Source organism: Mus musculus, chromosome 7, assembly GCF_000001635.26.
Source record: "Mus musculus strain C57BL/6J chromosome 7, GRCm38.p6 C57BL/6J".
NCBI lineage: Eukaryota > Metazoa > Chordata > Mammalia > Rodentia > Muridae > Mus > Mus musculus.
The window spans coordinates 68,803,107-68,947,285 of record NC_000073.6 but is presented as its reverse complement, the minus strand read 5'-3'; the positions used below and the strand labels follow the sequence as shown (position 1 = coordinate 68,947,285).

The window sequence follows — 144,179 nt, the reverse complement described above, 5'->3', positions numbered from 1 at the left end:
ACCCAGGAGCTGAAGGGGTCTTAAGCCCCATAGGAAGAACATGAATATGAACTAACCAGTTCCCCCAGAGTTCCTTAGAACTAAACCACCAATCAAAGAAAACACATGGTGGGACATGTGGCTCTGGATGTATATGTAGCTGAGGATGGCCTAGTAAGTAATCAATGGAAGGGGAAGCCCTAGGTCCTGTGAAGGTTCTATGCCCCAGTATAGGGGAATGGCAGGATTGGGAATAGGAGTGGGTGGGTTGGGAAGCAGGGGAAGGGGGGGAGGGGATAGGGGTTTTTTTGGAGGGGAAACTAGGAAAGGGGATAACATTCTACATATCAAATATTTACTTTATGGTACATAACAGTAGCAAAACTAAAGTTACGAAGTGGCAATGTAAATAGTTTTCTGGTTGAGGGTCACCACAACCCAAGGAACTCTATGAAAGGGTCATAATATTAGGAAGGTTGAGAACCACTGCTTTAGAAAGCCATCTCCTATCATTGTTTATCAATTCCCAAATGTGTTTTCCCCCCATCCCATTTGTGCATGTGTTAGAGTGGGGATGGGGAGAGAGAGTCTCCCTTGGAGTTTCATGTCTGCTGTTACTACTTTCTGAAGATCTATTTGCTGAGTACTGACTTTCCCAAAATTGTTTAATGGTCTCTGCCTCTAGCTAGCCCTCGAATGTGCTTGCCACCTAATCCTAATTTTTACTCTTGTTGAAATCATTATTGTCACATTGTGACATTCTTTCCTCTGCCTTCTGGCACATCACAGTCCTGAAAGCCACCACCATGCTTGCCCCATTAAGAAGCTGACATTTTCTAAGTGTCTGTTGAATAAAGGACTGCCTGTAGTCAGGAATCTGTGCCATGAACGATTGGCACCTCTTTGTTTCTCTTCCAATTTTATGGCTCAGGAAGCTTGTTTTCAGAATGGAGTCTCCTGTCTATGGCCAGTAAGCTGCCAGGCCTTTCAGGGCTGTTTCAGGGATGACATTTAGCCTCCGATGGGAAAAAGGTGAAGAAATAACAGCAGTTTCAATCCTGGAAAGCATCAGTGACAACTCGTGGTCAAAGTTTATAACTGTGCTGAGGTGCTGTTCGGTTGCCAAGACTTGGAAAAGAAATGAGAAAACAAAGGCACCAAATGAGGTGTGGTATGAAGAGACACATGTCATTCCCAAGAAGCAACCCCAGAGACTGCCAAGAAGGAGAATAAGAAACTCAGCTCCTCCCAGAGGGAGGCCCTTCTGACCTGGGAGCAACAGCTTGGCCCTAAATCAAAAAAGACATCCACAGGAGGTGGGGTGAGGTCAGCAGATGGGGCACGGCTATTAGGGGGTAAAAAAAAAAAGAAGCATCTAGACCAAGGGAGATGGAGAGTGTCTGAAAGATAGAACACAGCAGCATAGAGGTCTGGGAAAAGGGACTTGTGAGCACTTGGAAAGGCAGACAGGACAGAACAGTGACTCCAGGGAAGCCCTGTAGAACACACATGTCATAAGCATGTAAGTCTCATATGTAAGTAAAGCTTAACTTACCATAAGAAGCTCAGCCCAGAGATCTGAACCACTCATTTCTCCCTCGACAAACTGTGGGAGAAATAGCAACTAAGATCACTCAACATCTGCCTTTCTGATATCACTTGGCAGTCATGGCTGGCTGTTGCACCAGGCCCACCACGTACTAGCTATGAACCCTGGGTAAATTGTTCAATAATGCTGGTCTCAATTTTCTCATCTATGAAATGATACATCCTGTCCACTTCTCGGGATCCCAGAAACATGTAAATACTCTTTCTAGACTGGACCTAATGTGTATGGATGTTGTTGTTAAAGATGTGCTGAAAAGACAAATGTACGCTTATAATTTGGGTAAAAAATCTCCAAGTAATCTGAAACTAACATTTATTTAAATGCATAAGAGAGAAGGAATGAGAGAAATATTACAGTAGAGCACAGCTGAATGATGGGACAGGGAGCTCTGGGACCTAGGAAGGGGAAATAAAGAGTAAGTCTAAATGGTTTTGATGCAGGCTCACTACAGCTACCAGGTCCTGAGGCCATGACTGTTGGAAATCATGGCAGACCCCAGGTTCATGCCAACCCAACATGGTAGTATTATCTGCCAGTACTATTAAACAGAGATCTCCTATCTCAACAGCAACACTGAAGACCATCGTCAGAATGGTTGATATTTGGAGTAAATCAAAAAGGCCTTCCAGGCCCTGAGTGCTGGTGCATATCCTTCTAAGCAAACGTCAAGGTAATGCCTGATGGGAAGTTGGAAATCCTAAGCCTGCTCTCAGTCTCTTCTTCCTTGTGAAGCTGGGTTCTAACCCAGAGGGTCACTAACAGCCAGCCCCTTGGCAAGTCTTATAAGAGTAAAGACATTAACCCAAGCTCTTGGCTTTGTTTCAGCTCAGATAATTGTACTCTGCTTCCCAAAGTTGGTAGGAAGAGGTAATCATTACAACTCGGATACTTCCTCCCACCAATTCCTCTCTCCTGATAGTGTGAAGAAAAAAAAATTCCCTCTAGGATCTGAGCTAGATGCAAGTTGTGGTCAATCTGATTCTACCTGTCAAGACAAAATCTTTTCCATAAACTTGGGCAGGAATGCCACTTCATGTTGCCCATGTCAACGGTCCAAATCTCATTGCACTGGTGTTTTTAGCCAGGCCTCTGTTAACATTCAGAGTGTGAGTGATGACTGGGAAGCTCCATTCTGTTTCTTTGCTACAACTGGCCCACTTGGCATGGCTATGGGTAAAGTTCACTCTTATTTCCTGTTATAACATGAGCTTTGCACTTCCCATTCTAATATGAACTTTGTGTCCAAAGCCAAGCTGACCCTAGGTATCCTGTAAGGTACCACATATTACTCCTGAGATGCTGTGGAATCACTCTCTTGGCTGCCAGGAAAGAATAGACCTCCATTTCCTATTCAGAGTTATGATTTATGAAACAGTATAAATTACTGCTGATTCAACCAAGTACAGTTGTGTGACAAGTGCCTTAAATTCAGGTGCTCAATATAGAAAATATGAAAAACATATGATCAACCTTTTTTTTTTTTTGACGTGTTAGGCCAATGCTTGAAAGCCATTGTCACACCTAGGCCGTTGTGTGCCTGCTCAGAGAAGCAAGAATGTCTAAACCACAGGGAAAAAATAAAACATGTGCCAGCAGCTGCTCAAATCAAAGTGCTAGACCCCAGGATGGGTTCTCCAAGTCGATCTCTAAGGCTGGCAATGATGACCCAGGAGATAAGTGAGTACACAAAAAAGCCCAACCTAAAGTGACCCTCCAAACATACAGGGTCACATCCTATGCCCAGTGCACTGCATAATATTTCTGCTAAAATACATACGTTAATGACTACACACAAGTGGACAGGTTTTATTTTCTTTTTTACACTACTTAGACTTATCCACATCCTCTATAATGAATCCATATTACCATGGATAATTGGGAAAACTTGATACAATTTTTAGTTCTCCCCTTTTCATGTCTTCTTAGACATTTGGGGAAAAATTGAAAAAATTAGGAGAATTCTCATTATCAAGAAGCCCTTTAAATAATGTTTCTTTAGAAGTTTCCAGGTCCAGAGAAAATTGATAGAGTAAGGGAGTCTGGCGAGCTTCCCCGTAAAGATGCTCTGTCTTTCAGTTTTATTTAAGCACCATGTCTCCTTTCCCTGCCCCAGATAATAAAAGAGTCTTTGCCCTGAGAAAGGAACAAGAAATTAAGGGGTGAAAATCAGATTTAAATACCAAATCCTGCCATGCTGCACAGGGATGAACTTGGCCTCTGGAACAGTGGATGTAAGAGCTTCGGAAACTTCGTGGCATTTTAATAGCATGAGATAATTTCCGATCTAAACAGTAAGAAATATGGACTTGAGATCAATACAGACTGAATTAATAGTCTACAGCAATCAAGTCTGACAGAGGAAATATGATTCATTTCTTAGAAGGGCTAAGATATCAAGCCATTTACTGAGATACTTTTGAGGGTAGGGAGCCCTAGCAAGAGGAATGCTTAATTTAATCCACAAGTGGATTGGTGGCAGAAGCACAGACCCTCCAACACTACTGAGACATTTTGTTTCCTCTTTGCCAGTGGCTGCAGTCATCTTAGGGTTAAGGGTCTTCCTACAGCTGCTTCCAAGGCCCCAAGATCAGCCTCTAGCAAGCAGAGGAACTGACCTCACCCCGAAGTGTGCAAAAATAAAGTTTTCAGTTCAGCTTGCCAGACAGTAATTAATCTAATTAACAATTACTGAGTGGAGAAGAAGTTAAGAATGTCACATCTCATGGTGTTCTTTTAATTTCAGTGGAGCTTTTGAACGTGTAATTTTCTGACATTTCACTGGCTTGCCAAATGTCTCTCCTCTTACAGGAAAATAGAACTTACTCGTCAAGGATGCAGCTTCATTTTCACTGGTTGCAGTGGATATGCACAGATATGGATTGCCTTAATATAAGAAATGCTGGCCCTTGACACCAGCCTGAGTATGATTATCCAAAGAAATGGAGAGGTTGCCTTCCTTAGTGTAATTTATTATTAAGTTTAAAAGGCCCGAGAATTAAAGCCTCAATGATCTACACGGCGTTTACAAAACGCAACACTCCCTTTAAAATAGCTGAAACTATCTTTCACAAAGAAACCTCCCACTCAATTTGCATCCCCGTGTACACACAGAAGTCACGTTTTCAATCAGAATTGCGAAATCTCAATTTTCGATTTGCCGCCATTTTGGCAATGACAAATGGGTGATGTCACTGCATGAGGCTTCCATGGAGGCTTTTACAAAGTCCATAAAGGAACAAGATAATCTATGTGACACTCTGACCCTAGTGGAATATTTAATCTAGCGTCTTTTACATCAGTGCCTGGTAGGGGTGACTAAGTCTAAGACTGAATATCAGCTCCTTTACACACAGCATCTTCTGGCCTCCACCAAACCATACGCTTCTTTGAGACAGTGTGTTGCCTTCGAAAGGAAGAAGCAGGACTTGGAGTCTGGGTAAAGAGTTCTGAGCTCACTTGGGGAACACAAGGAGAAGAATAACTGATCCCCCATTAGTTAGACAAGAGGTTCTAAAATCTCTGCTACATAATCCAGAGAGGCTCCAACCTGTCATTTTAAGAGAGCCCATCTTTTTATCCAGTCCAAAGCTTAGTTCTTTCTGAGTCTACAAAAAGACTACGTAGTCACAGGTAATCCCTGTGTTAGCATTTGACTCTGTATGAAAGTATCAGAAAGTCAGGAGATTCATCCATTCTCCACGATTCCCTTGAACTAACAATGTTCTTTGTATACACGTGCAGACTGTGTCATGCACAAAGCTTGGGGCATGTACACATGCTAAGTGTATGAAAGAATCATTTCCCTCTTATAGAGATAGCCACTTGGTATTAACATGTTTCATGGCACAATTGAAAGCAAAGAAAGAATTGGCATTCAATAGAGCCTGACAGACACATAGGCTCTTTCTACTTGACCAAGATGTGTGTAGTCAGCACTATCTGCCATCAGCAATACCCAGGACGATCTTGGTTTGAGTTGTTACTCAGTTATCCAAAATACATAGGAAATTAAGAATTCCAGTAAGTTGAATTCTGCCTTAGCTAATGGAGTCTAATGGAAAAACTAGGTTTCCTACATTGATTCAGTCTGCAGCAAGAGAAGGCTTGACTCTTGCTGCGAAGCATATCCCTCCCAGATTAAAACATCCCATCCTGCAGGGAAGCTCCTGAAACCAGAAAGTCAACAACTCAAAACAGAAGGAAGTTGCTGAAACTAACCAGACTCTTTAGTACCTTCCCCCTGTAAGAGTGGACAGTAAAGAGGGCTCAGAATCACTCTCAGACAAGTCCAGTATCTGAAGGAAGCAGAGAGGAACCAAGCTGCAAAGAAGACGTTTATATAAACCCTGCCTCCTAAGCAGACCACTCAAGTAGCCTAGAAGGAGCAGAAATCAGCCCAGCTTCTTGGAAAAGGTTCAAACTAACTGAGCCAGCTAGAAAAGACACTTGCTACCTGTTGAGTTGCCTGAATGTTGTGCAGTTTGTTCCATGGTCCCATCTTTTGTGAGCTGTCAATCATGCTAGGGTGAAGCAACTGTCTTTGAGTCATCTCTGTTCCTGTAAGTAACTCCTTCACACATATCCCTGTAAGAAACCCTAATCAAACTCATTGTTCACAAAGCTGGACTTTGATAGTGTCTTTACTTTGGCCTGTCATTGGTTCCATATCTGGGGTAAGTAGATATGGCTGCTAAATCTCCCCAGGGGGAAAAAATGTTGCACAATGACTCTTGTACCTATGTTTGGCTTAGGTCCAACATGTATCCCTGTTGACCAGAGAAAGTCAACACAGTTTACTGTTATTATTGACATGTCTTTCCTCACTTCTCTAAGTGGAGTCAGATGACAGGCTCTTTCTTGTTACATGCAATCCCCAATGCATGGCCTAAAGTAAGTCTATGTCTATGTTAGCATACAGTCACATTCATAGTATATATGAATCAATCATATGTAACATAGTATAATTAGAAAATTATATGGTCACTATATTGTATAGAGTTCTTCCTTGAGTTACAATGGTACTTGTCACAAGAAATCCAACATAATAAGTTGAATATACAATAATCTAAAATGTATTTAACACATCTAGCCTACCAAACATCCTAACTTAGCGTACTCTCTTTTAAACATGATCAAAGTACATTTACACTAACAAAAAAAAAATTGGGCAAAACCATCTAATACTAATCTTGTTTTGTAATAAAATTGTTGAATAGCTCATGTAATTTAATGACTACCCAATCATAAAGACCTTGGCAACACTCTCTACTGCAGGGTGTCAGCGGTTTCACTTTGGAATAGCTTGGCTGAGTGAGTGGTGGTAAATGCCGCTGTTGCAGCATCCCGAGAGAGGATCAAACCAAATACTGCTACCCCAGGCAAAGGTTAAATCCCCAAATCCTAAGTACAGTTTCTGCTTTTGTACCATCATAAGGTTGAAAATCATATATTGAACTATCATCTGTTAGGACTTGTCTATAATATGTATTCTATATTGTATACAATATAATTCAAAATAAAAAACTTTTAGTTGGTCATCCAATGTACTAGATTACATGTTTTATACTCTAGAGATGTAACACACACAGCATGACAGAATGGACGAATGATAGCACAGTCTGAGATGGAAGTAATAAGGTGCATGACTGTAAATGAGCACAGATGTGGGCATTTGCAAACATACCTGGCATGTAGAGTTTGACTTAATCAACAACCAACTACATACTTGTAAGCATTCTCAGTCTCTGGGCCCTAGTATGAACAGAGTGATTCTGTTCTGAGTTAGCATCTCTTGTCAGTTTCTGTAGACCCAACACACTGCCAAGCACTCTTAACATCCAAAATCAATTAACCTTCCAATAGTCTATCAGCCAGGTATTAATATTGGTCTCAATTATAATTTCGGAAACTGAGGCATGGAAAGGTATATTTGCTCAATGTCACACAGCTAGTCTGCAGCAAGGACTCTTTGTCCAGAGCCTGTGAGTGTAATTTCTTGACACGGCAAAATAAGGTAAGGGGTTTCCATGAAGCTCTACACAGAGTCCAGTACATCATGAGTGATCTTTGAATACTGTCCCCATGGCCCTGCCTCCCTTCTAAATGAGAACATTCTCCAGCTAACCATGTGGGCTATTAAAACTTGACAATACAATTTCCTTATAAAGAATGGAAGAAGAAATCAGTTTGCATAGATTTTATTTCCAAACGATCTATAAATAATAAGTTAAGGGGACTCGCCTTTCTTATTTAAAGATCTAATTTAGATTCTTTATCAAAATGATTTAACATGCCTTTCACTAGGAAACCATATTTCAAAGGGTTTATTTATTAGACTTCTTGAAAGTGTGTTTTTAATGCACATTCTGACTTTTTGCCAAACCTCTTCTCTGAAACAGTAAAATTAGAGCAGTCCCCTCTTTAAAGACGGATATTTATTAGATTTTTACATATTGATACAGTACACTGTATCAAAATAAATCTTGCTGAGAATTGTCACATAAATCTTCTCATATTCTCACATCCATTGTCTCTACTGTAACTCCCTCCAAAAAGCATGCAGGGAAGTCTCATGATGAAGAACTTTTTTTTTTTTTTTAAAGAATCAAAGTTGTATCTCTGAGTCTAACTTTTCATGGCCAACTTCTCTTTCCCCATCACTATGGCTCTACTTGGTTGGGCCAACATGGCTGTGTGTGTTTTATCTGACACTGATAATGAAATGTAATTACATCTTAAGTCCAAACAGCTGTGAACTCTGCAAAAAATGTGAGGGCCTCTCATGCCAAGTTCAAAAAAAAAAAAAAAAAAAAAACATGCTTAAACCTCCAGGGAACATGCCAGGAGAGTGTCACTATTTTGTGTCTCTTTCCATGTGGTAACCATTTTAAAAAGTTCTTCTTTTTATGTAGACTGAATGTGAGCCTGTCATTGACTTTTGCTTTTCTCAAATACCCTTGTAGATATGGGGTATACCCATGTAGATGTGGGGTGTCAAACCAATGCCGATATTTAGAGGTGTTCAAGGTTTTGGGTTACTTGTTTGACATTGTAGAGGTAAGAACTTCTAGGATAAATTAAGAATGCATGCATGTTCCCAGGGTTATACTTTTAATCATTATAATATTCAAAACCTTGGAGATTCTGTGTATATACATCTCATTTCTTCTTTTCACACATTCATTAAATACTCTATGTAGTGCTGTGCACCAGACACAGAATATGCAGAGAATACAAGTGAAGACTCAAAGACTCACCTGATCATTTTGGTGTCCCCTTTAGAGCCGCCATATCAGAAGATGAAGACAGAGAATAGATCAATAACTGTGGGACCTTCGGGAACAAAGCTCCTTGACAGATGAAAAGTGATGAGGAGTGGATGTCTGTGTTTCTCTCTCTCTCTCTCTCTCTCTCTCTCTCTCTCTCTCTCTCTCTCTCTCTCTGTATGTGTGTGTGTGTGTGTGTGTGTGTGTGTGTAGGGATGAGGCTACTGAGGAGCTGGCTCAAAGGTTAAGACCTGAGTCCTATTTTCAGCATCTACCTGGCAGCTCATAACCATCTGGTAACTCTAGTTCCAGGGGATCAGATGTCCTCTTTGTGGCCCTGTGGGCACCAGGCACACCCGTGACACACAGCCATACCCAAACAAATAAAAATAAAACACAATTGCAAAGAATACAAGTGAAGACTCGAAGACTCACTTGATCGTTTTGGTATCTGTCCCCTTTAGAGCCGCCATATCAAACAATGAATATAGAGCATAAGTCAATGATTGTAGGACCTTTGGGAACAAAGCTTCTTGACAGATGAAAAGTGAAAACAGAGAAGCCACAGCACCCTTGCTTTGCTGAGTGCTCAGTGCCTCTGGGTTTTTTCCTTTTTTTTTTTTTTATTAGATATTTTCTTTATTTACATTTCAAATGTTATCCCCTTTCCTGGTTTCCTCTTTGGAGTCCCCCATCCACATCCCCCCTCTCCCTGCTTCTATGAGGGTGTTTCCCCCACCCACCCACCTACCCATTCCCACTTCCCTATCCTGGCATTTCCCTACATTGGGGCATCAAGCCTTCACAGGACTAAGGACCTCCCCTTTCATTGATGCCAGACAAGGTCATCCTCTGCTACATATGTGACTGGGGCCATGGGTCATTCCATGTGTACTCTTTGGTTGGTGGTTTAGTCCCTGGGAGCTCTGGGGGGGGGGCGGTATTTGGTTGGTTGATATTGTTGTTCCTTCTTTGGGGTTGCAAACCACTTCAACTCTTTCAGTTCTTTCTCTAACCTGTCAGTTGGGGACCCCCTGCCCAGTCCAATGGTTCTACTCTCACAACAGAATCAGCCTACCCACTAATCTTTGCACCCTACTGTACAGTAAAATTAAAATTCCCCTAAACAGCCTCCCAAACTTATTCTCTTTCTGTCAGTCTCTCTTTCATCTCTTGAAGATTATGCAGTTGGACCATCATATGAACATCTATGCCTTCAACTGACTTCTGAGTAGCAGTATTAGTGCCAAAATAACTGCACCTATACTTAAGAAACCTGGGCTGTTTTTCTCATTATTGTTATTCCTGAAACAGCACATTAACAATATAACAATGCTTTATGTTCATCTACATCCTATAAGGCACTTAGGGCACAAACATATGAAGAAATATATAGGAAGATGTGCATAGTTCCTATGAAAATGCTATGCCACTTTATAGATGAAGTCTTGGATGTTCATAGGGACAGGCTGGAAGCAAATTTCCCATAGGTACTAAGAAAAGACCGTATCTCCAATGAAGAAGTATCTTGGGTAAAACCCGTTCATTTCTCCTTCTTAAATAGAAACTATCTTGTTTTTCTACTACTACTACTAAAGGCACACATACAAACGTGCATGCGTGCACACAGAGACACACGCTAATGTTTTCTCAATCAGTGTTTATGAATGCAGGCTTTGTTAAGCCTAGACCAAATATGCCATGCTCCTCAGGCTACAGAACTAGTGAATGCCATCAGATCCCCTGAGCACAGGTTCAGTTTAGGGGAAACTTTGGAAACATCTAAGGACCAATAAAAAGACACTTTGATAATTTGATCACTCCTACTCAACGAAAGGAACTTTCTTTTGGAGGCTGAGGAACATACTGTGTTTACCCTGATTTGATGAAGTCACAGAGAAAGCCCTTGATGCTTTGAATAAAGCAAAGAAAATTTGAAGGACAAAAGCTAATCCTGAACAAACTGCCCCTAATTTTCCTAGGCTAGAGTCTCCCTGAACTTTCTGAATCTGTTACCTAGGAAATTACCTATGAGCCCAAGCAGAATTGAATTGAATTGAATTAGCTGTGATTATCAACAAGAGCCTTGATGAACATTGCGTTCGATGCACCAAATGACTTGGAACTAACTATCTCCCACACATCTAGCTTTGTGTGTCTGTTAATATCAGCAAAGGCATACAGATGTGTAGCCTTCTCGTTGTGGAGAAAACAGGAAAAAAGCCATACAGGTGAGTGAGAATTTCACAAATGGAGATAGTGGAGCAGAGCCAGTGGCAGGGGACACTATATGTGTGGTCATTAGTCTTGAGCAATGTACAAAGTATAAACTTTGTGATGGCTATTCTTGGTTATCAACTTGACTACATCTGGAATTAACTAAAATCTAAGAGGCTGTGTAAGCCCTGTGATGGAGTTTTCTTAATTCAATAATATGAAATGCAAGACTTTAATCTGGTTGTTTGAGGTGGGAAGGTCCACCTTTAATCTGGGCCACACCTTCTGGTTTTGCCTTGTGTAAAGGACATTGAAACAAAAGAAAGCTTTTGCTCTTTGTCTGCTTGCTATCACTAGCAAGTCCATTCCTTCACTGGCATTAGCACCTACTTATTTGAGATTCCAGCATATAGTGAAGACCAGATGATACATCCAGCTTCATTGACTGAACAACTACTGGATTCTTGAATGTTTCATTGGCAGTTCATTGTTGGACTAGGTGAACAATAGCCTGCAAGTCATTTTAATAAATTCCCTCTCTAGATAGATGATAGATAGATAGATAGATAGATAGATAGATAGATAGATAGATAGATAGATAGATAATTTGTTTTATCAGTTCTATTTCTCTAGAGAATGCTGACTAACATAAAACCCAAGTGGGCATGAGTGTAGCTTTCCTACTACAAATACTAAGCTGTTGTTAATTCCTTATTCAGTTATAGTTCAATCTTATTTTTTTTCTCCATCAGTAATTTCTTAAGGCTCCATAGACTCAAACACCATCAGTGTGACTGATGCCACTGAGGCCTATGTCCAGACATATGCCCCCAAGACTTTGTTTCCCTGGGCCCTGGGTCCTTTTCCAGTCCAGCAAGCTCTGGATCACTTCCCTCTTGTCCAATAAATGAGCTCACCTACTGAAACTATAGCCACATGACCTTTCTCCAAGAAATTTTTCTCAACTTCATCAGGGTTCTATGCCAAACATGGCTCTAGGGTCATATCCAAAATCAAAGCCATATCCAAAGCAATTGACCTCCTTAATATAAGAAGAAATATTTCCTATTGGTCAACTCTTATGACTTTCTATCATAGACATAATATTATTGATGAGGTAATTAGGAATTACTTCAGGAAAAAAAGCATCTCTTCTATTTATTTTATTTTAAATTTTTGAGACGGAGAACTCCTATGTAGCCTACACTATCCTGAAGCTCACTATGTAGCCCAGGCTTTCCTTGAGTTTGTGATCCCCCTGCCTCTGCTTTATGAGAACTACAGCGTGTGTACTACTCCTAGCTAGTGTGTTTTACTTTCATATAATCAAAGTCAGAAAGCTCCATTTATTTCTTTTACTCATGCCACAGAGGGTCTGGGAACAATCAGATTTCTGGTAGAGTAATGGAGAAATAGAGACTGAAGTAAACGATTGTAGGCTTATACTTGGATGGTATCTTATTACACAAAGGACTTCTCAACTGAGCACTTGTTTCTCAGAGGTTTTCTATAACGCTCTTTGGTCCTGTCAGTAAACACCAGATATAGGGGGAAGCCTGGCTGCCATTAGGGAAAAAAGGATAAGTCAAATACATGGGCAGTAGACCCTAGAGTCAAGCCAGAGTTCTCAGCCACAGTGTGAGCAACAATGCTGCCGTCCAAGCCACAGCCAGTTCCATAACCTCAGTGTTCTATATGCTAGATAAGACAATCCATGATGACCAGTCTATAAAGTATTATATCAAAAGGACTCAAAAAAATAGTACATCGAACAGAAAATGTGGTACATTTACACAATGGAGTACTATTCAGCTATTAAAAACAATGGATTTATGAAATTCTTGGACAAATGGATGTATCTGGAGGATATCATCCTTAGCGAGGTAACCCAGTCACAAAAGAAGTCATTAGATATGCACTCACTGATAAGTGGATATTAGCCCAGAAACATAGAACACCCAAGATACAATTTGCAAAACACAAGAAATCAAGAAGAGGGAAGACCAATGGGTGGATACTTCATTCCTCCTTAGAATAGGGAACAAAATACCCATGGAAGGAGTTACAGAGACAAAGTTTGGAGCTAAGATGAAAGGATGGACTATCCAGAGACTACCCTACTGGGGGATCCATCCCATAAATAGCCACCAAACCCAGACACTATTGTATATGCCAGAAAGATTTTGCTGAAGGGACCCTGTTATAGCTGTTTCGTATGAGGCTATGCCAGGGCCTGGAAAATACAGAAGTGGATGCTCACAGTCGTCTCTAAGATGGAACACAGGGCCTCCAATGGAGAAGCTAGAGAAAGCACCCAAGGAGCTGAAGGGATCTGCAACTCTATATGTGGAACAACAATATGAACTAACCAGTACCCCCAGAGCTCACATCTCTAGCTGCACTGGTAGCAGGAGATGGCCTAGTCGGCCATCACTGGGAAGAGAAGCCCCTTGGTATTGCAAGCTTTATATGCCCCAATACAGGGGAATGCCAGAGCCAAGAAGTGAGAGTAGGTGGGTAGAGGAGCAGGTCGGAGGGAGGGTATAAGGAACTTTCGGGATAACATTTGAAATGTATATAAAGAAAATATCTAATAAAAAAATAAATATAAAAAAAGAAAAAATAGTACAACAACATAGTGTCTGGTTTCCAATAACTTCAAAGCCAAGAAGCTGTCAATATAAATATAGATTAACAGGATCACCAGAAACTCTACTTCCATATTTTTTCTGAGACAAGCTTTTGTGAGGTAGCTAGGCTGGCCTCAAACTCAAGATCCTCCTGCCTCAGCATTCCCAGTGCAGGCTGATAGCCCTGCCCTAGCTGGACCCAGCTCCACTTCCATGTTCTTTTCTACTCTAGCTACTGAGACACTAACTTTTTTAAATGTTCATCATTAGGTTTTTTTGACCAATCCATCCATGTGCTCATTCTGCAAAATTGACAGAGTAATAAAAAATTTCGAAGAGAAGATAAACACATGCAAGTCATGTTCTCTTGTATCTAAGGACAAATAAAGAGGAGCAGAAGCCTGAAAGCAACACTTCCCTACAGTTAGGTACTTACACTTACCTTCGGAAACACAGCTCCCAAATCTGACCGTACTATAGCTTCAACGAAGCCCCTATAGATCAAGCACAAAGGCATATGAGATTTATGGTAGGCAGAAAACAGTGAGGGTCTACAGGCATTTCTTCATTAGGAGAGCTATATGCCAAGATTTTCCAGGAAATCTCTGGTTTTCTGAGCAGAAAATAATGCCCACACAAATGTCAACAGCTTATCACTGTTAACAGTGATGTTCTTGGCACATAGGGCAAAAGGAGACCCTCACGGGAAAGAAGAGGAACTTGGACTCAGAGGACAGAACCATCTGTCAAGGTAGCAGGGCATCAATCAAGTTTGTGAGAATCTGGAAAGCTGGTGAGCTGGGACTTGTATGCAATGTACTTAGTCCAGGTGCTGCTTTGAAATCCTGAACTGTATCTGTATGTATGTCTGCATACACAGGCAATTATCCTTTAAGGCAACATATTTCTCCTGTCTTTTAAGAAAAGGGGGGAGACAAGATTATTTAAGGAATAAGGTACTGACCACCGAGCTTGATGACCTAAGTTATTGATCTCAATGAGGACATATCTGGGAAAATAAGACACTTGACTCTTGCAAGTTGTCCTCTGACCTTATCACAGGCCATGGTATACATGTGTTTTTGCATATTCTCATTCTCTCTCTCTCTCTCTCTCTCTCTCTCTCTCTCTCTCTCACACACACACACACACACACACACACACTAATTATTTTATTGTGTACAGAACATACACAATGTTAGATGTCTGTGTTTCCATTATTGTCACTTAGTCATGCACATGTAATTTTGTGTGCGCACATTTGTGCAAGTGTATGTGGAAGCAAGAGGACTTGGATGTGGCTCCTTAGGAGGTAACTGTAGCCCTTTCACCTACTAATTTAATTATAATGTAGCAATTCCAATTGGCTTGCACGACAATCATAAATTTTATATCAACACGACATGCCTCAAGGAGCTTTGTGACTGTGGAGTGGTGCAACTTTCTATGTAGGTTATCCTGACTGGACCAGTGAGCCCAGAGAACAGCAATATCCTTCTCCCATATAAGTGCATACTACCATACTTGATTTTTGTTGTAGTGCTTGTTTTGTTTTGTTCTGATCTGTTTTTTTTTTAATGTGGGCTATGCACATTGAACACCAGTCATTATGCCAGCAAGGCAAACACTTTACAAATTAAGCTATTCCCAGCCTTCTACTAGGTCTTTTCTTATAGACTTTGCTACAGTGGCTAATGTGCTTCCTGATATGGCTAGCTAGGTAGATGTCTTAGAGACTAGAAATGAAGAAACTATAAGAAGGAAGTGGGAATGTCAAGAGAGATGGATTCCTATGATGTTGACTTCTCTACATGCCCACCCCTCCCATAAACTCTTCTAGTCCATTATTCCTTGGGACTTAGGACTGTGAATGAAAGATGTCATGAGAGTCATGTGGGATAAGAACACTACTAAGAGATTGCCATCCTAAGTATAATGAGAAAGAAAAGTAAATTTATTAGGAATGTATTATGTGTCTGGAAGCATACTGAGCTTTTCAATGTAGTCATTGCCATTAGCCATGAAGAATGTCTAAAAGTATCTCTGTACAAGTGAGAAAGAAAGGAGACCCATAAACATTAAACATCTGTCCACAGAGGAATGCAGACCAGAATCTGGGTCATCTTTCATTTAACCACACAGATAGTTAGTTGTGGTTTGAGTAGTTACTCGTATAAATACACTTCCAACCACTGTTTTCCAGTAGTCTGAGAGCAGGGAACATACCTCCAAAAGAAAAAAAATATTGTAAATCACATTCTCTAAAGAAGTCTACACTACCCGAGAGGCAAACATTTGTTGAGCATTTAAAAAAAAAAAAAAGTGCCAAGGGCTGCCTGGCGACTTTCCTATGTTTGTACTATTATACCCTACAGATCCTGGGGGATCCCGATTGCCAGGATCACTTGCATTGTGTAGAAGGGAATTTAATTAGCATGCGCCTGTTTATTCAGCTGGTATGAAGGGGAAGGCTTCTACACAGGCCATCCAAGGCTAAATAACATGCTCTCCACCACACGTCAGCACCTTATTAAAGCACTGACACGATGTTAAAGTGCTTGTGTCACAGATATGTCTCCTTGTAATTTCTATTCTTTCACTGAAATGGTAAATCGTTCAGCACTCATGTTTTGAGAGCTCATGGGTCAGTGAACTAACATAAATTTTATATCAACAAGACATGCCACCTGTCCTCAAGGAGCTTCGTGACTGTGGAGTCGTGCAATGGTGCAAATCTGGAAGGAGTGCCATCACGTGACCTTGCCATGGCAACTGGGCTAAACGCAAACCCCGATGAAAGGCCTGGGGGAGCAGTGGCTCCACAGAGCATCACACACCTGCTGCACACACTCATTCGTTGATCAGCAACATACTGAGAGGTTCCTATTAAACGCAGTGGCAGGCTTGCTCACAACACCAGGTAGCAGAAGATAAAGAGATAGAAAATTAGACAGACATGAACTCTAGCAGTCCAAATAGCACTCTCAAAGTAAGGTCTAGAAAGCAGAGACCCTCGAGAAATCCTTCTCAGTAGTAGAGAAGAGAGCAAAGGGGGCACAGTCCAACAGAGAGTGCTCAATTACTTGGCAAGGTGCTGCCAGGAGATGCGTAGCACAATATGAATGGCAGGCCTCACGGGAAGAAAACCAACCCTGGCTCCATACCCACCTCCATATGGTAGCTATAAAATCCTTTTGTTGTTTTTAAGGGCTGGTTACAGCAGAACTCTAGTGTCTCAATCAGATACACATTTATTGTTTTTTCTCTCTCTCCTTCCTTCCTTCCCTCTCTGCCTCCTCTCCCTCTTTCTTTCCCCCTCTCTCTACTTTCTCTTCCCCCTCCCCACCTCTCACTCTTACATGTGTACACACACACACACACACACACACACACACACACACACACACTGTACTGCAAATAAGAAATCTCTAAGTGTTCAACATTTATCATTTGGGAAGTCTACGTCTATGACTGCCATTAAAGCAGCTTTTCTCTCTGTGGTCAGCTTCGACACAATAATCTGATTCTTCTGTAAGGATTGAGAATCCTACCCTGACGGAAAATGTGGCAGGCAAGCATGGAGAATAGTTTAGCAATCTGGCATCCCAGTTGCTGTGAGCTACGTTCACTTACCTCTTCTAATAATGTACTTAGCAGCGCAGGGCCCTTACACTCAATTCCTATGTACACACCCTCTCTGACCAGTTAACCTAGGATCTCCACCTGCATGAAACTATATGCACACCCCAAATGTAAACAATACAGTATGTTTCTCCTCTCTTTGATTTAGCTTCTAGTCGGTCACACCCTGCTTATGTCTGAGAATAACAAGGCTGACCTCATCTAACTAGTTGTAGGTACATACACATTAAGGCAAAACTGTGCCCTCACAGTACATTTTTTAAGGAAAAGTCTTCTGTCTTATGTTCATGCAAAATTGGATGTGCATATGATAAACATTTGGCATATTGTGGTAAGGTGATTTGGGTGCTTTTCTATACCTATGGAGAGATATCATGGCCAAGACAACTTATAAAGCAGAGAATTGGAGTCCATGATCATGAACATAGCAGCAGGGGGTTGGGCATGGCAATAGAGCAGTAGCTGTGATCTTTCATCATGATCCAAAAGCAGGAGGCAAAGTTGGGGAGCTAAGTAAAAATGGTGTGGGCTTTTAAAGCTTCCCTTCTCAGCCCCAATAAGACACCTTCTCCAACAAAAGCACACTTCCCAAACAGTACCACCAACTAGGGACTAGGTCTACTAGAAGACTCTCATGTGACCTGCTGTCAATCTTGACAGTATATTCCTGGCTCATTTGTATTATTGTTTTGCTTTGAACAGAGTTTCCCTGGAGTTTTACACTTAATTAATTAATTAGCTCTTAAATAATACCTGAGAACCTGGAAACAGCCAGCCCCAACCATTGGTAACCAACCATAGGTAACATAAGGTACATTGCAGAACACACACTCTATGATGATTGTGGAATAAACATGAAGAGTCTTAATTCTAGATCTGCTGCAGGGTTAAGAGACTCTAGCTTGATTTGGAAAGGAACAGAGGAGTTTGCTTCCCAGAGTGCCAGGTATACCACCAATGAATTCACTTTAGCAAGAGACTTCTTATTATAAAAGGTCAAATCTATAGAGCAATCACAAACCCTTATCCTAAAACTGAGTCTGAACACTAAAATGATCACTCTCCTGGAAGCTTAATGTGATCCTTGATGGTCTCCTGTGATACACACCTCTGTAAACATGTTCTATGAGTGGGAGGCAGACCTGGTGACTGACATCCAATGAACACAAGACAAAGATATCAGGGTCTCACAAAGTTACAGCTCTTGTGGAGCTATGAAGGAAAACCATTAGTATCTTGATGCCTGGAAACTTCTATTTGTATTCCCATTGACTGATCCCACTTCCCAGATTGACTGGTCCCAAATCACTTTTGACTAAAGACCAAAGAGGAAGGGCTCTATGTTTTTAAAAAGGGTTTAAAGTATTTATTTCTTTTTCTTTTCTATGTATGAGAGTTTCAAGTGTACTTAAGTGCTGAGCAGCCCCATTTTAGCCCTTGTATAAGCTAACATTGCAAGAAACAGGCCAGAAAGAATAAACTGTTTCCACAAGGGCAGAAATGAAAAGAGTTCCTCTTTATGGAACACATTTCAAAGAATTTTTAGACTGCTTTTGAAAATGACATTCCTTTCCCATCATCTGACTGCCTTATCAGAGAGCTCCAGCATTATTTGGCTTATAATTTTTCTTACAGATCCATGCACCCAAATGTCCACTGAACTCAGTCTATTTCATGGAAAACAAAGAAAAAGGTGTTTATTCTCTGAAACTATCTGTCTACAAGGTTCCTTGCAACCAAGTTTCGCCTTTCTTGTTGGGCCATGAAATGGGTACCAAGATAAGATTCCATTCTGCCCAGTTAAACTGCTTCTTTCATCTCTGAACTCTGTCTTCCTTCGTGAGTTATTCTTGAAATGTTAAAGACTGCCGACAACTTTAGATGGATCTCCCCAAGTTACCACCTGCCTAGTGAGCTACCCTTTTACTTTACAGGGAATTGATGGCCATAGATTTGTCAATACACTCTGTCTCTACAAAACGGGAGCACATACTGCCTAACTACCTGGGTGAAAGGAAGGTGAGTAAAAGAAACATTAGTGTATATCTCAAACCTTCTTCTGTGTTACTATGTCACTAAAATTTTTCAAGTACCATGAAGACCAATAATATGGATGAAAATGTTTTGAAAGTTTTTACTTTCCTTTCACACTGTGGGGGCTATAGAAACATGCTTAGCATTACAGCTTTTTAGCATTCATGAAGCCAAAGTGAGGTTCATTGAAGCAGAAGTTATATTCAAATTTTACCAAGTCTCCCATTAATAATTAGGTTCTCAATGAAGATTTTATACCCTGGGTATGTGTTCTTTATTTCTTGATCTCCCCTGTTTAAAGATGCTATGCCTCAATTCTACTGCACGTTGGTCCATAAAGTAGCCATTTGTATTGTTTTGCTTTGAAGTAAAAAGCCTATAAAACATACAGAGAGACAAGAGACATCAAAAGTTATCCAAGCACAACAATCACACATTATTGTCCCCTTGACTCAGAGAAGTGAAGAGACCAAGCCATCTCCCTCTTGGAATGTGTTCTATTGGGACCTTTCTCTGTTGTAAACGCAATCCACAGATTTATATATTAAGGATTTTTAGAGATGAGTGTTTGGGAGGTAATTGGGATTGGAAGAGGTTATGAGGGTGACATCGTCTTGATGGCATTTGTAATGAAAAGGAAGAGAGGCCTAGCCGAGTGCTTTTGCTCTGCTTCGTTATGTGAAGTTCTCTACAAGCAGCAAAAGGCCCTTGGCAATGAAACCAAATGCCAGGACCACATGCTTGGATGTACCAGACCCACCCACGAACAAAATGAATTTCTGGTTTTCATAAGTTACACAGTTTGGGGGTATCTTGATACAGCAACAGAAAACATTAACATATTCCTTTCCCCTCAAGATTCTTTAACAAAACCAAAACTCACAAGACTATACTATTCCTGTTTCTATTCCTGTTTGTACTTCTTTAAGCTTCCCTGCAATAAAGATAAAATGTGTACACTCTTTCGTCTGAAGTCTAAAGGCAACTTACCCAGTTATTGAAAGGCAGATTCTCTTCTGTACAAATACTAGTTTGTGTAAAATTTCTTCTGACAAAAGAAATAGAAAGATTTCCTCCCATCAACCTCAACCTTTTGAAATCATTGTTAAAATTAAAGTTAGATGTGTGGTTTCTGACTCAAATGTCACTAGCACTGGATTCCGTTGGTCCACGTGAATGGAATGAACTTGTGGATGCTTGGGAGCATTTCCTTTACTCAGACACAAACAAATCCAAGCCTCAGATACAGACGTTATAGTTAACTCCTCTTACACTGCTTATAAATTTTTTATTAGGTATTTTCCTCATTTACATTTCCAATGCTATCCCAAAAGTCCCCCATACCCTCCCTCCCACTCCCCTACCCACCCACTCCCACTTTTTGGCCCTGGCGTTCCCCTGTACTGGGGCATATAAAGTTTGCAAGTCCAATGGGCCTCTCTTTCCAGTGATGGCCGACTAGGCCATCTTTTGATACATATCACTGCTTATAAATTAACCAAGAAAGCAAACTGAATTCAGAAACACAGGGTACACACTCTAAGCAGGACCTGGGGGCATGGGGGCTTGACTGTAAATTACATTGTTGCATAAAAGGACCACAAGTGGACTTGGAATTTAACAGGCACAAAATTGTGCCAATTTCAATTATAAAAAAACAGAGGCACTTTGGGTCAACATAATATCAATATAGTGCCCTAGCATCACCTGTCTCAAGCAACTGTGCACCCTGACAGAGTGCATGCTTTCATCCTTGTTTTATTTTATTTTAGTAACTTGCAACTTACTTTGAGCTGGCTAAAAGGAGTTCAAAAATTCTATTATAAACAACCAGAGAAAATGTATTCGGGCTACCTAAAGCATACGAGGATAATACATTCCTAAGTACTTTGAAGAAAAACTGAAGCAAATGTACTAGACTTCCTACTTTTTCATAATGGAATGAACTAAATTACCCATTGTATGGGAACCACACATAAAAGCCTTTCTCTCCATAAGTGATAGATCAAAGGGAGGGAAGATGAGTGGTCCACGGGCACAGACCACGCCTCTGGAATTCAGAGACCACGGATCAGCAGTCTGCATTTTAACTACATCTCCTTGACATGAAACACTATTCATGTGTCTCCCACTGAGGAAAGTCAGGTAGGCTCAGCTACAAAGATTTTCTTCAGCTCGTCCCCCCCCCCTTCTCCTTTCCATTCCATCAGAAGGATGGCAGGTCCCTGACTGGGCTCAGGTGACTCTAATTTAAAATCTGGATTCCATGAGTCCTCCCATCTGAGCTTGCCAGGAGGGCATCTGTCAGCATCACAGTGTGGGTCCCTGGCATATTTACGGTTTCAGTGATGGCTCGCTCGTTCCCACAACAGCTGTACTGGCTCCCTCACCCCACTTTCCATCTGCATGGAAACCCAACAAGAGATTCAGAGTGCCTCTGACAGAAGAAAACATGGCACATCCTTGTGTTATCCCATGGCCCTTGCCCCTCTTCCAAAACAATGAGGGAGCATCAGCATGTCTTTCAAATAGTCATGTTGCTGCTGTGCTACGCATTTGTCAATATTCTAAAGAGGCCACACATTCACTCACCTCTCATTTAACAGATATTTTTCAAGGATCTCCTATGGGTCAGTCACTGACACACAACCATAAACACACCAGCGCAGTGTTGGACCCTCTGGAGCTCTCTTCTCTCTCACCTTCCTGGTTACTGGTTCCTTGACTTATTACCAATCTTGTGTTTCTCTAATTTCCTAAAAGTAGAAGAGGAAATGACAGCCAAGTCTCAGCTGGGAATTTCTATCCTGAGATATCTTGAAATAAAAACAATTAAAATCTTAAAACAAGCCAGGCATGGTGGCACACACCTTTAATCCCAGCACTCGAGAGGCAGAGGCAAGAAGATTTCTGAGTTCAAAGCCAGCCTGGTCTACAAAGTGAGTTCCAGGACAGCAAAAACTATACAGAGAAACCCTGTCTTGAAAAAAAACAATTAAAACAATTAAAGAAAGAACAACTATCCAAGATACATCGTCCCTGAATTGGAAAGAGGTAGCAGAGGCAGCCAGGCCACTGGATTGCACATTACTGAAGCGTTCCAGAGCATTGGTCATCACCAATAATGCCCACAGTTCTGGGCATATTGACCACCCCGACTCCTTCAGTTCTCTGGAGGTTGAAAGAATGAGGCTAACAGACCAGAGAGTGGGTGACACCAAATCTATAAAAGAGGTCTCTGAAGTTGACAGTGTTAGGATTAGGAGGGGAGGGGAGAGACTACAGGAATGGGGAACAGGCTTTAAATCTGTTCAGCCCCTTGTTTCCCTTGTTTGACCTCAGCATCCTCATCCATGAATGAGGCTCTAGATCAGTTTTATGGCCTTTTCACTTGCCCAGAAATCTTCCATCTTCTCTCGAAATGGACTTGCCCACCTTTACTCTGTACCTGTGTTGTTGTTGTTGTTGTTGTTGTTGTTGTTGTTGTTGTTTAGGATATTCTAGAAACACCCAAGTGTCTGAGCAATCAAGCCACTTGGTGTGTGTGTGTATGTGTGTGTGTGTGTGTGTGTGTGTGTGTGTATGTGTGTGTGTGTGTGATCATTCATCTTTAGAGCGTGCCTTAATGACCACAAAGGGTTTCACAAGTCCTGTTTCCTTTAAAAAAAATTTATCATCTTTACGTGTGCATCGATCAAAGCAGGTTATACTCCTTCCATCTGACTTAAGAAAACACTGGAAGCTAAAGGAAGAGAAGTGACTGAGGATCTAAGAGGAGATGGATATATTAGCTGAGTTTAAACCCAACCCTCTTATCTCTACTATAACACCCACACAAATGTGTCCAGAAAAGTAATTAAGGGAAACAAGGGGAAAAGAGGGAAACCTGTGTGTTTGACCAATGGGAAGGCAATGAGCACAGTCAGCCCAACTCAAATCACAGCCAGAACAGCAACGTCTAAGGCCCCAGGGGCCGCTTTCTGGCCTAGCATCCTATAGGAAGGCTAAGGCCACTCTGCCCCTGTCATCAGCATGTGGTCCCTTAGGCTTTATCAATTCCACAATCTGTGCGAGCCTACAGCTTATGTCTGTGGACCCACCAAGGGCCCAGCAGAAGGGCTTGTTTAGAGACTCCATTCCCTAACAAGTTTAGGGAATTTCTTGACAGAACCTCATGAGACAGAAGTGAAATTAGATATGAAAACTGAACCATTCTGGCCAGCTGCTTCCACTGTCACCAGAGACCCACCCCCAGGGACTATGTCCCCCTGCATCAAGCTATGTACAAGCCCATATGTGTGTAGTGCCAAGAGCAGAATGTCTGTAGCTTGTCTGGATTCAACCTCCTCACAGTCTTCCCTCCCTCACAGAATAACCCTAAAGTCCACATGAGAATGTGAACCCAGGCCTTTTCTTACTCTTCAGCCAAGTTCAGCCAAGTTTCCCCCAAATTCTGCTAGAGTTTTCCCATATCAACCAATGCTACATACTGAATATCTATTAGCTAATTAGAGAAAAGGAATAACTATTAACCAAAGAGCTAATGTAGCTGACATTTGACATGGCACCAAAGGCCTAATTTTTTTTTTATCCTACTGGAGTTGAATTTACTTCTGTATCTCTTACCTGCCCACCAGCTGAGGCGTCTTGATGCACCCTAGCATATATTTAATATGGTCATAGTTGCCAGCAATGCAGTCCTCACATGAATCTTAGGACCAGCTCATTGTTTTCCTAGGGAATTGTTCTTGTGGTTACTGTTGAGCTGAAGAATAGATTTCTCTGCTCACAAAGCATCCGCCCCTCAAAGGTGTTCCCAGGAAGAGATTCTGTCCATATATGGCCCACCCATAGCAAGCAAACACAACCCGTTGTACTTGAGAAGACCTATAACCATCTTGGTCCTCAACCTATTGAAAACTACACTTGCTGGGTTGTGGAAGAGAATAAAGTTGAAGATGACTAAAATAGTTAACATGTGTGGAGGTTTAGCACATTACACCGTAGTTACCTCTCATTTATCTTTTAAAAACTGTGTATGTGTATTCATATGCATTGGTATATGTGCATATGCATCTGAAGGCCAAAGGCCAGCCTAGTGACATATTTCAGACACTGCCTACCTGTTTTTGAGATAGGATCTTTCCCTGGCCTGGAACTTAACAAGTAAGTTAGTCTGTTTGCCTAGGAAGCTACAGGGATTCTCCATTATGGGGGTTGTATAGATTTAACAAGTTCTCATGGTGTAAGGTAAGGGATGTACCAACTGAGCCACTTACTCAACCTTCTGCTTGCCTTTTATTCCAAGGGCCAAAGCGTTCTCTCTCTCTCTCTCTCTCTCTCTCTCTCTCTCTCTCTCTCTCTCTCTCTCTCTCTCCTCACAACTTTAACCACTGAGACAGGATATAGGGTTTCAGGCACCCCTACCCCATTGAGAAGTTCCAAGTTGAAGTTAGGTCAGTAAACACTGCAGCTCATGGCCAACTATTATCCAAGAGCTGTACTTCTTCACTTCGGTGCTAGTGTTACATTCTCTTGAAAAAAAAATGAATCTATGCTGAAGATTTTATGGTTAATAACTAAGAGCATGGGTCAAACGTTGCCTCAAATCAGTCCTAGACCTAGAAGGCTTGAACTGGCTGCTTTGAAGAGCTTTAGTGAACTGAATGTGTCTTCCCAAAGGATGCAAACATGTCCAAAATACATAGTGACATTGTTTGAGAAAGGGTTTTTACACAACTAATTTAGTTCAGAATCCTAAGATGAGGTCATTTGGGATTATCTGGGACCTTTAACCTGATGACATTGTCTTATACAAGAAAGGCGGGGAGATGCTTGAGGCACCTGGAAGGAGATAACAGACCACAGGGAAACTCAGTAGAGCTGTGATGTAACGATCTGAAACCAGAAGAGATTAAGAGAAACTTCTACTAGATTCCAACAAGGAGTCTTTGGTGAAAGCATGGATTTGCCAAAATCTCAGTTCCAACTTTGGGTCCACAATGATGAATATACATTTAAGTCACCAGATTTGTGGTCATTTGTTGTGGCCACCACAGGAAACAAATCCAGGAGTTCTGATATTGGATGTGAAGAGTGTACCTGTCCACCCAGAAAGAAAGAGTTCGGGGATGTACAATGAGCAAGACACAAGCCATTGTCCCCTAGAAACAGAAAAGAGAAAACACTCTCTGGATGAGTGTCAATACTGACATCTCTGAATTTGAACTAAATGACAAATGACTATGAAGTATAAACTACACATGGTCAGACATGGTCAGACACTAGGCATGAGAGCTTGCACAGATCCTGCTGTGGTGCCCCACTATGTGCTAGAGAGGAGTGGCACAGAGTGAAACATTTTCTTGAACTGGCATAGAATACAATCCTGTAAAATCAGAGTTCATTCATTATTAAACAATCTAGTTGTTTTTCTCCAAGTACCCAACTGTGGGAAAGACATCAGACTGAATTCAAATATCATATTTGATCAGCCTCTGTTCTGAAGGAAATGCACTTGTTGGTTGAAGCCTTGCTGGTACTCTAGGGTTTTAGCTGCCCAGAACTGGCTCTTAAGGAGAAAAGGAGATTATCATTGACTATAAGTGGTCAAATAAAGGGGAATCGAGGCGAATAAGAGGCAATCCAAGGAAAAGTGGGGAAAGGGAATTGTTTCTAAGTAGAAACACTGCCTGCAGTCAATTCAAATGGTCTAATGTGTCTTGGGAAGGGGATAGAAGTTATGCAGCTGCTTTGAGGATTGGTGTCATGGGGGAGCAGGTGTCTCCTCCTTAGATGGGTCGTCACATGACATCAAATGAGGAACAGTGATGGGATAAAAGTATCCATCTATAGAGAACAACCTCAGAAGGGTATCTAGTAGAAAGGAGTTAAGTATCTATGTCTTTTCTCTGAAGGAACACGGGAGAGGAGAAACGTGGGTGGTAAGCTTCGCGGTAGCATTGTTCTGGGTCAGCTAGGCTACTCAGATCCAAGCCTTTCCTATTTTCACCTCTCGTTTTCCTTGCTTGAATGTATAAGAAGCTGTCTTTCCGTGGTTATGGAGCATCCTACGTGAACCAAGCATTTTGTTTACTTAGCTCATACATTGCTGCCCCCCTGCTGACTATCAGCTGTGACCACTGAATCGGTGTCACTTCCTCTACCTTCCCCTACGTTCCCTCAGTGTCTCCAGCTTCTGGGCCATAGCTGGTCAATCTTGCCCCACAATAAGGTGGTTCATTTTCCTCAGGCATTCTTACCATCACATTCACAAGCCAAAAGAGCTTATAAGCTATCACCTCATCCAGTTTTCTCTTGCTAACATGTCCCTGACATCCACCTCTCAATCCGAACCACACGCCACCTGCTTAAAAGGCTGAAGCCCAGCATTAGATCTGCAAACAAAGCGAGCGACCTTACAGCTCACTGTTGTAGCAGCTCTTACTGTTACATAGCACTCAACCCATGTGGATTCTAGGAGGCACAGCACTGCCCAAGCTCAAATGTTTCCACTAAGTTCAACTCAGAACAGCATTATGCTCTAGTCAGCACTTTAAACACAGCAGTAGGCGATTTTGCTCAACTGTAGGCTAATTAATGTCAATTGGGTAAGCGATGATGCTCAGCAGGTCGCCTGTCCTCAGTGCACTTTTTCACTTCAGATACTTTCAATTATGATAAGTTTATTTGGACACAACCCCACTCTAAGTCAAGGAATCTCTGTCCAGGTATTTATATGCACATGTTTACAGGTGCATGCAGATTTGTGTATACTGTATTTATATACACACATCTGCCCTTTTTTAACCTTGCTCGGACTCACACAGAAGGTCAACCCAATGTAGCATTGGAGATTATTCAATGTAAATGCTTAATGATCATGAAAATATAGCTGGTATTTACTGGACACATTTTCAAGGGACATGCAGGGCACTTTACATATTCTTACTTATCCCATCCAGAGCTATAGGAATGCAACAGTTATGTCTGGTTTGTAACAGATGACCTTAGTACCTCACAAATTCAGACAAGTAGAAGCATTTGACTCAAAGCCATGTCCCAGTAATGCTGGGTGAATGGCCTATAGCACATTTGTCACTACCACAGAGATGGAAGGAAGACACCACATAGTTTAAAACCGGGTGACTGAAGAATCTTGATGTCATGAGCAGAAATATGGTATAGCAAAAAGGGGACATACATGTACTTAATTGCTGGAAGGAAAAGGACACTTGTCTATGTGTGGGGGTTGGAGAAGGGTATTTGGGACAAACAGAAGTTGTCATAATGAGAAAAAAATTAAGAGTTGGATATTCATATTCAGGTAAGAAATTGCATATTCATTTCACTTCATAATTGATATTTGATTTGTCCTAAAATTATATGAAGGTGTTCTTGCCTTGTGAATGATCTGATTACAGATAGTAAATCATAAACAAGAGTACCAAATGAGGTATTATTTTAAGTCCAATACTTTGGGGAAGGAAAAATAGTTCAGCTCTCCAGTAGGAAGGAAAACTGTCTTCTTGAAGCAATGAAGGCCTTTAGACCACTGCTTTTAGGCCTGCTTGGAACAGTATGCCTGAGGCAGGCAGTCCTCTCTGTAAACTCTGGGTAACCTGGAAGAAACCAGACACCAGACAGGATGCAGGAGCTGGGAGCCGCCTGATGGCCAGGTGATACGGCTTATAAAGACAGAGGCCAAGAGGCCAGAGCATGGGAAATGAAATGGGCTAGCAGCAGGTCAAAGAGCGGCAGGGACAGTAAAAGTTGAGTGATTTCTTGTGTGATTACCGGTTTATTTGGTGTTATCTGGAGTTAGAGGGAAATATAATAGGGGGGACCCAGTGTCTAGGCCTCTTCACATGCCTACCCAAGTTTTATAGACTAAAGCAGCCCCAAACAGGTTGTAGAGAAAGATTATTATTTTAACCTGTTGACCCAACTCCACTAAAATAAATAAATGACTAAATGCCCCCTATCTGTGATTGCTAACATATGGCAATGGGGAGAAGAGTGTTGTCTAAATCTTCTCACAGACGGGTGTCAATAACTGATGGATGCCCACTGTCCTGACGGTGCAGTTCACCAGTGTGCTCTCACACAGGGCTGTGTATTTCTACAAAGTTATCTTAGAATTACGAGCCCTTTCCTTAAGTAGTCATTCCTTTTGGGTGACCACACATATGCAACACACATATGCACACACACATCAACACATTTTCCTGCGGAGTATGTTTTGATTGGGAATTTCGCTAATGTGAGAAAGGTTCCTTGGTATTAAAAAATAGATGAACGTTAGAGAGAGGTTTCATGCAGGAAGCAGATTAATGTTAGCCACTTACTCAAATCTTAGCAAGCGTGACAAGAATATTCCCCTTGCTCCATTGAAAATGGGTAGATTTTGCACTTTTTCAGTAGATAACATGTTTAAATGTTACTCGTTTCTAATGGAAAAAAAAAAAAAAAGCCTGAACTCTTGTGCCTCAGACTTCACACATTGGTAAAGACACTAGGAAAAGTTTTGAAAAGCTCCTGTTGGAGTTTAGTCAGTGTGCTTCTCAGCGCTGCCAAGCAGACATGTTCATTGTTTTTCTGACATCATAGAAAATATTCAGAAGTTGTATATTTTTAAAGAACCTTTTACACAGAGAGATCATTTAAAAGATTTAGACATTGTTTCCCACGCTGTCTTTAAAAATCAATATTTGTAATTATGAATCTCAATTTTTTTTTTTAAATTTAGGAACCAATATAGCTTTGTGGCCAAGATGACAAAAAAAAAAAAAAAAAAACACCTTGAGTAAAGAAACCTAACCCTCTCTAAATTCACAACGGAATAGCAGTGAGCATCCTCACTTCCTCCCATTCAAAGGATGGCCTCGAGGCTGAGCAAAGAAAACAAAACTGATACTTGGGGGGGGGGGGGGACCTTGAGTGGTTTTAATGCATTTGGGAGCAGGTGGTAGGGCAGCCAAATGGAACTTTAGGGTCACTGGGAAGGAATGTCAGAGCTGAGTTATTAAGTTTAAGCAGAAATTATGGCCTGAAAGTTTAGCTTCGAATGAATTAAGGATGTGGTGAGGAGTGGGTGAAATATTTTCTCTCGGAGTCACGGGGTTAGCCAGCAGGTTGGGGTCCTGCATCTGGGGCTGATTATGGGTGCTTTAGGTGGCAGGTGGCTTTAGGAAATGGAGCCTCACAGAGCTTTTAAAATATTTTCCTGGGAAGGGTAAATAATTCGATGCCTTGCTGGCTTCCCTTCTGCAGGCTGTTTGAAATACTCGAGCACGTCCTAAGCCACATCAAAGCAGTCCCGTGCTCCGCAAAGATAAACACCCTCTGCTCTGACACTTGGCCGCAGCCCTTTCACTTCCGGCATTTTGAAATCTGTTCGGGGCACAACCGGGAGAGATCAGTTACCGGACTCTGTTGTGATATTTACGCAACTAATATTTATCAGTTGTCTTTTTAATACCGATTTCCATAAGCCTGAAACATTTTATTGCCCAATTAGTTCCTTTGACTAGCCACAGATGTTGAGCCTGGAAAAATAACCTTAGCTTTGACGCCAAAAGTAACCTGGTGATGAGTCGTTTCAACTTCTGCAAATAAAAAGGAATGCCTTGTTCACTATTTCATAATGACCCGGTCAGGGTTCATTACGATGAGATCAAAGATGATGGGTAATTGATTTATTCATAGGTATTTCCCCTCGACTCGATCTTTAATTTTGGCTTTTTGTTGATGTTTGGTATTGTTTTTGGAGTTTTGAGGGGGAGGTTGCTTTTCAGGGTTTTGTTGTTGTTGTTGTTGTTGTTGTTGTTGTTGTTGTTGTTGGTTTGTTTTCCTTTGAATTTTACTTAAATGATGCTTACTTTGATGTAGCAAACCTGCAGCCGTCCATCCTGCCCAGTTGGATGCATCTCAACTAGAAAAAGTCGCATCGAAAAGTTTTCCTGATGATCAGAGCCAGTTTAAGACTCTCTAGTGAACCCCCTGGCCTCTGCTTCGGAGTGAGTTTCTAGTCAGCACCCCGGACTTACAGCAAGTGGGCCAGTACCCTTGCCAGGTTTCCTGTGCCTCTTTGTAATGCGTTTGGAGTATACAAACATTTCTGATGTGAATTTCACTTTTATTTCTAGTCTACTGGAGTTCTTTTCCTGTTTTGTAACTAATCTCTGTTGGGTTTTTTTGTTGTTGTTGTTGTTGGTTTTTTTTTTTTTTTTTTTTAATTATGTCTACAAAGGGCTCCTCAATGAGTGATTTCTTAGTAGATCTGGTACAGCAGATATCTGCTCTCCCCCTGCCCCGCCCTTCTCCCCCCAACCCCCACCTCAAATGGTGTTTTGGGAGCAAATGCCATCTTCATTTTTGCACAGGATCGTTTGCACGCATCTCTGAACACAGAGGTAGTTCATAAAGTTCTGCCGAGCGTTTGGGATGATGAAACATCTCAGGGGCCTTGCAGGTCAACAAAAGCACAAAATTTCAAGCTCAGGACCTGTCACATCAAAGTCACCTGGGACTACTTTAAAATAAAGATTTCTGGGTCTTTTCGAGAGAGTAATTTAGCAGGTGTGTCAGTCAGTTTGACGTCACGACGAGAAATATCCGGGATAATCAATTCACAAAGAGAAAAAGATGTACTTTGGCTGAAGGTTTTGGAGGTTTCCATCTGTGGTTGGCACATTGCTTTGTAGCCTGTGGTGAGGCCACATGTCATGATGGGAGTAAAGAAGAAAAACCTGCTCACCGGGAAGCCAGGAAGCCAAAGAGGGGTGAAGGGAAGAGTCTGGAGCCCAAGGTCCTCTCCCAATGCCTCTCTGTAGGTTCCACCTTCCAATGGTTCCAATGGTTCCCACCTGCGTCACAAACGGGAACCATTTTTAACAGTGGGGCATTTATGTAAGTCACAGGAGTAGCGCTTATTCAAGAGCTGCCAGGTGAGGTTGCTTTGCAGAGCGGCTTTCGCGCCCTTGATAAGGGCTCTGGTAGATTCGAGAACTGATCTGATTTGGTTTTCATCATGTAAACCCCTCAAAGTATCCCCAGAGAAGATTCTTTAAGTCTGTGTAAATGTAAACTCAGAAAGTATGGCATGAATTCCTCTTGCTTTATACCTAGTGTGGAAATTTTATGTAAACTCTCAGAAGGTTAGAAGGACTGATTAGAGACCCCAGTATTCCTCCAACTGTCAGCATCCTCTAGGGACTCATGGGCACTATGTGCATCTTTCTCAAATGTCCCTGGCTTCTCAGTTTCCCACACTGTGATTTTAGTTTGCTTTTCTAGCCTCAGAACAGGCATCATCCTTGTAATGACTAGGTAAACAGAAAACGCCAGATAATGCCGTTGTCATGAAGCATTCTCAAACTCAAAAGATCACTTAGCAAAACATGTCACAGGCAAGTACAGCTTTAAGTAATTGTTAAATAATGCACTTCCAGTTATTGATCAACAGAGAAATATGTGTATTCATATACATTCATAAATTATTAAGAATACTGATGGGCTGCTTATCAAATTAGAAACTTCAGAGATTTCCACTGTACTGCAACATTACCCCAGGGAGAGGTTTGCCTTTTTTTGAGGAGCCTGCAGAGATTATAATTAACGTGTTTCCCACTCTTGCCTCCTGCCCCACTTTTGTGCAGCCTTCATTAAACAGAACCCACCGGCACTGAGTTTGCCTGTTTCCCTTACTCGTTAATGGCGCACACGTCTCACATCAATCCAGGTGAGACCTCAGAGTCGATTTTTCAATATTTTAGAAAAATTTTAACTTCCTGAGGAAAATGCAAGAAGGAAACCCAGCTTCCCTGTTCACCGACTCAGCTGCCAGCTGCTGTGAGCCTCTGCAACACAATCACACTTGGGTGACTGGACAGAGGATTCTACATCGAGACATCAGTATCCAAAAACTTTGCATCAAAGATTACTGTCATTCTCTGTCCTGCAAATTCTAGTTTTAACAAATAGGTAATGACTTGCACCTACCATTTATAATAGCACACAAAATAGATCTGCTGCCATAAAAATCCTCTGTGTTCTGCCTGAATATGAGTCTCTCTTCTCTAAATTCCGCCAACTACTCACTTTCATTGCCTTCACAGTTTTGTGTTTCCCAGGATGCTCTATGGTGGCCTCCTCAGACTGGCCTCCTATACATAGCAATGAGCACTAGAGTTTCCTTCATATCTCCGTTGCTTAATAGGTCACTTTTTTCTAGCACTAAATATTATCACTTGTCTAGATGCACTACAGTGTATTAATCCATTCATCGACTAATGGACATCTGGATTGCTTCCAGGATGTTGGACTGTCTGCCAACAATGAATGGAGCTACTGTAAACACCCACATGCAGACTTTTGAGCGAATATAGCTTCCAACTCCTTTGGGTAAGTACCAAGAATTGTCATCACTGAACCATATGGTAAGACTATGTTTAGTTTTTATCAGAAACTGTCCAACTGTCTTCCAACGTGGCTCACCATTCTTGCACTCTCATCAGCAGTGAATAAGACTTACTGCTGCTCAATGTCCTCCTGGCATGTAATATTGTCAGCATTCTGCACTTTAGACATGTAGCACTGCCTCTATCATGTTTCCATTAGTATTTCATTGATGGAATAAGAGATGGAATGATGTCTTCTTGAGCTTACGTGCCTTCTGTTCCTGTCTTGCTGAGGATGATTGGACCATTTTTCTTGTTGAATGTTAGGTCTTTATATATCTTGGATACCAACTCTGTCTTAGACATCTCTTTTGCAAATATCTTTTTATTCTCTCTAGACACTATCTTCAACAGAGGGAAAAAAATTAAATTTCACTGAAGACTAGTGTATCAAAGAAGTTCAGCCTTCAACAATATCTCTAAAATCATTGCCAAATCCCAGATTATTGGATATTTCTTTTCTGTGTGATAATTTAGAAATTTGTAGCTTTAAATTTTTAAATGTAGGTCCCTACAACCATCTTAAATTAATTTTAAGAGTATAAGGTCTGTGTCTAGACTCATATTAAGTGATGGATGCTCAACTATTTCATATTCCAAAGTGAAAAATAAATGATTTGTTCCTTATGTTGCCTTTACTCTTCTCTGCCAAAGACCATTTGATCAGTTGATTGTATTTTTATGATTTATTTTAGAGATTTCTAGCTTACTGCTCTGTCTATATATTCTGTTCGCCAACACCCCACTGCATTGATTACTGTAACTTTACAATATGCTGTGAAGTCAATTAATATTAGCCCTCCAAAATATTGTATTGGGGTTTTGTTTAATCTTTTGTTGTGTCATCCAAGTTTAAGGGCGGTTTCTTGATGCCCCTAAGTAACCTTCAGGGTCTTTGGCTGGAATAACACTGAACCTCTAGACTAAGATGAGGGAAAATGAATATACCATGCCCATCAAAGGCAGTCTTCATTTCTGCTACAATGTGTTTTAACTCCAGCATTCTTTCTTTTCCTTCTTTTCCTTTCCTAGGACTTCCACCTCTTTCCTTACACCTTCCTCTGTTGTTTCATGCTGTCTGTCTACTGGATCTGTTGGAGCCCTTAGCATACAAACTGTAGAACCATGATTTTTTTAAACTTCAAGTAGATATCCTAGTATACTTGAGTCTGTTCCTGCTCTAGGCTTCGTATATGTTTGTAGGGAATTGAATTAATTTGTCACTAGGCCTCCAAAAAAGTGCTGATAAAGCAAAGGAGAAGTGTTCTGAACTGCAGCCCTGGGGCTAGTGACCCTGTGTGGCAGGCATATGCCTCCCTGTCTCAGGCACTACCTCCTACTTACACAGGACAAGACGAGACATCCATGATTTCTTTCAAGAGGCTAAGACAGAGAGAACTGGATGGATGCCTTCATCCCATTCAGCATGACTGTAACCCCAACAGCTTAGGAATTGATTAAACCCTTTACCCTGAAGACAGACCTTTCTAGAAACAAAGAACTCAGGCATAGTTCAAAATTATCACATTTTTTTTTTCTATCCCTGCTAGAAGCATGTGAGGATCCTTCTTACTGAAAGAACCAGCCTGAACTTTGGAAAGTAAGACTTAGAAAACTATAGAAAAAAATCTCAACCAGTTCTTGTGGGAGTTTTGGTCCCAACACTTTTCTACACTAGCCCTTCAGCAAGTTATTCATTTTGTTCTGAGTCTGTTTACCCCTGCACAAGTTCCCTCAAATGCTTTTTTTTTTTAAGCTATCTCCTCCAATTAATTATTGTGTTTTTTTTTCTCTCTAACTTTAAATTCAACAGCTTATTTTCAAGAGTGAAAAGGAGATGCTAATCTTCAGTTTGGTTTTAGTTTTTCTAGTTGGGATAGAGAGAATATACAAGCTTCTTGTGTGCAAGACTGGAAAGTGGTCGTTAAGATGTCACAGCCTTCAGTTTGCAACTGATGACTCGGTAATCTGAGTGTAGAGGATGAGTGGCCATGGTGTTTTTTCAGCCCTAAGTGAGACACCTAAACCACACTCCTGTCTCACGTCGCTCTGAGGAATTGCAGAGGAGTAGATGGAAAGATCGAAAATGCCAGAAGTTAAGAAATACTGTTGCAAACTATTGTCTTCTGTTCATGGCAGGGCCTGTGTACATATCAATTCACAGTGGCTGCAGAAGACAGGCACAACATCTAGTCAGTCACAATTCAAACATGGACAGGAGAGGGCCTTGCCAAGCATAGCACCTAGCTGAGGAGATTTGACAGGGGAAGGTGGCTACGGTAGGGAGAGTCAGTTCTCCTCAAGGGAGAAGCCTCTGTAAATTGTCCATGCTCTGGTAGATGGCCCCAGCTCCATGCATATATGGACCACTCTGATTGGACTAAGTCAACTATGAAAAAAAGGACATGAAGATAGGAGGAGAGTATGGTGGCTATGGGAGGAGTCTAAGGGGAATATAGGGTTGATAGTGTCAAAATACATCATATATATATGTGTGTGTGTGTGAGTGTGTGTATACACATATATACATATATATGCATATATATACACATATATACATATATACACACACATATATATACATGAAATTCTGAATGAATGAAAAAAGACAGAGGGGAGGAACTGCTAGTCTTGGGCTTGTGCAACGGTTCAGTGGGTAAAGCACTTACTATGCAAATGTGAAGCCCTGAGAGCAGATCCCCAGAACACATGCAAAGTCACACTTCTTAGCTTGTGTCGATAATCCTAATGCTCCTGTAGACAGATGGGGGTGGGGTAAAGATAGAAAAGTACCTAGAAGCTCATGGGCCAGCTAGACTCGCATTTTCCTCAGGGAACAAGAGACACTGAAACAAAGTGGAAGGTGAAGATGTCTTTTCTCCTTTCCACATGCTTTCTGATGTGTACAGCACACGCACAGGCACATGCACATACACTCACACACAAAAACATGGGCACATATACTGATATTTAAAAAAAAATCAGTCTCCTTCTTGGGCTACATGGAGGTAAACCATGTGTGTTCAAAGAGCTTGCCTTTGTTTTCTTTTCTGGGATGGATGCAGGTATAGATGTTCAACTGAATTCTGAATTTAATGAACAGCTTTCCATGCACACCCACTGGGGAATATTTTTTATTTTTCTGCAACTGGATACAATAAACTATTTCTAAATATATATCTAATTTGTTTTAAAGGTGGTGGAAGGGCAGAATTTTAACTCAATGCAGAGTTCTTGCCAGCATAGTCAAGATCTTAGTCCCATAGTCAAAAATAAAATAGGCACAATTTTATGACAATAAAGCCATAGACTAATAGAGACATGCAAATAATTAATTAAAATAATAAGCACTAATTTTTATCTGGAGAAATAATATTGGGCTGAAATTATGGGGTTCTGGTTCCTGGTAAAGGGAAGTAGATACATAGTTCACTGTTGCTCTGATAAAAAGGAGCGATGGACTCTGAAAGAATGAGGCATAGTGACCACTGGGGACCATGGAAACTACTAACAGGTGTGTTGGAGAAAAAAACAAAGTTTGTTTGTCCTTTCTTTGCCTTCACAACCCAGCCCCGGGAAACCCCACCTGCATACGAGTAATAGCCATAAAAACAATATTAGTCCAAAACCATGATATGAGCAGGCTTCTTCCCTCTCCAGAATGGTTTTGGTTCAACAAGATGAGTTGTTCCCTTTGGCCCCTGGCTTCGTGGTAGCTCCTTCTCTGCAACAGTCTCTGACTGTTTTGGAGACTGTTGCAGACTTATTTGCCTTCCTGTATATTCAGGGTCTAATTGGTCCACCTTAGCTTCTCTTTCCGGTGCTGTAATAAAACAATAAGGCAAAGGCAACACAAAGGAGGGAAACCTTACTCTACAAACCCTGGTCAAGTTTCAGTCCACCATGGTGGAAAGACATGGGGACCGGAACTTGAAGGAGCAGGTCAGTTTGTATACATTGTCAAGGAGCAGAGGGACAAAGGTGGGTCTGATATTGCTCAGCTCTTTTTCCCCATCTATGCAACTCAATATTCCACCCACAATTAAGAAGGATGAAATCAATCATATCACTTAATGGAATCAAGATAATCCCCCACAGGGACACCCAGAGGTTCAATTCCCAGATGAGAGCCTAGATTCTGTCAAGTTGATGAGATTAACCATCTAGGGACCCATCTCATCCATCAAGTAGGATCTGCCTTAAGCATCATTCATGGATCCTCAGAAGGGAGCCATGAGAACATGGGAGACGTTGGCTTACTCTCTACTATTGGTTTATAATGTTAACTTTATCATATGAAAGTAAAAACTAAGTTAATCACCACAGTGAGCCTGAATTTGAAAAGCATTTGGTTTCCAGGCAAAGCCAAATGCCTTGATTGTCCTTGAAGCACAGAGTGAGAAGGCAAAGAGAGGCGGGACCTTGACACAGCAGTAGAAAAGACAGAGCTCCTCTAAAAAGTCTTTCTTTGAGCCACTCACCTGAGACTTGCCTTCTCCCTAGCCCCTTAGTCTGGGACAGCTAGGGGGTAACTCAGCAGTTGTGAGGTGGAGTCAGCTGCAAGCATCTTTACAAATGAATGCCAAAGTTAATGATGGCTGTTGACTAAGAATAAGCCAAGACATCCTTGAAGCATCTGCAGGATTTCCATGTAGCCTGTGTTTCCTCCCAGCAAGGTGGGGTGGGGGACTCAGCAATTGGGATTGTAAATTAGAGGTGCAAATTTCCAAACATGAATGTCCCTACAGGCAGAACAGAAACTACATGGCCTTTTATGACATGCCAAACATCACACTGTGTCATTCTTATTGTACCCTGATGGTTAAAGCTGTCATAATTCCTCCCAGATCCAAGAGAAAAAAGAAGAGACTTGACTTCCCCAAAAGGAGAATGCTTGAGACTTTTTAAAAGGTCAATACACCACCATCTTATCAGTCTCATGTATGAAGAAACTGAGGCCACTGAGCTAATATTTGTAACTTCAGAACAACTCGACCTCTGCTGTGTCCAAATCTTAGTAAATGTCTCTCTTGTGTCTAAGATTTATTGAACTTGTCAATCTACCCATTCTCTGTAAGAAGCATATAACCTCACTTAACTGTCAAAAAAAAAAAAAAAAGAAACAAACAGACCAGAGGTCAAATTTTACTACTAAAATTTACTAAACTAAATTATCTCTCTCTTCTACTACTACTAAATTAAAATTAGTTCCTAATTTATAAGCCTATAATAAAGGTTGAATAAGATGATATGTACACATACCCCAAGGTATGACCGGTAGGAGTTAACTACCAGGTAATTTCGGTGAATAAACATGCACATAGTTACTAAAAAAAAAAAAAAAAAAAAAAAATCCTAGAGTGGTCATCCGTGAGCTCCATTTTCTTCCAGTTCTGTAAAGACCTCTGCGATGACTGTGTACACTATACAGCCTTCTCCTTGCTGCTGGTGCTATACTGCCTCTAAACTCTTGGAAGCTCCCAGCAGACGTGAAAATGTGTGGTATCCCTCTATGTTTTGTTTATCCTCTGATGTCTGCCTAGAATTCTCTGTTCCTCTCAATTGCCCATTGGAAACTTTGGAATAAATAGAATCACTGTGTGCATCAAAAAGCCCCAAGCCCCACCTTTCACAACCCTCTGCCAGTTTTAGGTGCCTATGCTCTGTGAGCAAAACCAAGCTGTGACTCATCACCACTGTTTTATAACTCCAGGGGTCCTCCTCCGTACTAAGGGCCTATATACACTAACAGCTTGAGTTTAATCTATCTTTGTATCTGTGGTCCCTGGCAGATGTACACACTCTGAACATATGTGCTGCATACAGGCACAAATGATGGGTAAATACAAGTGAGAAAGCACTCTGCAGCTGAACAAGGGAATGCCTCTTTTTTTTTTTTTTTTTTCTCACACTTCAGCTTGTCCTGGGCTAGACACTGCTGGGCCTCTCAAATGGCTGCTTTGTCTCAGGTCCCTAGAGAACCCTTTACTCCACCCATACAAAATGCCATGTGATCCTGTGTGATGCCAAAGGCACCTGAATGGCTTCAGTGTCACAACAATGAGCATCCGTTATCCCAATAGTAGCAGAGAACAGATGCAAAAGTTAATAGAGTTTTCTGGATGACAGAATGCTAGGTAAATGAATCTATGCTTCATTATATATATAGAGAGAGATTCCAAAATGTGGAGAGATGAAGAGAGGTCTGAGCTAAGCTGTGACAGTCAGAATCTGGGGAGCCACACATCAGAGCCAATCTCCCTGATCACTACCCTGATCACAGGAATAAGAATTCACTGCTCAGCAGTGACACTCATTCCAAATTGAGATACCAAGAGATGGCCATACAAACACGCAATTAGCATTCCAGAACACACTAGGGGAGTTTCAAAGAGCCTGGCACTGTCGTACCATTACAAGGAGAGAAATCTTGTGCCAGCCAGCTTCTTTCATTATCTAGTGGTGGGTAATACCCTCCACGAGGTACTGGGAAGCGCTCGACCTTCCTATGCACCGGAGTCTGTTTTCTGCTAGAGTCTCCCAGGACTCCTCTGCTTTCTGTTTTAAAACTCTCGTTCTAAGAATCTTCCCCATTTTCATGTACAAGGGGTAATTTTTATTATACAACTTATTAATTTATATTTTTATGAAAAATGAGTTTGATTGCTAAGTCTGCACATAGCGGTATTAGACTTAAAAGAGTTAGGATCTGTCTGCAGGTTCTATGCCAATCTATGAATGACATGCTAGCCCAGCAATACAGCCTTACCATAAGCCCACAGAGCATCTGCTGTTACAGACAAAGAGAACCCACCTGCATGTTTCTCACTCTCCATGGCTGTTTGGATATGGATAACGGGGACAGGCAGACAATTTGCAGACAAAAATCACATAGCAATACTACTGAACAGTACATCTTGTTCCTTTAAATACATTTGAGCCTTTTGGAATTAAGTTTAAAATGGGAAGAAAAACTCTGTGTGTGTGTGTGTGTGTGTGTGTGTGTTTTCATAAGTTTTCAAATACCAACAAAGAACCATGTTCATACACATTGATAGTAGCCAGTATGAACAATGTCCTTCAGGTGGCTTTAATTTGCTTTGTAAATACAAATGTAATTGGTATTTAAGGGACTATTCTAAATCACCAACACCCTCCTCTGCCTGAGCGTGAGTAATCTAATTTCTACTGAGCACTTTGGGTTTTGACAGACAGATCTCCGAGGACTGTCTTTTGTGTCAGCATCGGTGAAAATGAGTTCTGAAGTAGAGTCACACCCCCACGCATGCGTGGAATCCCAATAAACCTCATCTCATACATCCATTTGCCTGTGTCTTGCTGCTGATGGCTAATATATTCTTTTGCTTCTGGCTAAAAAAGAAAAAAAAAGAAAAAAGAAAAAGAAAAAAAATGGTGAGAAACCGCTGGTGCGTACTGATAGCATGAGTCCTCAAGGAACCATAATTGGGAGAAGAGACACACAGTTCATGAACATGCCAGGGGACCTCAAACTGCTGTCGTCCTTCAATCTGCAGCCAACTGGAAACAATGGATCCCCAAACTGTCAAGGGATTGAAACATTCTCTCATTTTTAGGGGTGGAAAATTAAAATTTAACTCCTTGACAAAAAGAGAATTTGCCTGCTAGTGCCACTAACTGTTTTAGCTGAGCACTAAATAGTATCTGATTAAAACTACTCCCTGAGGGAATGTGTGAACTTCTCTGGCTGTTCCTATTGTGTTGTGAATAATTTGTGATTCATGGATGTCTTTCTATATTTAAATATCTAACTGAGTGTGAAAAAGTAAAGTCATATGGTGAGACTAAAATGTTTACTGGGTGGGATGAGTCTATTTGGGGAGGAGCAAGTCACCAGTAAGCCTACACCCTTGCAGAAGCATAGTGAATTCCCAGACTCATCTCATTCCCAGCTGGTGAACGATTTGAAACAAGGAAGATATTCCTGGGAACTTCAGTAGCTAATTGCCTTTCATCATTGATCTGCCCTTTCTTACTAAGACATGGTTGTACATTTAATAGTGTGCTATGCACACTATAGTAAAAGACCAATTGCTTTAGTCATATAATACAAATTATGATGATAAAATGTTTTAGTTGAGCTCATTGATTTAGTTTTCTGCTATTTAGAAGAGCTTGTGTTGGTGACAGTTTTATTTATATGTACAAGGGTGATTTTTGTGGACATTTCTAGTATCTGGACAATCTGGGAATGAATGTTCCTCTATATGAAATGCAGCCTGGTACCCATTTTCTCTGATCTCTCCACACCTTCTAGTGTAAGATGCCCAATCACCTTTGGAAATGCTGAATGAATTGAGTTAGGCAAAGAACATGACTCAGTGCATCGGCTGCCTTAGAATAGCCTGAATCCACATGATGGCATTACAGTATGCTAGGCGCTGACATTCAATTCTGTAAAGAGATCTCACACTCTGTTCCACACCCTTAAATGCCAAACAGTGTGCCTGCCAACTGTCAAGTGCTTGCCAAAGGAGGAGAAGCATCTCGGGCCTTTGCTAGTTTTGATAGGGGTCAAACATGTCTGTTAGTCACATCACATGTCTGTTTCGGAGGACCATGGCCAACACCTATGCATTTCATAGCCCTGTAAGAACAGGCTGGGGAGAAAAGAGCTTGCTGGAGAAACAGTGCGCATACACACACACACACACACACACACACACACACACACACACACGCCTCAGTAAGATGGGAGCAAATGCAAGTCCCATCCAGGACACAGAAGGACCAGGGTCTCAGAGTGGCTATGGTGCCATCTGTGACAATCTGCCTAGTTCACTCAATGCTTGGTGGTCCTCTCCTCTCTGTGTTCTTCAGATTCAACCCTGGAACGTGGAGCTATCATGCCATCAAAAACAGTGAATTATGGCTGTGACTCTATCAGGATGAGTGTAGCACTTTCCCTGCAGGATCTACTCTCAGGATATTTCTACATTTCCATCCCAGTTTCCATCCTCGTAATCTTTCACAATCCCCTGTCATCAACTCCACCATCATGTATGCAAAGCGTCTGTGGATGCCTACAGTGAGCATGTATTTGCTTTAATTAGTCAGCTGTACTAGGGGCAACTACATAACTAATAACTTGTAACTACTTGCCACTTAGATAAAATGAATACAATTTTTTTTTGTACAAAACTTCCCTTTACTTATCATTTCCCATTTGGAAAGTTCTTCCTGTTCTAATTCAAGGGTGAAGAGCTGCTACCCTGGTTTGCTTTTCTGTTGCTGTGGTAAAACACGGACCAAAACCAACTTAAGGAGGAAAGAATCTCTTTCCTCTTACAGCTCCCAGATCACAGCTCATGGCTGAAGGAAGTTGGGGCAGAAACACAAAGCAGGAGCCTGTACTCAGGACCTGAAGCAGAGACAATGGTGAAATTTTGCTTGCTGGCTTACTTCCCATAGCTAGCTCAACTTGCTTTCTTACGCATACTACATCACTAGCTGAGGAGCAGCACCACTCATAGTCATCTTGGCCCTCCCATATTAGTCACTAGACATGAAAATGCCCACAGATATACCCTCAAACCAACTTCCCATGTGGAAGAGAAAATCACATGGATCTGAAGGAAGTAATTACTAAAGTGAAGTCCATTCTTCCTAGGGACTCTATTTGAGTCAATTTGATATAAGCTAATGAGCACAGATACATAAGCTTATTGATGTCCAAGAGTTCCCATTGGCACTACACGCCAGTGCTATATTCTTGGTTACCTTACAAAACTTGATAGCAAGACCATATTGTGAAAGACCTCAGGAACTTGAGCTGTAGAATATGGAAAAACCAAACTTCCATACTGGATAGCTTTCATATAATTCAAAGATACTTTGTAAGCTACTGGAGGAGAAAGAAAAAAAAACCTCAATTTTACCCAGCTGTAAACCATGCCAGTCACAATAATAACCAACCTGTCAAGCCATGCTTACTGATGCAGTGGGGGCATGGAAATCACAGGCATAACCAATCACTTTATGCTCATATTCATGGCTTGCTCCACAAGATACAGCCCATATCTAGTACCTTCTCAGGGCAAACAACCTGTCATGGGCCACAGTGAAGAATATACCATTATGCTGCTGAATAGTCATAATATTAAACCATGGCCTAATGCCTTGTAGTTATATTAATAAATTACAACATCTATCAGTCCTCTTCAATGAAGCTTTCTCTTGAAATAGGCATTGACTACACAGAAGCTGACAACTGGTCAAGGTGCACAGAGTAAGAGATTGTAGGGTTCTCAGCTCTAAGTGGGACATCCTTCTCCCAAGGCTTAGGGGTCATTGTTGAAGAGAGTGGAGAAAAATTTGAAGACCCAGGGGCTGCAGGTGATATCAAGGAAACTGTCTGGACAGTTACACAAAACTCCTAGAGGTTGTGACAGCATGCACAACACCTATATTGGATGAAGCCAGACAATATCCAAGCATGGAGAAGGGAAGTCCTTAGGTTTCTAAGGAGCTGTTGGCAATTGGTAGCTCCTAGGAGTTGGAAAGACAGCTTTTTAATAAGGATGTGGTCCCTGTCTAGTGGATTGCCATAACACCCAAGATTACATGGGGAGCACAAAATGAATTTTGTGGACTAAAAGTACCCAAAATTGAGTGGTTAAGGAAGAGGCTATAGATCTGGGGCTGGAGAAAAGATGAATATGTTATTCGTAAGAAAAAAAATCTCTGTTTAAGTTAGAGTAACTAGAACATGAGAGCAAGTCATTAACTGGCATTCCTCTGTGGTCCCTGCTTTAGTTCCTGCCTCCAGGTTCCTTTATTGAATTCCTAACTCTGGCTTCCCTAGATGATTGACTAAACTGTAAGCAGAAATAAACATGTTTATCCCCTAAGATGCTTGTGGTAATGCTGCATATTACAACAAGAGGAAGAATTGGACATCTACCATTATAGACCATATCCATGAAATCCTAAACCACAATAAAATAAACCCCTTACCCTTCTCACTCAGTTGCTTCTTGTCATGTAGTTGAACATGAACATAGTAATGAATATATATATATTCCTCTTTTTATTTACCTGGGTGTTTTGTGTTTTGCCTGCTCTTGAAGGCCAAAAGAGGGCATCAGATCACCTGGCACTAGAGTTACAGATCTTCATAAGCTGCCATGTGAATGCTGGAACTCAGACCCAGACCCTCCCGAAGAACAACCAGTGTTTTTAACTGATGCTGAGCCATCTTTCAAATCCAGAAATAGGGACTTATCATCTATTATCAAAACAGATCAGAGAATTTGAGAATAGTTAAATTTGTTCAGGAATCTCTAAGTAAAGAACCATGGGCAACTATAATAAATATGTCATCACCAGGCCAACTTGGGCACGAACTCGGTGAATGGTCCCACGGTCCCCAGAGGACTATCTACACCCAGGCACACTAGCACGCCAGGATCTTAGGATCACGGGTGAGTAGAATGCAACATCTGTCCCAAAACAATCATGAAGAGTCTGTGCCAGCAGGACCAGGGACATAGGAACCCCACCTGATCAGCGGCTTGGGTCCCTTCTGGTCTGCGCTGGTCTACCTTGGTTTGAACACAGCAGACAGCCCCATGGTCCCCAGAGGAGGTACCACTTCCAGGCACTCTAACACGCCCAGGATCTTAGGATTCCAGGATCCCAGGATCCCAGGAGCTTGGTCACACCAGGATCTCAGGGTCTCAGAGGAAGCTTGACTGCCAAGAACTCTGACACACCCAGAATCTCAGGTTCACAGGAGCCTACAAATCAAGGAATCACAGAGAAAGCTGGACTCTGAGGAGTTCTGACTGAACCAGGATTACAGGAAGGACAAGCTCCAATCGGATATATTGAGGGAAGCAAGCACTTGAGATAATCAGATGGCAGGAGGCAAGCATAAGAACAGAAGCAACAGAAACTAAGGTTACTTGGCATCATCAGAACCAAACTCTCCCACCATAGCAAGTCCTGGATACACCATCACACCAGAAAAGCAAGATATGGATCTAAAGTCACTTCTCATGATGATGATAGAGGACTATAAGAAGGAAATAAATAACTCCTTAAAGAAATGCAGGAAAACACATCCAAACAGGTGAAAGAACTGAACAAAACCATCCAGGATCTAAAAATGGAAGTAGAAACAATAAAGAAATCACGAAGGGAGACCACTCTGGAAATAGAAAACCTAGGAAAGCAGTCAGGAGCCATTGATGCAAGCATAACCAACAGAATACAAGAGATAGAAGAGAGAATCTTAGGTGCAGAGGAGACCATAGGAAAAAAAATTGAAATAACAATCAAAAAAATGTAAAATTCAAAAAGATCCTAACCCAAAACATCCAGGAAATCCAGAACACTATGAGAAGATCAAACCTACGGATACAGGTACAGATGAGAAGGAAGATTCCAACTTAAAGGGCCAGGAAATATCTTCAACAAAATTATAGAAGAAAACTTCCCCAACCTAAAGAAAGAGATGCCCATGAACATACAAGAAGCATAGAGAACTCCAAAGAGACTTGACCAGAAAAGAAATTCCTCCCATCACGTAATAATCAAAACACCAAATGCACAAAACAAAGAAAGATTAAAAGCAATAATGGAAAAAGGTCAAGTAACATATAAAGTCTGACCTATCAGAATTATACCTGACTTCTCCCCAGAGACTATGAAATCCAGAAGATCCTGGGCAGATGTCATACAGACCCTAAGACAACACAGATGCCAGCCCAGGCTACTATACCCAGCAAAACTCTCAATTACCATAGATGGAAAAACCAAAGTATTCCATGACAAAATGAAATTGACATAATATCTTTCCACACAACCAGCCCTTCAAAGGATAATAAAGGGAAAACTCCAACACAAAGAGAGAAACTAAACTCGAGAAAAAGCAAGAAAGTAATCTTTCAACAAATCTAAAGAAGATAGCCACATGAACAGAATTCCAACTCTAACAACAAAAATAACAGGGAGCAACAATGACTTTTCATTAATACCTCTTAATATCAATAGACTCAATTTCCCAATAAAAAGACATAGACTTGAGTTCGAGGCCAGCCTGGTCTACAAAGTGAGTTCCAGGACAGCCAGGGCTATGTAGAGAAACCCTGTCTCAAATAACAAAAAAAAAAAAAGACATAGACTAAACAGACTTGTTATGTAAACAGGACCCAACTTTTTCCTGCATACAGTAAACCCACCTCAGGGACAAAGACAGACACTACCTTAGAGTAAAAGGCTGGAAAACAATTTTCCAAGCAAATGGTCCCAAGAAACAAGCTGAAGTAGCCATTCTAATATCGAATAAAATCAACTTTCAGCCTAAAGTTATCAAAAAAGATAAAAAGGGACACTTCTTACTCATCAAAGGTAAAATTTACCAAGATGAACTCTCACTTCTGAACGTCTATGATCCAAATGCAAGGGCATCCACATTCATTAAAGAAACTTTGCTAAAACTCAAAGCACACATTACACCTCACACAATAATAGTGGGAGAATTCAATACCCCACTCTCATCAATGGACAGATCCTGGAAACAGAAACTAAACAGAGACACACTGAAACTAACAGAAGTTATGAAACAAATGGATTTAACAGATATCTATAGAACATTTCATCCTAAAACAAAAGAATATACCTTCTTCTCAGCACCTCATGGTAGTATCTCCAAAATTGACCATATAATCGGTCACCAAACAGGCCTCAACATATACAAAAATATTGAAATAATCCCAAACACCCTATCAAGTCACCACAGATTAAGGCTGATCTTCAATAACAACATAAAAACCCAACATAACAACATAGAAATAACAACATAGAAAGCCCACATACAGGTGGGAGCTGAACAACACTCTACTCAATTATAACTTGATGGAGGAAAAAATAAAAAAGAAATTAAAGACTTTTTAGAGTTTAATGAAAATGAAGCCACAACATACCCAAACTTATGGGACAAAAATCAAAGCAGTACTAAGAGGAAAACTCACAGCTCTGAGTGCCTCCAAAAAGAAACTGGAGTGAGCATACACTAGCAGCTTGAAAGCACACCTAAAACATCTAGAACAAAAGGAAGCAAATTCACCAAAGAGGAGTAGAAGGTAGGAAATAAACAAACTCGGGGCTAAAATCAACCAAGTGGAAACAAAAAGAACTATACATAGAATTAACCAAACCAGGGACTTGTTCTTTGAGAAAATCAACAAGATAGATAAACCCTTAGCCAGACTAACTAGAGGGCACAGGGACAGTATCCTAATTAACAAAATCAAAAGTGAAAAGGGAAATATAACAACAGAACCTGAGGAAATACAAAAAAATCATCAGATCCTACTACAAAAGGCTATACTCAACAAAACTGAAAAACCTGGATGAAATGGACAATTGTCTAGACAGATACCAGGTACCAAAGTTAAATCAGGATCAAATTAGTGATCTAAACAGTCCCATATCCTCTAAAGAAATAGAAAGAGTCATTAATAGTCTCCCAACCAAAAAAAGCCCAGGACCAGATGGGTTTAGTGCAGAGTTCTATCAGACCTTCAAAGAAGACCTAATTCCAATACTCCTCAAACTATTCCACAAAATAGAAACAGAAGGTACTCTACCCAATTTGTTCTATGAAGCCACAATTACTCTGACACCTAAACCACAGAAAGATCCAACAAAGATAGAGAACTTCAGACAAATTTCCCTTATGAATATCGATGCAAAAACACTCAATAAAACTCTCGCAAAACACAAGAAAATCAAGAAGGAAGACCAACTCATGGATACTTCATTCTTCCCTAGAATAAGGAATAAAATACCCATGGAAGGCATTACAGAGACAAAGTTTGGAGCTAAAGCAAAAGGATGAACCATCGAGAGACTGCCCCTCCCAGGGGTCCATCCCATAATTAGCCACCAAACGCAGACACTATTGCATATGTCAGAAAGATTTTGCTGAAAGGACCCTGATATAGCTAACTCTTGCGAGGCTATGCCAGTGCCTGGCAATTACAGAAGTGCCTGGCAATTACAGATGCTCACAGTCATCTATAGGATGGAACACAGGTCCCCCAATGGATGAGCTAGAGAAAGTACCCAAGGAGCTGAAGGGGTTTACAACCCTATAGGTGGAACAACAATATGAACTAACTAGTACCCCCAGAGCTCTTGTCTCTAGCTGCATATGTAGCAGAAGATGGCCTAGTCGTCCATCATTGGGAAGAGAGTCCCCTTGGTCTGGCAAACTTTATATGCCCCAGCACAGGGAACGCCAGGGCCAAGAAGTGGGAGTGGGTGAGTAGGGAAGTGGGGGGAGGGTATAGGGGATAGCATTTGAAATGTAAATGAAGAAAATATCTAATAAATTTTTTTTTAAAAATTCTCGAAAACCAAATCCAAGAACACATCAAAAGGATCATCCATTATGATCAAGTAGGCTTCATCCCAGGGATGCAAGGATGGTTCAATATATGGAAATTCATCAATGTAATCCACTTTATAAACAAACTCAATGACAAAAACCACATGATCATCTCATTAGCATTCGACAAATTCCAACACCCCTTCATGATAAAAGTCTTGGAAAGTTCAGGAATTCAATGCCCATACCTAAACATAATAAAAGAAATATACAGCAAACCAGTAGCCAACATTAAACTAAATGGTGAGAAAATGGAAGCAATCCCACCAAAAACGGGGAATAGACAAGGCTGCCCACTCTCTCCTTACCTATTCAATACAGTACTTGAAGTCCTAGCCAGAGCAATTAGACAACAAAGGAAATCAAATTAATACAAATTGAAAAGGAAGAAGGCAAAATATCACTATTTGCAGATGATATGACTATATATAAGTGAACCCACACACCTATGGTCACTTGATCTTTGACAAAGGAGCTAAAACCATCCAGTGGAAAGAAGAAACCATCTTCAACAAATGGTGCTGGCTCAACTGGAGGTTAGCATGTAGAAGAAAGAGAATTGATCCATTCTTATCTCCTTGTACAAAGCTCAAGTCTAAGTGGATCAAAGAACTCCACATAAAACCAGAGACACAAAACTTATAGAGGAGAAAGTGGGGAAGAGCCTCGAAGATATGGGCACAGGGGAAAGATTCCTGAACAGAACAGCAATGGCTTGTGCTGTAAGATCAAGAATCGACAAATGGGACCTCATAAAATTGAAAAGCTTCTGTAAGGCGAAGGATATTGTCAATAAGACCAAAAGGCAATCAACAGATTGGGAAAAGATCTTTATTGATCCTAAATCCAACAGGGGGCTAATATCCAATGTATATAAAGAACACAAGAATTTAGACTCCAGAAAATCAAATAATCCTATTTTTAAAAAATGGTACAGAGCTAAACAAAGAATTCTCAACTGAGGAATACCAAATGGCTGAGAAGCACCTAAAAAAAATGTTCAACATCCTTAATCATCAGGGAAATGCAAATCAAAACAACCCTGAGATGCCACCTCACACCAGTCTGAATGGATAAGATTAAAAACTCAGGTGACAGCAGATACTGGAAAGGATGTGGAAAAAGAGGAACACTCCTCCATTGCTGGTAGGATTGCAAGCTTGTACAACCACTCTGGAAATCAGTCTGGCAGTTCCTCAGAAAATTGGACATAGTACTACCGGAATATTCCAGCAATTCTTCTCCTGGGCATATATCCAGAAGATTTGTAATAAGAACAAATGCTACATGCTCCACTATGTTCATAGCAGACTTATTTGTAATAGCCAGAAGCTTGAAATAACCCAGCTGTCCCTCAAAAGAGGAATGGGTTCAGAAAATGTGGTATATTTACACAATGGAGTACCATGCACCTATTAAAACCAATGAATTTATGAAATTCTTAGACAAATGGATGAATCTGGAGGATATCATCCTAAGTGAGGTAACCCAATCACAAAAGAGCACACATGATATGCACTCACTGTTAAGTGGATATTAGCCCAGAAACTCAGAATCCTTCTTAGAAGGGGGAACAAAATACACAGGGAAGGAGTTACAGAGACAAAGTTTGGAGCAGAGGCTGACGAAACAACCATCCAGAGACTGCCCCACTTGGGGATCCATCCCATAAACAACCACCAAATCCAGACAGTATGGCAGATGCCAGCAAGAGCTTGCAGACAGGAGCCTAATATAGCTGTCTCCTGAGGTGCTCTGCCAGTGCCTGACAAATACAGAAGTGGATGCTCACAATCATACATTGGATGGAGCGCAAGGTCCCCAGTGAAGGAGCTAGAGAAAGCACCCAAGGAGCTGAAGGGGTTTGAAGCCCCACAGGAGAAACATCAATATGAACTAACCAGTACCACCAGAGCTCCTTGAAACTAAACCATCAATTAAACAAAACACATGGTGGAACTGGTGGCTCTAGCTGTATATGTAGCAGAAGATGTCCTAGTTGGTCACCAATGGGAAGAGAGGCTCTAGGTCCTGTGAAGAATCTATGCCCCAGTATAGGGGAATGTCAGGACCAGGATTGGGAGTGGGAGGGTTGGGGAGCAGTGGGAGCAGGGAGGGGATAGGAGATTTTCAGAGGGAAACTAGGAACGGGGATAACATTTGAAATGTAAATAAAGAAAACATCTAAAAAAATTTAGTCAATAAAGAGTTAAAAATAAATAAATATGTCATCATATCATGACTGTTAATAGAAGTTTCAATAAATTTTGATGCTTGAACTATTGTAGTTATTTGAATTATAAATACAAATGAGAATTGTTATCATTTTTAATATGATTATATTTTAATTTTTAATAATTTAGGTCATTATTGTAGCACAACAAAATTCAATGACAGCTTCTATAAAAAACAGATCTTGCTGAAACTATGGCAAGGAAATACAAAATGATAAATGTTAATTTATTATTATGTTACCTCCAATCTATGCATAAAGACCATATTTAATATAGTATATGAAATAATAGATAGGACATACATAATGCATATATAAGACATTTTATTAAAACTAAGCATAAGTTAGAATTATAAACATTTAGTAATTCAGCATTATTTTGCAGGTTTAAAATGTTGGTTTAAAGGTATTATTACAACAGGTTTTTACAAATAGATTTTTTTCTACTCAAGTCATATTTTTTTCCGATTTTTTGCTAATTTATTTATTTAATCACTTTATATCCTGATCATAGTCCCCCCTCCCTTCTCTCCTCCCTGACCCACCTTTACGAATCCCTGTCTTACCCTTACAAATCCATTCTCCATTACCCCCATTACTTCCTCTGCTTCTTCTAAAATAAAAGGAAAGTTCCCCCTTGGGTATCAGTCTGCCTTGGGGCATCCAGTATAAGAAGGACTAAGCCCATGCTCTCCCACTAAAGCCTAATGAGGCAGTCCAGCTAGGAGAAGGGCAATGGCAGGCAGTAGAGTCAGAAACAGCACCCACTCCAATTGTTAGGGGACCTACATGAAGACCAAGCTGCTACAAATATGGAGGAAACCCAAGTCCATCATCCTCTGAATGGTCTTTGGCTGGTGGTTCAGTCTTTCTGAGCCACCATGGGCTCAGTTAGTTGACTCTGTAATCTTCTTGTGGTATCCCTCAACCATCCGGCTTGCTCAATCCTATTCCTACTCATCTATAAGACTCTTGAGTTCTTCCTAATGTTCGGCTGTGGGTCTCTGCATCTGTTTCCATCTTCTACTGGATGAAGCTACTCAGAACACAAGTATGCTAGGTTCCCATCTGCAAGCATAGCAGAGTATCATTAATAGTATCAGAAGCTGGCTCTCTCACATGGAATGGGTCTCCATTTGGGCCAGTCATTGGTTGGCTGTTCCCTCCATCTCTGTTCCCTTTTAACCCCTGCTCATCTGTAACAGGTACAAATTTGGGGTCAAAGGTTTTGTAGGTGGAATGATGTCCCCCTCCCTCTCCTGGAAGTCTCACCTGGCTACAGGAGGTGGCCACTTCAATCTCCACATCCCTTGCTGATAGGAGTCTCAGCTAGGTTCACCTCATAGACTCCCAGGAGCCTCCTAAATCATATCTTTGATTTTTCACCAGTGTTCATGCACATCATACTCACTAATTTTAGCAGGTGTATTGTACTTATTTTATTTATGGATCACGTATCTACCAACTCCCCTGTTGTAGTTGGCCTTCTAGTAATGAAAGCTGCTGTGGTTTTCATTGCATCTCTACTTTTACAAATGAGAGACTGTCTCTGCACTATGTGTATCTAGAAGTAGGAATATGGGGACCTGTGGAATATGGCCTTTCACTTGACTCATTATATTACACAACGTGATGTCACATGTTTGAAGTTTGAATGTACACAGATCAATATTGTATTTTAATTTCAGATATATATTTTATGCAGTACAAATTAAAAGGAATGGGAAAATAACAGCAATTTTGATTACCTTTTCCAAGAATAGTTTTGAGAAAAGCTGTACATGAAATTTCAGTTTATAGGAGTTATAGGTATTTTCATATTTTAATCTATAGCATTTGGTATAGCTGAACTATTTCCTAGAATTAGATAAAATAAATATTGAAAAACTCAGAAGATTCAAAGAATTCAGAATCAAAATAGGGTCAGCATTTAGGTAGTTAAGCAGCAACGTCAACAGGGTTGGAAAATGTGAAAATATAATAATTTGGAGAGCTTTAAATTGATACAATGGAGATTATATACCTCTCACTAGATAGCATCCGAAGAGGAAGAAGTCACTTTCAAGCAAAGAGCCCTCATGCTTTTTGCAGCCATCTGTGTCACCAATGCCTTCTTTGAACTTCAAAGCAATAGCCATTAGGATCTAGTACAATAGGAAGAAAAAAAAACTACATTCTGCATTTATCTCAAGGCAAAGGATCAATCAGGAGAAGGCTAGGGCACAGTGAGTGCCTTAGTTCACAGAATACTGTTGGCAAAAGGGGCTGAATGTAGACACCAGCATCTGATCCTCTACACTTGGCAACCACTAGAGACTAAATCAATCCTTAAGGCAAAGCCTAAACGTAGGCTGAACACTGACAACAATGTTCAATGCTAACATGGACAGGAGTACTCCATGAGGCCTTAACTGTGCACATAGAACAACAGGCAACTAAGGAAGGCCAAGAGGGGGAGAACTGGATCTCCTCTGGAAGGAGCACACCAATTGGTTATCCAATACCACGTGATCCCTGAAAACATATATACAAATAACATTATACAGATAGAGCATGCTATACTTATGTATTTGGGAATACATATGTATATACATATACATCTACGTAGGTAACAGCAGCTAATGAACAGGAGTCCATCCATGAATATGAATGAGAGCAATGAAGAGTCTATGAGAGGTTCTGGAAAAAGGGAAGAGTGTGGGGGGGGAATGATGTAATTGTTATAATCTCAAAAATAAAGGAAATCATCTTTTTAAACTAAGTAACTTGAGCTGGTGACATAGCTTACTGATAGAAAGCTTACTTAGCACTAGTAGGTCCCCAAAGTCAATTCTCAGCATGATGAATAAAGGTAACCTATTATATGTTAAGCAGTTAGAGTGGGTTATAACATCCATATGTAGAAGAACAAACTAAGAACTACTCTTGACTTCCACACTCCCCAATTATGTAGCCACAGTGTCATTGGCGACAGTCTGCTCACTCCAGAAACAGGTGGAATACTTCTTGTTACATCTCCACGGTAAACTCAGGAAGGAGTCAAGCAGTCACTGTCTTCCAAAGAGTTGATGTATATGAAATCTGTTTAAAACAGTGATTGTCAACCTTCCTGATACTGAAATACTTTAATACAGATCCTCATGTTGTGGTGACCCCTAACCACAAAATTATTTCACTGCTACTTTATAGCTCTAACTTCACTACTGTTATAAATTATAATGTAAATATCTGACATGTAGGATATCTGATATGTGACACCCAAAGAGGTTGCACCTCACAGATTGAGAAACACTGGTTTAAAATGATATTAATCAAGTCTCATGGGTTCTTCTTAGAGGACTAGACTGATTCTGAAGAAGAAGACAAAAAGAATTCAGTGGCAATCCATAAGATGGATCAGCTACACATCTTTCTAATAAACATGCAGGACTGGATCCAGAACGGGAACATGTTCTAAACCCACTCCTGCCCTATCAGGAGCAAGAAAATGATCAATAAAGCCTGAGCCTGAATTCTGAGCTGCTGACATTTTTAACCTCTGAGGGAGGCTGGGTACTTAAAACTGTCCTCTGAGGAGAAGTGCAAGAGAATCGCCAGCTCATGCACTATGCAGACCCTCCTTCAACAGAGTTTGGACCTAGCAAACACAGAAGTGGATGCTCACAGTCAGCTATTGGATGGATCACAGGGCTCCCAATGGAGGAGCTAGAGAAAGTACCCAAGGAGCTAAAGGGATCTGCAACCCTATAGGTGGAACAACATTATGAACTAACCAGTACCCCGGAGCTCTTGACTCTAGCTGCATATGTATCAAAAGATGGCCTAGTCGGCCATCACTGGAAAGAGAGGCCCATTGGACACGCAAACTGTATATGCCCCAGTACAGGGGAACGCCAGGGCCAAAAAAAATGGGAATGGGTGGGTAGGGAAGTGGAGGGGAGGGTATGGGGGACTTTTGGGGTAGCATTGGAAATGTAATTGAGGAAAATATGTAATAAAACAAAAACAAAACAAACAAAAAAACAAAAACAAAACAAAACAAAAAAAAATCAAATGATTCAGTCTAACCAGATATAGAAACCAACTTTTCCAGACCCTATATTTAACTCAGGGTAAAGTAAATGGTATATTTACTACAATTCTGGTTCTAAACACATAATTCTTAGTCACACTGTGTCTTACATGGCCATTGTTGGTGCAAGTCAATAATGAGAAGAGATGTTGAGTTTCTTTAAGAGAAACTAGAGATTGTCAAACGCTAAAGCACTAAAGGAACTCAGAGCATTATAAACGCTGTTTGGTTTTTTTTCTCAATTCATCCTGATTTGATTTTCATGAGAATCCTGTTTCAAGGAAATCCTACTGCACTAATTGTAGATCAATGCTACAAAAATCAAACAGTCATGATCAAAGAGGGTCATGAAGGGAGGGGGTGTTAGGTAGGAGCAACTTGAGCTGAAGGGGATCTGTGAGATGATGCTCTCCTGTGTCTCTGGTTTAATATCAGTCCTCATGAAAAAAGACAAACTATATATTGTTCCAGGGCAACAGGAACACAAAAGTGTGGATCACAACATACTTAGTTGTTTCTGCATACATTAACGGTATGATTGCACTTTGACAATGGCATTGTTCTCATTCTCTGAAAGCAGGGTGAAGAGACAGCAGGGGAGGATTTACATGGAGGTATTGCTAAGTGCAGTCCAGGGCCTATTTAAAGTGTAACAGATAAGGAGCAAAGTAAAGATTAGCAAAGGCTATAGGAGGCAAGGGCTTTCCCTGAAGAGCTACAGCATCTCTATGGGGTATCTCAGTGGATTTTAGAGTCACCCATATCACCCCATAGAAAATTTGCACTGAGAAGAGAAATGATAAAAAAAGCAAATAGAAAAATAGATACACAGTAGTGGGGATGTAGTTCACCAGACTTTGTGTGTGGTATAGAAATTTAAAGAGGTGTCCATTTAGCATGCTTCTTACATGTAGGGAACTTCAAGACTAGTTTATCAAAGCTAGGCTTTAGTGCCAGACTGCAATGTGTAAGCCGAAATAAACCATTTTGTTCCCTAAAGTGTTTTGGTCAGTGCTTTATCACATGTCCCTTTAAGACTACTTTATTAAAAATTGAGACTAAGGAGTTAGCTGCTGGAGGACTTCACAGGTTCATTCTGGAGAGAAGGCCAGGACCACACAAACATAGGAAAATCCCGTCAACTCTGATATGTGCTCCCATCCCAAAAGCCAGTAGAAATTATTGAGATTTCACACTTTGGTCTCTATTCTAGTTTTCCATGCATTTGAAAATTAATGTTTCCATAAATTGATGTGTATTAAACCCCAGTAAAGTTATAACCTATTTATCATAAAGATTTTTAGGGCAGTCTCTGAAGAAATACATCGCACGTTGTCCTGTGTATCTACCCTCTACATGCCTGAAAACAAAATATTTCTCAAAATTCAACAAAAGATCTATGACCTACAAATACCTCACTTATATTCAAAATCATTTCACTGTTGCTTATTAGTTTTGTTGGCTTGACACTAATGAGAGTCACCTGGGTAGAGGGAACTTCAGCTGAGGAATTTCCTCAATTAAGCTGTGTCTGCAATGTGGGTGTTTCTGTGGGCCAGCAGGGGCTGGGGGCAGCTAGTGCACTGTGGGCTGTACCATCCCCGAGGTGTGTGGTCCTGGGATGTCTGAGAGAAGCAGCAGAGCAAGCTAAAGGATGCACATGAGTGAACAGCATCCTCTGCTGATCCTGCCTTTGTTCCTACCTCCAGATTCCTGCCTTGAGTTCCTGTCTTGGCTTCCCTCAGTGCTAGAATTCAACGTATAAGCTGAAATAAACCATTCTGTCCCCGAAAGTGGCTCTGGTCAGTGCTTTATTACAGCAACAGAAACGAAAATAAGACACCAGGCATCCCTTACAAACTTTATTTGGACATGAGAAACTTTGTTTTCAGCTTCAACGTCTTTTCAGTGTAGGGAGTGTTTTGTGGCCATTTGACAAAGCAATACATATCTTCCTTCCCCAGGTTCAGCCTAACCCCGCACGATTTGGGCAGGATTTCCTGCTGCTCAAGAGATGTTTGATGTGTCCCCTTGTCAAGATGACCAGCTTGACTTTCCACATAACTAGCAGTTACCAGAGAAAATCCCATCTGTGAGTAAGAGTGACAGTACTTTCACATGATGTACCCTGCTCCTCAATGCCACCGGTCACATCAGCCTACCTTCAGCAGTCTCCTCCAACATCCTCTCAAACAAATCTATAAAAATTTTCAGAGCATGTGCCCAGTGAAGTACTGACACCCAGAACTTACATGAAAAAAAAAAAAAAAACACAGCTCAACAAAAGGCAGAGATGAGCAATCCATCCCAAGTATTCCCATAAAGTGACATTTTCCTTATATGGGCAATAGCATAATCATGATCCCATTATAATCCCTTTGTGAGCCTCTAACCCCCATAATGCTACCTAAACCAGGCTATCTTCAAAGTCTCCACCTCCAAGGAGTAGCAACATACTCATTTTATAAGGGAAAATATTCAGTTAATAGCACTCTGCTTTTGCCACTGCCCAAGCCATGACCTTCTATTATGTCCCCTGCAAGTCTTCTGCCACTGTAGCATCAAGTCTAAAGCTTATGGTCCAAAGTCTCCTTGAGTCTCACCTAATCAAACATCTCACCACTTGGTAGTTTTGCAAACAGAACCTATGCATTCTGGGTCTGTATTTGTGACAGCCCTGATGACCTCTGAGATGCTCCACATTTTTGTAGGGTACCAGATGTCAGAAACAAAATGTCTCAGTGTTCCTATTTACTCCATTTCTGTCTTTCTGTTTCTCTGTGCTAGCAAGCAATAGTTTTATGGCACAACACCACCTCTGCTCTTTGCTGATTAAGTTCACATGAGCCCTCAGGACAGCCTTATGGACACAAATGCTCAGGGATGCCCTTAGAGTGATCCTCAAAATAAACTTTGTCACTGTTTACAACATGTTAAGGCTGAGAGTCTTTCAAATCTCCAAGTTTGCTCAGCACTCCATTTTCAATTATGTTTTAGTATAAATATTCAGGGGAACCAAGCAAACCTCCCCTCAAAGTTTGGTTCAGACATCTTCTTGGCTGATGAGTCAACGGCTGAAGAACCTGCTGTCCAAGTGTGATTCCTTGAGGTGGGACCCACAGAACCCATGTAAAAAAGCAGACATAGGTTTTCCATGGCTGGAGCAGCCAGCGCTCCTGCAGAGAGATGGAAGGGGGAAATAAGAGCATCTTCAAAATTCACGTGATGCCTTGAGTTGGGACCCACAGAACCCATGTAAAAAAGCAGGCATAGATTTTCCATAGCTGGAGCAGCCAGCGCTCCTGCAGAGAGATGGAAGGGGGAAACAAGAGCATCTTCAAAATTCATGGGGCAGCTGGCCTGGTATACGTGGCTGTGTACAGCAAAAGAGAGAACCTGTCTCAAACATGGTAAAAGGTGATGAACAACATACCAGCTTATCCTTTGACTGTCACATAGAACCCATGCCACATGCACACTCCCACACATGCATAGCAATGTACATATATTATCCACATACGCAAAAATAATCTCCTCAAGTCTTATAATTCAATTGCTTGTTAGTGTTACCCTCCATCAAAAATTTGTTCAAGTTCTTCTATCTTAGACTTGCCCAGTGATCTTACTATCCATAAGTCTATACACATTTTATTTATAACTAACTCTATAGTTTTCAAGGAGGTAATGCTTTCTTGAAACTATCCCTAATTTTCTCTGAGACTTTGCCAAAATCACCTTTTAACACCTCCATGGCATTTTGATGTTTTTTTTTTTTTGAATGCACCTCAAAATGCTTATAGTCTCTACCCAATTCCCAGTTCCTTCTCTGACTTCACAAATTGAGCAGTGGTTGCAGCTGCATCCTACTCGGTACCATTTGCTTCCATCATGGGATAGAAATATTTTATTCTTAAAATACACAGTTACTCTGGGCTGATATTTTCTTGCTTTGCATATAATACATCTATTCCAACTACCATCTGTGAACTTGCTACCTGATCTGTCATCATCATATTCCAATGTAGGATTATTCTAATCAAGAAGATCACTTCCTAGCAAAAGAAATGCTAGGAAGCATTTCACACCACCTCCGAGTCACTTACTTGATGCAGTGTTAGAGCGGCCACTGAAGACTCAGTTACAGTACCATCTGTGTAGCAGTAACAAGCACACCTAGGGCCATGTTCTCATAAGTTTCTTCTGCAGCACCACCTAAAAGACAGCAGATTGTGGGTCTTCTTGGCCCCCATTGATTACATAAAGCAATTCTATCTGTCTTGCTGTCTCTTTCATCTCTGTTCTCTCTCCTCTCCTCTCCTCTCCTCTCCTCTCCTCTCCTCTCCTCTCCTCTCCTCTCCTCTCCTCTCCTCTCCTCTCCTCTCCTCTCCTCTCCTCTCTCTCTCTCTCTCTCTCTCTCTCTCTCTCTCTCTCTCTCTTTCTCTCTCTCCACATGCATGCATGTGCACAAGCATCCTCCCTATCTCTCTCTTTGTAAAATCCTGTTTGAGCTTTTCCTTTGATGTGATGGTTACTTTTAATTATGAATTTGATACATTGTAGAATCACCTGGGAAGATAGTCTCAGCAATGAATAATCTATATCAGGTTGCTTCATGTCTGTGGGGCATTTCTTGATTATGTTAAATGAGGTGAAGAAAATAATCCACTGTGGGTGGCACCATTCCCTAGGCAGTGACTCCTGAACTGCAGAAGAGTAGAGAAACTGAGTTTAACACAATTGTGCATGCATTCATTCTCTCTGCTTCTGACTATGAATGCAATTAGCTGTTTTAATGTCTTTCCACTTTCAGTTTCCCCATAATGATGAACAGCAACTTGGAATTGAGAGCTGAATTGACCTTTTCCCCCCTTAACTTTCTTCTGCCAGTATATTTTATCAAAGAAATGAGAAGCAGATCTAAGACATGGGGGAAACTTTGCTTACTACAGACAATACAATTATTATTCTCCACTAAGAAGATATTTCCGTAATTAAGTTGTTAATAGAGCCTTTTAAAAATGTACTCATTCAGCACAGTTAACGAAATTGCAAATCCTTAACAGAAACAGAATGTTTCTTCTTTGTCATCTGTTTTTCCTAAAGGCAGATGGCCAGTGTCCTCATCTGTATGTACTGCACCAACAGCACTGTGTGAAGAGAAGGGGTCCTACCAAATAACTTACTGACCAATGAGGAATGTAAGCTCCACCATCAGGTTCAGTATAAATGCTCAAGCCTATCAAATTCTGGAGCAGAAAGTGAATGGTGCCTATGAGTGTTTGTGTTGATCAGTGTGGTGGGCCACCGAGCCAGACTCAAGTCACCTAGTGATATATTGATTTATTTATAACTGTGATATGCGTTTATCTCATGTATGAGTATGATCTGTATGCATGTGTTATGTAAGTGTTAGTATATTCGTTCCCTATTGTCCAGGTGGAGGTCATACTACAGCTTCAGGTGTTGATCCTTGTCTTCCACCTTGGTTGAAGCAGGGCCACCTACTTGTATACTCCAGGCCCAAGGGCTTCTGAGATTCTTCTGTCTCCATCTCCTATATCATTGTAGAAGCTCTGTAATTACAGATGTGTGCTACTGCATCCAGTTTTATATGAGTTCTGGGAACTTGAACCCAAGTCTTCATACTTGCACACAAAGTGCTTTATCCACTGAGCCATCTTAGTGATATTTTAAAATGGGAGCAGCCATTGAGTGTGTACCAATTTGAGACTGGATTTTGTAAGAGGCATTACTGGTTTTCTACAATGATTGGTTTACTCTATGACACTGTCACGTGACTAAATTACAACAGAGTTAATTATAGTAAGACAACATGAAATGAATTATGATCTATAATGTAATTGCTAGGTAAAAGGGATAAATCCAAAAAAGTGAGCCCGGGGTGTTAAAAAAAAAAAAGATACAAAAAACCTAACAAACAAAAAACATAAGATGGTCCAGTCAAGAACCTAAGGCCAATACAAACATTTCAGATACAAGTCAACTCCCAAGAAGGTAATAATAGGTCATATTGTAGAGATTGTACTGTACTGTGGAAATTGTATTGTAGAGGTTGTACAGGCAAGCTATAGCAAGCAAAGAGTCAGTCTATCAAGACGTATCTGAGTATTACACTAAGAAGAGTTCCCAGGAATGTATGTGCTCACATATAAATGGATAGGGTTAATAGTATAAGAAGCAGGAGTATAAGAAGAAAGTCCCACTCAAAAGAACAAACCCAACTTTGTTCTTGCAAATACTTTGCAGGCAAAAAACACAATCAGAAAGAACAAGGCCAGAGTTCAAAAAGTTAATGAATAATCATGAGTCTAAAAGCAAATTCTACCCCCATAATCCAGAAAAACATAGTTCCAAGTACACAGGTAGAACAGAACAACAGCATCCATCCATCCATCCAGTCATTATCCTCAGGTAGTTGCTAGCAGAAGTCAGATTTGGCAGGGAGGTGCAAACTATCATGCTGTCTGACAAGTCTTAGTCCAACTGGCCCAGTGCCTCTGAGTTAAGATAGTGAGAGAGAATCCCTTTATCAGCTGAAAGTGGTCAGTCCCAAGTTTCCCTGCTGCATTTAGTCCTTGACTGGGCTTTGGCCTAGAGAACATGATCTTGTTCAAGACCCCAGATCCTGATAAGTTGTAGATGGCAACTAGCTCACTCCTTGCAGCTGAAGAGCAAATTCTTTCTTGGAGAAAGAGGTAAGCAACCCTGGTTCCTAACATGATAAAGAAATGTGAGGTTCAGAAAAGCTATCTAGTCTGCAAGCAATGTTTTACCTCTCTATACACACAGATCATATCTAATGGCATAACATAGCCTGAAGTCACAGAATAAAGTTAGTTTGGATCAAGAAAGGGGCCAAGAACTGAGCTTCATAGAGCAAAAGCAGGATGTTCGAGTAAAGAAGAGCCACTCAAATGGGTTAGTCAGTTTTCCTTTACTGTGACAAAGAATAGCAACGGGACTGGGGAGATGGTTCAGGAGGGAGTGGCCTCAAGTCTTGCTACACAGGCATTAGGATCTGAATTCAGAAATCCGGCACCCACACTAAAGCTCTATCTGTAATCTCAGTGTTTGATGGAAAGGGTTGAACCAGGCAGATCTCAGGGGCTCCCTGGCCAGCCAGTCGAGTTCAAATGCTAAGCTAGCTCCAGGTTTAGGGAGAGGCTCTGTCTTAATAAACAATGTGGAGCAATTTTAGGGTTGACATAACAGTGTCAACTAGATAGCAAATATGGGCAAGGTCACCTAAACCTACATGTATACACATGCAAATACCACACACACACACACATACACACAAACATATAGACAGTCACATACACAGTGGGGGAAGATAAAAAAGGAGAAAGAGGAGAACAGGAGGAGGAGAAGGAAGAAGAGGAGAAGGAAGAGGAAGAAGAGAGGAGGAGAAGTAGGAGGAAGAAGAGGAGGGGGAGGATAAGGAAGTACATGAAGGGAGATAAAAAAAGAGAATGAAGGAAGGGGAGGAAAGGAAAAGCAACTTTTTGGCTTATAGCTGTTTGGGTTCCTTGGTTTAGGCCTGTGGTGATACATCACTCCCTGGCAGGGAGTTCATAACGTGGCAATATTACCTCATGGCTTCCAGTAACCTAGAGAGAAGAGTAGGAGACTCCAGGCTCCCAATATCTTCTATTCCCTTCTATTTCTCCCTATCTCCTAAAGTTTCTATCACATGTCAGTAGCACCTCAAGCTGGGGATCGCACCTTCAACTCATGGTCCTTTAGAGAACATCCAGGATGCTCTATAGCATCTATAGCAGATATGGAAGAAGCGTGATTTGTGACCTAGACAGTGGGGGAAAGCAAGAGATGTTTTAAACAGATGTGAGCACAGTGTAACAACTGATGCTTATGGTCAACTGAGATAAGAACTGAGCCCAACTACGGGAGGCAGCAACAGGAAGTTACCTCAATAAAAGACATTTAAGTGGAGCGCGTAGCAAGCACAGCTGTAGAGAAGATGAGAGACCGGAAGTTGGAGACAGACCACAGACAGCTGTCTGGAGGAATTCTCCCTCAACTTTCATCAGGGAAGAGTGAGTCAGTTACATGAGGAAATGAGCTGAGAGAAGCAGATCAGGTTTTGTTGCCTTCAAGGTGTGTTTTGCTGTGAAACTTTTGGTATTTCCTGTTCAGTGAATAGATACTGATTTTAGTTAACAAAAGCGGCTTGTGCGTATGAACGCTGGGCTTAAACCTCTGGAGAAAACCTCAGGACTTGTGTCATGTATATTTAATAAGAACTATTAGAACCAGTTTTTATAACCATATCCAGGCTAGTCATGCAATCGGACACACTCTAGGGGGAACTGCACCTTTAGCACACTATGTTTGGCCTCTTGACTTCTTCATTCTGAGAATGGCACCAGGAACCAGAGAACACTGTAACACTCCATACTGTACAATTCCAATCAGATCTGAGTGATACCACATACTAGTTTAAGCACCACTTGGCACTGTGAATGTCTGATAAATGAAAGATAGAGGAGGATTACACCTGGTGGTATGGAAAATGAAAGAAAAAAAAAACTCCCTTGATTAAAATTCAGCACCTTTAACCTTCCACTGAGCTGTTAAATACCAGCAGGTTTCAGCCCATTATGGAAATGAAGCCCCCTTCAAACAGAGTCATTTTAACTGGGTGTTAGAAAGAATATTATCCATTCAAGAAGCTGAGCGTGGGTTGCCAGGAATAAAATATGAACAGTGGGACGACTTCAGAGGGCTCTGGGACACACGGAGATGACTGCAGATGTTGGTCAGTGAGGCAGTATAGAAGCTAGCAGGGGTGATAGCATAACCCCAGAGGCTTTGCACATCTTTAATGAACAAAATGTATTATACCCAGGAGTCCCAAATCAATTACTTATCTATCCACTTCTCAAGTTGACTCTTCTAAATATTTTCCTGTTGCAGAAATACCTGAATCTGTTAAAGCCTGCTTAGCACCTGTGAACAGCTTGGGGAGTGGGGACAGGGGGCACTGATTCAAGCCAATCAGAGAAGGAAAAACACTATCTATTTCTTTTCTCCTCTAAGCGTGGTCCTTTATATAGCTCCATGTTCTAACCTTGAGAAAGAAGGGTCATGTGCATTTCTCCCCCTCTTCCTCTCTGCACTCCATAAATCTAAGTATTAATATAGACTATCCTTCCCGAGTCAGAAATGACAAAATCTGACACCTATGCCATCTCTCTATTCCTGATTCCTGCACCATCAGCACTTGCAAACACAGACCTCACACACCAATAATTAGTACTCATATTCTTGGAAATTTTCTTGCCTAGGAAAGTACAATGTCTGTAATATCGTCCTTCCTTCCTATCCCTGCATAGGTCAAAAACCCCTACACAGACACACACATGCACATACACACAGACACACACTCACACACACACAGACAGACAGACAAACAGACACATGCACTCTCACAAACACTTACGCAAGCACTCATAAACAGATACACACACATATATATGCACACATACACTCTCTCTTACACACATACTCACCCCCACACATATACTCACACGTAGAGACACAAACCTATACACATACATTACACACGTATACACCACAATCCCATACACACTCACACACACTCTCACACTCACACATTACACACACATATGGGCACACACTCTCACATATACTTACACAAACTCATACACACATACATGCACACACACAGATACACACTCATGCACACACTTATGCACACATACACACATGCAGACACCCATGCACATAGATACATAAATACATACATACATACATACATACATACATATATACATACATACACGTATACACACACACACTCCCACAGAGACAGACACAAACCCGCACTCCCACATTATACACACACTCACACACATACATGCACACATACAGATACACACTAACACACATACTTGCGCATACACACAGATACACACAAAGTCAATTTCACACAAATACACACACATTAAACACACACACACACACACACACACACACACACACACACATTGAGATGCTTCACTTTGACTTCAGCTTCTACCTTATGACCTTGACAGCATTTAATTTAAAACTAAATGCCACTCGATCACTTTCCTATGTAGTATCTTCCTTCCTACTGTTCCATAGTATCAGATTGAAGGTCCTCAGATGTGGCCTACAGAGTCCTGCATGTCAGACACCAGTAACTACAGCTGCACTTCCCACAAGAAGTTGCCCCTTGTCTCTGTCCTCACGTACTGTTCTCACCCCCACGCTGTTGCCAGTGACTCACTTCCCCTTCCTCCTGCTTTCATCCCCTCTCTATGTAGGTCATCCTGATTGAAGCTTCCTCACCTCAGAGATACAATGACACTGAAACCCTGAGCTTCTCCTAACATCACGTCCACCAGAGTGTATCCCCATTGCACTCATGTCTGCCTCTCCCTTAGTGTGTGGTGCCCATGCTTACTCCTTATACTTATCATCTAAGTTTCTATGCCAGCACTTGATACATTGTAGAAAATTAATAATAATAATAATAAATAATAGCAGGAGTTTAAGGCTTACAACAGTCCTACAAAATATATACTCTTCTGCTTACTATTCTTACAAAAGGAGTTCCTAAGAACCTAATGATTAATTTGGCATGGTGATATATACATATAATCCTGGTAGGTAAGAAGATTTTGAGTTTGAGGCCAGTGAGGCTACATAGCAAGAACTATATCAAAGCAAATAGTAAAGAAGTTAGGATTTTACACATAGTCAAAACAACTATTAGAACTATCAAAGTTTGACTCCAGAAAGCAAATATTAAAATGTTTCAAAGTAATTAAAATAGGGTCGGTGTGGCTGGGAGAAATATACATGCATATAATCCTAGAAATTGATTGGGGGAGGGAGGATTTTCAGTTTGAGGCCAGTCTGGGCTACATACTGAATTTTAGGTCAATATGGTCTACATGAGACCCTGTAAAAAAATCATCTATAAAAATAGGTCATAGAAATGACAGAGCAAGAACTAAAATAAACTTCAGAGGCCCTCAAAAGATACTTCGTGCCATACTTTCTGCCTTCAACAAGTCCTTATGTAATGTCTCACCAAACCTGGGAAAGCCAGAGCACCACGGGCCTTCCTTACCCCTCTCTTGTGCTTGAGATCATACCCTGCTGTTGTAATTAAGTCAAGGTTTCTGCCCATCAACTTCCTTGCTTTCCTGTTTGGGAAAGGTGGATTTAGATTATTAATTCTTATATAACTTGCTAATAGATGTTTACTGTAGTAAGGGTCTAGAATGTCCCCAAAAGTCCATATTAATGCATAATGACCCCATTGGGAGGTGGTAGAGCTTCTAGGGGGTGAAACCCTAGTGAGTCCTTGGTCATTGGAGATATTCTTGGAAAGGGATCATGGGAATCTATCCTTTGGCTTTACAGGTCTTGTTTACCCACCCTGAAGTTAACAGTTTTGATCTTCCAAATGCATCAGCCATGATGAGATGCTTCTCCAAAGGCTCCATATCAATAACCCATGAGTTAGAACCTCTAAAACTATGCCCCCAGATACATCTTTTCTCATTATAAGTTGGTTATATAAAGCATTTAGCTGTAGTTTGAACATGAAATGTTGTTTCTAGGGTCACGTATTTCTTGCCTTCAGTTGATGATGCTGTTTGGGCAGGGAATGGGACCTTTAGAATATGACTTGGTGGAATAAGGATGACTCTGAAAGTGAGTTATGAGGCTTCATAACCTGGTCTTTACTTCCTGTTCTTTGTTGGCTTCCTGGATGCTGATGCAATGTGATCAGCCAGCTTCCTGATCGGCTGCTCTGTCTTCCTCATCTGTCTTCATGACTTCCCTACCATAATGACCTATAGCCCACTGGACACATCAGCCAAAATAAACCTTTGCCCTCACATTGTTTGTGTGAGGGCCTTTCTCAGAGACACAGATATGAACGCTAACACAATGTTGGACAGTGCATCCCCAAGTTTCCTTAGCATCTTAGATCTCAGATGACCACCAGCCTCAGAGGAGCAGGTAAATTTGAGCATATTTCACAGAAGTCACTTTAATTCCCAAGGACCTTGGAGCTCACATAATAAGGACATAGCTTCACTGTCTCTTTTGCTCTAAGTTCTATTTGTTAAACAATGAGACTTTGTGCTGGGGGTTGCAACTAACCTGAAAGGGAGCTGATGGTAAAAGATGATATAGAAAAATCTCATGAGAACTTCTGAAATATCCTTAGCTGGCATCTTAAGATCCTTACACAGTGCTCCAAAAATACCAGCTGACATAATGGATCAAATGGCCAAGTGTCCTACTTTCATTTCTGTTGCTGTGACAAATACCCTGATAAAAATTAATGTAAATGGAGGTAATGTTATTTATTCAGCATACAATTTCAGATTACAGTCCATTATTTCAAGAAAATCAAGACAAGAATGTAAAGTGTCACAGAGAAAATATGAATACCTGAATCCTTGCCTGCTTGCTGCTTAGTTAATTTTCTTCCCTCTTATACAGCTCAGGGTCCAGCCTAGGGAACAGTGCCACCCTTAGTGGTCTAGATCAATTAAGAAAATGATACCCTACAGACATACCCTCAGGCCAACCTGATCTAGCTAATTCTTCATTAAGACTCTCTTTTCAGGTGATTATAGACTGTGTCAAGTTGAGAATTTAATCTAACCAACTACACATGGTTATCCTGTTTATTATTAACATTTATAAGTATAGATGACTATCATCTTTTGTACTAAAATTAAACTGGCAATAGGGTACTCCTCAATGAGGAATTATTGGAAGTTGATAAATGCTGGAGGCAGGTATTCATGTTCAAACAGTGTTGTAGCCATGCGTAAGTTTCCCAAGATTTGGAAAACACCATAAACATGTTCACACAAGCAATTCTAATTAATCTCAGTGGATCATTAAAAAAAAACATGAAAGTAGGAAGAGGACTTATTGAAAGAATTTAGAGGGACTGGGAAGAAAATATGAAAAGGTAATATGAGTAACTGATGAAAACACATTATGTACAAAGATGAAATTATTAAAGAATAAATACCTTTTAAATAATAAAGCAGAAAAAAAAGTATATGAAGAATCTACCTATAGGGTTGCAGATCCCTTTAGCTCCTTGGGTACTTTCTCTAATACAGGGGAACACCAGGGCCAAAAAGGGGGAGTGGGTGGGTAGGGGAGTGGGGGTGGGTGGGTATGGGGGACTTTTGGTATAGCATTGGAAATGGAAATGAGCTAAATACCTAATAAAAAATGGGAAAAAAGCACTATCCATTAGCTTCTACTTTGAGTTGAAACTGAGAAAAAAAAAAAAGAATCTACCACTAATGGGGGACTCTGGACTCCTGTATCAGAACTCCATGACCACTAGATGAATTGTTGAAAGGTTGCTAGCCTCTACAATCATCTGCAGATTACCAGTGTTCATAATCAAATTCATTGCTGGTTCAGGTTTTGTCATACTAATCTCATTTCAATTCAATGAGCACTCACAGTTCTAGTCTCCTAAGTTCTTATAAAGTTTTGAGATTCTTTGTGCACTCTATCATCTTAACAACTGAAGCCAAATTAGGAGTTTCCACCCATTTTCCTCCTGAATTACTTCATATTTTAAAGTCAAACACTTCAGAATTCTAATACATAGGATCAGATAAAATGCAGAAACATCACAGGTAACAATAATGTATTTCAGAAGGTAAAATGTTTAAAAATAGCTCAATTTAAAAAAAATACACCAAGGAGCTGTAAAGATAGCATATTGTGTTAAATGCTTACTCTGCAATTGTAAGGACATAAATTCATATCCCCAGATCCACACCAAAGCCTGTATCCATGGAGAAACTACCGCCAGCAGCCTCTATATCCTAACCTCCCAAACAGTGACACCAATGGGAGACCAAGTATTCAAATACATGAGCTTGCGGGGGCCCTTAAACCACCCAAAATGCATTAGAATTAATAAATATCCTCTTAGCAATTTAAACTTGGAATGTCTGCATAAGTGTGAAACATCATCAACTCTTCCACTGCTGACCCAGTGTCCACCTGGCCTGTCACTATAACAATAAAGAGGGACCTTGTGCTAATTCCAGATCATCAACAGTCACTCACATTTATACCAATGCCAATGTGATTTTCTTGCACAGGATGTATCTTATCCAGTGGAATTTTCTGTTGTAAATATTTTAGCAACCAATTGGCCAATTTTAATTTTAATACAGGATATGCACAGTGATACATCACAGAGTGAATATATGTCAATCACCAGACATCATGCAATATAAGGACTTCTGTATTAAAACATAAATCAGAAGGGTTTTTTTGTTTGTTTGTTTTGGAAGAAGTAGTTTTCAATACCTGGAAACCTTAAACTCAAGAACAAAAATTACAAAATTCAAGTCTCAGGAAACCATGATGGATTCATCAACCAGCAAAACTGGATAGCTGCCCATATTAAAGACAATATATTATATAAAGGAAATGGGAAAAACAATAGAAATACATCTTTTTCTCTATATATCTTTGAAAACATGAAACTCTTACCATCTATGTAAAGATTTCTTCAAATGCTTGATTAATAATAATATGCTATTCCCAGGAGCTTCATAAAGATGAAGAAAAGTCATGGACTCAAAAGAATGTAAGTGAATACTTTAAAAGAAGGTTTATAATGTTATAAAAATTTCAAGTAAAAACCTCAGGAATGTAGAGAAGGCCCTGTGGGTAAAGTGATGGCACACAAACATGTTGATCTGAGTATGGACCCCAGTACTCACACAGAAGCAGGTGGAAGCAGTGCATGCCTGGTCCTCAGCACTAGGGTGGGAGACAAACAAATGCATGCTGGAGAACCGCTGACTTGAAAGGACAAGTTCCAAGTTCTATGAGAAACAGTCTCAAACAGTGATGTGGAGGACTACAAAGTCTGTGATGGTGTTTCTGAGACTTCCATTGTCAATGCAATTAATCTGAGTCTCTTCACCTTAGCCTCAGGCAGATTCTTCAGACGAGGGCAAAAAGTAGCCACATTCTTCACCAAAATACCACAAAAGCAGTCTTTATGCGACAAAGTGTAATTCTTCTCCCATGAAGCCCCTTGGACAAGGTCAGCACAGTTCAAATCACTCTCTACAACAATGTCTTGCATATTCCTAAGGATGGCCCACTAAACCCCCATTTAAACCATTCCACTGCTTTATAAATCCAAAGACCTAAAGTCCACATTATTCCAAACAAAAGCAGGGTCAGGCCTATCACAGAAATACCCCACTCCAGGTACCAATTTCTTTCTTAGTGTTTTACTGCTATGAACAGATACTATGACCAAGGCAACTTTTATAAAGACAACATTTAATTGGGGGTGGCTTACAGGTTCAGAGGTTCAGTCCATAATCATCAAGGCAGGCATGGTTCACAAGGAGCTGAGAGTTCTACATTTTCACCTGAAGGCTGCTAGCAGAATATTTGCTTCCAGGCAGCTAGGATGAGGGTCTTATAACCCACACCCACAGTGACACACCTACTCCAATAGGGTCACACCTTCTAATCATGCCACTCCCTGGGCTGAACATATACAAACTATCACATTGTTCCAACCTACCATGAGGACATTAGCTCAGCAATGCTTATTGTGAATTTGCTCATAATCCAGAATCTCAAAACAACTGAGTTATCCCTCAGCAATAAAATGGATAAAGAAAATGTGGCAATTTACACAATGGAATATTAATCAGCTGTTAAAAACGATGACACCATTAAATTTGTAAGAAAATGAATATAACTAGAAAAAAAAATCATGCTGAGTAATGTCACCCAGAACCAGAAAGAAAAATATGTTAAGTATTCACTTAAATTTTGATATTAACCATTAACTAAATAGTAACCAATCTACAATCTATAGACAGAGAGACATCAAGTAAAGAGAAGGGGTAGGGATGGAACAAGATGCAGGGATCTCTCTGTAAAGGAAAATTAGAATAAAATAGATGAGCTGGGGATCAAGTAGGAATGGGAGCAGCAGGCACCAGGTTGTGTGGGGTGGAGGGACAGAGTGCACAAAAAGGCTGCTAAAATAAAGAGGGTACTATGGGATGGTATAGAAACCTCATAGACAGGAAACTTCCTGGAATCTATGAAGCTGATCCTAATGAGGACTTCTAGTAATGAGGAATTCAGTTGACTTCCGTGGAAATCCCCAAACAATTCAGTGTGATGCTAAGACAAACGGTTGTTCTCCGCAAACTGACAGCTTGCCCCTATTGCTGAGGACAACATCCACACAATTCATTGAACATGGGGAAGTCAAGCTGGTGCCTACATAGAACCTTCACCCCTACATACTCTACAAGCTACCAAAACAAAAATATGGACACCAACCCAGCCACAAAACCTTTGACCTACAATCTGTCATGCCTGCAACATATGCTAAGGGAATATGTTATACATGCTACAGAATGTGTGGGAGTAGCCAACCAATGTCTAATTTGACTTAAGGCTCACTCCATGAGCGTGGACTAAACCAAACGTAACACTGTGTAGGTAACCGTGAACCAGAGACTACATAGGCCCCCCACCCCCCAACCTCAGTTAAAACCTAACATGACTGGCCTAAAAGCAAAATCAGTAAAATGATTCCTAATGACATTCTGCTATATTGATACTTATCGGCGCCTTATCCTGTCGGTATCATTGAGGCTTTCTTCACCAGCCGATGGAAACAGATGCAGAAGTCCCACAGCCAGACTTTATGTGGAGAGAGAATCTAAATTGTAGGTCTCCATCAAATCCCTCTTCTCAAAACTCAGGAAATCCTATGAGAGAAGAGACAGACAGATTGTAAGCATCAGAAGGATTGGAGGACACCAGGAGAACATGGCCTTCTGTAGCAAGGAAAGGTGTATATGATCTCAGAGACTGAAGCTGCACGCACAGACCCTTCGTGACTCTGTACCAGGTCCACTGTGTGTGTGTGTGTGTGTGTGTGTGTGTGTGTGGCGTGTGCACACACGTGCACATCTGTTTGTGTTAGGTTAGCATTTTTGTGGGGCTCTTGATTACGAGATCAAGCATGTCTCTGATGATTTTGCCTGATCTTGGACTCTTCCCCCTGTTGGGTTGCCTTGTCCAACTTCAATATAAAAGTTTTTGTTTCATCCTATTACATTTCATTTTGTCATTTGATGTTATCTCTTAAGACCCTGTTCTTTTCTAATGAGAGACAGAAAGTGGATTTGGAGGGGAGTGGAGGGGAGGTGGGGAGAAACTGGAGGATTGGAGGGAGGGAAAATTACAGTTGGGATATATTATATGAGAAAAGAATCTATTTTCAATAAAAGAAAATGATAATAAAATACAAAGTGTAACTTGAAAAAAGATAGCCAAGATAGCCATGGATGTATGTTCATTTTTGATAACTTTATACATTATAATGTGCAAAGTTTCTTCTTAACTATCTCATGCATCTATACAATCTGGGGTTTTTTTTCTATTTTATAGATGTACAAAGTATACTTTGGTAATTTCATCTTCCACATCACTCTGCCTTATCCTCATCTCACTCTTCATGAATTGTTCTCTCCAAAAAGTTCCTCACCTTTTTTTTTTCATGCCTTGTACTGTGTGTGTGGAACCCATTGAACGTAGTTAGGGTTGCTAAGCTAATCACAGTCAGATGTATAGAAGTTTGGGCAAGTGACGAATGGCTACCTTACCAAGGAATATGACTCTATTCTAACCCACAACCTATTAACTGAGAATGGCTCCTTAGAGACAAGTGGACCCTCGTGAGCATCTCCTCTATCTGTGATAGACTGCTAAAAGACCAATCTTGTGAGGGACTAGTGCAGGTAACCACAGCGTGTTTCAGTTCATGACTGCAACAACCATGAGGGCACTTCACGGCACTCCCATCCACCTCAAGTTACTACGGTCTTTCGGACCCTGGTTCTGCAAGGTTCACCGGGCCTTAGAGGGGTTGATATAGGTTTCCTGTTTAGGGTACTAAATGATCACTTAGCTTGTTTATCAGTTATAAATAAATGTTTGTGTTAACAAACACCCACTATCAAAAGAAGATGTTTTGACAAAGACTGAGGATAGAAGTAATCTGTGAATAGGAAATAAATATTCACAAAGCATTTTGGGGGAAAATGTACTTTACCAAAAGCAAGCAATAGCAATGATTTATGAGCTCTTAATCATGGGCTTTTGAATAGGTTTACACTAAAAAGCCATGAATTTCCTCCTATGAAATGGCCTCAGTGGGAAGGAGGAAATAGTTGGTTGTCCCTAAATAGTGGGAAAGCAGCAAGTAGTTAGTGTCCCTAATAACTTGATTGTCCCAGTGGGCCTGTCCTGTCTGGCAGGTCAGTATTTTAGAATGCAGGAAGCATATCAGGGTTGGACCTCTAACTTTTTATCCCCCAGTTACCTGAGTATCACCTTGTACTGTGAACACTCGCCAAGAGAAGAGACATTTTCATTCAGTTCCAGCCTGAGTCCCCTGTGTTCCATAGATAAGACATATTGTGTCTTCCGTAAGAAGTCTTCCTATCTAGTTCTGTATGATACCCAAAAGCAACAGAGGTGCTTCTTATACAGTGCTTTGTTTTCCGTTTGAAACCGATGGCTTCTAGGCGCAGTGTTACACACGCACACAGAGTTCCTTCATTCCAGCTTTCTGAGGGGTTTTTTTTTTAAGTATAAATCATCTTCGACAGTTTTAAAGGAAGTGCGTTTTCATTTTTTTCATGTACAGTTTTGGCTAGCCCTCTGTCCCTCTCTCCTTCATCCTTTCCCCAGTTGCTTTTTAACCACCAGTATTTCTGACCCCACTTTCAGAGCCCATATACTTTACTCTCTATCCCCCTTAAGGCTTCCACTACCTCTCCAGCTCCCAAACAACTACTATTAAATGTGTCCAATATCCTAAATTCCTCTAAATTAAAAACACTTTTGAAATTCTATCTCATCTCATTCAGAATGGCTGTGATCAAGAAAACAAATGGCAACGAATGCTGGCGAGGCTGTGGAGAAAGATAAACTGGTACAAGCACTATGGAAATCAGTGCGGGGCTTTCTCAGAACACTAAAGCTAGAATAGCCACATCACCTAGGTAAAACACTTCTGACAGACTGCATCCTAAGACAAAGGTCCCCTTACATCCCTGCCCATTGCTGATTTAGTCAAAATAGCTAGGAAATGGAATCAGCCTAGCGATCCATCAGTGGCTGAATGGACTTTGAAAACGTGGTACATGTGTACAACAGGATTCTACCCCACTAGAAAGAAAAGAGAAATTATGAAATTTGCATTAAAATGAATGGAATTGGAAAATATTATACTGAGCAAGGGAGGCCAGGCCCAGAAAGACAAACACCATATGTTTGTTCTCATGTGTAGATGCTAGCTTTGAATTTTTAGATTTATGTGTTTGAGTAAGAGTGTGAGTCTGTAAAGGCCAGGAAGCAAGAAAGGAACAGATGTACTTTCAAAGACCATATTCCCTTGGCTACCCTCTTCTCCCTGACCTCCCCCTCCCCTTCGCTTCGTGTTTCCTCTCAACCTTGCTCTCGTCTGTGAGAATCCACACAACTGTTCTCTACAGTGCTATTTTAAATTGCAACGTGTGCTGTGTGTCTTCTAATTGCACCACATCCTCACCAACACTTGGCATACCCAGTTGTGACAGTACTCACTCTATTCTATGTTTGATATTATCTTGCATTTTAACTTGTATTTTCTAAGAATTGATGGTGTTGAGAAACTTTAGAGCTGTTTACTTTCCTTCCTATATCTGCTTTGGTGAAGAATCTGCCTGAATGTTTCATTCTTTTAATGTTTTTGGTCTTCATATTGGATTTTGAAGATTCTTTAGCTATTCTGGATACTAGTCTTTTATGATATTTGCTCTTTTTAAGTATCTTCCCCAGTCTGTGACTCATCTTCTCACCATCTTAGCAGTGACACTTAAAGATAGGAACCTTATCGTTGTTGTTGTTGTTGTTGTTTTAATGATGTCCAGTATATCTTTTTTTCTGGATCATGTATTTGTGATCTTTTAAAAGAACATGATGTCTAATTCAAAGCCTGCAAATATTCACCCTTTTATTTTAGAAATGTTATTGTTGTTTGCACTTTATATGTGATGGTGATATTCGGTTTGAGGTCATGATGGTTAAACTCCATTGTTAGTTCGACTAGATTGGGAATCATCTAGAAGACACACCTTAGTGTTTCACAAATGTTTAATTCAGCAGGGAAGACCTACTCTGAAGATGGTGGGTAATAGAGCAAGAAGAGGAAGCTATCTAAGCTCCAACATTCATCTCTCTCTGCTTCCTAATTTTGGATACACTATGAACACACTTCCTCATCCTTCCCCACCATGATAGACTGTATCACCCCAAATCCTGACCCAAATGAACCCATCTTTCTGTGTTGATTGTTATTTACTTTGCACAGCAATGGGAAAACAAACAATACATCAGTATTCTGTATTTTTCTGCTACTGTGAAAGAAGTGCCTTTGATGTCTCCATGTTCATTAGTTTGGTGCTTGTTTTTAGAAATGCAATTGTATTTCATATCCATTAACTGTATATCCTCACTAAGTTCATTTATTACTGTGAATAGGTGTTTTTTGTTTGTTTGTTTGTTTTTGAGATTCCATGGTTTCACATAGACAGTTGTTTGGCTTACATATTAAACATCCCCAGCTAGTAACACTCTTTGGGAATGTTCTTGAAGCTTTAGAAGGCAGGGCCTAATTGAAGGAAGTAGGTCACTAGGCACCAAGAAGTCTCAACAGAGGAAAATCAAATGGCTGAGAAATGCTTAATGAAATGTTCAACATTCTTAGCCATCAGGGAAATGCAAATCAAAACTACTTTGAGGTTTCTCTTTAAACCAGCCAGGATGGCAAGATCAACAATGCAAGTGGCAGACAGCACATGGTGAGAAAGATGTGGGACAAGGAGAATGCGCCTTTGTCGCTGGAGGAGTCTCAAAGGTGTACTGCCACTATTGAAATCAGTGCGGTGGTTCCTCAGGAATCTGGGAATAGATCTACCTCAAGATGTAGCTGTACCACTCTTGATCTTGTACCCAAAGGACTCTACATCCTACTGCAAAGACATTGGCTCAAACATGTTCATTGCTGCTTTGTTTATAATAGCTGGAAATTAGAAACAACCTACATATCCACCAATGGACAAGTAATAAAGAAAATATTTAGCTGTTGAGTCTTCAATAATCAGGATACGATCCATATAACCACAGAGGTTGGGTATAGAGTAAGAGACTGGGGAGGGGGCATGGGGGTTTTGGGTCTCCCTCAGAAGGGAAATAAAAATAGATATTTACAGATGGATGGGGGTAAGTGGACTGGAATAGGAGGATCTAATGTAAGCTTTTGCCTGACGGTTAGACAAGAGCTTCCGATGCAATAAGGAATGAAAATTTCTTGACAGCAATATTTCCATCCTGCTTTCACCTTAGTGTGGGGGCACTTAGCCTTTCACCTTTAATATTATGTTCATTGGAAGTTTTCATAAGAAGCCTTTGACAAATTAAGGAGCTTTTTGTCTTTTTCTCTTACGATCAAAAATAGAGCTGGATTTTCTTCAAACATGTTCTTACATGTATTTACTGAGGTAAGATTCTTTTGTTGTTGTTGCTTATGTAAAGAAACCCAAGAGCTCCCGAGATCAACACCACTTTATCCTGTGTACTGTACTCTTTGTGAATTACTGGATTTAAATAAAAAAGTTTGCTTATTATTTCCCCATGCATTTCAATGATATATATTAGGTTTTCTTTTGTGGTGATATATATGTTTGATTTGGGTAGAAGTCTTAGTCTCAGAAATTCACTGCCCCTTTAATTTTCTTGTATAGTGTTACTATATCTTTTTCTTAAGTACTTAATTGCATTTGCTGAGCCACCTGAGAGTGGATTTTTCTGTTTAAAATTGCAAGTTATGCATATTTACCAAGCAGATATAGAACTATTCTGGAGTGACAAGTATTAGTTTAGAATTTTCAAAAACATTCATCTGAAGGCAAAGCATTCAGCATGGTGATGAAAGTTCATAGTTTTACAATTGAAATATGCTCAGAGGACTGATCTAAATCTTCTCACCACACACAGGAGACAACATGGAAGGTGATGGACATCTCTATTAGTTTATTGTAGTAACTATCCCAACATCTAGCTATATAAAATGACAGAAGAAGATAGATATATAATAGATAGATGATATATATATAGATAGATAGATAGATAGATAGATAGATAGATAGATAGATAGATAGACAGACGAGAGAGATGATTGATAGATGATAGATGGAAAATATATAGTAGATAGATAATATAGATAGATGATAGATAATAGAGACTGATGATGATGATATATAAGATAGAGAGTAGATAAGTAGTAAATAGATGATTGACAGATATATAGACGATAGATGAAGGATAGATGGTAGATAGATAATAAACATAGATGATAGATTAATAGATGATTGATATATAGATGATAGGAAGGTAGTAGATTAGTAGATAGACAAACAGATAATATACATAGATGATTGATAGATATATAGATGATAGATGATAAAGGATAGATGATAGATAGATAGATAGATAGATAGATAGATAGATAGATAGATAGATAGATAGATAGATAGATACATACATACATACATACATTCACTCACTGGACATGTTTGTCAATGAGTAATTTTTTTTTTTAATTTCCTATATCTGAAAACATGCCTTCAGTTTGAAGAATAGTTTTACCAAATAGAATTCTAACTTAACAGTTTTTTCTATCAGGAGCTGCAAAAGTATTCTCTAACTTGCATGGTTTGAGTCTAATATCTGCCCCATCCATGTTCCTTGTACACAACATGAATCTGGCTTCTCTTGACAGCATTCAGATGTTCTTCTTCTCACTGGTTGTGAATTAGCTGGTAAGTGTACATCTTGTTTGTTCATTTCTTATGGTTAGAATTACTTGCTATTTAATAGTTTTACTATCAAATTTAGAGTATATTTGCTATCCTCATCTTCTATCCCCTCACCACACACCACCACATCATATCCCATTACATATCTTTAGGCACGTTAAAGTGGTTCTGCTCTTACTTTTACCTTCTTTTCCTTGCAGCCTCTCAATGATTCCTCATAGGTGGCTTCCACTGCTCTGTTCTCAAGTTCACTGTACCTTCTTTCTTCTGTACGTTTTTGGATCATTGAGTCATTACTCGTCTCTGTATACATTTCAGAATTTATCTATGTTCTTGATTTGGGGTATATATACATATAAATATTTGTATATTTATGTATATACATATACAGAATATGTACAAATGTATACATATGTATACATATATGTATATGTAACATATATTTCTGTATCTGCTTATTTTAAACACATGAAAAGGTGTTTTAGTCTGAGATGATTTTAAGGTGCATCAGGTCTAAGTATCATTTGATTGGTTAATTGTTTACCATGCAGTTCTCTTTCATATTAATTTGAATATCTAATGATATTTTTATGAAATTTTTCTTTTGCTGAGAAATAGATGTTTATTTTCATAAATATTCTTAGGTTTTGTTTTGTGTATTATTACTTAGAAATTATTTTATCCTTCCAGTTTTATGTTTATGATATAGTACATGGTCCTGCACATTGCTCAGTCTAGGGTGAATTAAAGTTCACTGTTGACTCCAGAGTCTCCTAGGTTTTCTTTTGATTTGTGAGTTTTTGCAGTGTGAATAATGGAGACAGCCAACATCTTAAGCCCTTACTACACACAAGCACTACTACTTCATCCTTTCAAATGTCCTTCCTTGCCCAGAAAATCCCCTCACAAACTGATGCTGATTTCTAGTTTCTAAATACGAGGACAGCCTAGTTGATCTTATGCATCTCTGCTACTCAATCTGACCGTCAAGGAGACAGTCGGCTTTTCTCAAGAATCCTCTTCCTGCTGCCACAGCTGAGTTACTCTTACGTGCTAATATGGGAATGCCATGCAGGTTTTCTGCATGTTCTGTTCCCTGTACCTCAGTGGCAACTGCCCTTCATTGTATGATACACATTGTCTTCAGAAGAGTTTTCCAAATATGTCACAGGTTTTGCTTTTCATCTTTGAAGAAGGTAAGATCCTCTTGTTACTCCATCTTGGGTCGAAGCTGAGATTCCCTCCCCCCACCCTTTTTTAATCTATTTAATTCATGTCCAAACAGGATTACCTGAGTTCAGATCCCTAGAATCAACATATAAAAACTGGGTAGTGGCACACAAGTGACTGTAATCCTAGTTCTAGAGATGCGGGACAGGGGTATCTTTGAAGTTTGCAAGTCAGACAGTCTAGTGGATCAGTGGCCTCTCGAGCTTGAGTGCACAGAAAAATGTTCTGTTCTATAAAGTCTGAGATTTGAAATCCTATTGAGGACTGCCTTAGTTAGGCTTTTACTGCTGTGAACAGACATCATGACCAAGGCAGATCTTATAAAGGACAACATTTAATTGGGGCTGGCTTACAGGTTCAGAGGTTCAGTTCAGTATCATCAAGGTGAGAACATGGCAGCATCCAGGCAGGCATGGAACAAGAGAAGCTGAGAGTTCTACATCTTCCTATGAAGGCAGCTAGGACAAAGTTATTAAAACCCACACCTATAAGACCACACCTACTCTAACAAGGCCACACCTCCCAACAATGCCACTCCCTGAGCCAAGCATATATAAACTATCACAAGGACCCTTTTGAAATCATTGTACCCCAGCTTAATAGCTCATGTACACACACACACACTCCCCCCTTCACACTGAAGGCCCCTCACACTGGATGGTTTTATACCCTAGAAGTCATTTTCTGTCTTCTTTGGTGTCTGTGGCTTATGACTAGTTGATCTGTTCAAACTGTATCACTGCATCCCATCTTGTGTATATGGGAAAAACAAGACCCTGAAAATTTAATGCTCAGCACTCAGAGGTTGGGAGCTCCATATACCACCCAGGCTACTGCTGCCTCCACCTGTGGGTTTTCTTCTGAGCTACTGTCTATCCACTACTTCTATTGCCTCCTAAATGAAAGCTGCTACAAAATGGCAAGTGCACCCAACCATTAGGTTGTAAACAGGAGACTGCTTTCCTCTTTAACAAGCAGTAACTGGAGATGAGAGCCCTTTTGTCTGTTTGTATAAAGACCTAAGATTGCACGTTAATGAGCAATAAAATGCCACTGTTTTACCTTACTGTAAACTAGCTGTGCAATAAATATGGAATTCAATTTATATCAGCAAAACTGTATTAGCAGCTAAGAGCCTGGAGAACCTAGGAGACAGCCGGAGGGGTAAGTGTTGAGTGTGAGCATGCGCGTCCAGTATTACCCAGGAGCGCCACTCCTACCAGATTTGTCATTGTCTGAAAAACTAGAAAACTTACAAGTCATTAGGGAAATTTATCTGGTTGTTTTTAAAGTAGACAGTGTCTATGACTACAGGGCAGATTTTTAGTGATGCAGGGGACTTCATGATATCTGGGGACAAATTAGCTTCCTTTGGACCTCACAACATCAACACCTCTAAAACCTCACAATGTGAACAGCAAGGTCTCTTCGATCAGTCAGAGCTATAGTGTTTGGATGTGTTGTTAACTGTTCATACATTCTGCTTAATAGATCTTCATGAGGTCCGGTAAAGGATGGGGGGAGCAGAATTCTACTTACAGTGAAGTTAGACTAAATTTCTGTCAATAAATCCTCACACACAGACAATGCAAATTTTACTGTATAAAGGTGAGTGAGGTGTTTTAGCACAGTCACCTGCTTTTGTATCACTTGATGACAAATGCGATTATGCACATTGTCATGTTCAGTACATACCCTGCAGGGAAGTCACATGATGCCACACAGGTCAACAAATATCTCAGATTCATTGTGCATTTAATTCTGAGCCAGTCTCTGGTCATTGCAGGTCCAAGAGCCTCTACTGTTGCCATATTTAGTTTACCACACAACTAGTTACACAACCCCATGTGGAGTCAGGACCATGGTTTTAAAAGCTGTTGCAGATATAGTCTTACTATCAGGCAAGTTGTGTGATTTGACACAATATTGAGGCTATGATGGCAAGACCATGCTTGGTATGTGTGTCTCTGTGTATTCATGGGACAATGAACTTACCTGTGTGGAAACATACAGAGGCCAGATCTTGTCATCTGAATGCCTTCTATAGTCACTTCTCTACCTTCTTACCTGAGACAAGGTCCCTCAGAGACCCTGAGTTCACCCATTTGCTTAGATTGCCTGTCTACCCCCACACTGGCATCAATTATAGTCATGCCTTGATTTGCACATGGGTTCTAGTGATCCAAATTTATGTTCTCCTGCCTGGACAGTAAGCACTTTCCCAACTAAGCTAATGACCAAATTAAAATAGAATGATTAGCCATAGAATCTAAGGTGTTAATCTCCAGTGAATGTCCACAAATGCCTTCCAGTCAAGGAGCTAAACCTGAATCACTGGGGTTATATTGGGGTTGCTCTTAAACACTTTATATCCAGATGCTGAGTTCTGTACCTCAAGACCAGGTTGCAGTCTGGACGTGGGTATTGTATTGACCAATGCATGACAATGAATGTTCCCCCAAAATCTCTGACTGAGTAATAAATCGCTAGAGCTTGTGACTGGGCAGGGGAGATAGAAAGGTAGAACTTTGGAGGGAGTGGGGGGGGATATCAGGAGTAACTACAAGGAGAAAGAAAGGGGAGAAAAAAGGAGGAGGTTGCCATGAAGCATGATAGACCATGGGGTCAGACTACTATGAGCATGTAGCCAAGAGAAGCTAGCCCTGAGAACATACATGGAACAGAGCAAGACTCAGATGACAAATAAGGGGACATTTGTCTGGTTATTAATAGCCTACTCAAGCTAGAATAGCTCAGAAAGTATTTAATATAAAATGTGATATGATAGCATCTTAAGCAGGTAAAGACATATTGTATTAAAGTGTTTGAACATCACACTCCCTCATTTGAAAGTGAAAATGGAATATTTTTTTAAAAATCCCAATTCTGCTACATTTTCTTTGCCCCCTTTGTTCATGTCCCACCTGCTGCTGCTGCAGCCGCTGCCGCCACCACCAATGACAATGACAATGGTGACAGTGATGATGATTGATGGTGGTGGTGATGATGATGATGTCAGCTTTGACCTTCATGCCATAGTAACCAGAGAGGAACACCACCCAGAGACCAAGACCATCTACAGATCAGTAAGGAATTCATGTTTGCTAATTTACCTATTTCCTCTCTGGGAATATTTTATATGTTGTTCATTGTCTGAAAACAAGGTGACTTTCAAATAATAGAACATAATAACTAACAACAGAAGAGACTCTTGTTGCATAAAGATCCAAAAAGAAGAGTTAAAGGGGCAAAAAAAAAAAAGCCAGTGTATAGCAGGACTCTTACTCAGGGAATGATGTCTTCCTCTGGCCACTCCAAACCTGCAGCAGAGCATATCCAGGCATCTAAACCACTCCTTGCCTTGTCCTAAGCATTAGGAATTCTGAAATGGTTCTTCCTACTTCACAGGGGGTTTATCACAGAAAACTAATTGTTGATCGTCAGATGCCTGCAGGCCAGCAATCTGTGCTACAAGTTTATCCCTCCTAGAGAAAAGAAAAAAATCAGAAAAGGAGGGAGCGGCAGAAAGAGACAAGGAGATGGACGCCACATGAGCATCTGTAACAAGCTAATTGGACCCTTGTGGGCCTCCTAGCAGACACAAAATTAAAACAAACAGAGCTTCGTCTTGCTCACTTTCAGGACAGTTGCCATGCTGGGCCTATCAGCAGTTCCCCTGCCTCCCCCCCTTGACCTTCATTTTTAAAGGACCTAATTTATGGGTCTTTCTGAAAGATCACAAGCCAGTGTCCCTCTCAAAAGAATAAGGTATTTTGCCTCAGAACCAGAGACACTGTTAGAAGTTGGTAATTAGTATGACTTGTTAATGGAGTTTGGCTGTGATTAAGCAGTGATTGAGTGTGAGTTTGGTACCTGTCAGTGGGGAAGCCTGGGAGGGTGAGAGACGTTTAATGAGACACCTGTTGTTGGGGCCCACTGGGGTTTGTTGCAGCTGATTGGCACTTGGATGTGGTGTGTAATAAGATGGGGGTGGGGTGGGCCTTGCAGGTGGCTGGCAACACAGCGAAACCCATCCGTTCCCTTGTGTTCATATCTGGCTACATTTCTAAAGCTATACCTCTTTGGCTACAGTCCTCTGTGTAATTAATGTCAAGCCTTTTCTCCCAGTGGGTACTTCAGCTATCCTGTAGGAAAAAGGCCCCGAGGCTTCCCTGACCCATGCTCCTTACTTAAGCCCTAGGCTAGGCAGTGGGCTTATCCAGCCTACCTTTTCCACAGGGTACAGTTAGGGAAACTAAGACAAGGTGGGTGAGGTTATGTAGCAACTATGTTCCCATAGCTACTCCCAGGGCCAGATGTACTGGACTCACAGGAAGCACTTCTGAAACTTCAGAAGGGATCCAGAAGTGTGATACAGTGCTGATTCTGAAAAAGCCCTGGAGCAGGACACACCGAAGGCTTCCCAACCAGCTCTAAGCAGTAGTCAGCTGCAGGCCAGAAACTGGGCATAAGTTAAGTCAAATGTGTAGGGCATATTCTTGTATTCAAGTCACACTGAATTTCTAAAAGAAACATCATAATTGTGGCTTGCTTTGTGATCAATACCATCTTGTACATTTTAAGGAAAAGAAAGGAGCGAAATGCATAGAACACATTACCTAAAAGCAGAGCCTGAAGCTAGAGACATTCTGGAACACACACACTCACATACACAGACACACATGCATAGACACACACACACACAAATGCATGGAAACTGCAAGTTTGCCAGAAGCCCACTCTCCGTACTTACATACCACCAGAACATGTTCAGAGTTTGGCTACAAGACCATGCTCTATCATAGTTCTGGGAACCCAGCAGCAAGTGTGCATTTCCTCTCCTCTCACCATATTTCAGCTTGCCGGTGTCTGATTCACACTCAAGTGTCCAACAGTACCCTTCTCATGTCAGGGGTCAGGATGCTAAGGGAAGCTGTTGTTTGTTCTTTCAGGCTGGATGTTGAGTCAACACACACACACACACACACACACACACACACACACACACGAACATCACAAGAGCACTGCCGCCACCTGAGACAGGACTACAGCCACCAAGAGGCCTCTACTCTGCCTTCAGTGCACTCCCTCAGGGTTCCGACCACATTGTTTCTTGGAGAACAAGCATTTCCAGCATTGAAAAGAACAATACTGTCTCTAGGCTAAACCTCCCAGGGAACAAAATACCTGAAGAGCAGGACAGTTTCAGATGTCATCAGTACTTGATACTGATAGTAAAACTATTTGAATATAAAACCATTTGAATATAAATCTATTTGAATAATTCGTAGTAGCATAAAAACAACTTATTTTAAAAAATAGCAGCTCTGTCTGAACTGTCTACAGCTCACTGAGGTTCTGCTCAGAGTTTCCACAGGGCTTCCTTGTTTCTTGACTTCCTTAGATGGAGAAGTCTGTATTGAAGAAAATATGATTCTAAGATAATCATTTATCAAGTATGGTCTCCTCGGGTGAATTATCATCATGTCCAATTTACTTTTCTTTTTAACTGCTATTTCTTTTACATTTCTTGATTGATTGATTGACTGACTGATTGATTGATTGGTTGATTGATTGTTTGATTGATAGGTGTGCACATGCCATGGCAGACCTGTAGAAGACAGAGAATGATTTGGGGAAATTGGATCTCCCCTTTCATTTTGTGGATCTCAGAGGGTGGACCTCCCCAAGCTATCAGGTGTTGTAGACTGTACCTGCGGGGCCAACTCATTACCGATCAGTTTATTTTTACAGAAAATAAAATAGTTGGATGATGTGGTCAATGCTCTTTTGAATGTTACTGAAAGTAATTGTCATACTTAAACGACAACAAAAGACAAGTTTCAAAGAGTGAGTTCTTTAAACCGTTTCAGTGTAGCTGCTTTGTGGCCCTAACATCCACCACAGTATGAGCTCTCCAGGTGGTCATTCACATCACCTGGCATTTCCAATGGATACTATGTTTTCAGCTACTGGAAGGATATCAGAATTTTAGATTGGTCTCTCCCTGGGGATTTGGTATATTTTTTTAGGGAACAGGAGAACAAGGGATGGCCATATGACAGAAGCTTTTTGGAGAGGCAGATAAGACTTACCAGGACTTTGGTTTTGAACTGTTAAAAATTTCACGTCCCAAAGGTGCCACATCTGAAGGATCTGCACAAGAAAGGGCTATGCAGGTGCTTTCCAGTGGAGCAAACAGCCGAAGTAACAGCAGGCACTCTGGGGAGGAATTCCCTTCCTGCCAAGTATTAGGCGTGCAGCTAGAGAACAGTGGCTTCCCTTTGGGGTTCTCAGTCCCCTGGTGCATGTTCCACTCTGCTTTCAGTTGCTCTGATAAAGACCATGATCAAAGGCAACTTAGGGAGGAAAGGGTTCATTTGGCTTACATGGTCATGGTCACAGGCCGTCACTGAGGGAACTCAGGGAAGCAATTCAAACAGGAATCTGAAAGCAGTGACCATGGGGGAAAGCTATTTAACTGGCTTATTCTCCAAGGCTTGCTCAGCCTTCTTGCTTATACACCCAGGGGTCACCTGCTCAGTAGTGAAACTATCCACAGTAGACAAGGCCGTCCCTCATCAGGAAAATGCATTTGGTATTGGTGTTCTCTTCCTTGAGGAAGACTTTCTTCCACTCTCAGCATCCCTTACTTGTTTGTTCTTCTGTGTGTAGGGTTGAGTCCTCCTAGGCTCCCCACACCCACCCCAGCCATCCACCTTAACCTACCTATTGCTGTTTTCCTCATTCAACACATTTTTAAGCAGTTATGTTAGTAGATTTTATGGATGTAGCTTCTGACATTTTTAGGAGACACAATGTCACAGCAAACTCCCTGTTCTCTGGCACTTAAAATCATTCTGCCTCCCTCTTCCAAAATTATCCCTAAGCCTTAGCCTGTATCCTAGATATTTCCACTGGGAGTGGGCTCCATGACTGCATTTTGATTGGTTGTGGTCTTCTGTAAGGTCTCCATCTGTTGAAAAGAGAAGTTTCCTTGATTAGGGATCTGACTGATATGACTGCATAAACAGGAGAAGAACAAGCACAGTAGACATACTGAAGTAGATCGAAAAGCCCACAAGGCCTCAATCCTATAAAGAACTTTAGATAAACTAAGGAATGCTGGGAGTGAAAGAAATACACTTGCCCATGTATGCTAAGAATAAAGAAATAAAAATAAAATGTCTCTCTAAAGAAATAAATCAGTGTCCTAAAGTGCCTTTGACTACATTACGTTCTTATCGGAAACCATCAAAAAGAAAGTAATTGGGAGATAAGAGGAACTTGAACCTAGGGCCCATGGTTTGTCCCTTTTGCCCCTAATGGTGGGCATGATACTTCCAATGACTCCTGGACAAAGTATGACTTAAAAAGTATTCGCCGTGGAACTGCCCAAAGAAAGGCAATTTCTGTGGTTGACACAGGTTTCCTTATACATCCCATAAGGAAGAGGCAGTGACCTATTTCTTACACTGAAAGACTAACAGCTCAAGGCCCTGGAACAACTCTCGGGAAAGCATCCTGTAAGTGAGGGCCAGCATGCACTGGGTGCCTGCTGTTCTCTGAGCTTTACACAGGGCAGCTATGCAAATTTCCCTTTCCTAGGTCCCCAGTGAGAGCGACTTTCAGGTACATGGGCTGCCTTTTCCAGTGTTTATTCCATTTCAGTTCCATGCAGACTGGAACCACAGTCCTAAAGTCACAAATCCCTGAGCACCAAGGTTAGAGAGGGCTGATGCATAGGATCTAAATGAATGGAAAGATCACTCCTCCCAACTTGATAAAGTATGTCCATCACTGATTATAACACCCACAGAGGCAGAGTTCATGAGAGGAAGAGCTGTTAGAGACACACTGGAGAGAGTCCTACAGAATGCAGGCAAACCAAGGGAAGTGACACAGATGGGCCCCAAACCAAAGACAATGCCATCCACACAGCCTAGTGAGCTGTTGACCTGGCAAGCCCATTTGTCTGCGTGTGTCCAAGGCTCACCCTTATAGTTAGCCATATCAAATTACGTTCTATCACATGCTTCCTGTTCCAGAGTTTGGCTATAGCTGTTCTTAGCTAGTCATTTTTCTTCCTAAAGTTCCATAGCTAAAATGTCCTTAAAGGCATCATTCTCAGTATGCATGGGACTGACAGTGACTTACAGTTTGTATTATTAAGTTCTCAGTGTTTTGGAATTGGACTACTAGGAACTCTCAAGATGTAGCCTGAACTAGGCTCATCAAGGTGTCTATTGAGGTATCTAACATACAGTTATGTCTCAGGACAGCATAAGTAGTAAACATCCCATATAAATCAGTCAAGAAGAGTGGGCATGGCTCTCTTAATTTTCACAGATAAGGAATGCTCAGGAGACTAGATGGCTGTATCAGTCTACTAGGAATGCAATAGCAAAGTATCACAGACTGGGTCTGCTAAACAGCAGAAATTGATCTCTCACAGTTCCAGTACGGGAGGTTTGACGTCCAAGATGAAGTGCTGGTGTTGAGTATCTGGAGCCTCTGTCCTTTACTTGAAGATGGACACCTTCTCATCCTCATATGCTCTATTCTCCATGCATGAAACCTTGGTGTCTCTCTCTATCTGTCCAAACTTACTCCTTCTCCGGGGACACTATTCAAATTGGATTAGAGGCCACCTTAGTGGCCTCATTAGAATTCAAGTATCTTTTTAAAGATCTTGCCTCCAAATATAGTCTTATTCTTAAATACCAGGGCTTGCAGCTGCAATATGTAAACTTGGAGGGTGAAGGACACAATTTAGTCCTTTACTAGGGGGCATCTACCCTGATTTGTCCGGGACAAATAAGCTCACTGTCTCTATGTCATTCTATTCCAAGTTTCTCTCAAAACCTGACGTGGTTTGATGGCTCATTTCTGTGCTCACTGTGAGAGCTGCAGTATTATTAAACTATCTCAAGGTCAGGGGCAGTTTAAACCTTTGCCTATTCACCAAATCCTTCTGCCTGGGGAGAGCTACACTTCAGAGTTATGTTGCAGGTATGGTAACTTTGTGGCAGAATGCAAGACTAGGCAGAGATGCATATGGCTTCTCTTTGGTTTCAGAATGAGAGGTGGACCGGTTTGGATAAATGAGGGCAAAATGAACTTCATCTTCTCATCACCCCTCATTCTAGGGCTCGCCGATCATATTTTGTTGTCAATATTTGGCTCCCAAATCACAAACAGATGTAAGCGCCTTGGTGGAGGAAGGTACCTAGGATGCCAATCATGGAGGGCACTTCAGTGTGAGTGAGCAGGGGCTCCCTGTCATTATTTGTTCTCACTCCCTCTGGAAGGCACATCAGGATACAGCTTCCTTCACCTGTCAGGGTTTCCCATGTCACACACAGTGAGGTTCCTGTCCTCCTGGAGACCACATGTCAGGGCCTCACTGGGACTACTGCTGTATCATCTGACAGATCACAGCCCATAGATTGCTGGGCTCTGCCTCTGCCAGAAGCTATCTCAGACACTTTGCAGTTCATTAGGTGGAGAGGTGGAGAGGGTACGCAGCATATCAACTGATGGATTTTTGTCTGGGATAGGAAGGAGGACAAGCTTAAGAAAATCTAAAAATCCCATGGGTGGGCCAAACTTTGATGGCTTGACTTAGTCTGCCCCCATTTATCATAATGAAATGAAAATATTATAATGGCTTCCATAAGCAAATGCTTACCATGTGCTGGGCTCTGTGCCAGAACTATAAAGCCATTTTAATCAAACCATGCAAACTCATGGCTTGCCTCACATGCAGTGAGCAGCAAAGTTGAGTCAGTCCTGCTTATCCCTCTGCAGCAATGGCTGTCACTGTGCCTACTTCAATCTGTTCCACAACCGTTGTTGGAGGAAGCTTCCTAGCATACATATTAATGTGAGGAACATGAATATTAATGTGATGCCTGTGGTAAATTAAATCTGCAAGTATGACTCACTCTTGTCTATAGTAAAGTATTACAGTGTGCTTCCCAGTGATTCCTCCTCCTAGTTTGCTAGTTAGTTAGGTGTTAGTTAGCTAGTTAGTTAGTTAGTTAGCTAGTTAGTTAGTTAGTTAAACTTCTTAAGGCAAGGTCTCACCAAGGCACAGTCTAGTCATCAAGTCTCCGTCTTCCTGCCTCAGTCTTCTGTGTTCTGGGATTACATGTTGATGTGACCACACCCCAAGCTGGAAAATTCTTCATACAAAATGTTAATATGTATTTTTCCCTGACCACTCTCCAAATGGCAGCTGTGCCACTTGTATTGGGAGGGCCAGGTTGTCAGGCTTGTCATGTAGAACTTGTTCAAGACTATAAGAAATCTATGTTATGTCTGAATTTCACAAGAATACTTAAGAGTGTTGTATCCCTCTACAAAAACTCTCAAATTCTCTTTTTGAAGAGTTTGTGGGGGCTGGTCACCTTTTAAAAGCTTCTAAAACATACTGAGTTCTGGCCACTTCAAGCTTCCTTTGGAATTACCATGAACTTCTTAACCATTTGTCCCTTCTTACTTAGTTAAAACCTTGTTTTTTCAAATAAGACATGAGAACTCATCTCCGCATACCCTGTCTCTGGATCAAACTCAAAATCTCCATCAATGTAACCTTCCTGCTCTATCTAATTCTGGTCCTGCATGAAACCCTGTCCCTGGTCCTCAGTTGTACAGTAGCCTGCTGGGGGTACAGGCTACTGAAGCTGCACAGTTGGCACCTGACTCACACTCTACTTCTGTGTAGAGCATAAGTTAACAGCAAAAACCCTGCTTCATGGCATTTCTTTTAAAGATCGAGTAGTTCTGTGTCCTCTACTTACTTCATAGGCAGGATTTCAAGCTAAACACTGGTTTTTATTTCCATTTTAATGCCTCTTTTTATCATTTTGACCTTGTTATTGTCCAAGAGCCCACATAGTACCCAAGAAAACCAAGACTATTGGTCATTCTCCATTGTGCAGAGCCCAAACACTGCTGAAAGTTCTATAGTTGAAGTCTTTATCCTCTGCCTGAAATGTCCTCATCTAATGGGGGGCTTCTCGGGGCCAAGCTCAAGTGTGGATCTCCTCAGTAGACGCTCCCCATTCATGTTCCTGATGAAATATCTCCTAATGAAGATAGTGAAGTGGCATGGCCTAATATCATAGCAAATAACCTACTGACCCACAGTGTATTTAGCATAACTGCCTCTTCTCTGGGACTCCTAAAAACTCCACAATCTCATGCAAGATAGAGTGTACTTGTCTGCATATCCCTGTCTAGTTTCCTTATTCCTATCTAGTTATCATACTCCCCTGCCACTACCAACAACCCAGAAGTAAATCTGATCCTTACTTTTCTGCCTTTTTGTGGGTGAGCCACTGTGCTTCGTTAGAGTTGTTTGCCTGAACACAAGTGGGGAATCTTTACATGAGCAAGGGTAGTTAACCAATTGCTACACTACTCAAAATTATGACTCCTTTTCCTTACTGTTGGGCAACCATCAAATGTCTATAGTTCTTCACAGAGGGATAGATTCTCATGAATCCATACCCCATGCATAGTGTAATATTAGCATAGCCAGTTTAATACAGGCTTTGTGTAGGTAAAGAGGGCTATTGGTGCAATAGCCATATCTTGTGTTGAAGACAGTTTTCACTCCTTCCCATCATATAACTCTTACATCCTTTCTTCCACGATGTTTCCTGATGAAGAAGAATGATGCAGTTGTCTCATTGAGGACTGGAAATTCAATCGCTTATTATAAGAAGTTTGACTATGGGCCCCTGCATTCTCCACTTCCCACTGCAAAGACACTTCTCTGACTGAGGATGAAAGTGGAAGTAATCTAAGGACATAAACATACATTTTCAGATGTCTGTTTGGTAAAATGTCCTATGGGGGTTATGGCCTCCCCAGCTATGGGGTTTTGACCAGATTTACAAAGCCAAACATAATTTCTGTCCAATGAAACGGGTCTCAAACACAGTCAGAATGTGGATTATTTGCCCTTAAGAACCATCCCACCACTTCACAACCTGGGCCTGTTACCTGAAAGTTAGTATTGTATACAAGATTCACACCAAGATTATCTTTGAGAACAATCCCCTCCCACAGCCTGCATAGCACCACCATAGTGAAAACTTTCAGGGCAGCTGCAGCCTAATTTCTCTGTGCCCTGAAACCAAAGCATATAGCATTTTCAATAGTAGAGTTTTACCTTCTACTTCCAGTGAGCAATGGAGAGAGATAGGAATAAGCTATATAACTTGTGTGGTTCCTTATAAAATCCTGCTCGAAAACTCATGTGGAGGTATCAGACACCCAGCATGGGTACTGTAGTTTAAGGACTTAGAGCTTCTGGAAACAGAGCCCCTCTCATACCTGCAGGCCCAGCATAGGTCCCTCCACAATGGATTCATCAATTAATCTGACATTCAACAGTGTCTGATGACTAATTGTAGTCCTGGTCCTCAGATCCAGTGAAAGAAAGCCCAAGCCCTTTCAGGAACATAGTGAACTACCTGGAAGTGGCTGCATGTGTTCCACTGTAACTAAACAGTCCTATTTGGTAAGGCTGAGTGTTCAGCCACTAGGAGACGGGACTTCTCTGCACAATGCTTTGGAGATTCTAAGAGTCATTTCTTACCTACTTACCTCGGACTCTGCTGATTTATGCAGCTAGGCATTTATAACAGTACAGAATACCTCCCCCGACAGTTATCAAGCAACTCTGCTAGGTCATTCAGAATAGTGATCATTATATACCCTGCTCGGGAAATTGCAGAGGCTCGATTTTTCAAATGAATATAAAGCCAAAAAAGGAATTTTGACAAATCAGATTCACCAAAGTAGGCCACCCTGACTTGAGCTGTCAATAAGGTGTGAGGGAAGATACTAGGAGATTAACACCCTTTCAGGGTGACCCAGATGTTCTCTTGAAGGTGATAACATGCAATCAGACCCGGGATGGGAACAAAGCTGTGGTTGGGGGGATGGTGAGGAGATTCTAAACTGAGACATTCCTACCTACTTAAAAAAATTATATTAAAAAAAAAAAATCTCAGTCACATTACTTTTGACCTATAGCAGCTACGAAGAAGGAAAACTTCCAGTGAGCACTTTCTCTCTGTTACTTGCTGATATTGATTTTCAGGAATCTGCTGGAGTAAGGGACGCACTGTAGTCAATAAGAGAATGTTGTTATATGTAGTTACTGCCATTGCTTTTAATAGCATTCAATCAGTATACATTTACTTACTTGATACGTTTATTATTTTAATACATGGTATATAAATTCATGCAAATTTAGTTGAGATTTATAGACACATCAATTATCACTGCAGTAAATATATTCATGCATATATATGTTACATAATTGGTAGATCCTAATCAAATACATTGTATAATTCCTGAGAGAAACACATATCACATTTGGAAAAAGTGTGGTAACTACATCATCCATCCTAGCCTTATAATGATCAAGTTCCTCAAAGGTCACAGGAGATTTGAACTAGAATCCAATGCTCAAAGGCCTGGCTTCACACGAACCAGATAAGCAGTGCATTAGTAGGAAGGACTGGCATTTCCAGCCTCTGACTATATGTTCTGGTTACAAGAGGATCTGCTAACTACAACAGAAGCCATGTCACACTTACAGTGTAATGAAGGCAGAGTCTAGTGTGGGACATGTACCTTCCAAATGCTCCTTAATGTCTCTATTAAAACACTTCACTTTGAAATCCTCACCTAAGTGAGTAGAGGCACCTGTTAAATATTAGATGTGCCCTGATTGTATACCTTCCTTTGGGGGAATTGATATCACACACACACACACACACACACACACACACACACACACACACACACACCACTCACACATGCAAAGGTGTGCAGTAGTCATCAAGTAGTCTGTGGACCAAAAGACAATTCTCTGTGGTTTAAAATTACTTTGCCAAATGGACAATGTGGAAGCTAGTAACAAGTGACAAATTAAAAAGTGAATAAGATAAGGAATGGACTTTTATTATAGGGAGAAGAGCGATTTCAAGGTGCTAGCATGGAGTGGGGATGACACCCACCGGATTCCAGACACACTAGCTCCCTGAACACATGTGATTCAGGCCATCTCCCAGAGACCCAGTGTCCTTGGCAGGACATTGACAGGTTAGACCATGTTAATCATAAGAAGCCTTAAACCTTCTTAGTCTATCACTCGAGAAAGAAGACAGTACATGAATAGAGGAACTGGGGCTCACTGGAGTATCGTTTGTCCATATAGACACTTGTAGCTAAAGAATTAAAATGTTAATTATAATTAGGAATTATGCTAGAATAGTAAAGCAATGATAACAAGTTAACTCTAGGGTCCAAGACCACATTAGCCCCCAACTCTGGTTAGGTCTTCAGCATCAGTCATGATTTCCCTCTTCTTGAGCAGGTCTAAAGTTCAAAATAGAAAGCTGTTGGTTACCACCAAGATATGTGTGCCACTACTGAATCCTTGGGGATATCACGCCACGCTGGTCATTGCTATGGTTCCTAGACATCACAGCTGGGTAGGATTATTGGTTATTTCTCTTTGTTGGCAGCTTTTATAATCACCATGAAAGCCAGTCCTCAGAGACTGAGATTTCAGTTCAGGTCCAGCTCAGCTCTTGAACCCTGGGTTTATACTGCATGCTGTCTTCAGTAATAGGGGCTTCTCTTCAACCTTGAGAGGTGAACAAAGGCAACAGCAGTAGCTTACTTTACTTGGGGTGTCTCTCATGCTTACATATGTATTTATATATAACATATAAAATAATTAGATTATAATATATAAAATAAGAGACTAGGGACTTGAGAGACATGGGGAATTTATGGAAGGTGTGGGAGGAAGGAGAAGGAAGAAGGAAATAATGTAAGCACATTTTAAATTATTTTTAGGAATGTAATTTTACACATTTAAGTATACATCAGAAAAATAGAAAATAATGTCAATCATTTTTTTCCTAAATAAAATTTCAATAACCAGTACATTGTAGTATCTATTTTTTTGGAACATAACCCATATAAACATATAAGCACATATAGCTATCTATATTCATCCATATAAAATTATATACTAAAACAGGGTGTTGCCAAGTGATCTAAAATTTAGGTAATATATCTCAGTTCTATAGTGTGTGGCACAGTGGGTAAGGGCTGTTAATTAACAGTCATGTACCAGTAGGCCAGTACCTATCAGTGCATGTTACTCTCGCCTGTAAACTTTCTGTTTCTAAGGTAGTGGTGTCCAGTGGACAGGGTATGTTAACGATGCTGCCATAGTAAGTTTTGACTATGAACTTCCCTGTAGCTGAGGTCAACTCCAAAACACGCTTCTGGGACAGTCTCCACAGGCATTTCCAGGAAAGGTCAACTGATAGTGAAACCCTACTCCGGAGTGGGAAGAACCTTCCAACGTAGCCCAGAGATGAACCCCAAGGAAAACAGCCTGCTGCCTTTTCCCACTAGTTCTTTGCTAGTCAGTGCATTACTTCGTTGCTGCCCCAACAAACCCAGTCCTTTTTATCTTTCAAACACTCAACTGAATACCAGCAACCCTCTAGGCCTCCAGGAGCTCAGGACGGAAGTGGGGCTATTGCAGCATGAGAGGCTGTCATGTTCTGAGCCCCTCCAGTCACCCTCCAGTCGGGCATGGTCACCATCGGATTGCCCAGCTCACATCATGTAGCACCATCAAATGTTTTTTACTATATATTCTCTATATATATACATGCTATTGGCTCTATACCACTAGAGAACCCTGACCACTGTAGACTCACACTATAGCAGTCTTGATCATCATATAATCATATGACAACAAACCAAACACTCAGAAGTTCAAAGCCCTGATAGGTACATGTTAAGATGAGCTCACACAATGACTAGAGATGCTGTCTCTCATGGGACATCCTGGAATTCACTGGGGACTAGGGAAGACTGTAGTCTCATAGGAGAGGCACCTGCTTTGAAACACCACAGGTAAGGCAGTTTGTTATAATGCTTTCTTTAGAGAGCACAGTAAAGCAGCTGGGATGGCACAGCCTACTCTGGGCAGCTGATAACAATCTCAGGCTCTCCATATGCTCCCCAGCATCTAGAAATGGCAGGCTAGCATTTCCCTCCTGCTGGTGCTGGTGAGCTCCCTGCAACTGTTCCTACGTGCTCTCTGCTCCATCTCTCAAAGCCTTTGTCCCTCTCCTACCAAAGGCTGAGACATATTCTCAAGGCTCAAAGGATTAGCAACCTGTTTGGTGGCCTTCAGGCACTCTGAAGTGTCAGCAGCTGTCCTTGCTCTGGGGACTGGATGGGAGCCTGGCAGCAGGAGGGGCAGAAGGCAGAGGCAGCAGGCAGAGGGAGGCTAGGCGTAGGAGTGTGCAGGCACACTCAGCAGAGAGAAGAGGGTCAGAGAAAGAAAGCAAACTACGAGAAGGGGCTGGGCACTAAGAGAAAGAAAAAGCAACCAAGCCTAAAGAAATCATTGCAGAGAGCTGAAGAGAAGATCTGTGTGTGTTGTGGTGCGTGCGTGTGTGTATGGTAAATGTGTGTTTGCCCATGTGGGCGCCCTTTAATCCTTTGATATGAAAAGAGAAAGAAGAGTAAAGGGAGGCTAGGGAGTCACCAGAAGCTGAACTGTTCACTGTTAACAGAGAAAGGAAAACTGTCTTTCCTTTTATTTTCTTTCCCTATCACCTATTTCTCTCTGCTTCTCCTGAGCTAGAGATGAAGAAACCCAAGGGAAACAAGCCACTGCCTTTTCCTGCCTTAGGTCTTTGCTAGTAAGTGCATCCTCGCTGTTGCTGTTGCCGCAGCTGCTGCCATCTCTCCCTACCATCAAAATCCAGTCCTTTCTTTTCTCTTCTTCCTTTCTGCCCAGTCAAGATGACCCTGACAAAAGCTAGGAGGGTAGGAGGATGGTTTTCAGGACAGGAAACTAGATGAAAAGGGGAACGATCCCAACTTGGACTGAAAATACAAACAGTGCCTCATGGGTCCTTGTGCTGGTCTTCAAAAGGATGACTGCAGACTGAAAGTTGGACTGAACTGTAAATCCATCATCTTCTTCTGCCATCCTAGTCTTTGTGACTCTTCTGTGTCCAGCATCTTTGGGTGTTATGGGACATCTTTTATAACTGTCCTCCTCTGGTGCCCACCTCACTCACTGCATCTACTGATTAATTTTGGGCCCTCATCAATTCTCTTTCTCTCTGACTGGCATCCATCTTCAAAAGTCTGGTAAGCTCATTCATTTACAACAGTCGCAGGTGAACCCATTCATTCACAACAGTCAGGTAAACCCATTCATTCACTTCTTCAGGAGGAAGCACACTTTCCTGACATCTCTCCAGTGCCTTCCTTCTCCCCATTCCTGTGCTCTCTTAGTGGTTCTTTCAGCTTTTGTCCTATTATTAAGGGGTGGGGCTAAGCTTTTACCATGAACAATATAAGAACATCATCATTATCATCATCATCATCATCATCATCATTATTATATTTATTTTTTTACACTCCATATTTTATTCTACCCAACCCCATCCACCCTCCTATTGCTCCACATCCCATGAGATTCCCCACCATGCCACAGAGCCACCTGTTCCACTATGTTCATAGCGGCCTTATTTGTGATAGCCAGAAGCTGGAAACGACCTAGATGTCCCAGGACAGAAGAATGGATACAGAAAATGTGGTCCATTTCCACAATGAAATACTACTCAGCTATTAAGAAAGAGGACATCCTGAGTTTTGCAGGCAAATGAATGGAACTAGAAGATATCATCCTGAGTGAGGTAACTCAGAACCAATAAGAACAATCTTAAAAATTCCCATGATAAGCTTTGCATCTCAAAGATGGTGGAGCACGGGGCTACAACTTTCTTTTCAGGATGATTATTTTATCATTGAGTAAATTGTTAAGAGACTTCATCATCTTTTTTTTTTTTTCATTAGGTGTATGTGAGTGTAGCCATGTGTGGGTATGTACATGTGAGTACCAGAGGAGGCCATAAAAGGGAGGTTGGTCCCCTGGAGCTATATTTAGGTAGGAATGAGTTACCTTGTAAGGGTGCTGGGGACTGAACTCTGGTCCTCTAACAATTGAGAAATGTTCCAGTCCCCTTAAGGAAATGTATAAGTTCTAAGGCCTGTGTAATTCAATGAGATTCCACAAGTGAAGATGTAACATCCAAAGGAGGGTGGGGGAAGGGTCCTGGGGCTTGGATTGATACAGGAGAAAATAATTTAAAAGTAGGGATATTCCCCTTTTTAAATTCTGCAACACTAACAAAACATCGAAGATTTATCAGAAATGGTCCAGATTCAAGAGGAGACTGCTGCTGATCCCCCCGTGTACATGAAGTTGAAAATTAAAGCAAGCTAGCCTTGGGCCAAAATAAAAGCCTTGCTTCTATCAGGCACAGAGAAGAGATCTTTGAAACAAAAGTTGTTGTAGTCTGAGGTCATCTCAGAAACTGTAAGAGTTCTCTCGTTCTCCAACGTGAAAGCTCCCTGAAATTTCCAGTATTCTATCTGGATATCTGTGCCTCTGGTTCCCTAAACAAGCCTGTCTGCTTCCCTGTACATTTCCACTCTGTCAAGTAGTTGGGTTGAGACATTCTGAGTTTGTCACACTGAAATCCCAACCTCTAAGTAATTATCATTTTGCAAAGCCTGAGTTAGAGTCATGGCATTTGTTGCCCTCACAGCCCTGCCTTGCCTTCAATAGACAGTTTGGGACATCCCACTTAGAATTCACTCTTCTTCTGGATTTCTTGCCACAGAAACCACAAATTTTGTAGAGTAAGAACTATTCCTTTAGCTCCAAAGAATGTTTGAGTGTATTTTATTTGTGTATAAGTTCCCAAAAATTTGAACACAATAATTAATGAATGTAAAATGAAGGACCCAGAAGTTCCCCTTCTTTGAGAAATTGCCTTGCAAACATGCTGGTATTTATTGTGTATTCCTTTCACCATTAGAAGTTAAGATCCACATAAATACCCATCAAGAGAGGAATGGTGAAATAAATATGTGCTTCTGATTGTATGGGACTGCAGTTATAGACAGTTGTGAGCTGCTATACGGACGCTGGGAATTGAACCCAGGATCTCTGGAAGAGCAGCCAGTGATCTTAACTATTGAGCCGTGCACATGCAGTATGCTCACATTTTTAAAAACAAATACATCAACACTTCATTGAGCACTTTAATAGATCTTTGTCTATGGATTAGGATGTCTGAAAGTTAATATGGTACACTCTCAGTGTTCCCATGGGCGACTGTAGGAAGGGTTGGAGCAGATACAAGGGGAGTTTTTACCTTATTCTCTGTTTCTCTGTATCATTATTCTTTACATGGATGTCTATATTTTTATAGTTAACCATTAGGGAAAAATAACTATTTCCTGGATGAATGAATAAAATTTCAATGAATGAAGTCAACATAGTTAAGTTTCTAGTTTTACATGCCTAGTCTAGTTATGAAGACATGCTGATAAAATCACGTATACCTTAAGGAAAAGAAGGACTCATTACAAAGAAAGGAGGGCATTTGCTGAGAATCCATTCAGGGGCAGGCGAATTACCCCATCCTACGAGTCTGCAGACCAAACTCCTCATTTATTTACTAACTTAACTAGATGTGTGACTAAACTTCCCTCTAGATTAGGCAAACCAAAGGGTTCTCAAGGTTACTCTGTATTTTATGATGTGGGAGAAAAATAGAAAATGGTGTGTGTGTGTGTGTGTGAGAGAGAGAGAGAGACAGAGAGAGAGAGAGACAGAGAGACAGAGACAGAGAGAGAGAGAGAGAGAGAGAGAGAGGCGGGATATGAGCATGAGGGTCAGCAAATGGCCAAAGCATTAAAGATATCCATAGTACTGACATTGGAAGACAGGCTGTTAACAGAATCCGACAGCAAATAAAAGGAGCACTTACGAGGTTTGCGTTCACTTCAGGCTTTGCCGTGTGATAGAAATTTTGGCTTTCATCTACATTCAACCTTAGAGAACATCCCATAAGACAGGAGAACATTGTTTATAGCATGGCATTTCAAATATCCATATGATAGGCCGTTTGGAATCGATTAAAACTCTGCTCTCTGTCAGCAAGCCTTCTCCGAGCCATATTGCATCCATATGCAACCAGGGACCATTTGATTGTCCAGTTGTTTTCCAATGGAGGTAAAAAGAAAAAAAATGCTCAATTTAGTACAAAGATCCTCCTTAGTAATCTTTTTGCAATGAATTTTCTAGATTGAAAAACAAATAAGATACATAGTCATGTGTCCATCATCCATGTTGTAAGTCAACCTCGATTAATGCCACAATAGAATAAGCCAGAATCTCAACATGAAATGAATGAATCCCTGTGTCAGGACCCCATTAGTCTAGGAACGTTCCTTCAGCTCTGCTGCAGGTCTGTGACCATCAGAGATGCTTAGGTTGTCAGTGAGTAGAACTTCATTTTTATTTTCTACCTTCAATTTTAAAAATAATGATACAGCAATTTCTCAGTATCTCAACCTCCCATTAAGTGCAAAAAAGAAAGAAAGAAAGAGAGAAAGAAAGAAAGAAAGAAAGAAAGAATCAAACAAACAAACAAACAAACAATGGTTTCTTTTGTCCCTTTGACATTGGTTGGAGTTATTATTGATCCTGATACAGGATCCTAATTAAGTCTTGAAAGAGATGAGTTCATTTTTCAGCCATCTTCAAGACCTAGAACTGGAAAATGAACAGACACAATGCTCCCCGTCACCTGCCTGTAGCACTTTGTCCTATGTGTTTGGGTTTTGAGATAAGATGTACCTGAGGTTGGCCTCAAACTTGCTACTTAAAAGCTAAGTTTGGCTTTGAGCTAGTACCAATCCTCCTACCTTACCCTCTGGAGTACTGGGATTCTAAGCATGCACGACTGTGGCCAGTTCCCACTCTCGGATTTCCGGTGTTCTTTACAACCTACAAAAGAAAGTGCTGTGTGCTGGGGTCCACGTTGGGAACACGGAGGAAAGAAAGGGGTTGGGTGGGCAGTATGAGGATGAGGGCTGGCCACCAGACTAAGAATCCAGTGTCAGACATGAGAGAGAATGACTGGAGCTGAGCCAAACAAAACTGAAGGTGGGAACTCTTGCATCCCATAGACTCTGCCCTCTTCCACTCTGATGATATTTCCCAGACACTTTCCTTCTTCCCCTCAACTGACCAGGAGCTCTGCTTTCCCACTCACAGAGCTTAAACTGAACAGGTAAGCTTCACCACAGCATCACTTGGCAACCAAGTCTCCTCTTCCTGCTCTCTGTGAATATACCTACCCTATACAGACCCCTCTCATCTGAGGGTACTAAAAGAGCTAACTGAAGTGCATGCACTCAACATCAGCTCCAGGAGGGAATGCTACAGGTATACAGAACTCTCAACATTCTTGCCTGGAACAGGCCTTATCAACCAAATCTCTCATTCTCTGGAACTCTGACAATATTGAAACCCCTGACACTAAAGTCCAGGCAAGCATTTCCAGTAGATAACAGAGAACTTGACAGTTCCAAACTTGACAATTCCAAACTGTTATCAGCACCTTATTCCCTAAATACAAACATTCCTAGATAGATAAATAGAGAATATATTATATTCTATAATATTTTATATGTGTTATATATGTACATGAATATATACTATTTTACATATATAACATTATATATAAAGATATATATTTGTGCATATAGATAATCAAATTTTATCTTATTTTGTTTTATTCATTCTAAACTTTAGGAAACTCTTGATTTCCATATGCAGTAAATTTACACTCTTCTCATATAGGACCATGGTTCTATGATACATAAGGTAAAGAATTGATTAAATAACACACACACACACACACACACACACACAGAGAGAGAGAGAGAGAGAGAGAGAGAGAGAGAGAGAGAGAGAGAGGGAGAGGGAGAGGGAGAGGGAGAGGGAGAGAGAGAGAGAGAGAGAGAGAGAGAGAGATGACCTGTACTATGTGACCTGTGATAAACAAGCCAATTGACCCTGCTACTATAAATGTATCATCTTGTTATAATAAGTTACATTGTAACTACTTCCCCCATCACTGCAGCAACAAGAACACATCAACACTGAATCAAAGTGCCCTCATAGTATTCAGCTCAATGTAATTCACTGTTGAGGTTTTTGAAAACTTGCTACAAAGTCACAACTACTCTGTCTCTCACGTGTGATTTCAGCACATTTTTCAAAAAATTTCCGCATCCTTCCCATCCAAATTTCTGAACTTTCTCTCAAAAAAGAACTCTGAAATTTGAAGTTTCTCTATTAATTACAAACCTACATGATATAATTTAAACAGCAGAACCACGTTAGCTTGACTGCTTTCAGCCAGTGGAACCCTGCTCAGGTTCAAACCCTTTGCAGCTCTGACATTATAATATTGTATTTATTTTCTAGAAACTAAATTTATTGCCAGAATGTCAAGGTTATGGGATTTACAAAAAAAAAAAAAAAAAAAAAAAAAAAAAAAAAAAAACGACTAACGACTATCTCTGGACCCTATGGATCCACTAATAAAATCTAATTCCTGGTAGCATTTATTAGGAAAACATAATACGATAAAATTTCAAGTTCAATAGTTGTTCTATTCAGTAAGAGTTGAACCCTAGTGTCTCTGAAACATTTTGAGCAAATGGAACTTAATGCTTAAGATTTAAAACTATGGGTCTCTTTTTGCCTTCTTCCTTCCTTCCCCCTCCCACCCCTCTGCAACACCCCTCCCTCTCTCCCTGGAAATGTTTTTGGAAGAGGGACTAGGGAATTTACTCAGTGGATAAGAACATTTGTTCTTTTGAGTACAGGGATCTGAGTCCTCTGAACTCACAAAGAAGGGAATAACTGAGCATGCTTGTAACCCCAGTATCGATGAGAAGAACCTAGCAGAACCATGGGGTTCACTGACCAACTGCAGGCTCAGTGAGAACAACATCTATGGATAAGGCAGGAAGCAATAGAGAGAGAGAAAGTTCTCCTCTCACATCCACAAGCATATTCTCACACAAACGTACTGTGCGCTCGTGCGCGCGCACACACACACACACACACACACACACACACACACACACAGCCCACGTACACACATACAACAAAATACTTTTGGACCAGTGCAGAATTGGATTCTTAACACACCCGGAATGGTACTAATTTTTAAGTACACATCATTTCTCCAAAGAGCCAATTTTGTGGGTTGATAGACAAAGACCACCCCTCCCTCCCAGTGAAATCAAGTAGTGAGCCAGCAGTGTTCAGAGCTTGTTACCACAGCACAAGCTCTAGCACCTGGATCTAGCAGAGATCAAAAGCAGGCAGAGAAGGAGAATCACTTTCATGTCAGAGCAGAGGTGGAGGTTTCCGGGGTACCCTGATTGCAGGCGGGTGACTTGGGGGAACTGCAGGCAGTAAACCTGCAGAGATGGAATTGTAAGGGCAGATTTGATTTTCTCCATTAGTCTTCAACTGGAAAGCAGAGATAAACATCCGGGAACCTTCTCACTTATTGATCAAAGCTGGGTCAGTCAGGCCACACCGCCAGGTTTCCTGGTCCATGCTTCAGGGGAGAGTTCTGCGTTTATGTATGATCTGACTCTCCTCTGTATACACTCTTAACTCATAGTTCCTGGAAAGTCTCACTTAAATCTGGCAGCGGTAAAATGTCCAAGCTGTTCTAAAAATAGCAGCACCACCCAATCTGCTAGTACAGCATTTCTTCCTCGTGATAACAAAGTAAAATCGTCTCTGTGTATGTTATTTTAAAGAAGAAAATACTCAAAAAAAAAAAAGGACAATATCTAAATGTCCCATCGTGTTTAATGGTAGCCGCGGGCACAATTTGAAACATATATGTATATTTGTACTGCTCTTCTTAGACACAAAGTTCACAGAACCACAGTTGAACTGGGCATGACAATTTGCGTACTACTCATAAACCAACATTCATGCCTAGCCTCTGCCAGCCCCATCACCTCAATGGACGTATTATTCTAATAAGCAAATGTTACTCTGTTTTCACTTTGTTAAAAATTATGGCTGTGAGTGTTCTTGCATGTAGCCCTTGAATCACGAGAGCCTCCAGAAAGCAAAGAGGAGGAGGAACCACAAGAGGAAGTAGACATGTAGGGTGAGACCCAAGGTTGATGATGGGGGTTCTTTGCTTGCTTCTCTTCATTAGACAGCTTTTTGGTGCTCAGAAACATGCCCAGGAAGGTTGATTTATAAGAAAACACAAGGTGGGACTCATGGCTCCAGCTGCATATGTAGCAGAGGATGGCCTAGTCGGTCATCAATGGGAGGAGAGGCTCTTGGTCCTGTGAAGGATCTCTGCCCCAGTGTAGGGGAATGCCAGGGCCAGGAAGCAGGAGAGGGTGGGTTGGGGAGCAGGGGGAGTGGGGAGGGGATAAGGGATTTTTGGAGGAAAAACTAGGAAAGGAGATAACATTTGAAATGTAAATAAAGAAAATATCTAATAAATCTATATAAGTATGAAAAAAAATAAAATATAAAAATTGAATAATTAAAAAAAAGGTGGGGGAGAACTCAACTTGGCTCATGGTTTCAGACTTCAGTTCGTTCTTGGTTGGCCTCACGGCGTGTGGGACTGTAGTGAGGGGAGAGGCCTAAGACAAAGGATGATGTTATGGTAGGGAGCATGAGTAGAATAAAGCTGCTTGATTTGTGCTGGACAGGAACAAGGAGGAAGAATGAGAAGAGGAGGAACAGGAGAAGGAACAAGAGCAGGAGGAAGAGATGCAGGCAGCAACATCACCTGCTAGGGCATGTCGACAAGAACCCAACTTCCATCCAAAGAAATTGCACTTTTTATAAGTTCCATCCCCTCCCAGTGGCGCCACCTACTGGCAAGCAAAGCATACAGACCTTTTGGAGATGTTCCAGAAACAAACTGAAACTATTCCCACATGAACCCCTCTATCCCCTGACTTTCTTCCCTCGGTTTCTGTTTCCTCCTCTGCCCGAGGCTGTCAACAATGGTCTGCAATTCTGCCTAACCCACTTTTCCTGTGATCTTGCCAGGTAAGAAACTCAAGAACCCTCTTCAATAATAACATCACTGGAGCCAGCAAGGCCCTTCTGCCCAGGAGGCCTAGACATCCTGGCAGAGGGTGTGTTGACTGCATTCACGCTGTCTGGCTTCAGCTGACAGTGCCCAGATGTTCAGTTTCCAGACCTCTCCAAGGTCGTCTTCATCTTCTTCTGAAGGTGCAGGGATGCAGCCTTCCTGTGACCTCAGGGTGATACCAGTCACTCTAGAAAAGAAAGATCAAAGAAATAGATGAAATCCTACCTTGTATATAAATATCTGTCTAGGAATGATGCTGTAAGTTTGTGTTATTTCTTGTAAATCCAAACACTTTAGCCAAATCATAAAAATCTGTGTGAAACACAAGGTTACACAAACAGAAAGGAATTCTACTAAAATGGTAGGAAAGAAAGAACAGTTAAAAAGTGGAAACCTGGGGCCATAACTCAATGAGTAAGGTGATTGCCAAACACACATAATGGCCCAAGTCCAGTCCTCAGAACCAATGTTAAAAGTCCGGGCATGATGGAGTGTGCTTGTAATCCCAGCACTGTAGAGGTAGAAACAGGAGGGTTCCTGGGGATATCTTGATACCTTGCCAGCTGAGCTAATCAAAGTAGCAAGCTCCAGGCAAATGGAAGACCCTGTTGAGAAATACAAGATTCATGGCATCCTGAGTGACAACCCCCAGAGTTGACCCCTGTGCATCCTCACAAAAGTGTGCACATACCCCCCTCCCAAACAAAAGTGTATACGAATGCACACATGCAAAAGAAAATAAACACATGGACATGGACGCAGATGGAGGTTCTAAGATTTATATAATTTGAGGGTGGCCTTCTAAGGGAGCGAATGCATATACTATTAGTACACTCCATACTGTTTACGAGATGGATCCTTGCATAGCAGAGTGGCCTGATCAATCTAGCTGTTCTATCTCCCATGTGGCTTTATACAGCCCCATTTTAGGGTGGCTCCCAGAGCTGCTGATGGCAGTGAGGAGTGGGATTTACACTTAAACAAATTCTTGTGCTACTTAGATGCTGGTCCACAATGACCACAGGGATACTTTGAGAACCGCTGACTTACATAATTGATGCAGGGGAGTCTTTAAGGCAAAGCACACTAGATACTTTTCCACATTAAAATAAGTAATAAACTTATTTACTAACTAACATTTTCCAAAAAATACAGGCCAGGTCAAGGACCCCTCACAGGACCAGAGAGGACCTGGGAAGTGAAGGACTCTGGGATCCAAGCTCTCTTGACCCATACCAGAGGGCACCTTCCTTACTGCAGGCCAGCCCCTAAGGAGGTAAAATTTATAAAAGAAGAGATTTTACCAATTTTTTGCCAACTAATACACCTTTTTCTAGTAAATCCCTGAAGCAAGAGGATTATAAATTTGAATCCCACCTAGACTCATAAGATCTTCTCTCAAAATAAATTTTCTTCACCTAGCATTTTAACTGTTAACTGTTTTCATTGCTCCCAGAAGAAAGTAAGCAAGGTTCATGAATGATTCCTAGGAAGCTAAATTAAAGAATTCAAATTGGCTTTGACAGGTCCTATACAATCTTGGTCAAATGACTACATTCACTGTGCACCCCATTCATTTTGAGTGGAGATAGTAAGAGAATGTCTTCAAAAGTGCACTTGGGAGGACTCAGCTATGGCTGGCTACCACCACCAGCAGCAGCAGCAGCAACAGTAGTAGCAGAAACAGCAGGAAGCTTATGACATATATCCTGGAAGGAGATCTTTTGGATTAAAGAAAACTTGCTCAACCTTTTCCCCACAGTGCAAGTGCACACAAGTGAAACACAAGTGCACACAAGTGCACACAAGTGAAAGATTCTTGCCCTTTATTGGGGTCCTTATCTAGCAGAAGAGATAATGAGAGCATTGACCTCAGAGTTATTTAAGGATTAAATAAGATGATGCATATGATGCACACAGGCATCTCTAATGTCTCTCTTCCGTGCGGTAAAGTCCCACAGATTCCACTGTTTCTACTGCCACCACCACCAGTGGTTCCTCATGGTAATCTGCATTGACTCAGGGACCCAGAAACACCAAGCTGCTCTTCGTTTTTCCCTCCCATGGCTGGGCACATGTTAAGGAACTCTGCATATTTTTTTCTGAGTTGCAAACAGAACTGAATTGAATGTTCTATTAGCCAAAGTTCCTTAGAGGTACAGAGCTGGCAGAAAATATATATATATGATTTGTTATATTGGTTTATACAATGACCTGGGTAGTCCAATGGTAGCTGTCTGTACTGTGAAGAGGTTGAGAAACCAGTAGCTGCTCAAAACTAGATATCTCAGTGGTCCCAATATGTCACCAAAGACCTGGAGGATGATTTTCATTCACTTGATACCAGTGAATGAAAATACTTCAACAGAAATCAAGATCTTATTAATCTGATGGGGTAGAGTTGGGAGGGGCTGTCTGTTCCTGAGAAATTAGTCACCTCTCCATATCAAGGCTGGGCAAGTGCTACACCTACTCAGACCTTTTAAAGAGCTTTTTGGTTTTATTAAAGTTGTAGGTTCTTAATCTAGAAAGTTTCAAAAAGTAAACCTAACAGACATGGGAGGAGAAGAAGGATCTAGTGGCTTTTGTTACCATCTCAGGAGCTACACAGTAGCTGGGAGCAGATTTCTGAGGCTACCTGAAAGACTGTAGCAATTGCTGGTTACACTGTGACAGATCATGCAGAAAAGTGCTGCAGCTGTAAAACACAAAACAATCAGGGACAGAGCAAGAACCTGGCTCCATAGCTTGGCACCACTAGCAGGGCAATTGACACTGCTTCACCTTTTCCCATTCTGTCTAACACCTTTGGAGGAAGAACTGAGAAGAAGCCAGTACCTAGCTTGTTTCTTGGGTAACCAGGACCTAATCAAATGCCATGGGGCTATATCCCACTATGAGATTCTAGAAAACATCACTGTGAAGAAATGGAACAAATGACTCCAAATTACAACAGTGTGACGCAGGTATTTATCACAGCATGGGCAGGTGTATAAATAAAGTATTTTGGGCACCCAATGAAATGCCAGTAGCCTTGAAAAGGATGGTGACTTTGACAAATGCAACAACATGAGGGCACTAAGGTAAATCAAATAAGCCAGTCACCACAAGAAAACAAATACTGTAAGGAATTCTCCTGCATGAGGTTATCCTACTACCCTGAGAATTAACGCAGACCCACAAGTGAACAGTCATCCCTAAATAGGATGTCTTCATCAGCCCTTCCCTTCAGTGCTCAGAGACCTATGTGGAAGAGGATGCCAAACGATTGTAAGAACCAGAGGTTGTGGATGACTCTAAGAGAACAGTGACTTTGAGACACAACAGGACTGATGCACATAGGAACACACAGTGACAACTACAGCACACATGAGATCTGCACAGGTTTAGACCAGATGGGTCTCCAGTATTGAGATGGGGAAATGGACATGAGGTTCAGGCCCTAACCAGGAATCTATCTGCAGGCAAGGTAAAGATCATTTTCCTCTTATGGAGTCCTGCGAGGCAGAGGTGGTTACCTTTGGGACAGGCCTCTTGCCCAGGAGTAGCTACCAACACAAAATGAAGTCAGTGGAAGTTTTGTATACTTTCTGTCTCATTTTTAGTTCTTTGAGCATCTTGGGTCTTATTGGTCTTTTGCTTATTTATTTTGATTTCTGATTTTTGCAGGTTTCGTGTATGTGGGGGGGTGTCATTTTGTTTGTGTTTGTTAGAAAAGAACATGCAGTTGGATGAGGAAGGAGGCAAGAGGTGGGGAGGATCTGGAAGTAATTTGAAGAAGGGCAAAATATAACCAAAATATATTATATGGGTTTTTTAAATAGAAAATGACAGAGATGTTAAGTTCTATATCACTCTTACCACAATGAATCTTTTAAAAGTACAAACTAAAGTTCATTACAAGATATTATCAAGTTAAAGCATTTGTTTCTACCTACACACTCTCCAAAATACCATGAGTTACATTTTATACAAATTCATAGTATAAGAAAAGACAAAACATATTAACATTCTTTATGTATTCATTGACAGTTTCCTACATGTATCTACTATATCTTTATCATACCCACCTCCCATTTTCCCTGGATTCCACCCAATATGTCTCCTTCACATTCCAAGTCCTTTTATTGCTTTTAAATATAATTTATTGAATGAAATGAGCATTGCTCGTTTTGACATGGCTAGAGACCCGTCCACCATATCATGGGTGTAGGGTAACACACTGGAGTATGACTGTAAGGCCATCCATTGCAATATGAGTACAGAGCCATCTACCAGAGCATGAACATGGCACCATACCCCAGAGCATGAGCAACTGAGTACTGGTCATGTAGCCAAAGAAGCACTGCCATCCCTCTCACACAGAAGCCATCACATGCCATTGGCTCCTTATCCAGGGGTAGGAGAGCACCTGAGCTCCTCCTAATTCATGATGGGATGCTAACTGGCTTGATCCTCTGCAGATCCATGGCAGCACAACTGCAGCTATGGGTTAATCAGCACAGTGGCCACACCAGGAAAACAGCATCTCAGAGAACTCTTCTCTAGCTCTTACATTCTTTCCACCCCTCTTTCCTCATTGTCACCTCAGCTTTGATAGAGGAGAGAGGCTGAGAGAGATGTCCCATTTAGGAATGAATTCTTATCATCTCTTCTTCTCAGGACTTTCATCATTTACAAGTCTCTGCATTGACCACTGCCCACTGGGGAAAATAAAGCTCTAACCAACGTTGAGAGCAACACTCATCTATGGACAAAACATACATATTTAGAAGGAAGTTTGATATATTCATTTAGCAACACAATGTTAGGCTCCCAATGAGGGCCTTGAACCCTCTAAAGCCATGGGCTTTAGACCAGTTTATAGCACCAGAAATAAATTACCACCTGTGGAACAGGACTCATATACAACCAGAAAACGTACAATCATGTAAACGTACCAGTGGACACATCTTGCCTAGCAGGTCACTATTGTGCCATGAAGGATCCTTCACTGAGTAACTCCAACGTTTCCCCTCCCCTGCATCTTGCATGGCCCTGTATACCCTGGTCATCAGAGAGGAAATTTCCAGGTCAGCTCCAGCTTAGTTCCTCTATTTTCTGCAGCCACTATGTGTAGTGGAAGAAGAAAAAAATTAATGCTGAATTATGAAAAGAATTTATATATGAATTTGATGCTTAAGCAGGTATATCATTTAGAGCTCAAAGGCCTGGTTATTTGCAACTTGATAACAAGATGCACAGAAGTTTTAACTGATAAACGTAACATAAAATCCATAACATTATTTTTAAAAAACATAACTTCTAAAGTTCCACACTACTGTAGTCTCAACATTTAATCTAATATATGGTGGCAACTTGTGCTCAAACCGGAACACAATATCACCAAGTAAATAATTTTGGAGCAGAGATGGGAAGGGATATAACCGTAAGAAGCGGGTCAATCACTGAATCGTCTACACACCCACAAGGTAAGCGTGCATTTGTAAAATGCTTGCCAGGCAAGCACAAAGCTCAGAGTCTCCATCCCCAGTATATACGTAAAGCTTTACACAGCAGTGGATCTCCATAATCCTGGCCCTCCTAATGTGAGGTGGGAAAAAGAGATGGGAGAGTCCCAAAAGCTTTTGGAAGATCCAATCTGGTGTACACAGTCACAGATGACAAAAGAGATGCCCTTCTACAGGATACATCCTTGACTCAGAGAAGAGAGAGAGAGAGAGAGAGAGAGAGAGAGAGAGAGAGAGAGAGAGAGAGAGAGAACGTGAAAAACACATTCTTCACACAAGATGCAAATTCGTTGTTATGGAACTAAAGTTTTCCTTTAGAAACTCTGGGATCTCAGCCAACGTCTGACATCTTCCGGCACATAGCTCTGTGTCACTATACCTGTAAGCACAGTGCAGCTGCCATCCTGAGTCTGAGTCCAGTGCACTCCTAGCTGTTCATGCACTTGGCAGGTCAGCTTGAAGGCAACACGGGCCATGCCAGCAACACAGCATCAGAAGCTCCCCGATGCAGGAGGATATCTGCTGAGCGGTGCAACACTACTGCAACAACCACCCAGACTTTTATAAACCTTGATAAACCTTGATGGCATTGGATATCAGATCACGTGAACTCCAAAAAGAATTGTCAAAATTCTATAGTAATTGGCCCATTGAGGAATGTAATAGCCTGACCCTGTAAGTACATAACATCCTCATTAAGTCTAAGGATATAAAAAGGAATCTGTAGAATAGACAGTTTTCCAACACACACCTGTCTGTCAAACAAGAAGCTAAATGGCAGCTAGAAAAATAATATCATTAAATATTTTTTACCACATAAGACATTAAGGTTCTCTGGCTTTCTGTGAGGGAGACTGAGTCTTTGTTCTTATTCTAATGTCAATATGTAAATCCCACCTTCTACAGGTCATTCCTTTGAAACCTGAAATGAAGCCACTTGTAGTGTAAGACAGGAACATATACTGAAGCATCACCTTATCACCTCCTGGGACAGCTCAGGTCCATGTCGAAAGTGTTACATGGTACTCATTTCTGAATACCCAAGGAAATTGACTTTAAAGGATGGTTTCATATTGCAGCCTAAATTCTCTAGGACAAAAGATCACTGAAGATGACCCTTCCAAGATACTCTTGCATACCTGTGAATGGCTTCCATGGACTGGGGCTCCAATCTCATAGAACCCAACACACATTTTTAACCTCTACATAAGTAAGCTTCCTGGCAAGTGGGCCCAAGTTAGTGCACGTTGGATAGTGATTTCCTCCATATTGAAGTATTCCATCCTGGGGAGAAGCACTTAAGAATACTCAGGAAGTAGACAACTCACAAGTTTCAAGGAGTTCTTGAAACTTACAAGATTCACAAGGCTTCTTGCTAAAGTTATATAAGCATTAGCACTTTCCAGGGAAGACAGATTCTCCTGCTAGTGTAGGCTGAGTACAAGAAATCCTTTGACCTGTCAAGGATCTTTCTGCTTGACAGTCCTACAGGGAGCTGTAAGGATGCACATTCTACAAGTCGTCACCCAGGTTGGAATAGGCTCTGTGGTGAGGAAGTTCCCTACCTTTGAGGCATCCATGCTCCAGTAACTGAACCTTCACCCACATTCTTGTAAGTAATCCTAATGTGCTCACTGGTTTGTCTAGCTGGACTTAGGAGAATAATTTGGAGTTATCATTGGTGCCCTGTCTGGGATGAACAGATGTTTTCATGTCTCCCCAAGAAACATTAACACAACCGAAACCCTCCCAGGGCAAAAAAAAGTATCTGGAAATGAGTCAAACCCATCTCTGGAGCTCTCCTCTTCCTGAAGAAGTTAGGTTGGGCTGTCCAGTGGGACACAGAGATCCATCCCCCACAACTCCTTGCCACTAAAGTCAAAATAAAGAGAAGTCCAGAAAACAGGAGGTCTTTTTAAGATTTACCCTTTGATTCTAACACCCAGTTCCTAATTTTTAATCATGCAAAACAGTTGCTTATTAATGAGCTTTCAAATTACATAAAGAAGGATGAAATGCTCAGAAACACTAATATGCCCTGGGGCGTTATGCTTTGAGTGAGTGAAGGCATCCACGAGTCAGCGAACACTCGAGCAGGAAAGACCCCTGCAGCTGTGGCAAGCAGAGGCAGAGTGGGAAAAATCCCCCTTAGAGTAAGAGGTGGGGGTGGGGCTGGAAGAAACAGACACTCGGAAAGAAAAGTAGACATCCCCCTAAACACAGGCATATGCAGGCACATGTCTCGGGTATCTTAGATGATGGGGATTACAGATCCGAATTATTGTTCAATCAAGTTGTTGTTGTTTAAAACTTCAGTCTTCCTAAATAAGCATCACAGAAGCATGGGTGCATATACAACACACACACACACACACACACACACACACACACACACGCACGCACGCATGCACGCATGTACGCACGCACACACACACGCACCCACGCACAAACACACACACATGCACGCACACGCACGCACACGCACACACGCGCACGCATGCGCGGGCACACACACACACGCACACACATGCATGCACGCACGCACACACACGCGTGCGCGCATACACCTTAACAAATAGATGATGAGTTTCCTCTTTCTGCTCTTCTTCCTTTCCAGATGGTCCCAATTAAGAGCAAGACCCCAATCCTAACAGATGTTAGCCAAACAACTCCAACCTGAGGTTTAGTGCACAAACTCAGACACATTTACTACACCCAAGAGAAGCAAAAATAAATATCATGTATATACTGGACCATTTGAGTTAACTTGGAATGACTAGGACTTCCACCCAAAGCTGCAATTAGTTTCAACTCCTTCTTTCAATTTGTAATGAGCATATTAAATGTTGTGCTGATGTTTGGCACAATTCTGGTCCTCAGAAGAATTTTACTTACAGGAGCCATTCTTGATTTCATTTGAAAACGCAGTGGACACCTCTAAGATGCTGTTTCTATTAGAATGAATGAGGAACGTGCTCTTTTGAGACTCTAAATGAGTAATGTCGGCTGCCAAGTAAGTAGTTTGCTCTAGGTCAAGGCAAAAAAAAAAATCATCCTTCAGCTCTCACTGCTGGCTGTGGGCAAGCTCGGCTGCCTGGCTTCGTGGAGTTCTCTTTAGGGTAGTGAGCTGAATGCCTGACCAAAAAAAAAAAAAAAAAAAAATTCTCTCCTCTCCTCACACCCTGTCCCAGCATAATCTTCTCCTGAACGACAGGTGGCAGTAAAGAGACACAGCCTGCAGGAGCTAATTAAAGAGGGTTTTCTATCTACTTCAGGAGGGATTATACAAATGCTGCTTAACACGCAGGATTGGGTAGGGGAAAGATAAAAAACCTGATTCAAGCTTCTTTGCACATGCGGTTCTGTCTCTACATATGTTACACCTAGCTCGGAGATTCTGCCCACCAGCCTCTTCCCTGATTTCAAGCAATCACCTCAGGGTATAAATGTTCTTACTGTGGAGAGCTCAATGTGTGTCATGCATAGGCCTATAACCAAAGACTCTGTAGCTGACCCCAGGTAGACAAATGTGGACACACACACACACACACACACACACACACACATGCACACACGCAGCTAAGATAGCTCAAGCTTGTCAAAAGCACAGATTCCAAAGCAGCCAAGCCAAGGGGTGCATTGTGTGAAATCTGCCATATTACGGGAACATTTGGTTTCTGAACTGCCTTAAAATGGTGACCTTTTTCCAATTGCCAAATAAACATTCTGCAAGCTGCACTGGTGTCGAACAAAAGTATCATCCAATAGTTGACGGTGCTGATCAAAGAGTTGTCTTTTAGGGTCTTTTGTCATTTCAACCAGAAAAAGACATTTGCTTAAAATCTGAGCACTGAAACTGGCTCACTTTGCATTAAAGGCACAGTAAAAAGAAAAAAAAATTGAGAATGCACAGCACACAGATCTCTGAACAATGCACATCCAAGAAAAGGGGGAAGGGGGAATAAAACATCGAGTTCCAGGGGATACATGACTAATTTTGAGTTAAGGAAAACTGGGGGTGTCTGTTCCAGTGGGAGCTGTCCCCAAAGATCGGCAATTGCAAGCATGAATCATCACGGCCTGGAAAATACAATCTGTAGTTCATCTAGTACATTTCGCCCAGAAGATACAATCTATGACAGTCAATTCTTACCCATGGAGCTGCAGCATGCCTCCCAGTGACACATCTACAGTTAAGTCTAGCCAAGTTTCACTGACTCACCCGGCTCTCTATGCCTCTCTCTGGATCGTACCCAGTGAAGGCACAGACTGGCCCCATCCTTCACATAGTCGCACAGTTTAGCCTGTTGGCTGAGCAACAAGCCCTACTTCTGGTTATAGGATCAAATGAAAGGAAGGGGACATTGACCGTAATACCAAAAATCCAGTTGACAATGTTAATCATCACGACTAGCTACGGAGGGCTCTTTGGGTATGACTAGCTTGTCTTCATCTTCTCCTTTTGTTTTGTCTATGTTTGCTTGCTTTTGATATTGTTTTTGTGTCTGTTTTTGAGACTAAGTCTCACTATGTAGCCCATGTTAGTATGGAACTCATTATTTTTCCTCCATTTCCCAAGTGCCAGGACTTCAGGCAAGCACCACAACCAATTCCAGCTACTTTCTCTCTTCTTGGTATTTGGCAAGCCCAGGTATTTCATGGCAAGTTGTGTGCATGGATGTGTGGGCAGTGAGAGAGTTAGAAACACTCCAGACAGAGAACCCCAACTCATCCTTGTCCTGGCAATCTGCTGAGGACAGCAGTTCAAACCACTTCTATTGTGAGGACGTTCTTCTTAGCCAAGTGGCATGAATGTTTCTTAAGAACAAATTATTTTTAAAGAAAATTTAATTTTTATTCAATGATAGTAAGTCCCCAAACACTAACTCTTGAGAAAGAAACAAAAGAGTCAAGGAAATAGCTCAAGATAATGAAAATCTTGTCTCAGAGACTGGACCACATTTAAATCGCAACCCACACAGGTTGCTCTGTTCACTCTCCCCACTTCCATTTCTTTACACAGCTAAAAACATGGCTCTGCTTTTGTCTGCATAACTTGCCTTGAACCTTCTAGGTAGGAGAAGCCACCTGACACCAAGAAGTTTTGCATCTATAAGCATGAGTGGCTGCTCCTTGCATCTTGAATGTTATAAATCCCATGATAAAGGAGCCAGAACCTTGACCACTAATCCTTTATCATATTCCCCTGAGCACTGGAAATACCAGCCACCTGTCCATGTAAGGGACTTACATAGGGACCAGGAGAGTCATTGATAAAACACAAGACACCCAAGGAAATGTGTGCCTAACAAACAACAAATCACTTGTGTTCGTAAGGTCCTTGAAATGTGTTGGGTATATTTTAACCGGAAATTTTGTTATTTTAAATTGAAATTTCACAGCGTGCTGCACTCTCCTTTACCAAATATAAAACAGCAAACTTCAGAGTAAAATGTCTCTGAGGAGCGTCACCTGAGATTCTTATGAAAACAGGTAATCCACTAAGAAATCGGAAGATCTATGGTGTGGCTAGGTCCTACTCTGCAGCCTGTATTCTACTGGATACTGAATACTACTACGCAGCCTGATTGGAGTCAGGCTGGTCATTCTATTCTTTTCACCCTCTTAGTAGACAGTTGAGTTCATAAATTAACATGTCTGTATTGGTATAGAAACTCTTACCAAGCCACTCATTCCTAAATTACTAAAAAAACAAACAAACAAACAAACAAACAAAAACCAAACATATGACTACAAGCTCCACCAGGCAGAGCTGTGTATAAAGAAGACACCCCAGGGAAGCACATGAGCCACCGACCAAAGGGCCTTCTATAAAATCATCATGGGTTTTAAGGTACCCTCCCCAGAAAGCACATATCAAAATCTTGTATTTAAAAATGCACCCATCTCCTTCCCTTCACCTCCAAGATTTGCCAGGACGAGGTGGATTCAGAGAGCCACCTAAGTCCTGAGTTTTAAGCAGCATCAGTTGTCTGAGAGGGGTGAGCCTTGAGCAGCTCCTATGAGGAAAGACGGGATGCCACATGAATCCTATGTCTTCTTACTTCCTGATTCTCCATCCTGGCTCTGTAAACATGAGTTACCATCTCTTCCACTCGAGCGGTGTGAGGGACCCCAACTCTACAGCTCAGTTACAGAGCCATCTCTAGAAAGAACAATCTCTTAGGAAACAGGGTTAGGCTTTTAGCAGAAGCACCACACAGTCCCTCATTGACTAGAAGCAGCATGGGCATTTCACACCAGAGTTGGTCTTTTCCTGTCCAACGTGGTGTATACAAAAGAGTACAAATTCACTTTCTGGGGTTGTGGAAGTGAAGCACCTCAGCCTGGTGCTCATGGTCAGCCTCCTGCTTCTGCAGCTGGAAGCCTTCATGCAACACAGGTTGGGATTGGCTCCCACTGTGAGAGCATATCCATATCTCGGCTTCAGCGGCTGCTTTGCCGACTGCCTCTGACTCCTGTGGCTGTGGAAGTTCGCCTTCAGGGTATCCTAGTATACTCTTGTATGCCCGTCTTACTTGCTATAATCTTGCTCAATAGGGCACCAGCCATATGGAATTAAGGTATGGGATACAACTTTCAGTTTACCTTAATCACCTCTGCAGAGACGCTATTTCCAAATGAGGTCACATTCTGAGAAACCAGGACTTACATAAATCTGGGGGCGTCCAAAGCAACTTTGAATAGGTCCCTTCTAGTGACTGATCAAAAATTCACCTGTTACCCCAAAAGACCCTTGGTCAAGTGGCTATTTCCCTTCCATTTCTGTTCTATAGGGGAATAACTTTCTCCTCTTCACCCAGCCTCAAATTAAACTCTCTCCTGAAGCCAGGTTATGTACAAGACATCCTGAATGCCACACAAAATGTTCCCAGGACAGGTTAGAGCACAATACTCCACCCTGGCTCTGATGTCTGCTCTAAGCCATGCTGGGTGCATCCTCTCAACACTCTACCTTGACCACCAATAATCCACAGCTCCACAATTAAGTGAGCCCCGAGGACCCTTCCTGGCCTACGTTTTAATGTTTCTCCTTCACTGTAAGTGTCTCTTCAGAGGGCTTATTCGGCTCAAGCTCTCTAATCATTTCCCCTTAAAGAAAAGCTGCCAGTCATAGATGGAGACGGAGGAAGTGCCTGCCTGTGATTAGGTGGACCCTCTGTCTAAAGGGGTCAGACTGGGTTCCTTCCCAGATGGCATTTAAAACAGGAAGCGTGACAGCTTAAAAGGATCCCAAGAGTACAGGTGTGGCGGGGGAGAGGGAAAATGAACTCAAGGTCAGGGGCCCTCGGCACTTCTGAAGGCAACGCCTCCATCTTTATCAAGGGTTCCAATTGAGATCTGAGGCTTTACAGAATTGGCTGTATGTCCTGGAACAACACGCTTAATTTCTCAGAACCTCCCTTCTACTTACAGAATAGGTCTAGATCTCTGTCTCACGGATGTGCTCGGTAATTTAACACAGAAAGCCACTCCACCTAGTTACCCATTCTAAGAGAAAGAGGTTCTTGGTAACTATCAAGTCTTCCTCTGGAGTCTTTCCACCTGGGTACAGGCCGGGGACATGTAAGGGACTTTGCATAAAGGCAGTCTTTAGGTGAACTCAAGGACTTAGAAGCCAGCCATAGGACACTCAGAGCCCTCTCCAAAAGGGTCAGGTACTGTGCGTGATGGGGATCAAGCATCCTGTGAGACTTCTCCAGTGTCTGGGAAGAGCTGAGGCTCTGAGGAAACCAGTACTGGGAACGTCTGACGCTAGGTGGCGCTGCTCAGCAAAGAAGCCCGAGGCGGTTGCCTGCTAGGTGCCTGTCCAGAATGAAGCAGTGTCTCGGTAGGGGAAGGAAATGATGTTCCTGCAAGATCTCTTACCCAGGAATTCAGTCCCCATCAATATATAATTCATTTTTGCCTTCTCATCATCATTTGCTGAGTTGTATACCATCTTGTATATTTTAAATCTTGCATCATTACCCCAGATACACACACACACACACACAAACACACACACAAATGTCAATGGTAGGACACACACACATTTATTCCTCTTTCCTTAATTAAAAGGAGATGTGAGGAGCTGGTCACAAAGAAACTAAATCAGCCTTGTAATAAAAGTCTGACTTCGGTGAAGCGCAGTTGCAGAGTGCTGATGCACAAACGAAATTAAAGAGCTCGCTTTTAAAAATAAACCGGCTTCCGATGAAATTCAACACGCCGCACTCAGCGGAGCAAGGATTCCACTTCTAGATGAGTGTTGGCATCACTTGTCCACAAGTCTCCGCAGTGCTCAAAGCAGCTATGCTCAAACTGGCCTCAGTAGAGGTGGGGCCACAGCCCAGGAAGGAAGCTTGTCATGTAACAGTGAGAGAACTGCGCTTGAGGCCATGGAAAAAGCTGGGTGTCGGTGCGCTCCTAACCCCAGTGCCACAGGAGGCAGAGACAGGTAGATCTCCCTGGGAAGTCAGTCCAGTCTTAACAGGGAGCACCGGGCCAGAAAGAACTGTTCTCTAAAGAAAGAAAAGAGGGAGGGGTGTGTGAAGGCCTCCTTGGGAAGGCAAAGGAAGAAAGGAAGGAAGGAAGGAAGAAAGGAAGGAAGGGAGGGAGGGAGGGAGGGAGGGAGGGAGGGCAGAACTCTGGCCCCTATGATTGCCCACACTCACATATGCATTCATGGCATGCACACATGAGCATAACTTAATAAGAGAGAGCAAACGAAATTTGCAAATAATGCAAATAACTCTATTAGCAATAAAGCGGTGTGGATATTGGGCTCCATGAGATGCATCTGGTACAAAAGACAAAAAACTTTCTGGAATAGCTCTACTTAAGTGAGAATAGACACCCATGTGTGGAGATGTGGAAATATTCACAGAGCTGAAAAAGCTTTATAGCAGAGCTAGGCTTGCAAACAGCTCGCCTACTATGTTCACATCCTTCAAGAAGATTCGTCTCGACACGTTTTCCCTCGGATGTGAAGAATATGGCCTCTTTGTAGCATCTGTCCCTCCCGCCTAATTTTTTTTGTTTTGTTTTGAATAATTTAGCTAAATACTTCATTAGTTGTGTTTTAAGTGCTTATGCTTCCAACTAATGAATTGTCCAAATCCCCGTCATCGGGCCTCCACCGCAGTCATTAGAACCTTAATTGCCAAGCAGCTGAAGTGATGCCTTTTGTTTATTCTAATTGCTATTAGGAAGATGCACCAGAATTATTTGTAATTTATTAGTCACATAAAAATAATGAGGAATGAATAAAGCTCTTTGCCCTGCAGTGCAGAGAAAGCATGTTTAAGCACGGCTGCTCTTGGTAGCTCTGTCTCCACCCAGCATTGCCCTTTTCCTACCTGGTAGGGCACATGAGGCTCTCACAGGTCGCTTACTATGGCTCCACTGGAGACTCTTGGACAGGACCTGGTCATCATCATTACAACCTCACACTGAATGAATTAGTGCATATTATCCACTCCTGATGTCACAGTACCAACCATAGGCATACAGTTTACCTATTGTGTTCAGGACCAGGGCCAGGGGCCAGGACTTCATTGCCTATCATCCAGAACTACTGAACAAATCGCTCACTCAGTAAGATGCCTGCCTTGCAAACAAGAGAAACTGAATTCACCCAGACCCACTACCCATACCCACTTTTAAAAATAGCAAATCCGAGTGTTGAGGCTTATAATCCAAGCACTTGGGAATTAGAGAGTGGCAGATCCCTGGAGTTCTCTGGCCAGCCAGCCTAGTCTACTTGCTAATGTTGAGGCTAGCAAGAAGGACTGTTGAAAATTAAAATGTAGAAGAGGCAGATAGCAGGTGAGGGATGACACTCAAAGTGGTCCCCTGGTCTACACATGCAGAAGCACACACATGTGTGTACTTGCACATACGAGAACACACACATCTGGAATAGCTCTACTTAAGTGGAGGTGGCCCAACATTATGTACAGGAGATGCATAAAACAAGATGCCTGTCTGATCAGATAAGTGGCAGTCAAAGCAATTTGGAGAAACAGTAGACCCTAAAACAAGATCTAGAGTGGGTTCAGATAGAGGATGTAGGTCCATTTCCTTATATCAGCTATAAAACCACCTATCCACCCCACCCCCCCAGGGAATACCTATTTTCATTCTGTCGACATCATTGCTGACACTAACAGTGCGCACCAAGATTTTCCTTTGGGAGAACTGAGTTGCTATCAAGAACAAGGTTCCATATGCCTCTGTTCCACAGCTAAAGCTGAAAATCTCCATGAAAACAGACATCTGACTTATAAGGGCTTCCCATTCCAGCTGAGGAGTAGAGCACAATTAAGAAGCCCAGTTCCCTTCCCCCACCCCACCCTCACCTCCTGACCCCCATTTGCCCTTTTCTTGCAGTCCTTGCAGACTCTCCAAAGAATGTGCCTCGGTCATGTGCCCTAGAGCAGCAAGACTTGCATCACTTTTCATCAAACTATGAGAAAGGGTGGCAGCTCTTCCAGATACCAGTGCATTCATACCCCATGCTTTCTGGATTTGATTAATTATTTATAAACTATTCTTTATAAAGAACATGTCCGGGGCCTCCACAGTTTACAGTTATCATCCTAGCCATGGTGGCCCACACTTGGAATCTCAGCACTTGGAAGGACAACATAAGCACATCTCATCTTTCAGACATACACACACACACACACAGAAAGAGAGGGAGAGAGAGAGAGAGAGAGAGAGAGAGAGAGAGAGAGAGGCATGCACGCAGTGTGCTCACATATGCACACAGACCATAAAGAAATAAATAGAGAAACTAATAAAACTTTATTACCTTTTCATTATTTTTAAATTTTTCATACAATATATTTTGATCCTATTCTCCTCACCCAAGTCCTTCCAAACCCTCCCCATGTCCAATGATAGAGGCTTCTTAGACTATGCACATATACAAAAGGAACTTAAATGGAGTTACCATGCGTGGTGATTTAAATGAGAACAGCTCCCATAGGCTCATGTGTTTGAGTAGTTGGTCCCCAGTTTGGGAAGGATTGGGTGTGTGGCATTTTGAAGGAAGTGTGTCACAGAGGACAGTCTTTGAGGTTTCAAAACCCACACGCCATGCCTACTGCATGCTCTGTTTCTTGCTTGCTGTTAGAGGTGTGAGCTCTCGGCTCTGCTCTGAGCATCTGCCTCCACTCTGCTCTGACTGGCTCCAAGCCTCTGGATGATCACAGAATAATAGGACATTTTTAAAAGTCTAAATCTCTAGAGTCTTTTCCCTAGTGATGGGGATCAAAGAGAGGACTTTGAACAGCAAGGGCAATGCTCTACAACTGGAGTCCTTCCCTGCTTTCAGATTAAACGGAAAAAACAAGAAGCCAAGAGTATTCAGAAGCCAGCCTAGTCATCCCTCCCTCAGCCTGCCATGCTCATGGATAGCAAGGGTGTCTGTGAATGCAAGACCGTGCTTCCCCTTCTAGGTTTCCTTCAAGCTCTCTGTGCAGAACGCCTGCTCCTTTATTGGTGTGGGGCAACTCTCCCATCAGCTTCCACTGAAATCAGCTATGTAGAGCTCAAGACGCTACAGTGAGAACTTTCAGCATACACTGAACTCCCTCCCCAGACACATCCTACTTCAGTTGGTTTCCTTTTGGGCTTCGACGCAAAACGTTTACGTCCGTCACTTTTTTTTTTTTAAGATGTATTTATTTATTATATGTAAGTACACTGTAGCTGTCTTCAGACACTCCAGAAGAGGGCATCAGATTTCATTACAGATGATTGTGAGCCACCATGCGGTTGCTGGGATTTGAACTCGGGACCTATGGAAGAGCAGTCGGCGCTCTTAACCACTGAGCCAGCTCTCCAGCCCCTATGTGCGTCACTCTTGACGACATTAAAACATAATAGATGACAGTAAGCATGTAAATGTTGTGTTTGGTTCTGAGACAGGGTCACGTGTACACCAGACTGGTGCTGAGCTCACCATGTGGCTGAAGATTACTTAGGCTTCGGATCCTCTGCCTAAGTACTGGGATAATGGGCACGCATAACCACAGCTTGTTTGCTCAATCCTGGGCTCCAATGCCTGGACTGACTTCCTGCATGCAAGGCTAGCACTCTTAGCAACTGAGCTACAACCCCAGCAGGACTGTTTAAGCTGAGGAGGTATTGCAGCTAGGTAAACTTATTTCTCAGCGTAGGTTGTAGCTGAGCATCTCCCCATCACTGAGCTGTAGCTAAGGAGGCAGATACTGACATTTTGGGGGTTGACCGTGAGAATTCTATCGTATAAGTGTAAGAGGGGGTGCTGATGCTAAGGTCCTGATCACAAATTGGTTCTTGATTTGTCAGTAAAGAAAGCTGTGGGCAAATTGCTGGGTGAAAGGTAGAGTCGGGACTTCTGGGTCCCTGGAGGCAGGCAGAGGGGCATGAGGAAAGAAAGGGATGTTTTTGCCATGCTTTGAAGCAAGAAGAATACAGCAGCCATGTGAGGTCTCAAGTGGAACTGGGGCTAGTAGCCACTACTACAGGTGGGTGGTGATGGATGTTTGGCTGGGGCCGGATGGGATTGGCCAGTGACATTTAGGGCAGGTGGAGAGACTGAGTTAAGAAATTGAAACGTGCACGCTTTTCCTAGCGGGAGATAGTAGTGCCCAGCAACTGTGCCAAGAAGGCAAATGGTAAAGGAGCAAACGTGTGTGTGTGTGTGTGTGTGTGTGTGTGTGTGTGTGTGTTTTATCCACATATTCAAGGGAAGCTTGGAGGTGGCTGGTAACAGCCCACTTCCTGGAGTAAATGTGGTACTGAAAAAAACTACATGCAACCTATCAAGAAAGTTCATTTGGTCCTTCTATCATTCCAGTTTCTTGTCTGGAAAGAGGATGTAATTCGAGAATTTTAGCAATTTTCTTGGATTATGAAGGAACACGGAGGATGACAGAGGTCTTCATTGGAGTTTCTATGGCTGTCAAGAGACACCATGACCATGGCATCTTTTACAAAGGAAAACATTTAATTGGGACTGGTTTACAGGATCAGAGGTTTTGTCCATTTTCAGTCATGGTGGGAAGCATGGTGGCTTGTAAGCAGACATGGTACTGGAGAAGGAGCAGAGAGTTCCACATCTGGTATTGGCAAGCAACAGGGAGAGAGAGAGTAAGCCATTAGGCCTGGCTTAAGCTGTTGAAACTTCAAGCCCACCCGCAGTGAAACACTTCCTCCAAAAGGGCCACACCTACTCCCACAAGGCCACACCTCTAACAATGCCACACCCTATGAATTTATGATGGGCATTTTCATTCAGACCACCACAAGAGGCAAGGACAAAGGCCTCAGAACAGGAAGTCAGAGACACTCTGCTCCTCTCCTGCACTCAAAGGATTGCCACGCCAGCTCTGTCAAAGTTTTATCTTATAATATGACTTGCAAACTTAAAGCAATACCTCTGGAGGCTAATGCAACGTAAAGGAAAGGGGGAATTACAGAAATCACACACCCAGGAAGCAAGGACCATGTGAGAACATTTCTCTGGACAAGTTGAGTCCAATGTCATGCTCCTGATTGCTGGACAGCACCTCAAGACAGCACTGAGGTACGGTATGTGGTCCATGCTCTCCAAAGCAAAGAAGAGCCCAAGGGCCAAAGAGAAGACGTCATCACAAGCTCTGTTCGTGCAACTGGACTTCATCGTAACAGTCATAGACACTGCAGCTGGCTTTAAGGAAACGACTTAGAACCGCCTCTCCAGCTGCAGACAGGAAGACAAAGCAGCAAGATTCCGCAAGGCCTGTGGAACCTAGCTGGAATCCAGGTGAGGCCCATGGTAGCCTGACCCAAGAGGGAGCAAGGTTCTGGAGATAAGTGGCAGAGCTTGCCAGAACCAGAGTCAGGACAAGGAAATCAGCTTAGGTTGGCTCATGCTGTGTCTTGGATCCCTCGGATCAGGACCATCTTATTTCTTATGTTAGACAAGCTTTGTATCCGTGCCTGTGGGTGTGTGACTATGCTAGCCTGGGCCCAGCTGTCCCTTATGAATACATTTAGAATAGTTCTGTCTCCACAAGGCTGACACATCACATGAGAGGTTAGCACCCAATGAGAATTAATTTGCTGAGAAATTTTCCAGTTTCCTGTGTAGGTGGAAAGCAGCAACAGGTGAATATTGAATAAACAAGCACATGACAGAGACCTGACAGGAAAACAATCCCAGCCCTTGTCCAGTCTGAAATGCATACTTCTCAAAGAGCAATGTCAGCTTAGAAGCTCTTCTGAGGTTTAGTGTATGGAGACCTCTGCACACAAATAAGCAACATCAGTATAAAGAGAAAGGACCATGTTACAAAGAAGCATCCAACTGAATACTAAGTGCAGGTCGAACTGTGCCAGCCAACAGGCTGCGCATATGCAGTTACAGTACTGGCCACAAGAGGGCAGTCTAACACGTTCGCGCCAGAAGCAAGGCAACAAACAGGAGGGTGAGCCTAAAGGCTTGAAAATGACCAACACACACCCTCTGCCTGGGAATTCTCTCAATAAAGAAAAAAGTACACGGAGTACAAGCGAGGGTCTCATCTATACCTGACACTAAGCTTTAAGAGTGAAGGTGAAATTTATTTAAATCTACAAGTAGAATTAAGTTATGATGGAGCTACAGGTAGAAAAGGTAGACTATAAACTATTTTCATTTAAAAAAATTAAGGTTTAATATAAACACCAAACAGGAAACACAGGCCTGTGTATGGATGCACAGTATGCTGAAAGGGGAACCACCGAAAAGAATTTAAATTAACTTTTCTGCAATTCCTGTGCGGTTTGCTTCTGTTTTTGTTTGATCAGGCAGACTTTCTAGGAAGACATAACTGAGATTTATAACTTTAAAAGGCTACACAAATGAGGAGCAATGGACAGCATGAACAGCCAGCTCCTGGACCTGAGGTAAACAGCAAAATAAACCTGTGTTTCAGATAGATAATAAAATCAAGAGCAGAATTTTAAAAAGGAGAAATGGGGAGTGGATGAGGAAATTAGGCACTTTCTAGGAAACATGCCAAATGCAAAACTGACCTCAGAAGAGGCAGAAAACACAAACGGAATAATAAGAATGGAGAAATCAGTAGTCACTGTGAGATTTATGAATGAGTTACATTCCTATGACCAAAAACAAAAACAAAAACACAACAACCACCACAAAAATAACCATGTAATTTGTTAAAAGAATAGTTTTGTGCCAGGCAGCCTAGTGAAGAATTTAATCCCAGCTCTCTGGAGGCAGAGGCTGGTAGATTTCTGTGAGTTCAAGGGTCAGCCTGGTCTACATATTGGGTTCCCAGGCCAGCCGTGGCTATAGACAGAGGAAAAAACAACTTCAGTGACGATGATAATGTTTCCTGGAACAATCTTGTCAAGCACTGATGAGAACCTGGAATCAATCCTTAGCACCAAAAGAAAGAAACATAAAAAGCTGGGCAGTGGCGGTGCATGCCCGTAACCCCAGCACTCGGGAGGCAGAGGCAGGCGGATTTCTGAGTTCGAGGCCAGCCTGGTCTACAGAGTGAGTTCCAGGACAGCCAGGGCTATACAGAGAAACCCTGTCTCAGAAAAAAAAAAAAAAAAAAAAAAAAAAAAAGAAAGAAAGAGAGAGAGAGAGAGAGGGAGGGAGGGAGGGAGGGAGGGAGGGAGGGAGGGAGGAAGGAAGGAAGGAAGGAAGGAAGGTTAAAAAATTAAAAAGCAAGGTTGAGAAAACTAGGTATATGTGAGCTCCATTGTATCAGATGTGAAGATTCAATTGCACAGTATGACAGCTTTCTGGTGTCAACAGTCTGGTGGGGCCTGGGGAGAGCATTGCAGGGCTTAATACTGTGGTTCTGGAGCCAGACTCTTTGGCCTTGAATCCCAGCTCCAGGGCTTTGTAGCTAGCTGTGTGACTGCCAGCCGTGTCCTTAGCTTCTCTTTGTGTGCCTCAGTTTCCTCATCTGTAACTTAGTAACAGTGGAGAACTTATAAGAAGGGGCTGATTCATACCAAGCACATGAGAACAGTACCCACTCATCTTAGATGCCTACAAAATATTGCCCACGGTGATCTTTGATACATGCAGGTGCCGCTTGGAGTCCAGAAGGGTTCAAGCATATCCCCAAATCAGCAGATGTTACAGCCTCTTATTTAAAATGGTGCCATGCTAGCACAGAACCAGCACAATCCCCCTGAACACTTTCAGTCAGCCTCAGTTTGGTTATAATGTCAAATACAAGGTGATGCTCCTGTGTAAGTAGTTGTTATTGTGCCTGGATCGAGGACTAGTGATGATACCATGGCTTGTACCTGCTTAGTACCAGTAGGTTTTTTGATTTTTGGTTTTTGGGGGAATGTTTTGTTTTGGTTTTTTGGTTTTGATTTTTAATCCTAAGTTTCTTTGGCTAAACCCATGGATACAGAGGGCCATCTATGTTCAAACAAAACAAAAACAAAAAACAAAACAAAAATCAAGAGAAACAAACAAAAACCCCTCATTATGCCTACAAAAGCACTTCAAGCAGTTCTCCTGGAAGGCTGGGGCCAGGGGATGCTGGCAGAGGAAGTCTTGCTGCAATCTCTCTCTCTCTCTCTCTCTCTCTCTCTCTCTCTCTCTCTCTCTCTCTCACACACACACACACACACACACACACACACACACAAATTGAAGACCTAATAAGATGGCTGATCAGGTAAGAGACCTTGGTGGGCAACATAATGACCTGAGTTCTAATACCCAAGCCGTGGGAAAAGCCAGGGTGGTTGCATGGGTGCACTAACACCAGCACTGTGGGTGGCAGAGACAGGAGGATCTCCAGGGCTTGTTGAGAAGCAGTCTAGCTTCAGGTTCAGGGAGACACACTATCTCAAGGAAGTAAAGAAGGGAATGATAGAGTGGGGTCCTGTGGTCCTCCTCTGGCCTCTGTACATGTGCATACACCATCTAAGCATGCATGCACACATACAGACAGGGAAAGAGAGAGAGAGAGAGACAGACAGACAGACAGACAGACAGATAGACAGACAGACACAGAGACAGACACAGAGACAGACACATAGAGAAAGACATGGAGACAGAGAGAATGTTAGAAGAGTTCTCCATCACTACATTAATATCTTCCTGCCATAGCGACTTTCCTTGTAGGTTTCCAGCAGCCCTCCCTCCCTGCTTCTGGAATGAGGATCGTTCAGTTTGTTCCCAGCTTCCTCCTCTGGTCAACGTTGCCATACACAGCCTCTGCAGATCTGGCTCTCAGTCGCTTTTCTCCATTTTGCATGCTTTTTCAGGATGTTTTTATTTTACAATGTGAAAGAATGCTTGAACCAACAGCAGTAGGAACAGGAGGAGCATTAGGCTGCTTCCCAACCGCAAGATGTGTTGACAGTCCTGTCTGATGCTTAGCACAGGACCTGTAAGGTGCTTCGGTAGGTGAAGGAGCAGCCCAGAGGTCAAGTGTGGAGTTCAATCCCTAGTTCCCACATGGTGGGAGAAGAGAACCTAAAGCTGTCTCTGACCTCCAAGTGCACACTTTGGCACCCCCTTCCCCACCATATTAAATTAATTGATAGATAGGCAGAAGTGTTTAAAGATGTAATATAGAATAAGTCAAGTGTGGTCGTGTATGCCTGTAACCCAAGCACTGTGGAGGTTGGGGCATAAAAGGTACAAAAAAAAGACAAGATAGTGAGTTTGAGGCTAATCAGAGCTACATAGCTAGATCCTGTCTCAGAGACAGAGGCAGAACTTGTGAAGGGGTTCAGGCAATCAAAGAGGGGAGGTCAGGCCACTGTAAAGCTGAAGGAAAGAAGCCCTGAAAACAATAATATGTTTCCCTCAGGAGACTTGCAAATTATAAATGTACATTTGTGGTCTGCTTGAATGTGTCTATATCATGGCACTTACTGCCGATGGGAAGTTTAGGGGCAAACTACACCTAATTTAAACATCATGAAGAAGAAGCCTGTCCCCTGGTGTACCTGGCAGTGACAGACTATGGGCCTAGACAGATTCATCGCCAGGAGCTACCTACCGTCTGTCCTGTGTCCTTCCTTCCATCATTACCAAGGGACGCTAGCCTTTGTGAATATCACCCACAATTCAATTCTTTGTCTCTTTTCTAACAAATATAGTGATGAAAACCTGCCCTTCAAGTAAGGAAATTCTCTTAGAGAAGTGGGATAGTATCTGTCTATCTCAGAATTTTCATGTAAGTCACGATCCACTGTTTAGACCCAATGGAAATCACAGAGAAAATGTGCAATGTGCACACACTCACACACACACACACACACACACACACAAAGACAGACAGACAGACAGACAGACAGACACCGACAGAGACAGAGTCAGAGACAGAAGAGAGACAGTGATAGAGACAAAGAGATAAGAGAAACAGACAGACACCGACAGAGACAGAGTCAGAGACAGAGAGAAGAGAGACAGTGATAGAGACAAAGAGGTGAGAGAGAGAGAGAGAGAATGAGAGAGAGAGAGAGAGAGAGAGAGAGAGAGAGAGACCTTCCTTCTGGAGATCCCTCAGTTAGAAGGAAGGTCCCTTGACATTCTGTCCTATCAGGAAAACAGAGATGAGCAGTGCAAGTCTCCCTTACTAAGTACCAAGGCAGAGGGTTATTTTTGTTTAATGGTACTGTAATGAGTTCCTCCTAGGAATAGATAACTTAGTTTGAGAAGAAAATGAAATACATACATACATACATACATACATACAAACATACACACATGCATGGCCAGTCTTGAGTACCTTCTGCTCATTGTGGTCCATAGGTTAACAACCTCAGCATGAATATCTGTGAAAGAGTGGGCACACAGGAACATATTCTTGACCGTCAGCACAGGGTTCTAGAACTTTCTGGCATAAAGCACTCATCTTCCTTCCTCTCAGTTCCTCACCTTACTCCTGATGCTTCCTCATTTCCCTTTGACTGAGCCCATCCCCCCTGAGGAACTAACACAAAAGGTAAGAGAACTCTGAAGGTTGTGAAACTCTTCCTTGGAAAGTAGTCACCTAGTCACCGAACTGATGGTCGCAGCTCACTCTTGTGGAAATTTCTCTTAGAGTGTGTTCCTCTGGTACCCAAGGTTATCGTACCCGAGCTGGGCTGAGCTAGAAATTCTTACACAGAGCACTTGGCATGTCGGCAGCACAGGATGTTGGTGCATTCGAAAGCCATCTCAGTCATCTTTCTTTTGCCATTTTCTACTTGAGTCTGGAAAGATAAAAACACAAACCTCATGTTTGCTATACTTGGATCAATGCAGCATAACTCAGTTCTGATCTCCATAAGTGAAGTGGGCTGAACCATTCAGAACCCTACTGTAGCTGGGCTGCCCTCCAGAGATAAAGGCTAGCAGAGCAGGTGCCCTAGAGAAATTTAAAGATTTAGCCTCTGCATTGATGAGCCTCTAAATAAATGACATCGGCCATCCCTCCATCCAGATTTCTTGCGCTGTGTGCAACAGAAATGAATTCCCTGTTTCCTAAGCTAGATTTTTCCATGGACAAATTCAATCCCTAGACAAAATGGCACAGGATATAAAAATGGAAAGCTAGCTGAATAGAATTTATAATATCTTAAGGGAGACAGGCGTCCAATCAATCCCTTCAAATACTAAGCAGATGTGATGGTTTGTATATTCTTTTATTTATTAGGTATTTATTTCATTTACATTTCCAATGCTGTCCCAAAAGTCCCCCACACTCTCCCCCACCTACTCCCCCACCCTCCCACTCCCACTTCTTGGCCCTGGCATTCCCCTGTACTGAGGCATATAAAGTTTGCACAACCAATGGGCCTCTTTTTCCACTGATGGCTGACTAGGCCATCTTCTGATATATATGCAGCTAGAGACACGTGCTCTGGGGGTTACTGGTTAGTTCATATTGTTGTTCCACCTATAGGGTTGCAGATCCCTTTAGCTCCTTGGTTACTTTCTCTAGCTCCTCCATTGGGGGCCCTGTGATCCAACCAATAGCTGACTGTGAGCATCCACTTCTGTGTTTGCTAGGCCCCAGCATAGTCTCACAAGAGACAGCTATATCTGGGTCCTTTCAGCAAAATCTTGCTAGTGTATGCAATGGTGTCAGCGTTTGGAAGCTGATTATGGGATGGATCCCCAGATATGGCAGTTTCTAGATGGTCCATCCTTTCATCTCAGCTCCAAACTTTGTCTCTGTAACTCCTTCCATGGGTGTTTTGTTCCCAATTCTAAGAAGGGGCAAAGTGTCCACACTTTGGTCTTCACTATTCTTGAGTTTCATGTGTTTTACAAATTGTATCTTATATCTTGGGTATTCTAAGTTTCTGGGCTAATATCCACTTATCAATGAGTACATATTGTGTGAGTTCTTTTGTGATTGTGTTACCTCACTCAGGATGATGCCCTCCAGGTCCATCCATTTGCCTAGGAATTTCATAAGTTCATTCTTTTTAATAGCTGAGTAGTATTCTTGGACCAGGAAGTGGCACCATTTGGAGGTGTGACCTTGTTGGAATAGGTGTGACCTGGTGTATCACTGTGGGTGTGGGCATAAGATCCTCACCCTAGTTGCCTGGAAGTCAGTCTTCCACTAGCCGCCTTTGGATGAAGATGTAGAACTCTCAGCTCCTCCTGCACCATGCCTGCCAGGATACTGCCATGCTCCCACCTTGATGATAATGGACTGAACCTCTGAACATGTAAGCCAGCCCCAAATAAATGTTGCTTTTATAAGACTTGCCTTGGTCATGGTGTCTCTTCACAGCAGTAAAACCTTAACTAAGACAGCAGAATACAAAAGTTCACATTGAAAGTGAGCAAATATCCAGTATGGAAGCAGAAGAAGAAATGGGCTGTGTTGCCATGACACCCATGATGTTCTCATGAAGGTTGAGAAGCCATTTTTAGAGCTCTGCTTCGCAAAACTGGGATTCCTCCCTGTAAGGAGGGCTGGGAATCCCATATCAAGGATATATCATGAAAAAGAAATGGTGGCCAGAGACAAGATTGAATAGTCCTAAGCAGTGATTCTCAATCTATGGATCATGACACACTGTAGGGGTCAACAAGCATAATCGATATTTATATTACAATTCATAACTAGCAAAATTACTGTTATGAGGTTGCAACTAAATATTTGTACGGTTGGGGAGGGGGGTTGCCACAACACAAGTAACTGTATTAAAGGGTCACAGCAGTAGAATGGTTGAGAACCACCTGGTTAGAGAAACAGGAATATTTCCCAAGAATTATGCAGTGTTTCCACTCAGGGATTGGTCATATCATACACATGCCTCTCTCTGGTCCTCGTGCTTCCCTTTGTATGACAGGTATCACTTGCTCATATTCCTGTGCAGGGCACTGGCTGTCACCCAGCAGTGAAAGCTCAGGACACAGGGTGAGTAAGGGCCTTCCTACGGCCAGCTCCTCTGAGAGGTGATAGACAATGATTCGTTTCTGCTTATTAGCTACTAGAGTTTGGGGACCTGACATGCAATAACAAGTTCTTCAAATACACATAAAGACCATATTTACTATTTCATTCAGTGACTCCATGCCAAGAATAACGGAGTGTTATAAAAGTAGTTTTCTTAGAAAAACTTTTAAAGAAAAAAAATCATATTGAATTGCAATGGGATTCAGTCTTTGTTAAGATCTGAGCTTAGCTCACAGATGGAATATGGAGACTAGTGCTAAATCACAGATGGTATATTTTTTTCCTATATTTCACAGAACAGGCCATTTCTACCACGTTTTTTTTTTCTTTTACATTTTGCTCTTGGTAATCCTGTAGATTGAAAAAAAAATACTAAACTAAAAAGAAACGTGAAAGCATTTACTTTTAGTGCTGTTTATAGTCTTACACTTTGGAGGACGAATACATTATTGAATATTCCGTGGCATAATTTACTTTTAAAAAAACTCAGAATGTAATTCATTTTAGGTGAGCAATTTGTTTTATGAGCCGTGTATGTTTATTTGGGGTTGCGCTGATTTTTTTTTATTTTATTGAGTGCAATAAAGACACTTCTTATCAATTGATTTGTTGTATCAGCAATGGGCCACCTTCCAGATTGAAGCATGAGGGCTTAGTGGAGGACATTACCCAGCAAGTAATTTCACCACATGTATGAATCCGGGGGCATCAGGGCCGTGTGCACTGCCTATTATAACCTCATTTATAGGATTGCTGCTTGGTGGGGCATTATCCCTCCCCACACAGTGCATAACACACTTGTCAAACGGGCTCTCCCATTCTGATGGGTTCAGCACGAGGATGATCATGCCAAGTTGTATGCTAACTGATAGAATTGGAAGTTCAAAAGTTCACGTCCAATCCTGTGTGACACAGAAACGTGCCGGGTTGGAATTGGGTGTGTCCCATGAGTCACATTTCATTGTGATCAGGGGTGTGAACTGGAAGTATTCCATCACGATTTTAACGGTATTCAAACAAGACCAGGAAGTGATTCTTAGTCCACATATGGGCAATGTCTAGCACATCTGTGTGTTCTTCGTGTTACAGGCCTTCTATCCAGCACAGGTGGGATGAACACCGTTCTGTGGGGCTTTGACTGGCTATGACTCCTGGACCATGGGGTCCACACAAAGCCTGTTACTAATACTGTTGCACCTACTGGGACTGCAGTATTTACACTTTCCAGACTGAGAAAGCCACACAATGAAACTATGTTGGTGATCTCCTAAAAGTGCGCATCACGATGGCCTGGGGAACATTCCACGGTACCTCAGGGAAGGCATGCCTGAAGCAGATGTAAGTGATATACACGCCCACCAAAGCAGAGCGGAGAGACTCAACAGCTGTGCAGATGGGCTGGAGGATGTAAAATCAGGAAGCTGTGTCTTTGGAAAAGTATTTTTTTATTCCTCAGATATCACATCTGGCTGCATGGAGTTGTCATTATGACATAGTATTTAAGATGATTTAATGGGTTATTGAGTGTGAGAATCTTGGAGTTTATTTAACTACGGTGCAGTAACAGGATGTTGGGTGTTTAAATGATGCTCTGACAAAGCAGATAAAAAGATGTTCTTGGTGTGAAATGACTTCATTATATACATTTTACTGTAGTCGATATAAATATGGATATTCAAACATAAACAGATTATACAGAGATGTGAGTGGAGGGGATTCTTTGTGATAGAGATGTAGAGTGAGCCACGTGTACTAAAATATAGAAAACTACTCATCCTTGAAGATTCATGAGGTGCGTTGACTGTGTTTGAACATCATGTGCCTCAATATAAATGTGTCACTCAGTGATTCTTCAGTCTTCCGTCTTTGCTTTGTAAAGCAAATCCCCTGATCGGGCTTCTGCTGGCTGCCAAGTCTGTCCCCTGCTTGGGTTACCAGGCACCGCGGATCTGGGAAAGCCTCCTGACCGATTCCACATCCTCATCCCTCCACCATCCCCTAACGATACAACCTATTTTCACTTCCTTGCACATATACACATTATTTTTTAAAACTATATTGTATACACTGTATCTGCATATGTATGTATGACCATGTGTGAGCATGTATGTAGAGGTTGATGTCATGTATCTTCTTTAGTGTCTGTCTGTCTGTCTGTCTGTCTGTCTTACTTTCTGAGACATGGTCATTCACTGAACCTGGTATTTACTTATTCTGCCAGACTCAATGGCCAGCAAGGCCAAAGGGGCCTTGGGATACGAGGCACCGCGGATCTGGGAAAGCCTCCTGACTGCTCATCCCTCCACCATCCCCTACCGATACAACCTATTTTCACTTCCTTGCACATATACACATTATTAAGAACCCCTTTCTCTGCCTCCCTAGCATGGACAGCCATGCCTGGCCTTTGGCATGGGTTCTGAGGATCAGCATTCCATTCCTTATGCTTCCCCAGCAAGCACTTTACTGCCTAGATCATTCTCCCAGCCCGTGCGCTTTCCAGTAAAACCGGGCTCTGTATACTTCTCATAATCCAAGCAATATACATAAAATCAAAACGGGAATTCAGACCTCTGCGCTCCTGATTTCTTGCTCTGTCAAGCATATTACCTTGGTTGCTGTCACATAGAAAAGGTGTAGATGGATACCAACTGAATGTATTTTCTTTCAAGCTTACAACGGGTAAGTCTTTCCGTTGCCTTCGACGCCTGAAGCGAATGTGCACCTTGACTTGTTCCTCATTGAGACTCAGAATCCCTGGGGAAGGGGCTCCAATACACAAGCAATTGATGATGCACTGTGGACTTTTCAGTAGGTTGCAATGGCCATATGTCAATGTTTGCAGGAGACTACCTTCCTATTCTTGATACCTATCTCTCCATTACCACACCAGCAAAGGAGGGAGAGGAAAATCTATGTCTTTATTCTGAGGAGGCATGTGTCCAGACAAAAGCCTAACCCATTACAAAAAGACAAAGTAACATCCCTGCTGCTGATGGAGCCATGTGCTTTTGATTATGGGTTTTTTAAACAGTAACAGAATTTTTTTTCTTACGTTTTTTTTTTTTTTTTTCCCATCAGTATCTAACTATAACACTGACATGGCAGATAGGTTTTATTTTTGGAGCCAACACTATCTATTTGGCAATGATTGCTTAGAAAGAACCTGAAACAAACTGTGTCGTCAGGGACAAAGGGCTCTCTGGCCTATTAATGATGTAGAAACAAAGCAAATGGGGACAAGGATGCCTGTTGTGACAGTCTCAGTCTTGTCCAGTTATTATATCTTGCAAAGGAAGGCATTGGTTCTACAAGTTGGTGGCACATTCAGCAATGCTATGTGCAGCTCTATCAGATCAAATGTCTTCTCTGGATCCTTAATTTAGAAGTGAGCAAGCTATTTTAAGGAAAGCAATCAATTTCTACTAAGATCACCTAGTGATAAACAGCAGACTCAAATTTGAGTCAAGTTCTTTCGGTAGGAATAATATGTTCATTCACTTTTCTGTGTAACAATATTACATACCCAAAATTTAAAACACACAAAGAATGGCATGACTCTTTGGACTTCCTTGGGTATTTAATGTCTTTTGTTTCCATGGGTTAAAACCAGAATGAAGAATTGACATGGTGATGCACACCTGTAATCCCAACACCTGCATTTCCCGACACCTGCAATCCCAACACATGCAATCCCTACACCTGCAATCCCTACACCTGCAATCCCAACACCTGCAATCCCTACACCTGCAATCCCTACACCTGTAATCTTAACACCTGCAATCCCTACACCTGTAATCCCAACACCTGCAATTCCTACACCTGTAATCCCAACACCCAGAAGACAGAAGCAGGAAGATCATGAGGCTGAAGCCAAGCTGATCTATACAAGATTCTATCTCTAAAAACAAACAGGCCACAAAACAGTGAAGAAGACATAGCAACTATAAAGTATCTACTAGTAATTCTGTCTTACTGTATTGGGTCTTCTATATACTAATAAATTTCCCATGGTATACAGCAAGCCCAAGTAAAATATTAATTTCAAGAATCAAAAGTCCAAACCAATACATTCACTGAAAGAATGCCTATTAGGAACTGGGCAGCAGATATGACAAAAATTTGCTTTTTGCCCACTTTAAGGTCACAGACATATAAACACTAAACAAATGGCTGTGTGGTAGGAACTTACGATAGAAGTAACATGGACCAACAGTGGCACAAATACTAACTACACTTTTAGATGTTGGTGGGAAAGGAAAATGTCAGACACTGCACATGAAAGACAGACAGACATCAAAATGGGGCCATAATATCTAAGTACAAACAGGAAAGAGCTAGCCAAGCAAGGGGCAGCAGATGGCCAGGACTAGGCAGAGCAGAGGAGGCGGGTTTAAAAGATGGTACACAGTGTGCACGGGAGTGCATATATTGTGTAAGTGTGACTTGAGCAGTCATAGTCAGAGACTGGCAGACCTCAAAGGAGGTAGCCAGGAAGATGATGGGGGAAAAGTGTCCCACCTGGGCATGGCTACTGCACACAAAACCCCACAGCATTCTTAGTTACCTACATGTGGCATGCATAGCATCAGGCCAGTTAAAACTTCCAACATGAAGAAGGGAAGAGGAAGGGAGGTTCCATCCATTTCCCAGGAGCTATTGACAGTTGTTGGCTGTTGAGGGGAAAGCGTATCATTTTTCCTCAGAAGTATGGCCATTGAGAGGTTCCTTGTGCCCCAGGGGATGACCCTATGCCCAAGCACATATGGACAGTATTAATGGACTCAGTGTGTTTAAAGTCATTGATTTTTTTTTAAGAAGCACAGAGTTCTTCCTCTGGGACCCACAAACATTAGAGGATTTGTAGAAGTGGCTGTGATTGTTTATCTCAGATAGGTGAGTGAGCATATGTTTGGGGAAAAGCACTTTGTCTTTTCGCAGTTCTCATTGAAGCCCAAAACATGTAAGTAAAAACAGAAAGAGAAAGGTGGAGTAGAGAGAGGGAGGAGAGGGAGAGAGAGAGAGAGAGAGAGAGAGAGAGAGAGCTAACATCATGCCACAGGGAAAAGAGAAGGGGAGAGGAGGAAATGGAGCTAAAGGAAGGGAGAAAACATAGTGTGTTGTATGTAGAAATGCATGTGATTGAAAATGGAGATATTTGCAGTTAATTATTTTAAAGTCTTAATATAGGTCAACTATTTTTTCTCATGTTTCACATGCAAGACATTAAAAGTTATGTATGTATGAGGTACCTTGTACAGACTTCTCCCATGTTGGACTAAACTGCTCAGAGCCCATGTCCCTGGATCACCCTGTTCTCTAAGTGGTCTCTTATTTTGTGAATCAGGCATCCCAAAGTTTATTTTCAAGAGTAAATTCGAGTTCCAGAGAAGGTTACCAGGAAGGACTTTAATAGCTGCTGAGGGGAGGTTTGAGCTCCAGCTTCTGGCTACATAAAATCAGGTCGAAAGTGGAGCAACTTCTAGGTAGTAAAGCACACTGGGCATTTTTTGATTCATTATTCTGAGATGCTTGGTGTGTAGCAAAACCCTTGAGAATGTTATGAGCCCATAAATTCTCAAAATATAAATCCAATATACTTACTTATGAATCTGAACAGAAAATTGGAGAGTGTTCTTAGATCATTTGCAATCTAACACCACCACTGTCCATCAATGCCAGTGTAAAAATCCCTTGTCTTGATAATTCCTCTTCAAGACGAAATTTTCCATAGGATATCTAAGCTTCCTCCATGAAGAGTCACAATATCTTGTATTCATTGGTCACATTGATCCTGCTGGCGTACTCCCTGCACAGGTGGCAAAAGGGAAGAAGTCAAGAAGAAGACACACCCCAGTTGCCACTGAATCAAACTGTTGCTGAAAGGTCACAGAAGCTCTCAAGGGTATTTACAAACCTAGCATAGGAAAGACTCCATGTGATTGCATCTCCAACAGGCTTCCGCTCAATGATAGAATCTGGTCTGAAAACCAGGTATCTGCATTTATTATGTGGACATGGCTGTATTCTTTAATGATCTTCCCTCTACAGAGGTCAACTCATTCACTTAGAAATTACTTTAACTGTCTCTCCCAGTAAGTCCAAGCACAGCAATGGTCTTGTTTTCTTAATGTCTTAAGGAAGAGAGGAATAAAGAAGGAAACAATAACAGCTCGTTCTGCTCTGCTCTGTCTGTCTGTCTCATGCAGTTCCTGCAACCCTTTGGTTAGACCTCTAAAAATGACCACACAGTCAGTAATCTGAAGCAAAAGGTTAATGGTGTTGTTTCAACTATTATCCCGTTTTTAAAATCATTCTTTCTTGTTTCTTTCTGGCAATATTACCTTCACCTTTCTGTGAACCCGCTCCACCAGCTGTTTCCCTTTGTCATAAAGCTCGCTGTGCGTCACGACAGGAATAGGATTAACGCCACGCTTTATCAATCAAGCCTAAGGGAACTGGAGGATCCTCACAGCTACAACTGTAAAGGAGTTTATTACAAGTTTCTGATTTGTAAATTGTCCTTAAGTAAAAACACACCTGAAGCCAACATCTTCAGAATGTTAAAACGCAAGATGGTGTCTCACAAAAATCTGAATCATAAAATTTGATAACAAAAGAGAAAGCAAAGCATGATGGGAGAACGTGTGCAGACCTGTTTCCTGGATAAGCCAGACCTTTGTGTCTCCAGGGAGCCACCACCAAATTCCAAGATGCCAGTCTCTATACTACCTCATAACTCCCTTGTGGTTTGGAACAAGCAAAGCCCTACTTAGAAAAATGTCAACGCCATTCAAAGATGGATATAATAAAAACATTACTGAGTCACAATGCAATAAAATTAAAAGTTTATAATAAAAGATCTCAAAACAGCTGCATATATCAGGCACTTTAAAATGCACTCCTACGTTATGAGAGATTGTGAAGCTGTTATATCTAGATGAGAACAATTATTAAAGTTTCTAGTTTATAACTAAAGTGGTACTTCCTAAAACTTTTGAAAGACTAAAATTAAATGAACCAAATGTTCAACCAAAACAGACATATAAGAGTAAGAAAATAAATTCAAAGAAGGATGTAGGGAAGAATAAGAATGAAATTTATTTTAGGAAAAAACTAGTGAACAAAACCACAAATGTCTAAACCCTTGAGAAGATGATAGTTAAATATCAATCTCTAGCAAAATAGACGGAGAGGAAAGCAGAGGCACCATGACCAGCATAACACAGAATGAAAGGGGAATGCGTACATACGGGGTCACATATGATCCTACGAGATGCAAGATTATGCTAATTTGTTTGAAAGGAATGTGATATAATTTTTACTTAGTGTGTGTGTGTATATGTCTGTTGTATGTGCATGTTTATGTGGATGGAAATGCAAGAACGTGTGTGGTGCATATAGAAGCCAGAGGACAACATTAACTATTATTCTCCAAATTTGATTTACCTAGGTTTTGGAGACAGAGTCTCTCAATAGGCTGATGCTCACCACATTGGGTAGACTGGCTGGCACGCAAGTGCCATCGATGTGCCTGTCTCTGCTTCATACATTGCCTGGAATCATTGAATGTCTCAAAACAAATTAGGAATAGGTTGACGGTCAGTAAAAAATTAAATCAGTTGTCAAAGTGAAAAACATTTGCCAAACAAATTCACCAAACTATATACATACCCATACATATGTATGAATGTATGTGTTTATATTTGTTATGTATCTTATATATCTGTAATTCTCTTATGGGACAGGGGAAGGAGAGAGAGTCGTCAAAACTTATGCAATCATCAGATTACACACAGATTGCTGATATTAACAAAAACATAGTAATTAGATTAATGCCTGGGGGCACCCTTCAGAATACCCAACTGTAATGTCGCCTCGTGAGCTCAGGAGAAAGCAGCAGGTGCCACCAGCAGCACTGCTGTGCAACACTACACTAGAAACCCTAGCCCATGACATATGTAAAGAAAAACAAAGAAGATAATCTATGTTTAGCTTCTAGAACATGATAATAAGTAATTGACACCAAATACTTACAATATTTGAGACCAAATCCTCAAATATCCACCTGCTCAAACATTGTCTATTATATTGTAGAGAGATACCTGTGGCAGAGCACTCACAGATTAATGCTTACTGTTTGCTTTACAAAACAAGCGTGTGCATTTTTGTTCTACATAATATCCAACAAAATTTGTAATCAAGTGAAATAGTACAATTTCTAGGCTGGAGATCAATGGAAAGAAAATCACCACCAGTTTTATCTTAGCCTAGTTTACTACAAAACTATACTACAAAGGATAGAAGCCAGCATCAAGTATGCAAACAGTCTTTAAGGCACAAACAAAAATATTCCACACCATTAGATGAAATCAAAATGCATTTGAAGGATGTGAAATTTAAAAAATGAGCAAACTGGATATACCAAGCCACAAATGAAACCTACTTGTGCTTAGCTCTTCTATTCTACAGCAGAGGTAGATGATAGATAGATAGATAGATAGATAGATAGATAAGAGAGACAGATGACAAGGAGAACAATTTAGAAAGGTTAGAAAGGGTAATCTGGCTAAGTATTAAAATATATTGAAAAGGTGCAGCCATTAAGACAATGTGCATAGAATATCACTAAGGACTTGGTAAAGAAAAGAGAGGCGTCACAGGTATCACATGGCCATCATAGGACTCATGTGGGCCATCTTCTATGATAAATACAACAGTAAAATCCAGCAAGAAAAGAATGAAATTTCAGAAGTAGTGACATGTAGTCAATCTTTTCATTTACAGTGATAGTATATGGTACAACAGTATACTGCTAATATTTGTTTAGCAAATGAACTGGTTATTAGTACGTCACAAATCCATACCTACTCTTTTCGCCTGCTCTGTGAGAAAAAAACCCAGGCCTATTGAGTATTTCTCCTTCCACACAGCACAAGGCTAAGCTTTCTCACTGAAGCACACATAGAAGATTTGCAAGAGGGCAGTTTGCTTTGAGTTCCCATAAGTCCTGGGCTTCTTGTTATGGCTTATCTTCTCTGAATAGATATTCCCACCGCTTTCTGGTCCTCAGTCTCTTGAGTTGTTTGGAAACAAATATTTATAGGCAAAGGAAATTAGTAATCAAAGATTGACTCAGACATCTATGTTATACTATAGCAATTAAAATGTGACTAGATTATTGGTGGGCATGTCTACAATGAATAATATGGTATTTTATAACAGCATTGAAGAAATAAGATATATAGAGATTATTTCACATATACTCATTCAAATAGATAGTTAAAGATATGTAGGTGGACTTGAATGACAAATACAATTTTTAAGTGCTGTTAGGTGTCTCAAATGAAGACCAAGCTGCATATCTGTTACATATGTAAGGGACCTAGGCATGTCCCATCATGCTCTCTGGTTGGTGGATCAGTCTCTGTGAGTCTTTATGAGGCAGTGTTAGATGACTTTAGGTTTTCTTGTGGTGTCCTTGACCTCTCTGGCTCCTTTCAATCCTTCCTCCCCCTCTTTCATAAGACTCCCCAAACTCTGCCTAATGTGTGGCTGTGGGTCTCTCCATCTATTTCCATTAGCTGCTGGGTGAAGCCTCTCAGAGGATAGTGATGCCAACCTCCTGTCTGCAGAGTATTAGTAGTAGTGTCCCAAGTGCTCTCTCTCTTCCCATCCCCTGCAGGGGGTCTCAAGGTGGGCCAATCATTTGTTGACTATCCCTTAACCTAGAAGTCCCTCAACCTAAGAATGGATAAAGAAAGTGTGGTACATTTATACAGTGGCATATTACTCAGCTGTTAAAAACAATGAGATGAAATTTGCAGGCAAATGGCTAGAACTAGAAAAGATCATCCTGAGTGGGGTAACCTAAACCCAGAAAGACAAACATGGTATGTCCTCACTTATAAGTGGATATTAGCCATAAAGTACATGCTAATCATGCTATCAATCACCCACAGATTCAAAGAAGCTAAGTTACAAGGAAGGTTCATTTGAATCTCACTGAGAAGGGGTAATAGAATAGACATTGAGAGAATAGACACTGAATAGAATAGACATTGAGAGGTGAATGGAAGGAGGGACCTGTTGGTGGGGGGTGTGAAGGGCAACAGAAGGGATCAAGTTTGGGAAAGACAAAGGGAGAGAGAACTGGAATTGGGGTGGGGGAATCTCTGGGACAAACTAGAAACCTAGACTTTGGAAACTCCCAGGAATCTATAAGAGTAACCCTTGCTAAGACTCATAGCAGTACAGGATATGAACCTGAAATGGCTACCTCCTATAACCAGGCAAGACTTCCAATGGAGGGATGGGGACACAGACTTAGTCATACAACCTTCAACACACAAGTTTTCTTGCCTATAAGATGTGCAGGGATAAAGAAGGAGCAGAAATTGGTCCTTACGTGGATGAGATGAGCCACATACCTGTATCTCAAACTATTCCATCTTTCCATCCTGCGAAGACTGTTCACACAGCCTTATTTTTTCTTTTGGTGATGTTTAATTGATCCATTTTATTCTCTTTTATAGATCATAATTTCAATGTCAAATCTAAGATTTCTTTACATAGACTCAGATTTTTAATTCTCTATACTATTCTTTCCATAGGTTTACATTTCACATGAGTATATATGATTCACTTTCAGTTAGCATTTTAAGAAAAGATAAAATGTATAGCTGGAATGGTATCCCTATTCCTAATGGAAGTCTTTCTTGGCTACAGGAGGTGACTGCCTCACATTCCACATCCTCTATTGCTAGAAGCTTAGGGAGGGTCATCCTCATACATTCCTGGGAGTGTCCATTGCCCTAGATTTCTAGCTTATGCCAGAGATAACCCCCTACAGATTCCAGTTCTCTCTCCCTCTGTCTTCCCCATACCTGATTCTCACCCCTGTTCTCATTCCCATCCCCTCTCCCACCCAGTCCCCTCTCTCCATCTGCTTCTTTGTTTTTAAATTTATACACTCATTTATTCACTTAAATTCCAATATCAGCCCCCCTCTCTTCCCAGCTCCCCACCTTGCAGCCCCTATTCTCTCCCTCATCCTCTGAGAAGGGGGAGGGCCCCTGGGTATCACCATCACACACACCCATCTTCTTCTGAGTGGTATTCAAGCATCCTCCCTCGGGTTGTCCTTGTTACTTAGCTTCTTATAGTCTGTGGATTATAGTATGGCTATCCTGTACTTTATAGCTAATATCCATTTATAAGTCCATTCATTTCTTTCTTGGTATAGGTTACCTCACTCAGGACAATCTTTTCTAGTTCCATCCATTTACGTACAAATTTCATGATATCATTGTTTTTAATAGCTGTGTAGTATTCCATTGTACTACACTTTCATTAATTCTTCTGTTGAGGGACATCTGGGTTTTTTCCAGGTTCTTGCTATTACAAATAATGCTTCTATGAATGTGCATAAGCAAGTATCCTTGTGGGATGGTGAAGCATCTTTTAAGTATATGCCCAGGAGTAGTGCAGATGGATCTTGGAGTAGAACTATTCCCAGTTTTCTGAGAACCCACAAAACTGATTTCTAAAGTGCTTGTACAAGTTAGCACTCCCACCAGCAATGGGGTAGTGTTTGCCTTGCTGCATGTTCTTGCAGCCTGAGCTGTTGCCTGAGTTAATTTTTTATCTTAGCCATTCTGACAGGTATAAGGGTGGAATCTCAGAGTCATTTTGATTTGCACTTCTCTGATGACTAAGGATGTTGTACAATTTGTTCAGTTCTTGGCCATTAAAGGTTCCTCTGTTGACAATTTTGTTTAGCTCTGTGCTCCATTTTTTAATTGGGTTGTTTGATTTGTTGTTGTCTCATTTCTTGGGTTCGTTATATAGTTTATATATTAGCCCACTGTCAGATGTACTGTTGGTGAAGCTCTTAATTTTCCATTCTATAAGCTACCATGCTGTGCTTTTGATGGTGTCCTTTGCCTTATAGAAACACAATCTAGCCTCAAAACCCATGATTTTTCCTGCCTATACAAGGTTCAAGAATAAAGAGGGAGCAGAGCGTGAGGGAATGGCCAACCACAGACTGGTCCAACTTGAGTCCCGTGCCTTGAGAAAGATCTCACCCCCTGACACTATTAATAACAGTCTGCTGTACTTACAGACATGAGGCTAGCATAACTGTCATCTGAGTGGCTTCACCCAGGAGCTGATGAAAATGGATGCACAGAGACCCACAGCCAAAACATTAGGTGCAAACATTGGAGAATCCTGTGGAAGATGAAGAGAAAATATGGAAGGAGCCAGAGAGGTCAAGGATGCTACAAGAAAACCTACAGAATCAAAAAGTGTGGGGCCATAGGGGTTCCTAGAGACTGAACCACCAACCAGAGAATGTAAAAGTGTCTTTTGTTCTCCCGAGTTAGTTTTCATCTTGGGGGTTAACTGCCTCCTTCTGTTCTCCTTCTGCTAACCTAGGCCTAGTCCTGGAAACCTCAAGCCTCTGTGCAACCAGGCCTAGACTGGTTTTTGCTTCTGAGACTTACCGCTGAATAAGCTCACCCTTTCTTGCTCTTTCTGAGCTCTGTCTGGCTTGTTCAACTCAGCTGTTCTGACTCAAACTCCTCCCAGGCTGATTCAATCAGGCTTCTCTCAGTTTCTCCGGAACTGTTCTGCTTGGCCTCAGACTGACTCGAGCAATCTGTTCTGATCTTTTGGCTCCTGTTTCTCTAGCTTGTTCTGTCTTCATCTGTGTCTAGCTTGTTCGATCTCTGCCCCGCTGTCCTGATAAAACTGCCCTTCTCCTTCCTCCCTTGTCTGCCTGCAGTCTTCCCTTAAGTGGCTTCCATTTTTCTCTCTCTTCTCATAAGAGTTGGTCAAATCCTATTCTGTCAAATCTTTCTCTGATTTGTCACTTTGTCTGCCACTCAGTTAGACATTACTTTCAAACATGGGTGTGATTCCTTCTACAAACTAATTTTACCTTCCTTGTTTGGGATTAAAGGTGTTAAAGGCTGAGCCACAGCACAACTAGAAACAGGGTTTTGTTGTTATTGTTGTTGTTGCTGCTGTTGTTATTTTTTAACAGTCTCAATAGTCATGGTATAATCAAATATCCTGCAACAAGTGTACATGGGATGGACCTAGGTCCCCTACACATATGTAACAGATGTACAGCTTGATTCTTATACGAGACCTCTAACATCGGAGCAGGGCTTGTCTCTGCCTCTGTCATCCACCTTTGGATCCATTTCCCCTAACTGGATGAACTCGTCTAGCCTCAATAGAAGACACATGCAGTCCTACTACAGCTTGGTATGCCAAGGTAG

General features: G+C 41.5%; 2 long non-coding RNA genes across 7 annotated transcripts in view; one reads left to right on the top strand and one right to left on the bottom strand.

Moving 5' to 3' along the window:
- The first annotated feature begins 31,261 nt into the window (after positions 1 to 31,261).
- Positions 31,262 to 105,148, top strand: Gm34664. Of its 6 annotated transcripts, none has more exons than XR_882192.1 (4): positions 31,262 to 31,324; positions 32,692 to 32,780; positions 103,549 to 103,894; positions 105,096 to 105,148. It is a non-coding gene; the product is annotated as a predicted gene, 34664 (long non-coding RNA). The 6 variants fall into 6 exon arrangements; XR_882194.1 differs by lacking the exon at positions 105,096 to 105,148 and adding an exon at positions 32,036 to 32,118 and having other exon boundaries at positions 103,549 to 104,176; XR_391571.3 differs by lacking the exons at positions 103,549 to 103,894; positions 105,096 to 105,148 and adding exons at positions 56,542 to 56,669; positions 59,681 to 59,808.
- A 23,443-nt stretch (positions 105,149 to 128,591) lies between these two features.
- Gm34612 overlaps positions 128,592 to 144,179 on the bottom strand; it is a 26,373-nt gene continuing 10,785 nt past the window's right edge. The window contains exons 2-3 of the long non-coding RNA XR_391570.1: positions 136,492 to 136,696; positions 128,592 to 128,680 (exon numbers count right to left, since the gene is read on the bottom strand). This is a non-coding gene — a long non-coding RNA (predicted gene, 34612). The remainder of the gene's footprint in view (positions 128,681 to 136,491; positions 136,697 to 144,179) is intronic.